Here is a 108,514-nt window from a genome sequence, read left to right as displayed (position 1 = left end):
GCCGAGTTTCAAATTGTTTGAGCCTTTTTAGGATAGTTATTGTTTCCACAAGCCATGTTATATAGCATAGAAATATACGTAATATCTTGAAAGATGGGTGGTTTCGGGCTCTGGGAGTCTTGTTCGCTGAAGTTGTGCAGAAATGTTCAGTAAGTGAGAGCGATTTCAATAGTCGAATTTTCTATACATATTTTAACTCCAGTATCGGTAGCATTTAAATTATTTTTTGGCAAAAAATGTTCATAAATTGAGGATATGAATAAATGGTGTGTAAAATGAGTGTGATAGTATATCCTGAATTTACTATAGTGAACTTCTTCTGTGTTTAGTCCTCTAGCAAGTGGTTGGTTATTGATAACAACCTGAGGCTGCCGATTCTACGAACTATTAATTAATTAATTACTCACTGGCTGAAAAACTAAATGACCATTCACGTGTGGTCCAATTTTATTGCTTACATAAACAGGACAGAGTCCACCTGACTTATCTGATTAAATTGACACCGAGAGAATATCTATGTCAGACACATCGGTTAAATTCTCTCAAATACTTGGCCTCTGATGGAGAGAGTGCAGCATTTCACCACGAGTGCCAGTGTGGCTCGGTGCCAGGCTGTGACCTGTGAGCAATGAATTTATGCGTGTGGGATGTTGGAGTGCAACATCACCTGAGATCGTAGCATCAGCATTGGGGATATGTTTTATAAGAATTACCGCTATCGATATCCAGTCGAAGAGTCTGGAGATAATATAAACTTATATTCTGTTTTAGAGACCTGTAATTAAATACTAACCTCTTGTAACTGCCTCGTTTTATGCACATAGACAACGCACATGTGGATATGTTGTTTGTCGTTGTTATTATAGACAACTAGAGTGTATTCCTACACTCTAGTTAGTCCTGTTCAAGAAGCGACCTATGGCTTGTTCGTGCGACGGCGCAGAAATAAACAGATGACCAGATGAGCCGCCCGGGCCTGGCAGAGTTCCGGCCTTGAATAAGGTCAACTGGGCGTCTCTATTTCGAACTCAACTGGTGATGAAACACCCTGAATCTGGTACACGGTCGTATTACAGTACTCTGTCAGGCCAACGCTGACAGGTATAAGACGGCAAATCAAGCGTATTTAATTTGTTATTGACAAACTGAAGTAAGGGCCATTGGAACATATTTGTACTCAAGCGTTTTCTGTCACATTTTCCGAACATGGTTTCGATTAGAAGATATCCAAATCATGAAATTTATTGCAGCATTTGTAAGATACTTTAAAATACCTGATGATTAGTACATTGTGTGACGTATTAAATTATCATTGCCAAATTATGGATGACTACCTCGATTTATGAGATAGTAGTATAATGAAGAGAGGCAGTGCTCTTGACAACATTCCCATTAAGTCTTTACGGTACCTTTCAGGTTCACAAAGGCAACTTTTCGTAACAAATAACGTTTAAAATTCTTGAGCGTGATGATCGCAGTGGTGGGGGACTCATGTGCGCGAACAGTTCAATTCTTCCTTAGCGAGGGACAAATTGCTCCACCCTCAACCCCACAATAACCCAGGGGAACTCTAATATACCCACTCTTTCAGCCCACTAGCGCACACAAAATCAAACCGTGCCATTCCAATTTATTAAAAATAGGTTGTACTGAATATTTTACAAATGAGTTTAACTGGCCACGACCTATAACGTTATTATTAAATAATACGGTGTTTGCCACATACTTTAGGTCTATCGACAGATATCTAAACTTCTTTATTGTATCCATCGTTTGTAACGTCATAAAATATATGTCATTTCTCTACGAGCAGAACACATGTGTGACCATTATCATCAACTACAGTATCGCACCAAAACTTTGTTAAAGGAAATCCGAGGCGGCTTCAGACTTATTATTTGGGAGAGAATGGATTCCAATAGACGGACAGGTCTATTTAACTGTCATGTTCAAATATTGGAAGAGGGGATACATAGAAATCTAACTGAAGGAGTTGTAGAAATATTTATCCCAAAATATGTCAGTTGGAGGTTCTACTCTTTCACATCCGAGGAAGACAACTGATGATCGAGGTCACCTCGGCGGAGACGCAGGGTTCTGTTCCGTTCTTGGCACGGATTTTTTAAACATTACATACGACTGTCTCTTGAAAACAGAAATTAATGCCAGTGACTCCGTTTGCCAGGCTCATTTTTGTGTAAATATTGTCTTCCGTAGTAGGATCGTCGCTGACTGAACTGTGACGCATTGGCGAATGCTTGTCCTTGCTAAAATTGAAAATTGCTACTACACAAAAGGAGTATTACAACTACTTTTCTGTCTAGATTGGTGATGTAATTGCCGACATCAAACCTTTGGTCAGGTATCTTGATCTGGTGATCAACTCCAAGTTGAACATTTCGGAGAAGATACAGCTAACTGGAGGCAAGGCACCCAAAGCTTCTAAAGTAACATGTTACTCTATGCCCAAAGCCTTGTCCCTCGGCCGGTTATTGTAATAAATAGTAACCCTAAATAAATGACAAAGTTCTAAGTCCGACTTCTAAAATTTATTAGTTAATATCCGCCATCCAGACGGTTTTTGAAGTGACTACTTCTTTTGGCGGGTTATGGATGTATGTTTTGCACGATAGAAAAACTTTCTTTTTTTTCTCCACGGTGAGGGAAGTCTTACAAGATTGCCTAAATAAATGGTCAAACCGTTAGAAGCTTACACGATTCCAATAGAGTTAAGTGTTTGATTGTGGCTTCCACATACCAGACAGCGCTGTGATCGATCGTTGGTATAGCCATATTTTGTGTTTCATATTGGGCGTACACACGTATTTACTTATTGGCACCACAGATATGTCCTGAGCGACAATTCGTAAACGAAAATTAATTTTACTCATTTAGTAATTAGTACATTTTCAGAAACTACATAACCAAACACCGAGAACATTTAACAAATACTCTTGTTACCTTATAGTGGTTAGCCTTGCAAACAGTTCTCATATCGGATTTCATAATTGCACCACTTCGGTATGTATAAATTATTAAATCAAAAACATACTAAAACTACTAATACCTTGTGATATTTTGTGCAGATGTTTGTTTAATCATTACATCTCAGAGAAGATAATGGTCTCTCTCTCTCTCTCTCTCTCTCTCTCTCTCTCTGAGGACTTTAGACCTCCGCCCACACGCGTTAATTGTGCCAATAATGAATCGGTACAACGAAGTATCTAGAGACCCGACCAAACACAATGAAAGTACAATGGTCTAAGGCTAAGGTTCTTCCCTTTGAGCTTTCGTAACCAAAACCGATAGAGTTCTTCCTTAGACCAAGAGAACCCTATGTATAAAATTCCAAATCTCTGGGACTTTCCTATCAAGAGTTATCGCAAGTAGGATAGATAACGTCACGAAGTTATGAAAAATTAAATTATTATAATCTAAAGAACGACTACGCAAATACCCATGGATGATATATAACTATTATTCCATGTTCAACCATATTCATATAACCTCATTATTGGTCACCAAGAAACTGTTTCACTCTCGACTCTAGTGCTTAGACCGATTGGCCCCAAATATAAGACAGTAAACGGTTACGGATATATGGACGACCGTTACGTATTTCAGGACGATTGGAAGGTCATTTAAATAGTGGTATACTAAAAGGGAGGGAATTTGAAGCCGCGGGTAACAACAATTAGCGTACGTACTGATAACTCCCTTAGCGCATTTTACCCTAGGTAAAATGGAGTTTATATTAATTTATAGTATGTAATGTAATTAGGCGAACAAATAAAAAAAGTTTTAAAAGTAATATCTAACCTAAATAAAATTTAATAATTACAGTGCTGTATTAATTTTAGCGTACAATTTTTTTAGTTTGATACATTAATTAAGGATATGAAATATGAATTTAAAACCAAACAGAATTTACATTTTTTCTGAAAATCTTATATCATATTATATTTGCTTACAAATTAAACTTTAGTCTATTCTGTTAAGTCAAATTGAGATATTATCCACGAAGTATTCTCAGATACTCAGGGTGCGTAGAGACGGCAATTAACAACAATACCTAGAAATGTTCGTAGTTTATATATTTTTCTGTCGCTTGATGACACTTCCAACAAAATATCTGAACAGAACCGATCCAAGCAAATATTTTCCATTTTATGAAAATAACACTTATTTTAGACATAATGGCCAGACTCGCAGTTCCCTCTTTGACTACATGTCTGCCGGGTGTATCGTGTAAAGCTTCTATTGAAGTGATCGGTTATATAAACAAGGTAGGAGTTCGCCACACCACGTGCAGTAACAGGCTTCGCTGAGGTTGCGTGCAAAATTTAAATCTTTAGCTTATTTCAATCATACCAAAATAAGTTTACAAAAAAATTATGCAGCGTAGAACTCATTATTCTATAAATGAAGTTTCACGCAAAATTTGAAGTCTACATATGACATCTTTTTGGCTTATCTTACGATGCATTCATTAAATTGGTTTTCATTTTAGCATTTAAATAATGAAAGTCTACACACCAAGTCACTATAAAATTATGCTGTACGTGTTGGGGGATACTATGGCTACTAGATACTAGGATGAGTTAATATGTCTCTTCTGGTTGTATTAAGTTTTTTTATAAATGTATTTATTGTTCTACGTCTTGTAGCAATCATGGTTACCCATAAGTCCAATGTAAAAATATTCACTTACGCTCAGCCAAATGGCTTTGGATTACATGCACTATCTTCGAACGCAGTTTTCCTCGTATATAAGTACATCCTTATACACATTTTAAATTTTATAGGTCAGTTCGTTTTCGAGATATCGTGCGGGCAAACAAACAGACAGACAGACATGGATGAAATCTTTCTAGCCTCTCGAATAATAATAGGCTTCACCACAGCTCAGCCAACAAGCTTAAGAAATTACATCTTAAATGGTTTTTCTTTGAATAACACATGGATACTCAAATGAGTTGAATAAAGCGTTCTCAATAATATCAATCGCATTACTTGACTATACAAATAGTATTAAAGCATTATGAGCACAATTCACTGTTACAACAGTTCAGCGCAGTACTGCACTGTAGTCGCTGGACAACTGAAGTGTCTTCTGTCAGCATATTGCCTCCCTCTGCTGTGGAAACTGACACACTTTAACCCTCCGAAGAGTATACCTGAGTCCTGGACATGGGCGGTGATATACCCTGACTGGAGAAACATGGAACTCGTTAATATACGGAATATGTAATATCCATGAAGAACTGAAGATAATGATCCTAAACACAGCATAAGTGTAGCACGTTAAAGTAATGTACTCAAAGAAGACCTTTTGAATAGCCATATACGAGTATATCACATGAAAAAAGAAATAATCTCGTATTACACATAAGAAGCTGAGACTAAGAAACTAAAAATATAACCCAACCGAGAACCAATTTATATTTCATTTTATTTCATTTATCATTACATACACCAGTATTAGAGTTTTCTTAAGAGGTACGTAATTTATAAAAATCAATATATTGACTTAGTTATAAAATTAAATGGTTAGTAGTATAAGAGTACACAATAAATTATATTAATAATGCGCAGGCATATACAAAAAAATAAAAACGTGCCTTGTAGTTATCGCCACTAGATTAATTCAAATCAAATCAAAATCATTTATTTCTCATTGACATTAACATGTATCAAGAATTGTCAATATGTATAAAATAACTAAATACTAAAATATTCTTATTAAAGTTATTGCTATATCTGGTAAAACTACAAATTAAAAATATATTGAACAACAGTACTAATGATAGTTTTAGTTGTAAGTTTGGGTGGGGCACAAAAATTCAGAGAGTGAGTAAAAACAGTTTTTTACAAGAAAGTCTTTTAGTTTGTTTTTGAAAGATGCAAGTGAAGTGCTGGCTTTTAAATAATCTGGCAATCTATTATAAATTGTAGGTCCTAAATATTCTATTGATTTGCGGAACATATTATTACTATGGGGGTACTGTTAAACTATTTTTATTTCTGGTGGGATATATATGATTGTGGGTAGGAAAATCGGTAATGTGTTTAAAAGTGTAAATTGATACGGAATAAATAAAAATGGAGGGGAGGGTTAGTATACGTTCTTGGTGGAACACTTAAAAATAGTGGCCCCTCAACCCAAACACTAAACGAATAGCCCTCTTTTGCAATTTGAATACTCTTTGTAACAGAGAAGATGAAGCAGTTCCCCATGACATTATGCCATATGACATCACAGAGGAAAAGTAACCATCATATACCATTTTCAGTTCACTACTTTTCAGAAAATTTGAAAGACATCTTATTAATTGATTAGATACTCCTGTATAGTATAAAACATCCCTTCCATTAAAAACTCACGAAGCAACGTTCTAACCCTCTGAGAAGGATCTTCATTTATAATGTTGTAAGAGGCGATTGAATATTGTTTATGTATATCGATATCATTAAACTTGCTAACAGGCTGCAGTCACCGTGCGGCAACTGACCTTTACTCAGAATAGCTTATTTTTGAAGATAAATATAAAATAAGTGTTTACTCCCACACGAATGAACACCCACAGCCACGACTGCAGCCGTAATCGGTTTTCCACAACCTTCAGAGTCGAGTTTTATGTGATGGCTAACTCGTGAATTTTTCTCATTAAATAGACAAAGATACACTCAAAATTTAGTCTTGTATTTACTACCATACTTGACCATTCGTCCTGAGTCTCTGTATGTATTTGGCTATACTGTACAAGGAAGAGAATAGGCATTGCATACATATGGGGATTGTATAGTATAACATTTGCTCGGTAAAGCTAGTTCTGTCAGAGACGCGTTGATAGAGCTACCAAATATGTTTAGTTTGGAGTTGTAATCCATTTTTATTTTCTAGTAATTCATCATCTTTATGAATTAAATTCAAAATGATGGGAATTTTGTTATTTTTCCAAAGTGTATTCAATATAACATGTTTAATAATGTTTTGTAATATATTTATAATCACTGTTTCTTTGGTTTTCACTAGATATACATGGCCACAACGTTTCAAATTGTAACAGATTTTAACATTGCATACTATATCTTTCCATGTGCTGTTTAACAATTTATCAATATGACTGTTTAATTGTTAATTAATTATCACTCGAGAGGCGGAAACATTTCGTTCCTGTCTGTCTGTCCGCATGATATCTCCAGAACAAACCGACATATAGATTTGAAAATTTACATGAAACTTAATTTCTTATATGAGAAACACCGAGTTCAATGATGGTACATTTAACTAGATTTGACTTGGCTGAGCGTTAGCAAAGCTTACAACTCAGAGTGTTACGTCTAATCTCGGGAATAAATTAAGCTATAAAATAAAAATTATAATATTTTCTTAGCTATCACTAAGGATTCTGCCAACATTCCTCTGGTATTTGTTTATCTACAAATCTGCGCGCGCATCTGTTTTCCGATAGATATCTTAAGAACAAACTGAGTTAAGGAATTGTGCATGTAACGTCATCTCTACTAGACCACGTCGTGTTTGATGATGGCTTGTACTTCTATGAATTTTACCTGAGCCTTTACGTAGCATAACTATCCACAGAATATCATAAACAATTTTATTTCTGCAGACTTTACATTTTCCATGAACTTCGTTTCTATGTAGATATGTATGAGTTCGTTCGATGAAGGCACATGTCTATATATGGGGGTTGACTGAGTCATTGAATTCCATCATTCCGTAGGCTGGTAGATGTTATCCTCTGTCTACTAGGAGCTGCTAAAATTTATTTTCAATCTAATTTTCTGTCAGCCCACAGAATACCTCGAGAATGAAATGAGCTACAGACTTGAAATTTTGCATGCAACTTCAGTGAAGCCATGCAAAATCGCACACACATGGCAATTCCTGCATTACTCGACACGTGATGTGGCATACCTTTAACTTAATAACGTTCATTCTCCCCGTATCTGCATAATGAATTATGAAATAAATATTATTACCCGTGACTGTCGTAAGTTTCTATGCCGGTAAATATAATATATAACCTATGATACCTTACAGTTTGTGTGTAACTCCGTGCGCTATGTTTTATTTAGGTGAATTGTATTGGTTCATTTGTTATTTTGAAAATGAGGTAAACAAATATTGACTAAATTTGTCATCCAACTGTACTTGTCTTTTTATCTGTACATAATGTATACCGCGCATCGTATAAAAATCTTAAAAGCTGTAGAAAATAACCATGTATTTTGTTAATACATTCATGAAAGCCGTTTGATTTACTTACATTTGCATGCCTCCCTGTGTGAGAGATATAAAAATAATAAATATCCAATTGCTATTACCCACCTTTTAAATTCAAATTTTAAACATTTTCCTAATTTATGAGTTAAAATCACTGATACCGTAAAATGAATCCTGTATCAAAAACATTGGTCTGTTCAGTGTACAGCAATATTCTCCGCCTTTTGTGTTTAATAATTTACAAGTTATTTTTAAATATGTTACTATTTATTTTTATCTGGAAATATTTTATAGACACATAATCCATATCTCTAAACAAGAGGATGTTTTTAATATTCATAAAAAATATTAAAATGCTCCATATTATATTCATCTGTTCCCGAATAATACGTGGAATTGATTCCATATATTTATTCTCCGTCTAAAAACCATTAACTACTCCTTTCTGTCCTTAAAAACTGCTTGATTCTCAGTAATTTTCATTGCTTCTGATTGACAGCTGGCACCTTACCCATGTGCTTAATTGTAGGTTGTACCTATAACATTTGCAGGTATCATAATCACACAAAACAGAGTACGGAAACTATTACAATTAGAAAGTGTGATAAACGATTTAACAGTTTGGTTACGAATAATGACGATTATTTTTCCTTCACAAGTGTCATGTACAACTTTCTATACACGTCAGTGTTTTATTATAAGCATTGCACAAATATTCTTAAGTTACAAGATACCAACAGCTACTTGAAAACCAACATAAGCGACCGTAACAAAAATATACAATTTCTATTGTTACCCATTTATTGTTACGAATCAGTTCATTCGATAGGAAGGACGTTTACAGTTACATTTTCCATTTTCGTTAAAAATTGCTTTTGAATTCCGACTCCAATATATATATATATATATATATATATATATATATATATATATATATATATATAATTTCAATAACCATTGAATCACAAAAAGTACTTGCTCCGCCGGGACTCGAACCGGTTTATATATATATATATATATATATATATATATATATATATATATATATATATATGTATAATTTTATTTTTAAAACGTCGAACTATGCTCGCTGACTGAAGAAGAGTGATTTGGCTAGATAACGCGATTGTAAGGCGTGCTACTATCTCACACGTACTCAAGATAGTAAGTATATAACGGTACCGGTCTCTGTCTAACTTACATGTAATTTTTAAAGGGAATGACATCAAGTTTATTTATTACACTCGGTTGCGAAAGTCCATGACGATGACATAACTATAAATAACCTTGTAAAGCACATGACTTACATTTTGCCGGTGTCAATGAACTGGTCCGCTGAACTGTGCTAACCTCCACACTCGCGTCACACGCTACGGTTACACGTTATCCGCACTTCCAGCCTCCGTACACAACGATACCACACACAGTCTCAGTCTCGTATAGTTTACATTATCGTTATCGTTATCACAACATCCACACGCGAGCCGTGGCCAACAAACTCGCTCCTCCAGTGGAAACACTCGAGTTACCAAAGTACGTACAGTGTACGACACAATAACAAACACGACACTGTGTGTCTTTGCCGAGTGATTTAACCTAAAAACACTCGAGTGCGAACTATATACAATCTAAACAAACGTTATTTACAATATATACGCGGATAAAAGTTTACGTAAAAATGAGAGGAGAATGGCGAACAGAACACTTCCTCAAGTGTTGTTGTTATAAATGTGCGATGTAGGAGCTGGGTTCGGCGCTGAACGGCGCGGCTCGGCGCGGTCGGCACGGCGTGTTTCGGCGGTGTCATTGACCCCCAGACTCTCCTCGCACAGTCTACACAAGCTGTGACGTAGCAGGAGGGGAGGCGGCCCCCACCCCCACCCCACCCCTCCTACCTCGCCACTTCTCGCTCGTTTCCGCGTTCACTTCTTTCGATCCGCGTTATCAATTAACTTCCGGTATTTCACGCTGACATTTTCTCCGCCGAGAAAAACAGAGTTGAATGTCCTTGAATGCGGTATCAGTTTTGTTTGCATAATAAATTCTCGTCACTTGAACTGTGTTTACCCCCTGACAACATACACCCAGCGTATGACACGTGGTTTGTGGTTTGGCTAACGGTACTTGTTTGAACTTTTTTTTATCTTTAACAATGTTTTACAGATGTACAAAAGAAGACACGAAATGAATTACTACGTGCATCACATTCGCTTTACACAAATCCGCCATCGCTCAATATGCTTTTAGGCTTTCAGCAACGCATTTCGGGAAAGCAAAAATACTTATTGTAGGTGCTTCATTTCAAGTACTGCTCTAATTATCAGAATTGCTGAAGGAAATCTACTTTAACCAGTGGGTATTTTTATTTTACATAATAGCCTAAATAAATCATTTCATACTAGCGTTGCCTGCATATCCATAACCGTACGCTCAGACAGACGCTGCATTAAATTCTAGGTGAAAAAATTATACATAATTTTACTTCAATGTAAAAAGATATGTGACAGTACCCACTGAAGTAAACAACATTAAATTTCAGCACCACATGTACTTTTGGAACGCTAAAGCTAATCCCCAATAAAACCAACTAAAACTATTTTATTTAGTAGATCCATATACTCTTGCCAGTGCATTTTTATTTGAAATATTCTAGCTTTATTCATACTACTGTAATTTCCTACTATCAGCAATGGAAACCAACTTTACCGGTAACGCTATAACCACGTTTAGCCTACCAGGGCCATTATAACCAGCAATATGTAATAAGCTACTTTGCTGTATACCTCGGCTATATCGCTGTGGTCTAGTAATAACTTAATATGATATTAGTTACCATTGGCCAAATAATTTAAAGCGACAGCAAGTTTTTTTCTTGCAGGTATAGCGTCTTTAATTTTTGTATTCTGTTTTTCAATTTCTTGTCTAATCGTAAACAATACTCATTACAAGGCAGCATTTCTAATCCGCATTTTTTAAACTTCCATCACAATATATTTCATAACACAAGGATGGATTACTTGTGCTGCCATAAAGGTTCGTCATTTAAAAGATCTGTACCACTGTAAGTTTTCCTCGCCTGCAATTTATTATGGGCGTACCCAAACCCTTCTTCCCCTTTGTGTAGGCATAATCGCTGTAACAGCAGCAGCCAGCTCTATACTTTTTTTGTTGGACATCTTGCAGTGTGAACTGGCCAAAATATTGATCAGCTACATGTAGCTCTGCTATAAATGTTTGTTATACATCTGGTGGATACAGCTGCGTAACCTAAACCGGCTTATCAGATATCTAAATCGAGAATACACTGATTTCGAATTTTTCAGAAATTATTTCATACCAGTCTCTTGATGGCACCTAAATAACTTTGGTTTCCTAAATTCCCGTCTCGCCAGCTTCAACTGATATGCTGAGGGACTTCACCAACAATAATATTATGAGACTCGAGATTGTATATAGACCGGCTTCTCTGTCAACCGTACACCACTAGCTTCAAGCGAATTTGAGAATACTTCGTCTGTGGTGGCAACTGTACATATACCGTCAAATAATTTTCGAAGTGATTTGGATGAGCGTACTCGGGACTGAATACATTTTACTTCTGTCTGTCAGCACGATGTCTTGTAAACTAATTGGAGTAAAGACTTGAAATTATAAATGACGCTTCATTTCTATATACGCAACATCGTTTCGATGGTGGTGCATGAATCTGCTTGGGAGTTGCAGGGTATGCTAATAAACCTAACTTTCTGCAGGATATTTTAAGAACTGATTGAGCAATGTACATGGAATTTTGCGTATCTTACTACCACTCTTCTTGTGTCTGTCAGTAATTTACCGCAGGATATCTCGATAGCGAGATGTGCTATACAGTATACTTTAAATTTGGTACGAAACCTATTTTTACATAGCACGGATCTGTTTGACTATGGTGCATATTCGTTCACGGGAGTTGGCTGAACTTGAGTGAGGTGAAATATTTCGAGAACGAATCGAGCTATAGACTTCGCATATACAAAGACAAAATCGAACTTCATGAAGCTGCATGTCCTTCCAAGGGAATTGGAATAACAATAGTGAAGTATATGACTGAAGGGAATATATCGAAAACGAATTAAGTTCTGAGCTTTATGTATGGAGGTAACACCATATCTGCAAAGGCAATATCGAAGTCACTTCTATGGACATTCCTCATTGGGCCAGTATACTTCAAGGATAAAGCGGACCACCTGGCATGATTACAGGTAATACGTGGATTTTTAGTGATAGTTAAGTCAAGGCAGCTTTACTGACAACGGGATGAGCCGTATTACACCAGGATGTTGTTGAGGTAACGCTCACAAACTCTAAACTAAGCAAAGTTTGTTTCGCTTGTGGCCTGGTGTAACCCTACATTGTCTGATAAGTATTTAAGAAATATTTACTTTCTGTTTACACTTTTTTTCGAATATATTACATATTTTGAAAATATTGGGACCTTTTACTGAATATTGCATAATATATTAAATTCGGTAATAGTATCGGACCATGTCGGGTTTAGTTTTTTATTATTGTGACCACAAATAATGCACAATATTTAAAAAATCTGTTATTTTTACAATATCCTTGTTTATAAAAATATATGTTTTACTATCGAGGATAGAGTATATGAAAGACCTGTTATTTCGGACATTTATTGACCTTTTATTAAACCTTTATTAATTACTTATTTATCGCAAAATGTTTTATTTGTCAACAATAACATAACAAATTGCCAAACACCCGTCTGTAATACTTATTGTAGGTTACAAAATCTATACAAAATATTTTCAATTTATTCCAAGAAAGTTTTTTGTTTCCAATTCTTGATATTGAGATAAACGGCACATCTGACAAAATGGTTTGAAATAAAAAAAAAATTAAATATAGACTGTTATCTACAACTTTCACGCTAAAGTTTTTTCCTGGCAACAAAATTATAAGGCAGGAATACCTAATAAATGGTACAGTTCGCAACTGAATCGTGTATATTCTTGAGTAAAAACGTTGTTATAAAACTACATAACATTTTTACTTAATATTATTAAGTAAAAATAATACTTTCTATATTGTGTGTTCTATATTGTATATTTTGTGCTTCTCTATTTAATCTTTTCAAATGCCATATACAATTTAAAATAGTGTTTGTATGTTTGGAGGGTGAATCGTCAGGCTGGCGAGGCGTTAAGTTGTTGAGTGCCGCTGTCTGGGAGAGCTTTGGCCTGACGTCTTTGGGATCCAGGTCGTAGTTTGGAGTATAAATCAATTTTCTAAACATTCTATAGCGCAATCCATTTTATACTGTATCTTAATGTCATCTCTCTAGAAAATTGGGAAATTGGGCTATAGTTCTTCTAAGGACTACTGTACAATCCTTTTTCAATCATGACAGATGTTTGATCTTCATGAAAATGCTTTTGTTTTTCTATTCAAGCCACGGTACTAAATTTAAACTGTCTATACAGGGTGGCTGGTCATCAGTGTTACAAAACTTTTTGGGTGAAATTACAAAGTAAATGAAGTTTAATGATGCATGTAAGAGGTTCCAAGTCAAAAAAAAATGGCTTCAAAAAGAATTATTTTAATTTTTTCTGAAATAACCATGTTTTAAAATATATTACAGCAATTTCTCAACTACCTGTAAACGGAATTGAGAAAATGACGTAATTTTCGTGTTCTACATTAAATTTTGAATAGGAATAAGCGAAAATTGTAAAGGATCAAAAATAAAAACTCCATTGTTAATAGTTCCAAAGTTTAAAATTTAAGTATCTGTTAAAAATTAAAAAAAAAAAAACATTTGTCTATTGTATTTTTCTACACCCTGTATACAAGAAGGTAGCTAAATACTTTAAAAACTGCGCCATTTTATACTCTTATGATCTATAATAATTTTTTATTAGTGATTATTAGTAGTTAAAGAACTCAAAACAACTGACATTAATCTATTTGATCCTGACGTCCTTCATTGAAGATGATTTTGCCTCATCTGATGTGACATAAAAAGATTATTAAAAAAGGGGTATTTTCCTTTGGATGATCAACTACCAATTCATGAAGGGCTCGACCCAATTACAACCAATAAATAAGAAAATGTCATAAATAAATTTTCAACTTGCGTCATCCAACAAAATTAATTACCGTACGTTACAAAACCTGCCATTCTAATTTAATGTTAAAATCATAACCATCAATTTCTGATTCTTAAAAAAATATTTATTTCACTTTTTCAAAATTAATTTCACGCGTTTTAAACGGCTTTTATTCTGTAGCTCTTGCTGCGTGCCCAAATTTTTATTAATCTTAGTATTTTTCCTTTTTATATATCTGTGTATTTTCTGATACGGTTTATGTAATTTTATATATATTAGTCAATAGTCGGTTGGCAAACCTGTTCAGAACTATATGTTGTAATAACTTCAGCGGTGTTTGTTAATGAAGCAAATGTTTTGGTTAATCACTGTTTACTGTTACGTTAGTGGCTTTTACATGATTTTTATTAAAATGACGAATCCAAAAAGTGCTCTGAAACGTAGAAGAAATGCAGGAGTGTCAAAATGTGAGAATTTAAATCTAGACTGGAAAGAAATTCATAAAGACAAAGGACGTTTCCATGCGTGTAATGAAGGAAGCTGCAAATAAGCTGTCCAAGAGAATGGCGGAAGTACGGAATTGAGTTTATCACGGGATGGGACAAGTCAGAAGAGATGCCATACCTCAGATACCGGAGTTGTGACTGTAGCAAGTAAACATCGACAATGGCTTGGCATGGACACTCGCCTAAATACTTAAAACAAACTCAGGAAAAGTAAAGGTGGACGAGACTGATTAACATTTGACCGGATCAAATGGCTATCCACGAAATTATCACGAGAAATTCTGAAAATGCGGTAGGTATGAAATATCAATGTGGGTTGAGTATTTAATATTTACTATCAAATAATGAAAATACCCAACATGCCCGTTTTGAGTAGGCCTACATAAAGGAGAGTTGGTGCAAAAATGAAAAGTGGGAGATGTCCAACAAAGTAAAATATCATCTCCTCCAGCATATTCCTGAGGTTATTATAAGTGAGATTAAACCAAGTTTGTAGGGTTTGGCACATTTAACTTTTAATCACAAAACCCAATCAGTAAATGCTGTGATTTGGTCACGACTACTAAAGTCCGTGTTGGTTGAACTAGAGACTATGAGATTTTGGGTTTATGTTGCCATTTTAAACTTTAATAAAGGAAAAGACTAGGTCTCATACGTTGAAAGAACTAACATTCTGTATAAGTAAACACACAGTCTCAGTAATGAGTGAACTCGACATGATACGTGTACGAAGTAATGAGCGGGTGGTTTGAAATATTTGTAAAAAGACCAGACTGCACCGTGAGAGTGCCAAAAGGAACATGTAAGAAGCTTTTCTTAGAAAAGAAAATCCAGATCAGCCTTCTTATTGTGCTGGAATACACCAAACTCGTTTAATGAAGTCATTCGTAAGTAGTTATAGGCTAAGCTTAGTACATTTTCATTTGCATCTCAGGAATTAATAACACGTACAGCCTTCAAATTTTAATTCTTCTGGTATATCAGTTTTAACATTTAAAATGAGATTTTAAGATTCATGCCTTATTTAATATTTGACATCCAAATTACATTTTTTTATGTTTTAAAGGTTACGGAAAAACAGGTAATTACTATACCGATTTGAACATGGGAAAGATACTGCAATTATTAGGGGATCGCGAAAATTCTGTAAAAATCTAAATTCACTCTCCCACAACAACGCGGTATGACTAAAGAAGCGCCTGTAGCGCTTGGCGAGGGTGCGCCTGAATTAGCACCCCCTGGACATAGCACCCCCTCGCTACTGACGTCATTTTGACGTCGCGAAAGGGGGTGCTAAATCAGCACAGTGGCCGTGTCCAGGCTCTGAATAAGCACCCCCTTCGAATACGGGGGTCCTAATTCAGCGCCTTGACCGTGTTCATGTGCTGATTTAGCACCCCCTTCGAATAGGGGGGTCCTAATTCAGTGCGTTGACCGTGCTCATGTGCTGATTTAACACCCCCTTGAATCTGGGGGCTGCTAAATCAGCGCCGTATTGATGAGATGAATAATTACCCCAACAGAATAGAATAATAAACGTTTAACCATATTGTGATTTATTTCTCAATAAAATAAAATTATATATATATATATATATATATATATATATATATATATATATATATATATATATATATATATATAATAATTTAAATATATTGCAATGAGTATATTTACTGCATTGCTGTGGTTTACTTAATATTTTCAAAAACAAACAGTTCATTACCAATTGTGAAAATAGTATGCATCAAATATACTTAAATAAAAAAATAGATTCTAGGCATTCAAATACAGGTATATTTTAAAGTAAATTTAATTTGAAATCATGGTGCGAACAATGCAGAGGAACTGATAGTGCGCAAATCTGGCATGTGTAATAAATATACATGGTCATAGATTATATCAACTTATTAACCACTTTAAAAACAATTATTTATTTATTTTAATTTTTTGAATACCAATCAAAAGCGGGAAAATTTAGAACCGTGAAATTGTAATTTTGCGACGGCTAAGAGCCAATTATTTTTAAAGACGTATCATAAACTGAATTATACTATTTAAACTGAATAGTAAGTTATAATTCAAACACACTTGACAATTTAAATATTAGTTTATATCTACAAGAATCAATATCATTCAGTTATATCCATATCAGTTAGTTCAACTATAATTAAAAAAAAGTTGAAAACAATGTTAAAACAATGTTAATATTACCGTTTTTTCAAAAGCGTTATTGCTTAGGTGAAAACATACATTTATATACCGAGTATTATGGATCTACATTGCTTAATTTCCCCTCTGTCGGTTAGTGTGCGTTTTATTGTTTTTGTTAAAAATGGAATATCTTGGAAAATCTGAAAGGAAAACCTAAAAAGTTTAATCCTACCAAGTCTTGGTCAAAATTTTATAGCGGCTAAAAATATATTATGATGTTATCTTTAATACTTTCAAAATAGTGGCTATTAAAATATTTTACCTTTTAACTTCTTAAAATCTGCAATTATTCTAAAATATTGCAAGAAAATGAATTTGAGAGGGTTCTATCACAAATCTAATGACCAAATATATAAAATATAATATGCACAGATTTCCTGTAACAAAACACTGTCGACATTGAGGTTCTCAGCGAGTAGGTCACAATACAAAAATCGAGTAAACGGCAGCTCCAGAATATCTTATGCCAATTGTGCTCACATCTTAGTCCCTTCATTTAAATTACAGGAAATACATTAATATCTGTTGCCAAGCAACTTTTTTGTCTAATAAATTAAAAACTACTAGAGATATTGCACATTTATCAACAATGAACACCTTTATGACCAATGAAGGACAAAAACAAACGTCTTAATTAACAATAATAAACTGTTGTATTTGTCATAAAGCTTAAATGTATTCACAATATATGTTAAAAAAACTAAATAAAGTGACTAGGTTATCTGTTATATATTAAGAATAATAAACAACAAGAAAAATCGTACAGTAATATTCAAACAATAATGCTTTTATAGATGACAAAATCAAAGATAAGCGGTTTTATTGGAAATACATCTGATTGTCGCTTGACTAAATTTTCGTAAATAAATATGTCCTAAAACAACAGATATTTAAATAAATTGATTACACATCTAATATATGATTCTATTCTATCCTTAGATAGGCCTGAAACATGTATTTCAAATGTTTTGCATAATAAATGACAAAAATATAAAAAAAAATAGGGATAAGATACTCTAAAGCTGATGTTAATTTATTTTCACGAACCATGTTTTTTTACAGTAAAGATGCTCTTAATGAGTTATTTATTATTAGTTTGAAATATTATTTGAGTAATTAGATTTGTGATACAATCCACGATCAGATTTATTCTTGTATACCTGCTGGATTTTAAGACATTCAAAGTTAATTAGATTTAATGGCCGCCATTTCGAAAGTATTAATGAATATTTTTTATAACTGGCCTTATTACCAAAATATTTTATCCAAATTAGGTAGGATTTGTTTATTCGTTTTAAGATATTAAAGCGAATTTGTCTATTAAAAACACACAGACTGATGGGTAGGAAACTTAGCACCAAAGATCTATTTCCATTTTCTGAAATGCGTTTGCCATGAACTGAGCAGTTGCGGTATATAGACTTGTCCTAAGAATTACAGGACACTCTGTATATAAAATTATTATTAATTACAGAGTGTTCCACAACCTCTACCAATATTTTCAAACATTATTCATGGAGCAAAGGCAAAATCAATCATATTCACATTTCTAAAACTCAATAATTACTCAAATAGCCACAATTTTGTTTTGTTTTTGTCTTTTTTACTTTACTATTTATATTTGATGGATTGTTTAGGTTAAAATTTTGTATATACCTTTATAACCGGAATAATTACATCAGAAATTTTAATTTCTTACAAGATTTATTTTCAAAATAGTGATTTCTAAAAAATCTTTAAGCGTAAATATCTTAAAAGCGATATATGGTAAAAAAGGGTATCAATTATTACACAATTTAATTAAAAATCCAACGATACCAAGTTTTAAAAATTGGTTGCTGAACGTTGGTCATAATAACCTTAATTATTTCTGAATATAAGTTTCTTTTGATTAAGACGTCATAAAAAACACTCTAATACATGTTGATTACCTAGACCAAAAATTAAAAATGTCTTTATAGTTATTATATTTCTATTTAATATTTTGTTTTTTAAATGGAAGACCTCAGACCTACTTCTGGTTTGTAAATTTATACGGAGTTTGTAGATATGCTATTAATGGTATGCGGTGGTAAACGTAGATGCTTAAATGTACCAGTAAAGATTGCTATTTGTTGCGTTGTTAAGTTTGTTCTAACCGAGGTTTGAAGATTTTGTTTTACCCGGAAAATAAAACATTAAAAAACATAAAAGTTTACTGTATACAAAATGAAATATTATGTATATTTGTATAGAGGAAAGTACCCCAAATACGGACCCCTGCCTTAATGTGGACCCCCATGGTTATTGTCTCTGATGAGTGCTGAAACCTAGCAAACAAACAGTTTAAATACTAGTGCAAGGTTCCACCACAAAGTAGAAGAGCGCTAGCGTCACCTGCTCCAGTTGCTTTCTTGACAGTCGGCCATTACGTGTTTTTGCAATACTAAAAGTTTTTGTGAGTGCTCAGTTTTTTTTTTAGTTGGACGCGATAAGTGACAGGTAAGCCTTACAACCCTTATATATTCTTAAATGGTAATGTTGAAGGAATCACGTAACCATGTAATTATTTCCATGGGATATTTTTTTAATTAAATATGGCGTTTTAAAAATCAGAAATGAGGTGCCTAAAACGGGACCCCCAACAGTTGCCTAAACTGGACCCCCTGCATAACGTGTGATATTTTATTTAAAAAATAGGCCTAGTTATTTTTTCCAGATTATATTCCTTACTGTATTGTTTTCAGATTAAAAAAGAAGAATGGGGGAAAAATAGCCCAGCGAAAATGGAATGAATCTGACATGATAAAAGCAATAGACGCAGTTCGTAAAAAAAATATGGGATGTAAAAAGGCTAGTAAACACTTCAATGTGCCCAAAACTACTCTTATAAGATTATCTAATGTTAAGTACGGCACATCTGAAGAGGGCAGTAAAAGTAAAGAGGGGGTAGGCCAACTGTTTTGAGTAAAGATATTGAAGAGGAGCTAGTTACTTACTGTCTTGCGATGGAGGCATCATTTTTTGGTCTTACTCGTGCTGATCTCCGAAGAATCGCTGTCCAATTGGCAGAAAGAAATCAAATCGCACACCCTTTCAAATAATGAAATTGCAGGGAAAAAATGGGTACGTCTTTTCTTACAAAGGCACAAGTCTAAGTTATCAGAAAGAAAGCCAACTGGGACTTCTTATAGCAGGGCTCTTGGGTTTAGCAAGGAAAATGTTGAGATGTTTTTTTGGCCTTTTGGATGAAGTTTATGAGAAGGAAAAAATTTACTCCTGATAGAATTTATATAATGTTGACGAGAGCGGAATAACCGTTGTTCAATCAAAAGTAGCAAAGGTTGTAGGTCTAAAAGGGGGAAAAACAGGTTGCTTCCTTGACTTCAGGAGAGCGTGGAGCCCTAATCACTGTTGTAGCTTGCATGAGTGCTAGTGGTTCTTTTGTGCCCCCGTTGGTAGTTTTCCCTAGAAAAAACATGAGTGAACAACTTACAAAAGGAGCTCCAGCTGGAACTATCTTTTCCACACATCCTTCAGGATGGATTCAGACAAATTTCTTTCACAGAGTGGTTTCGAACATTTCATTAAGTTCTCCAATCCCACCAAAGAAAAACCTGTGCTCTTGTTGCTGGATGGGCACTTTAGCCACACCCCAAAAACATAGATTTAATTGACCTGTCTGGCAAAAGAAAATCATGTGACCATTCTTTCTCTGCCTCCCCACTGCTCTCATAAAACTCCAGCCGTTGGACAAGACCTTCATGGGTCCTCTGAAAATCCATTACAGTGATGAAATAAGACAGTGGCTCAGAATTAACCAACGTCCTGTCACCGCGTTTGATGTGATGGAGTTATTTGGTAAAGCTTACATCAAATGTCAGAGAGCTGAAGTAGCGATCAATGGTTTTAAAGTAACTGTGGATATGGCCATTGAACAAAACAATATTCTCGGACGCTGAATACATAGAAGAAAGCTAACAAACAAAGAGATTCCTCTTTTTATGAAGCTGTATTGAAGAAAAAATAAACCTAAAGGCACAAAACCTAAGCCCACCAATAAATCAGAACCAAAGTACTTCGAATGAACAAGGTGGTTTTTCAAGAGATCGATTTAAATAGGCCATCAGCATCAACAAGTTCAGTAGTTGGTTATATCTTCCTTTGCCGGATGAAGAACTCGAGATGAGCCCTGCCACATACTTGTCAGATCAGCCCATTTGACATAACCCCACTTCCACAAGTCAAGAAAAGAACGTCAAATAGAGGACGAAAAGCCTGCAAGTCTACAGTCATTACTTCTACTCCTTATAAAACTCAATTAGAGGAGGCCAAAAAAGCTAAAGAAGAGAAGGAAGCACAGCAAAAGGCAAAGAACCGTATTACTGGAGGATGTCGGGGGAACCGGAAGAAAAGGAAAAACAACTGGTTAAGAAACGTCCTTTCTTTTGATGAACGGGATGAAAAAGTATCCGGCAGTGAAGCAGATGAGAGTGTCTCATCCGGAAATTCAGAACTCGAGGTACCTCCTGGTGTAATTCCCAGCCAAAGAAGACGACGCGGCTTGTATGTTTTGCGACAGAAAGTTTTCAGAGGACAATAAAGGAGAACTCTGGGTAATGTGTATCATGGTGTTCTATGTGGGCCCATGTAGATTGCGCAGGAGCTGATAAGGACATTTATATCTGTGATTTTTGCCTTTAATAATCTACAACCTATTCACTGAACCCAATGTACATTTTCCCAACCTTGAATTTTCACATTTTCAATTTTCTACGTTAAAAAAATGTTTCAAATAAAAAAACTTTTCTGTCAAACCGTTTTGCAATTGATTTTCAGTTTTATTCCCTTTCCTAGTTCAGTAAATTAAGTTTTTTTGTCATTTTACCCAGGGGTCCAGTTTAGGCAACCTTTTTGAAATTCACTGAAGTGTAAGGTTTACAAATTTTTGTATTTACTCCTGTAACTTATATATATTTTTGGCATAAATAAAAATTACAAATAGTACACGACATAGTAAAGTAAATATTACATAGTTTTAAAACAGGTTTTTTCAATAATTTATATATTTTATAATATAAAAACAAAATGGGGGTCCGAATTTGGGCACTTTCCTCTAGTATTTTTTTACTATTAATGAAGTAATGTTTATGCTTCTATACATCTGTTGACTACCTAGTTTACAAATCAGTTCACTACAACAACATTCATTACACTTTCCGATATAAATAGCCTTAAAATAAAAGTACAGCTAAGCTGAAGTGTAATTTTAAATTTTACCTTTTTATAGACGCTTTATTAAAGACTTCACTGAGATTTCATTCTTCTTTTTACAATATTGTAAGAATGTCATCCTTAAGTTTGACACTTCCAGATACATGGGGTTAGAAGTCCACGTGTGACTAATGTAACACACAATAGTTAAAGATTCTTTAACTGCATACAAAAAGGCGATGATTTTCAGTTTTTGTCCATACATCGTTACCGTGTTCTAGTTTATCTTTACTCTTTCCTAGTGTAAAAGTACCCGTTACCTAGAGAGTATAATATGCCACACCTTGGGCCTGTACACTCAAACATTGTTTGATTTCTTCTTATTTTTTTTTTCGAAAGTTCATCAAACAAATTCACTATACAAGTTATGTATTAATATAGGAATAACAACTGGGAATAACATCGATATTATTACTCGACCACTCGATACGGCCACATCAGTTCTGAACAGTGCACGGACGGGTTTCGTCAGCTTCGTCAAAATTATGTGTGTACCTACAGTTCTACAATCGATATTTGCAGGTTGATTTCACTCTGTATATTTCATATTTGGTAGACGGCCGATATATAACGAGCAAAGATGTTAAGGCAAAAATAAGGAGTTTCAAGTTTGTATATGTTTACTAGCTGATACCCGCCCCTTCGTACGGAATTTTTGTAGAATAACTGGTACGTCATAGACATATCCTTGATGTCTTTAAAAAAATGGCATACTACTGGTGAAAAAATTATGGTAATTGGAAAATATTCTAAATTTAATTTAAATGCGAAATTCCATGATTTTTTTGAACTGATGTTCTAAAGTAATTACAAATTACGATCCCTCCTTTCCTATAGTACTGTAGGTAATTACAGACTCATGATCCACATTTGAAAATAGGTGTACTCATAAAAGGAGCAACAAAACGTATATGTGAGAATATTTTACATTTAATAGTTGATATCACTTAATATGAAAGTCCCAATATGAATTCTATTATTCATTCTCGTAATATGACACTAATTATCATCGATACCGTTAGAAAAAGTAATATAATCGAGGGTATAATCCTTTACCAGAGGGATATATCTGCTAGAGGTAAGATGGACAGATGTCGACCAAACATTTTTCTTACATTAACTAGTTAGGAAGAAACCTTGCGGATTAATATACTTCATCCTTAGCTACCAATGCCTCATCCATAAGTTTTTTATCACAGTGTTAAGTTCATAAACTAATAATGTATCTTCAAGTTGTAGCCTCATGTGAAATATACCTTTCTTCCGACTCAGCCGGAAGGGATATTGTGTATTTGATGTTTCTATATGTTCCTTTAATTATGAAAAATAGTTAGGCATGATTCTATAGAGGATATTTTACACGTAAGCAATAGTAATACTTATGGGCGTAACCTTGACATATTTTTGTAAATACCATTCTACGGATTTTTGTGTAGTGTTAAGTCTACGGAGCTGTTCCATTGTGCAGATGATTCACGGTACGCCTAATAGTGCATAAGATAAAAAATTATAATCTAGTTTCTTACTGCAGATGGTTACGAGTAATTATTTAAGGGCAGGTACTGAAAAATTATTATAACAATTATAAACAGGTAAGTCAAAAACTGTAATTTTCATGCTTTATCTGTTTCATTCCATAAAATTTATATTTGAAATGTAATTAAAATTAAATATGAAACAAAAATGCTGCAAAGAAAAATTCTATACTGTGTGACAGTGAACTATTTTGCCTAAAATACGAGCCTAAATTGTTTACAAAATTATATTAGTTTTTTAAATTTGAGTAAATTAAACTAAAAAAAGAACACTCCATTTCCGTGAAGCTATTAAATGAAATCAATAGTTTAATTATGGATTCATATACATTTGCCTTATTAGTCGGAGCATTATTATGTAATATTAAGTCTATGGTAATTTTGAAGAGAAAGTAGCCATATTTGATTATTATATTATTCAATTGTTTATCGGAAATTGCAAAACAATCGTAGATGGTAGCTTATAAGTGGCAACGTCACAAAAATCCAGATAACAACTATTATATTTATGATTAAATTGAATATGTAAAAGATAAATATCCTTTTCCTGGTTGAATGCTAGGGGGTGCTAATTCAGTGACTGAGCCATGTCCATGCGCTGAATAAGCACCCCCTTGGAACAGGGGGGTGTTAATTCAGGGCCTCGACCATGTTCATGCGCTGATTTAGCACCCCCTTGTAGTCGGGGGGTGCTAATTCAGTGCCTGGTCCGTGTCCGTGCGCTGAATTAGCACCCCCCTGCCGTGACGTCAGAGCCCGAGGGGGTGCTTATTCCAGGGGGTGTTAAAGCAGCGTTCCCTTGGCGAGGGGGGGCTTATTTCTTCGACACTTAAATCGTAGTGAACAATTGCTATCATTACGAAAAGTATACAATTTTATATACAAAAATTGTAGTACAACTTTTGTTTCTAACATTCATCACGAATATTATTATTTAAAGAATTACAGACCAAAAATTCGTTATTTTGGTGAAAACTTGTTGGTAGAGGATTCGTTATATCTTTGGAATTAATCGTTACAATTTGAGAAAAGTTGTTATAAAATTGAATGCAGAGTATAATAAAACACGACTAACCCACTCTACAAAAAATATCCGATTTTTTAGTGATTTTCAGCGGGAAGAAGTTGACTTTTGAGAAAATGTAGACCTGTACCTGCTATAAAAGTCTATGACCTGAAAGTTCAGCTTTACCGGACATTTTTTGACAGAAAACTGTTATTTACTGGGGTATAAGGTAATATATTTTTAGCCAAAAAGTTATATTCGTCCTAACTTTATAATGCTTAATATAATTTTAATTGGGGTTTTACCATACCATTTGTGTTTTTGTGCGAGATTGATTAAAATATCGAAGAAATAATATCCCTTGAGGGATATTGTGTGTCCCATATACTGTAGCATAATAAGCTTGACAGGATTATTGTAAAGTAAAAACTTGAAGTCTTCTTTAAAATATAAATTCCTTATTTTGATTTAGTGTACAGTTATAAAAACAATACTGTGTTCAAAACAGAGCCTTATGGAACACCTGACTATGTATATATATATATATAATATATATATATATATATTATATATATATATATATATATATATATATATATATATATCCTTACAAAATTTCATATAAACCACATAGACATTTATCAATAATTATGATACTAATAAACATTTTATATTAGTAATGTACTACTTTTTTTACTAATTATTAGCAATGCTTATAATTCCAAAATGTTTCATAATAAGAGGGTACGGATTAAAGTCAGACATTTTAATCTATTGAACATTTTTATATTATGTCCTAGCGTATGCGGCTTTCTATAACCTACTGAAATTAAGCGAGCAATGTTTTTTAATAATGAAGAGGAAACATTTTTAAATTTGCTCGTAAAATCAATGTATAGTATAGATTTGAAGAAATACTACAAAAACTAAACAATTTTGAAAATAAAGTTTTTGAAAAATGTTTTTATTTTTTAATTAAGTTTATTGTTTTTTACAAACCCATACTACAGATTGTAAAACTCCACTAACTGAATAAAAAGTTTTAAAATAATCACCTTAAGAACTAAAAAATGTATGTTACTGCTTTGAAAAAGTAAACTTATGGACAACAGTGAAAAACAAAAATAATAATGCTCATATTTAGTTTGTTAAGGCCTACTCACATTAAAAATGTCCAGAGTTAAGTGACACCTTCATCACTTTCTTTCTTTCTTCCTGCTGTATGTTTTTGGTCCTTCGGTAGTTTTCTTCTCTTCAAACATTCAGACTTGCCTTTCTCCTCTTCATACGAAGACCTCGGTCCCGCATTAACTTAACGGTTTTAGTGACAAGCAGGGCCGCATTTACAAATTCGGCGCCCCTAGGCCTACAGACAAATAGCGCCCCCCCCCCCCCCCCCCCCAGAGGACTCTGATTACACTGACGTAGAAATCCAGTAATTTTCTTAATTACGTAATTTTTATGAAATATAATTACAATAGTATAAATATATATATATATATATATATATATTTATATATATATATATATATATATATTTTTTTTTATAGGAGTGTTTTGAATAAATAAAAGCAATGAACCAGTTGCAACATAATATTCTAGCTATTGTTATAATAACAGTGGTCATTTGTATGGTGTAAAAATAAGTTAAAACATATGAGTTTTTAAAGTCTTTTATTTTATTTCAATCAAAAAATGAAAAAAAAACGTAAAATACAGCTAGAAATAATAACATGAGTACACATAAGATAATTTGAAACATATTGTATTTGATGAAAAAATTAATTTTGCAGCTTCGATATAAATACTTTGTACAAGATAAGAAAGTTTGGTGTTTTGGGCAAACATCCAATTGCCAAGCGCAAACACCACCCGCCGCCGCAACTTTTTTCTTTTGTGTACTTTAAAATTTATGCGCCCCCTAAAATTTTGCGCCCTAGGCCTGGGCCTAGTGGGCCTATAGGGAAATGCGGCACTGGTGACAAGGGCTAATAGGTCTTGCTAGAAGCTTGTGATAGCAACATTCCGAAATTCTATTCACTTATACCATCTGACACTGCAGTTTCTTGAGAGTTCCAGAAACACTTTAGGCTTTGTCACTTCTGCACGAAGTGTGAATGGGCAAACTTTCGTTGATATTTGGTGTTTTTTACCTCGGTGTCATGTTTTAGTAGGTCTAATCAGATAGTCTTTTATAAACTCGCACAAAATAATTAATTCAAAAGGTATAATAAATGCCTTAAGATGTTGACTGTAGGTACCTGGTTTTTTCTTTGATTGTTTCCGCACGGTTGTAAACCACCATCGGTGTTCTACTTGAACAATTTTAAAACATTTGAAGTCATTTTAACATGTTAAACTAAAAATAAACGAAGTGACAAAAGAACAAATTGGATGCGATTTGGAGTTAGAAACCCGCATTATGTCACAATTCAAAAGAATAGCATTTACTTAGAACACGAATTTAGTATTTAATGTTGCAATTGATTTAGTTCGCTGGCAAGGCAGACTTAACACTTGTGTTAGATAGGTAGCTAATATACCATGTACATTTGTATTTATGTATCATCTCGATTACGGTTGCAATTCATAATGCGTAGAAATTTACAAGAGTTTTGCATGCGAATTGCAGTGTCAGGTTCGTTGTTAGGGCAAATGTGTAGGGAGCGGAGCCAGAGGGTCTAATCCTTTTTCTACGCATTTACTATATCTTAAGGTAGGACAGCTTTTAAGAAAAATTGGAATGGTCGTTCTATTTGATAAATTTTTACTACAAAAGGTGGGTTTTTGGCACACTTCTGTGATAAGGGGTTGGAACACTAAGGTTACAATCATTCTATAAATACTGTAATTACGTTAGACGTTATGTCGGTGGATGAATTTCTGTCAAAACTGGTATGACTGTTCAATAGAACTAATAATAACCAAGGATGTTATTTGTTCTTAACCTCTGACCAAAACTAAGTTTAACTCAAATGCCATATACGCCTTTGTTGTTTGCATGGGGTTTATCCAAAATTATATTCTAAACTTTCTAGAAGTAAACTTCCTGGTCAATTTCGTTCTTGGTGATAATCGGACCAAAGGGGATTAATTCCAGCGCATAACTGTTTTATATGATGGTTTTTTGTGTCATTTGAGAGAATGAAGTAAGTACTAGGATTAAACAACCCATTATGCAGGATGTAATACAAGTCCCGCACAGGCTTGATAATTCTCGAACGATTAAAGGTAAAGATAAACACTTGGTACAGTACATCATTACTGCACCTATAAATCTATTTTTTTTTTAAGAAATCGCAAATTTTGACATGTCAGAGGGATGGCCCGCAAGGAGTCAGAAGGAAATCTGAGCATAAGTCAAGTACTACATCAACGTAAAGGTCTCTATAAGTAGAGTACAATGCCATAAATCTGACCTGAAAATGTTCACTCTTTAAAAAATTACGCTGGTTTGAATTGTGGAAACATTTATAATGTAGATCCTGTTCTAAGTGGTTTCATATTCTTTTCGTGGCTTAAGTTATGAAAGTTAAACTTAGTAAGCGAATACTAAACTTAAGAAATAGTTTTTAAAGTAACTCTTCACATCCAATGGAGGATCATCTAAAAGGAGCTCGGCAAAATATTTTAACGTAAGCATAGCCCAAGATGTACATTATTTTAAACGAACAATAATTCATGTGAAGATTCAAAAATTACCTCAAATACTATTTCTTAAATCCAGATACTCTCTCGACACCAACTTTACACTTTGATACCAACTTGTGAAGGGGGTCGTTTGTTGACTCCACTTCTGTATTGTTGAGTTCAATAGTTCTAGTTTTAAGAGTTCATTGTTCATAGGAGTGAACATCCCTGGCTATTGAGTCAAAGCGCGCTTTGACCTGAAGTACATTGCGACCTCCAAAATATAGAGGCAGGGAAAAGTAAAAAAAGTCCAAGCTTCCTTATGTTTGCCTACGCGACTCTCTAGCTATCAGTTTCACGATGGTTCTAACAGCTCTTGTTTGAAGTCTACCCTCTTAAGCTTGCATTTAGAACAGCTACCCCCAAAGTCTTTTTCCCATATTCCAGATGAGTATGGATGTATGTTTGCTCTAAAATCTAGAGCAAACGCTGAAAGTTTTATCGTTCTAAATCAATTCCCTAACAAGGTGTATTCCTAAGAACTTAGTGGATTTTGTTTTCTCTACGAGTTCGTCATCCACTATCACAGTTATTTTGTTTTGTTCGTTACGCTACAGAAGACAAAATGGACGAAGAGTGACTTTGAATTGTTTGTTAGCAAACTCATTGTATTAAAACGCTGAGTGGAATGATTTAAATCGACAAATGATTTGATTTATCATTCAGCTGCTGATTTATAATTTACACAATATTAGTGGTGTCATTAGCGTACTAAATCACTTGCCATGCTGGATAGATGATTTCAGTCCGTTAACATAGTGATAAAAAAGAATTGGTCTAAGAATTGATCTCTGGAGGACACCTTGGGTTACTTGCGATTTTCCAGACAAGACATTCTCGTCCTGAACTCACTGGTCTCTATCTCTGAGATATGACGAGGTCTATTTGTGCGATAGGACTCAAATACCTACTTCCACCATATCGTGCAATAGTGTCGCATGGTTTACGTAGTAAAAGGCTTTGGAGAGGCCAAGAGATACGCTGAACACAAGTTCTCGCCTCTTCAACCCATCTACAATAAGTTCCACAAGATAATTGTGACTGCATCGATTGTTGATTTGCTTTTTCTAAATCCATTTTGTAATGCGCCATTATACAGACGCAGACTTCCGTACAAATCAACACGTTCTCTCATAAGATAAATGCAGTAATTAACTTTATGTTCTTATGAATGTTAACACTGTATACATTGTTAACCATGTTTGTTACACTCATTCCATCAAATTGTTATTTTAGTAATTAGTACATGGAATCCGTATCCCAACAATGGATACTTAGAACTAATAGCCGATAACAGAGCGAGGATCTGTGTACACGGCACTCCACTCATATGTTGTTGGTAAAGACGACACGTCTTGGTGCGAGACGTTTGAAATGATGTTGCACGAAGAAAATACTCTGAAAGTCACCGTAAAGTAGGATAGATGAAATATACCCAGCTGATCCTGGGATACTTACTACCTTGACAAAGAGTTTATACCAACGTATATAGGACTTTGCAAATTACACCAAGATAACGGCCAGGAATGTTCTATGAGATGTTGACTTAGGAACTTAAAACCTTCCGGTGCATTAATAGTCTCTTCCATCCCTACTAAATTTTAATCTTTTAGAATCCATAGTCCTTTAGATTAGGCTCTCCCCAACACAAATCTTATTATTTGTTTAAATAGTTGCGCTACTCAAATATAAACGTCTAGGCTAGTGTTTTTTTACAAAAATTTTCCAGCATTTTGTACACCTAAATCGACATGAGCTTTGGGGTCATGAGGGACCATATAGTGTAAATTTGGTAAATAAACAAAGGGGAGAGAAATCTTAATCTCCAAGATACTTTAAATTCGTTTTTAGCTCACCCTCTTCTACTCTTTATGTTTGCTCATAGAAATCATTGTGCAAGCTTTTAGATTTGATCTTTTTTCAACTATATCCCGTGCCATCTCTATAGCCTATTATGGACTCTCTTTGGTTAATTTCTCTTTAGCAATGAGAAAGTGGTGCAGCTACATGTAACTTCGGTATTTTTTGAAATGGCACACACAGCTGATTTACATTTTCCATTCCAGCTGACAAGCGTGTCACTACGAATAATAACTGCCGACTGCAGAACGCCGAACTGGAACTGCTAGTGCCAAATAGGCGATAAGGGTCGGTGATTATACGGGAAATTACTATTTGTTCAGCAATAGCATTGTGCAATAACAAGTATAATATATAATGATATGATTAAGTAAGTAATGTTTAGTGTTATTTGAACAGATCAGTAGAATATTTTGGTATTTGTATTCATTAGAGTTCAAAGGTGGCGTATTTGAAAATTCAGGTTAGGTAGTAAATCTGAATGGTCTCTTAGACATCAATAATTTGTACGAACATAAAATCTTATTCAGAGTCAAGTACTCACTGAGTGGGATTCTAGCATATATTAATTCAGTTTTGTTATAGCTGTAGGCTATCTAGTAAATCTGTACTAGCGTAGTCTACGAGTTTACATGACCCAATTTGCATTTATATATATTGTTTTAGACTAGACGTGTTAAATGACCAGGTTGTAGTATTAATGGGTAGACTTTAATAAGTGGCCTACACTCTATTCAATTGTTAATTGCTATGATCGGATGGTTCCATTGTTTTTATCCATAGGAATAATTCAAAATTGTGATTGATTTAACTTAGCATATGATTTGAACTTATTAGTTATAGTAATTTTAATGTAAACAATAAACAGCAAGAAGTAACTAATATTTGTAAACTTTGAAAATAGCGATGAATATAAGGAAAATATGTGAGATATTTCTCACAAGTGACTGTTTACGTGGCTTCAACATCTGGATTTGACTCCTGGTAACCCATGGGAAGAATTCTTTCCTCCATTTCATAAAAGCGGTTACTCGTTGATATCAAGCTGGGCAAATTGTAATACTGTAAGGTTTCTTTGATGTCTAAGTCTAGGCCATAGTTAGCTTTGTTGTTTTGTAATTTATTGTTAAATTTATGGTTTTAAAATTTTGATGTATACAAGATTCTTTTTGTTACGGTTATTTATAACTCGGTATTTATTTACAATACCGTGACCATGAAAAATGGACTTTTTTCATGGGTTGGGCATTTATAGCCAAGTATTATTATCACAGGTGCATATAAACTGGGGGGAAAGTATATCATTGTATTATATTGATGCCTTTCGGGCATTATTGCATTAAAGATGGAAAATAACCGACAAAATTTTGTCGAACAACACTTGGAGGGTTAAGGATCAGGGGCATCACGTGATCTGGGATTCGACTTTTGCAAGCTCGAGTTAATTTTTTTTCTAAAAGAGCAAGCAGTGCGCAGCGGGCAGGCATCGTTGACAGGATTAACGTCATCATTTCAGTAAAATTGCCAGAGGTACTGTCAAAAACAGAGTTTTCAGAGGATTTCAAAAAATCGTAACTCCTTTGATTTTCGTTGCCGACGAATTTTTTCTTCACTATTGTTTTCAGGAAAAATTGTAGTTTTCAGGAAAAAAAAATGAACATACCTTTCCATGGTCACGTTATTGTAAATTGATACCTATAACTCTTATTGTGTGATTTTTACATATCGAAGTGGGATAGTATATAGAATTGTTTGATAAAACCATTTGATAAAAACAACCGAATAACGAGTGTAGGCCGCTTATTAAAGTCTCCCCGTATTAACTCAATAAAAGTGAGGAAAGGCCAATCAAAACTTTTAAGAATAATTGCCAATTGTAAACTTAACGGCTGGAGTAGCAAAATACAAGTTTTGTATTATGATCGTAAGTCAGAAAACAAACATAAATAAACAAAACTAACATACCCATAACTTAGTATGTATTTACATACCATGTGTACCTTCCAATCACATACAAATAGTTTTTCTTGAATAAAAATAACATGATTACACAACAAACTTATACTCTGACTCAGAGAAAAACCAGTGACCAATTTAAAAGAAATAAATTAATCACTCGAGATGGCACCTAAATTCAAGTGCAGATTAAGTGAGCGTTCGTTAAATTAAAATTTATGTTACATATCTACTTTTATAGCCTAATATCAAGTAGTAGATAGAGACAGAGTGGCCTCCTTCTCGCCGACATTGCTTCTTTTTGGAAGATAGTAAACAATAATCGATCGTCATAATGATATACAACTTTGCACAGCAAGTCAAATAAAGTATTTTCTTCCTAATAGTAATTTTTTAGACCTTCGGTTATAAATACACTTACAAAAATATTGGCGGGTAGACTTTAATAAGCGGCCTACACTCGTTGTTCGGTTGTTTTTATCAAATGGTTCGTTGTTTTTATCTGAAGGAATAATTCCATATTCAAATTTATTTAACTTAGCACATGATTCCAACTTACTAGTTATAGTAATTTTAACGTAAACAATAAACAACAAGAAGTAACTAATATTTTGAGACTTTGAATGGCGACAAATATGAGGGAAATATGTGAGATATTTCTCATAAGTGACGAGATTTGTTTAAGTGGTTTCAACATGTGCGTTTGGTTGCTGGTAACCCATGGGGAGAATTCTTTTCTTCATTTCACAAAAGCGATTACTCATGATATCAAGCTGGGCAAGTTATAAATATTTTAAGGTTTCTTTGATACTAATTCTAGGCAATAGTTGGATTTGTTGTTTTGTAATTTTAGTGTCAAATTTGTTTTTAAAATTGTAATGTACAAGATTATTTTTGTTACGATAATTATTATTATTTGTTTTTATGTCCAACATAATAATAATATTTTATACAAATTTGGTAGTTTTGTTGTTCTTAATAACTGTTTATTGATAGTTTTTTCACAATCAAACATTTGCTACTTTTAAAAGTCGAAAACTTGAAACTGGTATTATTTGATAAATATTAAATGAAGAATTAGTGTCCAGACATTTTCATATTTTATGGAGGTCCCTTATCAGAGATTGTGATTGTGGAAATGCAATTTATGTATACAAAATCTATGGAGGTTTAAGAATTGAACAAAATTAAACATTTAAAATATTTTCTTCATATTAAAAAAAATAAATTTTTACATTTTGTCGTTAAATTTTCAGATTTAATTTAGGCAATTAGTAAATCAAACATGACCAAAATTATTATATATAAAGATAGCCCAAATCAGGACCTACAACATTATTTTATTTTGAATACCATTATAACCTTATAACCTGAGCGGACAATATATTGACCGCCGAATACTACGCGAAGCGTACGGGCGGACAATATATTGACCGCCGAGTTACTCACCAAACGTACGGGCGGACAATTTAGTGTCCGCCGATTTCATGTTTTGAAATAAAGTATATTGGCTCAAGAAATATATATTTAATTGTGTTTATAGTTTTTTGTAGTTTATTGGTGATTTAGTAATCAATATAAATCATCTATTTAAAAGTCTTTGACTTTTTTTTATTCTAAATACTGAGTTGTCCACAGCTGATCAATGTACAGGGTAGGCCTAGGGCAGGACGTTTTTCTTCTTTGATAAAATTACCCGGTAACAAAGTGAAAACTTGTTGGGTTTGTTCTGATAAGGGCACCAAATGTAACAGGAGTAATAGAAAGAGATCTGTCTGTTCTCTTTGCCAAAAGGGCTGCCTTCCAATGTGTTTGCCCAAACAAATTTGCAATTAGGTCTACCAGATTTAAAAAAAATTGTAAATATATAAAATAGTGTTCGTAAAAATGTGTAAATAGATTTTGTGACTTAGTGATAGTGAAATAAACTTCATTGATTGGAACTCCTTTTGATGCTATTAGTGAGTGATTTGTATTTGTTTTTATTTTTCCAAAAATTGGCACATAACAATTTTATTTTATTTTATTATAAAATTATTATTTGTTCCCCTAAGGGTATGAAATTTTGATATGTTATAGCTAATTAAATGCAGAACTGAAATATTTGGCTCTCCATGATAAAGTTTTTGTTATTTCTTGTAGTTTTAGCTAATTATTAAATTGCTTTAATAAACTTTAAAATTCTTTATTTAGTTAGAAAATTTAATTATGCAAAATTTGGTACCAGCAACATTACAATATCCTGAGTAGAAATCAGAAAAATAATTTGTTATAAACTTACAAAAACAAAGCAGTGAGCATGCAGCAGTTTTATGAGACTTTCATCAAATTGGCGTGGCAGTTTTAAGAGAACATCGTTTTTTATCCCGGGTTAAAAGGGTTAAACATTAGCCATTATCTTATATAGCTCAAGAGATAGACAATTTTCTGTAAAAGACAATTTATAAGGAATTGAGTATAGGCTTTCTTGAAAAACATTTACTTTAGACAAACAAGGGAATGAAACAATATTCTAAACACACTCTAAAATCTTAACAACAACCTGGTAAACATTTTCAATCATTTATTGAAGTCATATGTATCTTATCTGATCATCCTCTGGGATAGTGTGTACCTCATAGTGTGTGAATGTTCTGTTTGGAAAAACACTGTTAGGACAATGTTAGGCTTATATTATTACTCAGCCTATTAATTCCCTAGAGACTATTCTATTAATTTTGTCTCTGGTAATTCTTAACCTCAAGTGTAATCTAAATTACGTTTTTTTCTCAAAAGTAATTTATTTGTGTTAGGAAATGTGGAAGCTCAGTGGGCCGTAACTCTTCAAAGTTGGCAAATACTACAAGTAGAAAATGGATCTCAGTGTGGATTTCCCAAGGTTGTCAACATTATTTAGAAATCATTCAGGGCTTGCTTCACCTCATCAACCTAATTATGAAGAAAATACATTAGATGTATTAAGGCGCAGTCGAGCAAAAGCAAGAGCTGGGTAAGTACAATTAGCAATTTTTTCATACTTTATTGTTGGTACTAAAAATTAATATAATAGTTATGTTTAAACATTAGATATATTTGATAAATAATTATGAAAATATGTCTTTTTGATATCTATGAAAGTATGATAAATAGGTTATGGCATTTTTATTTATATGGTATATCAGTAATTTTTAGAAAAAACTAAGGTTCTAGTAGTTTTTGTGTTATCTCGATAACAAAGCATGTCTCCAAAAGTGACGTAATAACAACTTTGAATAGTTGCAATATACAAATGTTTGTTTAGGTACTTTGTATTTATTTAAATCTTTAGTTTTATGGCCAGCTAAGAATACTGTATTTCTTAATGTATTTTGATGTATTAAAATGTAATATTTCATTGTATACTTTTAAATCAATTTCTATAAGTTTCCCTGTTGCTGTCTATCTCCATGTTAAATTCATGAAAAGTTTAGGTTTTCTGCATTCTCTGTGATTGTGACCCTTTGAACCCAAAACGACATATTGTTAAAAAGGTGTACATATAATAATATATATTAATTCTACTGAATAGCACAAAGCCAGAAAAATTTTCCCCCTTGGAATAAAACCCAGCACAATCATTTTTTAAAAGGATGATTTGAATAAGATTACTCAAACCTTACCCTAAAAATTTTAAAAAGGCAGTTGGAAAATCTTTAGTTTATTACAAAGACTTGTGTTGATTATAAATTTACATGCATAGAAGAAAATTTTAAACTGTTCTGGAAACATTTGATACTCAGTTGAAAATATTTTTGTGTTTGACACAATTCTTTTATGGAGAGATTGATTGACAGGTTTAAGAGATGTTTAAACTAAAATAAAAGCTTACATTTCAGCTGTAAACAAATTGTAAATTGTGTCAGATCTTTTAAGTTCTGACAGAAAAAACAATTTTCAGTAGTAAAAACATTTTACTACTGGAATGAGTGTGTGATGTAGCTATTTATAGGTGTCTCTGATGTCTAAACTATTTAAATGTTTTGTTTATGAGCTTCTTCGTCATCGAGTTTCTTTAGATCTCTTCAGGCGAACATGACTCCAGACTCCAGGAGTCAAGTCTGAAACAGTGTTAGATACTAGATGCTGTAATAAAAGAAAAATGAACTGGAGCTAAACTCAAAATTCAATAGAATCAACCCTTCCTACCATAACTACATTATTGTAACATTGTTTAGTATTAATACAGTGGAACCTGGCTAATTCGAACTTCTATAATTCGAAATCTTCTTTAATTTGAATATTTATATTGGCCCCTAGCATTTTCTATATAAATAATGCAAAAATATCGTGGTTAATTCGAAGTTTATTTTGGATAGTTCGAACTTTTTATTCGAACCCGATGCCGATTTTAAAGTGGAAAGATTCGCGAAAAGACGCTGCACTCTTTCTAATCACAAGGCACTTGCTTCAAGGGCATTGGACACAGATCTAGCCACACTCCCGCCCGGCCGGCCGGCTCGGCCCTATGCTTCCGCGCCTATTGTTTTGTAGACGTGACTCATCGCGATTGACACAAGCTGCGCTGCCTGTAAGACCACTCCACTCCCATGTCGTCGCCTCATAATCCTCGAACATACAAAACTGTCTTTGGCTCAGAAAATAGCGGCAATCAAAGAAGTAGAGAAGGGAGTTAAGAAAAAATCTGGGATTGCCAAGGACTTTGGAATTCCTCCTAACACATTGTCCACCTACTTAAAGAATAAAGAAAAAATTCTCGGGAGTGAAAGTGAGAACATTAAAGACCGGAAAAGGTTATGGGAGCCAGAAAATCCAGATTTGGACAATTGTGTTTGTTTTAAAGTGGTTCAAACAAACTAGGGATCACAAGATTCCAGTGAGTGGGCCTCTCGTAAGAAACAAAGCTGAACAATTTGCTACTGAATTGGGGAAACAAGATTTTAAGGCTAGTTTAGGGTGGCTTGACGGCCTCAAAGATCGCAACAAAATTTCGTTGAAATCCATTTGTGGTGAAAGTGGAAGCGTTAATCAACAAGGAGCCAACCAATGGAAAACAGATTTGGAGGAGATGCTTCAGGATCAGGACGAAAGGGACATCTTCAATGTTGATGAAACGGGACTTTATTTTTAATGCACCCCTGACAAAACACTCGCATTTAAAGAAAAAAATGCCACGGAGGAAAACTGAGTAAAGAGAGAATTACTCTCCTGGTTGGTGCAAACATGGATGGATCAGAAAAGCTGCCTTTACTAATGATTGGCAAGTCGGCTAGTCCCCGTTGTTTGAAGAACGTCAAATCAAAACCAGTGGAGTATGTGAACAGCGCAAGAGCTGGGATGACCAGTCACCTTTTTTAGAAATGGTTGTTGAACTTAGACAAAAAGTTCATAAAAGAAAAACGAAAAGTTATCTTGTTTATAGACAACTGTACTGCGCACAACACGATTCCAGTAATGGAAAATGTTAAAGTGATTTTTTCCCTGCCAATATGACTTCGGTTGTCCAGCCTATGGACCAGGGGATCATAAAAAATCTAAAACAGTTTTACAGACGTTTATTGGTTGAGTACATACTGACTGAAGATTGTGACGCCCTAAAAATCAAGTTAGACATTCTTCAAGCGCCCGAAACGATCAAACATTGCTTTAAAAAAGCTGGTTTTGTAAAAAAGGAGGACGACGCTGAAAAAGCCAACGACATTATAGCGGAAGCGGTACCTTCAGTTGACGGCTGGGAGGACGTCATTAGTGACCCTGCCATCTCGTTTGAAGATTTTGTCAACGTGGATGAAGATGTTGCAGTATGTGGTGAGAAAACAGACGTGGAGATCATCGCTGAAGTGCTCAACAATAAACATGATGGCGACATGGCATCGGGTGACGAAGAAGGCGAGTCATCAGTTGGGGCGGAAATAAACGTTCCGAGTGCGGCCGGAGCAGCACATCACATCATGGAACTTAGACGTTTTTTTTTAAAAGTAAAAATGACATAATGAGTCTATTTTCAATTAATTGAATATGGCAGAATCTTTGAAAGACTTAACTTTAGAAAACAAGTAAATATTTCCGACTTCTTTCGAAAAAATAATATTGTACTGTATAATGTTCCTTATCACCATTCAACTTATTTTCTTTTATTGATAAACATATACTGTAATTGTGTATTTTTTAGATAATTCATGGTTCAATTTTGCACTGTTGAATTTGTGCATACTTTGCTTAGTAGAATTGCACAGAAAACCAAAATTTACAACCACACATGTTATTTTCAATAAAGGTTTTCAGCAAAGATGTGAAGTGTCATTATTTTAAGCCTTTAATTCTTAACTTTTTTAATTCGAATTTTTGGATAATTCGAATATTTTTATTGGTCCCTTGAGATTCGAATTATTCAAGTTCCACTGTAATTGTAATTTTGTAGTAATCAATTTATTTCATATATTTAAACTAAATACGTTAAAAAAGTATTACTTCACACAAATATAAAAGAGTCGGCCGCCTTATAATAGTTCCCATGAATTAGGGACTTGAGTAAAATAATAAGTATATATTTAAATAGGCATTATACATGTTAAATGTTCAATAATTATCAATAAATTTTAATAATTCCTAAATTACGAGTACTGATTAAATAATGCACTAGGTTAACTATACTATTAACGACTAAAATGACACTCTTAATCTGAACAAGGCACATGTACACAATGTGGATAACAAGGTGACAATGGTATAGGCAGGCAACTACAGTAGAGGGGCGGGAAAAGTATAATGGCATGTTTTTGGAATGGCTAGTTCTAGTAATTCGCTAGAATCTACCTCACTCCCCTTTCTACACCACATGTGAGCTCTCTACAGTACATCACGCAGATGGCTTTAAACACAATTTTTATTTTGTGTGCTGGAGGGATATAAATATTTCTTTTATGTATGATTGGCCCTGTCTATCTGTCCGCTGGACTTTTAGAGAATAAAATGAGCTATAGACCTGAAAGTTTACATGCAACCTTAGTGAATTACTCCTTACTCATACCTTGTTTTAAATTATCAAAAAAGTTTCATGATGTTAGCATATCCCATGTAGAGGAAAGTTTTTTATTCCTTCGCATATTGTAATATGTTTCATGTTTGAACTTTAGGAACATTTTGGTTAATCTGGTTTCTGGAGGTGTGGCCCAAAACATGTTCAAAAATATATGTGTATATTGTGTGATTATAGGCTTCAATGATGCTTCTTTTGAACACTGCTCCAGAAATAGTTAACTAAAAATAAAATAAAATAGTAAAATGAAATAGTAACTAAAAATCATTACTTGAAAGCTTTTAACTGTGATTTATTGAAACTATTTGGACAATCAACGTAGACAATAATTTAATTAATTATATTTCGTGAAAAGAATAGAGTATGGTAACTCAGAACCATAAATGTAAAATACCCAAGGACCAACCAACCAAATACCCAAGCTTATGCTGATGGCACTAGTGCGGAAATCTACTTACTTCTTGTAGCTGTGTGCCAGAAGAAATAACAAGTTAGCATAATTAAAAGTTCTCTGTTTGAAATTCGTTTTAGAAATATAAAACATTATTTGTCTTTACAATATTTTTTAAATAGTACTCACAAAAATAGATTTCCAGTATATATCATTGTAACTTTAATAGCTTTCACATATTCAAGCAACACAAAATGTAAAAAATACATTTTTATGGCTACATGGTATACTAATTCTTTACCAAGACTTAAACATAATTAGTTTTATACAGCAGTAAAAATTAAGTAACTTTTATATGATTATATGCATGTTTCAGAGTGATTTCATGGAAGGATTTTGTGAACAAGGCCACAAATGATGCCAAGTCACCAGATATAAGAGAATGTTTTCACTCATTAAGAAACTATGCACAAGAGCTCTCAGGTTTGTATTATGATAGATATGATGAACTTTAATGTTACTATTGTTAAGAACATTCTTTATCAAACACCTATTATTCAAAAGAGTCTTTTACCAGAATTCCGTTGATTTAAAAATCAACAACAACCCATCCATCATTGCTTGTCTACATCCTACTGTAATTAACTGCACTATTGCTACTGTTACTTTTTATATTTTATTGGTAGTTTGTTACTAGTGCATAAGTGTCTTTTGATTCCGTTTTCGTTATGATCATTGTTGTGTGTCACTCTTGTTAGTTTTTCCTTCGTGTGATTTCTATTACATGTCATTCATTTATATTATCCTTGCTATTTGCTTTTTAGTTACATACTGTATATTCAATTTGTTATCCTGCAAGAAGGTTAGACCTGTAAATAAACAAGTAGGTATCTGAGACAGTTGGTCTGTTACAGGAGATGACCAGACCTCGCATGTCGTGGACGATGCAGCTATGTTTTTATTGAATGTCTTTCTTGATGAGCCTCATGTACTTAATGTACATAAAGCCCAACTAAAACTTATGTTTGGCACTGTGACCCCTGCGTTGGCTGACAAGATTTGTTCTGTAAGCAATTTTACCTTTTCATCTGTTGATATATAGTATTTTATTTTTCATATGACTATTATTATTGTGTATTATTAATTAGAAATATGATCTAAAGTTGTAATATTTAGAAAATAGACGATTTACTTGACAGATTTACATAATTCGGTAATTCACTTAAAATTTAAGACCATGCATGATTGTTATTATTATGAGAAATTATAAATTGCAATTTCAAGTACATCTAATAATCATATTAAGTTTGATATTTAGAATGTATTACCCTGTATTCTTGAATGTTAAATTGAAATCTCCATTTATACAATGTTAAATAGAGACAATAATCATGTAAATTCAATATATATTCAATGTGTCTTCGTGTATATTAATATTAGATTTAGTTTCAAGATATTAAATTATATTTTGTCATAAATATAGAAGGATCATTCAGCAATCAAAAAGAGACTAATTGGTTTGGAGGAAAAAACATTTTTACAAAACAGGCTTTTCCTACTTTTTAACACAATTTTAATAAATATTAATGCACTCATCCCAACAGACTACTAAATTCTTTTAAACTGGCAGCAAAGAATTCTCTCTTGGTTTTGAGCTAATTTTTAACATTTTAATGTTTTGCTATCCTCTGACCATGTAAAGTCTCTTTCAGTTGCACCAAATGCAGATTACAGTGTGCTAAATCAGGATTGTAAGGGTTGAGGGTTGTAAGAGTACATCCAACATCCAATATCTCTCCTCTGAGATCCAAAACGTTTCTCTGTGGCTTTATCCTGTTCACTCAATCTCAATCACTTCTGAGGTGTTCTACTCACTTGTAACAATTTCCATGTTTCATACAACTTTTAACATAGACCAGTTATTTCATTGTAGAGGTGTATTATATTAACCGGATTTTCATCTCCAGCAAAGGAAAAAATAATAACAGATTATTATTAAACCAATATGGAGTTTTTAACTGGACTTGCCATTGTAAACTTAATTTTGATGTAAACTTAATTTGTTTGTTGTGATCTGTAAATCAAATAGTAGTATACTTTTTCTACCACCTGTTTTTCTCCAGACCATTTTGTCTTATTGAATGCTCCATGTAATACTGCAAGGTTAGTTTTAATACAAACTTACTTTAGAAACACTAACTATAAGGTTGTATATAACGACTTTTATGTCCCCTTTGTGATAATGATTGCGTTGGTCGTAAGGTAATGTGTGATCTTGGTGATTTATGGTATATTGATATTACCTCCTGGCTGTTGCTCAATGATAAATAGATAACTGTGTTTGTATAAATTAAATGTGTTGCCTCTTGGGTATTAATTCTAGAGAAGTTTAAAAATAAGGTAGAGTTTCACTTTTAACTGTTGCCAAGTACAGAATACCGATTGGCACACACTATTTTGCACACATTTTAGTCTATTCTATAAAAAAATATTGTTATGATTAGTAGTAGTGTTGATATTGAAGTGACTGTACAACTGATATTTCACAGGTTGTCAATCGTATTTCATCACATTTATCAGACGATTGTAAAGAAGACTTTAAAGAAATTACTGAAAGGTGACGTAAAAAAGGTATTTCAATTTGGTGAAGGTATTGAGGTAAAATTTTCACTAAGATGGGAGCCACCAGACCTGAGCTATCTACACAATCTCACACCTTCCACAGACTGTGTGGATTCATTCTCTATGGCATATCAGGAACAGGTCTCCATCAAGCCAAGTCCTAAACCCAACGTGAGTTTAAATTGAGATTATGTCTTATTTTAATAATATGAGTGATAATTCCATCTTATTGATTATACAGTAATATAAAATAAACATTTATTAATGAATTATTAATATCCAAATAACGTTTAGTCATTATCAGTATAGTGGTTTTAACTAATATTATGAGTCTTTATGTTTCATAGGTTTTATTGCTGAAAATTAAATATAAGTTTTAGCTGGATCATTTAATTTGATAAATTTTAACAATACTTTAGAATAACTTGATGTTTCTTAAGACTGTTTATTACTTAAACGGACTAATTTCAATTTGTTTTCTTTTGTTTGAAACTACTTATTGTTGAGTTGTTTCAAAAATGAAATGTCTAATCGGGATTGTTACGGACTTTGTCTTTTTTATATGCAAAAAAATACTAAAACTTTTTGTGGAACTAGTATAAAAATATATTTTTTTAATTGGAAAATCTAATTATAAATGCTAAGAAACATACATTTAGTTAATATATTTTTGCTTTTTGGTAATACCCAACTTTGTATTGGTGGAGTGCAGTCTACGCTTTCTTGTATTGAGAACTGTTTTAGTATTTAATGTTGGTTGGCAAGTTGCACTCTCATTTTGTCTAGCCACATTCAAGAACCCTATCCTCCACCTCCAACTTGATGTTTGAGAAAGTAGTGTTTGCTGTATACTCGGGTATATGGGGGCAGTGGAGGAATTGTGTTTCCCCTTGAATTGTGTTCTTACATTAGAAGTAATACTGTTATATCTTGCCAGTACAGTTTTTGAACTTTAAATTTATCTTTCAAATGAATATAGTGATTTTGTTTATCAGTACTATAGTGCTTTAATTTAAAACATTTCCATTAAAATATTATTAACTATTTTAATTTTGATTTATTGTTTAATGATCTTTTTCTCATTTTAATTACATATAATGTAATGTTCAATGTGAGATATTTTATTAATACTAGTGATTTTGTAATGAAATGTTTACTGGTATTTTTTAAGGATTATTAAAGCCCAGACTTTTGTAATCAATGTTATAGACCTGATATTACACATCACCAGGTTAGTAATAATAATAGATTTATAAACTTGTATTACAATAATTTATTTTTCAATTATGGTATCAGTTACAGTATGGACGAGCCTGGCTGATGGACCAGATCAAGTCTTGCTTCCGCACTACCTCATCAGTCATGGCCACTGACATTGTATGTGAGTCGGTTGTCGCCCTCCTGACCACTCAGCGCTCAAATGACGAACTCCAAAATGAGGTAGCCACTAAATTCTGAAAATTACTTGTATTCAAGCACCAGTCACTCAGTCATTTAATCCTTAGTTTTAGTGCCAATGTCTGTATGTACTGACATTACGAAAATTGCAGACATCCGTAAATACAGACGTTTGCGGTAAAACTTTACTATGATATATTTTTATTTGTAAACAATCAACATGTAAACAAAAAAATGAACTAAATTACAAGAAAAAATATTTACAGCAATTTTGTAATATTAATTAAATGTTCAGTTTAAACGTAGTGTAAAACAACATAAAAAGTAAAAATGTTGCTTTCTAAAAAACAACATAACTTTTATAGTTTAAAAAATATTGTACAGAATCTTTTATGTTTGTATTTAGTTTAATTTTCTTTTTCAATTGATATTTTTGTTTTGTAGTATAATAATTTTCTAAAGAGCTATTTCTCATATGAAAGTGTAAAAATATGTACTGTAAGTAAATATTTTAATTTTTTTAACTTTTAAAATAAAATCATGTTTAAATATAAAATTTGTTTTATAGTTTTTATGAAGGATAATTATTTTGTTGCTAAATGAAGATTTACTTAATCAGAGTCAGTGATAGATAGTCTGTGTATTGTATAAACTGTTTTTGAACCTAATGAGATTAGACTAGTGCTATGAAAAAAGAGAAAACATAGGTTTACACAAAGTAGTGTTATCTTTACAGTTTTGTGGCTAATAAAATAATGTTTGGTGTACATGTACAATTTTAGTAACACATAGTAGTTGTTTTGAGGACATTTTTTTCAAGTGCTATTTTGCATATGAAATGTGAAAAATGTTCAAAATTATTTGTGTAAGAACCATTAGTGTGTGTTTGATTTATTATAATAAATGAGCAGTATATGCATGGTTTGTAATTAAACAATTTATCTTTAAATAAAATAGAATAAAAATTAACAGCCTATCTAAAACTATTTTAATTTTATGGACGTTTTAGTAAAATGTTACAAAATTGCTGAATTAGGCTTGACATGTTTCAGCAGTACCTTGAGGAAAACTTCTAGCATTTTTTGGACAAACTTTTATCATGATTCGGCAATAAAGGGTTAAATAGTATAATTTTCAATAAGGTTTAATTTTTATTCACTTGTAATACATATCATTGGGAATTAATGCATCAACTTTTTCAAATTTTTCTAAGTGTCCCAACCGTTTAACTCAACCTTTGAATTTTCCATTCTTGAGATCATTGACATAGACAAAGTTTGCAGTTTTAAAATGAAGCAATGGAACTAGGGTCTACAACAAATTAAATTTGGATAAATTAATTACACTACCATTAAAATACAGTAATTTTAATTTTAATATAGTTAAACAAATGAGTTTGATTAATTATAATATTGTCCTATTCTTCAATAAATCCACTGTAAAGTCCACCAAAATTATGAACACACTGTTAAAATTTAATGGCAAAATGTTCACAAATAAACAAATTGTGGCATTTTTCAGAAATCTAACATTTGGCACAATTTTTCAAGTCTTCAAAACAGTCCAAGATTTCACACAAAATATAAAGTTAAGGAAAAATACAGATAGATTTAACACTAAACACTCAAGTAAAACTAAACTGTCAATTTACATTGTAAAAGTTTTTTTCAATTGGAATAACATTTATAAAACACCCAAAAAATTTAGCAGCTGTTTATTTGGGTTATTGGTTAGAGTCTTTAATGAGGTATGTTATTGTTTGCTAGAAAAAATTTAGATCCACACAAGCACAGATAACAAGAGGAGTCCCACAGGGATCTGTGCTTGGCCCTGTACTATTTATTTTATACACTAATGACATCGTATCCACGCTACAGGACAACTGTGAAATATTCCTCTACGCTGACGACACTGCCCTCATTGTGTTGCACAAGAATGTTAAAGAGCTGGAAATTAAAGCCTACATTGCTGCCTGTATAGCCAAACAGTATAGTCAGGAAAATGACCTTGTTCTGAACGAAGAGAAGACACAGCAGCTTTTCTTTGGCCCACAAATAAGGAGTGCCCTCGAGTTACCCAATGTCTCAACATATAAAGAGGCTAAATACCTTGGGATAACCCTAGACAGTGACCTCAATTGGAAACCCCACGTAGACCAACTGTGCAAAAAACTTAGCACTGCCCTATATGTAATTAAGTGACTCAAACAAATCAGCAACACAGAAACCTCAAGAACAGCTTACTTTGCACTATTTGAGTCCCAAATGCGCTATGGGCTGACTGTATGGGGGTTTTCATCTCTGCAAAATCTACACAGGGTACTGCTCCTTCAAAAAAAGGCAATAAGAATAATGGCTGAGTTGGGTTTTCGGGACTCTTGTAGAGGGGTGTTTAAGAGACTGAAACTGCAGACAGTTGCCAACCTGTACATCGGTGAGGTAATAACCTATGCAGTTAACAAAGGACTCGTCCAATTCTTGGATACACATCCTTATAACACTAGGAACAGAGCTAACTACAGACTCCCAGCACATCACCTGACTGCCTATGAAAAAAAACCGTCCTATATCGGGGCTAGACTCTTCAACATCCTTCCACCAACGCTGAAAGAACAAAAAAGCAACAGGAACTTTAAAGAAGCTCTTCTTGACTGACTGTTGGACAAGGAGTTCTACTCTGTTGAAGAATGCCTGCAGATAGGAAGACCTTCTCAGTGATGACCACGCAACTCAAGTTTAAAAACTCTTGACGCCATGACTGTACTCCATGTTTATGTCAATAAAGATCATTTGTATTGCTGGGGCATGTCACCATTTATAGGAAAAGTTTAAAAGCTCAGAAAATAGCCATTATGACATCAGGACATTTAGGCTTTAACCAATCATGCAGGAACCATTTTAAGGATCTTTGAATTTCGACAGTTAGGGGTGTATATATAATGGAAATCCTGATTCAAGCTTACAAAAGTGTGTAAACCTAACCTCTCATTTTCCAACATAATTATTTTACACAGAACATTAATGCCATTCCTGTCCCAAAACCCACACTACAACTCTCTTTAAAAATAACTTTATAACAGCCAATACTTTTTCAATAAACTACCAATAGTGTCAAAGCAGATTCCAACATAAAATTCCTTCAAAATAGTCAATAAAGAATTTTTACTGGAAAATGAAATATACATTCATGATTTTAGACCCGATTCACCAGGAATTTAAAAACAGTGTACATTGACTCCATGATGTGCCCACACTTAACAATATTTTGAAAATTTGGTATAATTTTATCTGAGATTAAATTTGTTTATATTAGTATTTAGTTTTCTTATCTATTCAGCTAGATATAACATTGTAACATGTTCCCTTGGGCTAATAAAGAATGTCATTTCATCTATCAGGTTTACCATTGGCTTGTAAATTAGGGTTAGGATTATTTAAATAGAAAAACACTTCCCACTAACGCCTTGACTGTCATAGACACTAAGTATTCATTGCCACATGAATCACTAGGGTCTTATATAGAATGGTACAAAGAGAATTTCAAATTTGTTTTTGCACTTAAGAAAATATACTGATGGATACGCATTTGAGTTGATTTGATTTGGTCCAATACAGATTTATTCTGAGTATAAAATACTGAACTGTCTAGGTAGGATGAACAAATGCCGACATCGTCCTTGTGTTATTAACGTTTGTAGATATCCGGTAATGATAGCACTTTCTGCTTGTCCTTCCGTATTGTTTATTGATTCCACATCCAATGGATCAAGCTTCTCTTATATAATATTCATTGTATGTTGTAATTTAGTATATTTTCTTATTGTTATTGCTATTTATCAACAAACATGTCAAGCAATCAAATATCGTGCAGGTAAACATTATTTATGTCACAAAATGTGTCTTTAGCTTATATACATCCAGTCCCATGCACTTTCAAGACCTTCCATTCTTTAGATTGTTTAAACAGTCAGACTGTTTTCCTCATTAAATTTTTTTGACAATGAAAGGATTGTGAAGGTAATAGGATTTTTTCTGACATTTTCCATCTTTTAGTAAGACAATAAATCAATTAGAGCTGAAAGATGATTATTTAAACATAGCATTTTAAAATATAGCATTCAGCATCTTTTTAAATAACTCAACCAATTAAAAAACTTAGATAGTAAAACTATTGGTGATTTAATATAGTAGGCTACAACTCATGAAATTATTGTTGGAAGATGTTCACAAAACTATACATAACTGAAATGCCCATTCAAAATAATATTTAAACTTTGAACATTTTAAAATTAAAACATCATTTAGTGAGAAATGTTTTTATACACAATTATTTAACTAGAGATTATTTGTATACAGATACATTCAAGTTCTTTTAATTCATGTATAGTAGTATTAAAACTTAATACACCAGCTATTGTTGGTTGTAAAGTGTGAGCAAGTCTCACATCTCTTCACAAGATTCATTCACAAGGCATTTCATCTGTGAAATGCCTCAACAGATGCTCAGGCTGCTAACAGATGACAATGGTGCCATCTCATATGAGTCAAAATATATTGTCAGTGGCCATTAAAAAACAGTATTAAGTATAATACTATTTATGCATTAGTGTATTTTATATGTTTTAGTGTAAGGGATTATTTATTAAATTATGTTCACTGTATGATTTATATTCTAAACACTAAATAAATCATTTGCAGTATTATTAATTTTTCATGTGACTTCTGTTTCAGCTGTTTGACCTGCTAGGGTTTGATCATTTTGAGCTCATAGAACGGGTATTGGAGCACAGAGAAGATATTGTTATAAGCTGTTCAGCAGCTCAGGAGAAAAAAATTATGTCAAGCAATGCCAGAACGGCTGCCCTAGGTAGATTTGTCTATTATTTGGGTGTTAAGATAAATCTATTTCTAATTAAACATGACAATATATATTATTTATTCTCCTTTAACCCTTTGAACCGTCGTGACGTCCATAATACATGGACGTCGTAAATATGGCGTCAACTTCTGACGTCCATATAATGTGGACTTGCACTTTTTATTATTTTACTGGTCACCTATTTTACCAAATGCTTTAACTTGTGTAAAAAGATGTATTGCATCGAAATATAATTGTTCTTAAAGCTTTGAATTTACATTCTATCAGTCTGTGATTGAGAAATTGCAATTCATCTCAGTTGACTGCTCACTGATTGACGCAAACAGCTGTATTTCACTATGTTGTGAATATTCCACTTTTTTAATGTTATTAGGTTAAAACATTATAAATTACGGCAGTTAAATATTAAATTGGTACTTATTTTATTTGAAAATGAGTCAAAGGAATCGTTTAAAGTCTCCCATAATCAAAAATACACCAATTTACTAACTTAGTTATAAGTGGGGTGGATTTGGGAAGTGACGGCGATTTGAGTGATAGCTATCCTGATATTTCTGAAAACATATTCTAGATTTGTAAATATTATATTAAAAGTTTTAAAATGTTTAAAAAATATAGATTATAGTTAGTTTTAATTATTTTTATCAGAAATAATGGTTTTATGTAAGTTTCTACAAATTGCTAAGCTCATGTTATAATTGCTTGCACAAAAATTGCAAAAAGGAAAAATGAAAGGTCCTTACAAAAACTTTATGTTACTCAACTTGTGAATAAATTGAGCCCATAATTTTTGTTTCATTAGAATAAGAATTAAATTTAATACAACACAAATAGATATTTGTGTGTAAAATATTATTTAGCTATATGGTTTTCATAAACAAACTTGAAATTAAAAAATTGTTATTTACTTTTTATGTATATAAATATTTTTTTAATTGCAAGATATTTTGTTTTTTCATATGTTTTGTGAACTAAATTTAATAAGAATAAAACTAAAAAAGAATTATCTTGATATCTTAAAAAATAGCCTAGTTATGAGTTGTTTTTACAATACACTTACATTTTCTCCAGAAATAGCTTGGAATTTTTTGTAGATCACTTGATATAATGGCCGGGGTTAAAGAGTTAAAATTATTTTATTTACTTTGACAGATGGTGTAATTCTTAAGTGTTTGCAGCTATCAAATGAATGTTTATAACCACTAAAGTCTCTCAGCTATGACTTTATAGAACAGCCTCCTTAGGTAGCAATTATAAATGGTTTGTAACTTAAAATGGGTTCAAGATCTACAAAAACTATATTTTTGCTCAAGTTTGTTTAATATACCTGTAAACGTTTTTCATCCAGGCCCTTTGATTTACTGGTGAATTAAATACCAAATTATATTATAGATTCAAGAGGGAGGATGTCAGAGAAATTAAAAGGGTACTCAGAAGTAACGTATTACATTATTTTTTAAATTTTCAGTATAAATTTTTCCAGTAGGATTTACTTCTGACTAACTTATTTATTTACTTAAGGGTCTGCAACTGGATGTGATTTGGGAACCATTGCTTTACACCACAGTAACCATAAATATATGCAGAAATTGTTAACTTAAAAGTAGTAATATTGCTTCCAAATTATATAATACAAATGTTTTGTTTTCACAACAATAGTTACTTTGAGTCTTCATGAAAAAAATAAAATCTTTGAATATGGAATTGAACAGTTTTTAGTACATTTTAATGACTATATAATAATTATGTTTTAAGAGCTATGCAGATTTTATAGAGAAACATACAATTATCTTTACCACTATTGTGATTTTAATATTATGCTAATTTTATAATATTTTGAATTGTAAAAGTATTTATAACTTACTGCCTGAATAAGGGGCTGGAAGTTAAAAATTTAGTGTGTAACTTTTAAACAAAATTATATATTGTCTGAATAAATTTGATCGTAAGAAATATTTACCATTTGTACTGTAATTTAAATTTTCAGACTAAACACTGTTATGGTAATACAAAATTTGGGCAGGTCATGTATTTTTGGAAATTTCTTGGCTTTTAAAGTTATCAAAACAATGTGACCATTTTGAATATTAACTATGATATTTAATCTAAGATTAAAAATTATTAAGATTTTGTAATATATACTTCTCTAATTATTTCAGAGAGGCGCCCAACATTCGGATGCCAAGTAGTAGTTCAATCTGAACAAGAGAAACTACTTCTAAAGCAAGCTCGTAAAGAAGAAAAGAAATATAATAAATTAATTGCAAAGGAAGAAGACGTTGATGAAGAAGATGAAAGTTTTGATCCAGTAGAGTTACGTGCTAAAAGGTAAAATGCATTGTAAGAGAATTAGAAATATTTGTTATTGTAATAACTGGTACTTGATAGAAATTTTATGAAAGTAATTTTAATTTTATACAAAACCAAACACCATTTTAACTGATTGTGATCTTAAAAACTTATGTGACAAACATTAAGAATTGAAATGAAAATTTACTAAATATATACATTTTTGTACATATATATATATATATATATGTATATATATGTATATATATATATATATATATGTATATATATATATATATATATATATATATATATATATATACTGTAACATACATACATATATACATTGTTTTAGATTATATCAATATAACTTTGATTTATGTAAATAGGTTGTGTAGTAATATGACGGTGTTAACAGGCAAGCTGCCCTGACCTCTTCCTCCAGTACTACTGTAACTACAACTACCAAGGACAAGGTGGTAGCGAGAGCTAGTCAGAACAGAGAAGTCTATCCTCATGTCTATGACTCCATGGCCAATGTCAAACAAACTTCTGGTTAGTATCTTTTCATTACTTTAATTATTTTACATGTTCAACACTTGACTATCAAGCAGTGTGTTGGCACACACACCACAGAGTGTATGTTTTAATCACAATTTGACTTATGAACAATATTAATGGCTACAGGATTACACTGAAATAAAACTTCACAGAAAATAAACAATATGACTTGTTTATGGTACAACTAGTACCATTTGATAAGGTATCATACAATTTTCCAATGTAAATTTCTATTTTGTGTTTTTTTTATGTTTAATATTTTTTTTTTATGTAAATATTTATTTGTGGAGCTGCCAGAAGATAAAATTGTGAATGTTTCATATAAAAAACAAGATTACATTGGAAACCGGTGTGATTATTACTTACTATCGAATTAAAAATGTTTCAATTCCTTCCAAAATCTTCATTCAAAACAGCATGTCATAATCAGAGCTGTAAAACTCTCTTAACCACTTCAGGGTTTTTGACTTAATATTACATTTATAGATAGTAATTGTGTAAAAGTGTGCTACTGACGTAATATTTTGCATTGTTATATTGTTCCTGTTCTATTGTGTTGTGTACTGTGGTATTGCACAAGAAGCATTTCTATGACAACTGCTTGTCATGCAAGTAGTTCTGGCGTTTTCTATAGATTTCATCACTTTCTTGGTTCTCTGTCATGAGTGTTTGCACCGTAATGAGTTCGCTTTTGTCGTACAGTACAGACTTCTCCCATGTGTTATTTAATGTACCATGGAAATATGACATGGACACAGACTGTGAAAATGATTTGATGGACAGTATATAAAAAGATTTTAAAAAATTGAAAAAAGATACTGTACAATAGATTTTACATAAAAAGTATATATACATATCTAAATTCTGTGAACCTGCATTTATTAAAAACAGAAAAAATGTAGCAAAACAACATTGAATATCAATATGGAATAAATTATTGCCTAGACTTGTCTGTGCAACTTTAAAATCCTGTTTCAATTTTTCTCACAATTGTTGGAGTAATATTTGCTGTGTTTTAAAATGTTGTGTGTTTTCAGGTGTTGTTTAGTTTATAGACCAGAAATTAAAATATTCAACAGTATGTTAGAAACTCTTTAGGGATGTGTAGATATAAAAGTACTTAAAAATATATCAAAATCCCAGTTTACAAAAAAAACAGGATTCCTTATTAAAAATATATCATTGTAATAAATTATACTTGTACTAATTACTTAATATTTATTAGTAAGAACAAAATAGTCCTATTATAAATTATAACAATGGCTAAAATAATTTTTACATGTAATTACAGGTTTCATTTCTGGTTTAAAATTGATGCTACCGGAAGGAGCCACTCGCAAGGATACAAAACAGTATGAAGAAGTAAACATTCCAATCTGTGAGTCCGCTCCAACGTCTGTTGGTAGCAATTTCATACCTATATCAGCATTAGATAAGGTATTATTTATTAATTTCTTAAAATTACATATTATTTATTTTCATTTAGAAGTTATGTAAAAGAAAAGTATGACATAAGTTTTGAGATGATCATGCAACCACTATGGTGAATGTCTAATAGAGATTGGCATGTCATGTTAGTTTAGCTCAACTGTAGATCAAATAAGTAATACAACATATAATAGAGTCATGGGTGTACCCGGCAAGGTGCTGGGGAGAGCTGCCCTCTACTATAAGGGGACAGAGGAAATGATATTAGTATAAGATAAAACAATACAACCTAAACCACCATGGCTTGCCCTTTCCACTGATTTTGGTTCTGAATAGATTGATTTATGCATAAACGAGTTTTATTTGGTAGTATCAGGTAGTAATTAGCTAATTGTGATGGATCATCATGGTTAGGTAACCAGAAGATGAGAACAGAAACAGATGTGGTCGTGAACTATCCACTAGTTGGCACCTGTAACAGTGCAATGTTATCAAATAACACAGCACATTGATATATGCTGTGCACTTAGATACAATCTGATTTAGCATCTAACTTTCCCTAGCTCATGATTTTTTTCCTAAATTAACCAGAAAATGAGCTAACACATCTCTAACTAGTAGTCTTCATGTACAGAAAATTAAGTAAAATGTTTGTTTATGAGTGTAGTGTATGGCTACAATGCAAGTAACAGATAATCGTAAATATGATAAATAATAAATAAAATCTATAATGTAATCATTACATTTAAAAGTCACTACCAATCCAATATAACCTCTAGATGGAGATCCAAAGAATCAGAAAGAAAATCAGAAAAGAAACAAAATCTTGAAATCAAAATCACATCTTTTTAGAATTAGTTTATTTGTAAATGTGGAGAAATAAGTAGTAGGCAACAGTATTCACATTGTTGTTGATTTTTACAGATTGGCCAGATGGTATTCGAAGGTGTGAAACACTTGAACCGTATCCAGTCTGTCGTGTTTGACACAGCCTACCACAGTAATGAGAACCTGCTGATATGTGCTCCCACTGGGGCAGGCAAGACCAATGTCGCTCTCCTCACAATCTTGCACACTATCAGGAACTACATGGAAAACGATGTCATCAAGAAGAATCAGTTTAAGGTAACGTGTTGATTCAGTACTTACATTATTAGTAGAGGGAACTGATTAGCCATCCTGACTACAATTGTATGGACAGATTATGGTAGAGATCCTGTTCTTATCACAAACAACCAGTAGCTGTGTTTACAGGATGAATTATAAACCAATGGAGATATCCATTATACATAAAATATATATTTTATGTTGGGTATAGAATGACACTATAAATTCCATTAATTTAAAGTAGTACAACTATGCTTTCTACTATTGTGTAAGAGTAGTATAAAACTGTTATATAGCCCTAACCTTTAGAACACTGAATATAAATTTCTGTACTTCCCTCTAGCAGCATGTTAATTTGTAAAAAAAAATTAAATTTGTTTAAAGTTCTATTTGAACTTAGATTTCTGAAGTTATTGTAGGGTAAAAAATACATAACCTACATTTTAAAATTATTTTATATTTTTGTCTGTGTTTTATAATTTTACTGACAAATTGATCAAAGTTTTCATTGTCTGGGTTAGCCATTTTTATAATTAGTATAGTATAAAACTAAAAAGAGTTAATTGCAAACACAGAAAACAATTGCTATTTCAAAGAAATAACTTCCTATTAGTTGCATCATTTCACAGGAACAAAGCTTACACACCGGTCTCAAGAGTTGCATTGGTACTCATTCCGTTACCCATCAAACATGCCAGAGTACAGTCCAAAATAGCGGTCGGTAGTTACAAAAACAAGTTTCGGATTGATAACAGGAAGCCAACAACAATGACTGGAGCACAGATTTTAAGTTACAACTCTAATGAATTTTATCACTGGTTTTACAAAACATAATTCATGACAAAAAACAATAACTTAAATTATGAGATTTTCCACCATATGCATTTTGTGCAAATTTAACCATGCGAGATTTCCCGTAAAACCCATGGAAAGAATTCAGTGTCTAGACTGCAGTGTCTAGGAGTAACTGTGCTGGAACTGACAGGCAACATGCAACTCACCAAGTCTAAAATATTGTAGTCACAAATGTATTAGCATGTTGTTAATGGTTTGTAGATAGTCTATGTGGCACCGATGAAAGCTCTTGCTGCAGAGATGACAGCCAACTTCTCTTGTATACTGCAGTATCTAGGGGTGACTGTGCTGGAACTGACAGGCGACATGCAAATCACCAAGTCTAAAATATTGTAGACACAAATGTATAAGCATGTTGTTAATTGTTTGTAGATAGTCTACGTGGCACCGATGAAAGCTCTTGCTACAGAGATGACAGCCAACTTCTCTTGTATACTGCAGTATCTAGGGGTGACTGTGCTAGAACTGACAGGCGACATGCAAATCACCAAGTCTAAAATATTGTAGACACAAATGTATAAGCATGTTGTTAATTGTTTGTAGATAGTCTACGTGGCACCGATGAAAGCTCTTGCTGCAGAGATGACAGCCAACTTCTCTCGTAGACTGCAGTGTCTAGGGGTGACTGTGCGGGAACTGACAGGTGACATGCAGCTCACCAAGTCTGAAATATTGCAGACACAAATGCTCGTCACTACTCCTGAAAAGTGGGATGTTGTTACGAGAAAAGCAGGTATTTTCACATTTTTAATTAGCTATAGCATCCAGTAAGTATTCTTTACCAATTACTAACCTTACCTTAAATCTGTTTTTAACCTCGTTTAAAAAAATGATTATTTTAACCCTTTTAACCCCGGCCATTAAATCAAGTGATGTGCCAGAAATCCCAAGCCATTTTCAGACAAAATGTAAGGGTTTTTGTACAAAATTCATAACTCAGTTATTTATTAAGATATTTAGGTAATTCTTTTTTGTTTTACTTCTTTATACATGTAGCTTACAGAAATATACAAATAAAATTATTATTTTGAAAGAAAATTTTTTTACATACATATACATATATAAAAAATAAATAAAGATGAAAACATTTCAAGTTTGATCATGGAAACCATATAGATAAAAAAATATTTGACACAAAAATACCCATTTGTTTTATGATATATTTAATCCTTAATAAAAGGAAACAAAAATTATAGGCCTACCTTATTTACAAGTGGAGTAACATCAATTTTTTGTAAAGCCGTGTACATTTTTCTTTTTGCCATTTCTGGGCAAGGCAATGTAACAAGACCTTTTGAAATTCACAGTACTTAAAATAAACATAAAACCAAAGTTATTTCTGACAAAATAACTAAAAATGTTCATAATCTAAATTTAAAAAAAGTTTTAAAACAATATTTACATCACTACAAAATGTTTTAGCACTTGTGGTCACCAAAACAATTGGGGTCACTAATCACATCCACACCATTTGCAACTAGGTTACTAATTAGTGTATTTTCACTTACGGGAGACTTTGAACGATGTCTTTTACTCATTTTGAAATCAAACAAATAATAAACTAAACTTTAACTGCCGTACTTTACACTGCTTTAACCTAAAACTGTGAAGAAAACGGAATATTCACAACCACGTGATATACAGCTGTCTGCAACAAGTGTGAGCAGTCAGTCGAGACAAACTGCAATTGCTCAGTCACAGACTGACAAAATACGAAGTCAAACCATTACAAACTAATATATTTCGATGCAAAATATCTTTGTGCACAAGTCTGTGAAATTTCAAAGCATTTGGTGAAATAGGTGGCCAGTAAAGTAATAAAAAGTGCACGTCCGCACTATACGGACGTCGGGAGTTGACGCCATTTTTACAACGTCCGTATAGTACGGACGTCGGGGTTAAAAGGGTTAATAAAACTTAGATTGTATTTTTTCTGTATATATGAATGATTGTGTGGCATAATTTCTGCTAGTAAAAAGTAAAAAGAGAATTTGGGAACATACAGTGACACTGCTGCCAAATTTGATTTCAGAATAAAAAATTCCAAAAATTGTTTGATTTTTTTAGTGTAACATGTAAAACATGGATGCAGGAAATACCAAATACGTTTTTGTTTTTGTTCAAATATTCATGTCAACATGCCTCCCTCTGATTGTTATCCAACCGCTGATCAAGTGCTAACCAAATTCCATCAGTTTTACAATTCAAAATAATAGCTCTTAGTAGGATTGTATATTTGAGGTAATTAGTGTCTTAACCCTCTCCCGCTCGCATTGTTTCCAGGCGCTCACGGTGTTTGTAACCTCAATTAATTCGCTCTGCCGGTCGCGCTCGGTCAAAATACGCGGCGCCTCAACTTACATACGTTCTGTCATTGTAATTAACTATAATTATATATATTAATTATTTTACTATATATTGGTTCAATGAAGTTGATTGTACGAGACCAGGGAGGGGGCACACGGACAGCTGGGCGCCGGGTTGTTTGTTGCGCAGTTACTTGGTGAAGGTCATTGTCTGGCTCGCTGTCACTGCCCCTGCCACTGTGATCACTCCGAACTACATCCTCAATGCCACCAACCACTTCACAAAGCTCTGGTACATCACTACACTCACTTGAATCGTCGCAATCACTACTAATAACGAGATCGATTTCACTGTCACGAAGTGTACGACTACAACCCGCCATTGTTTCTGCACAACTAATATAAATAGCAAAATAATGGAATAAATCTACTGTAAAAGTAAAGTAAATGGTCTCCTGATAGCAAACAACCCGTAGTAGTACAAACTATTGCTACTCGAGAGCAGCACTTATCGGCTCTAGTAGATAAAGCAGTGCGTGCCGATCTGTGCCGTTTAGGCTGCAGTGGCTACGTCGTGGCCGTGCCGATTCATGCCTTGCGAGCGGGAGAGGGTTAAAAGAGTCGGTATGATATTTATACAATTGAGGTGTCTTGAAATAGCTGTTTGGAGATAAAAATATTGAAATAATAATATTATATTATGTGTAATTGCAAAATGTTTGATACATTCCTTTTTTTTATCAAATTGTTTCTATTTTTTATGTGACATTATTAAACTTTTAAACTCTAGAATCAACCCAAAAATAAACGTGTGTAACACCTGTGCCTCAGTTCTCTAAGAAATCATTGTGGGTCTGGAATCCTGGGCAGTTCTCAGTGTTGAATAAAATAGCACTGACATTTTGTATTTGTTTGAACAACAACCCACTCGGCTGCTGTGCATGGTACTTGAGAATAAAGTGGACATTTTTCATCTAATGGTAGCAGGTTATTATTGTTGTTCTTATAAAAAAATGATGTATGCCTATCAATGTTCCAGGAGACGTTGCTCTGGCTAACATTGTGAAGCTACTGATAATTGATGAGGTTCACCTTCTACACAGTGACCGTGGCCCAGTCGTCGAGGCCATTGTCGCCCGTACACTCAGGCAGGTGGGTACAACATCCATGTTTGTTTATTGATAGGAAGAATTGGTTGTTTGTTAGTCCAGAAGGCAGGGCCAATTTTTAATGTATAAGTAAGCAATTTAGTTTCTCATGAATTCAATTGAGGAATTTTCCCTAAGAAAGAAATGAATTGTTTACCATAGTAGTTTTAGTTGGTTTTGAAATAGAAAGTTTCCATAAGGGTTAAAAATATCAAACTATACATATTATTTTCCCAACCCAACATTTTGCTCAAAACACTTAAAACCAACCATCAGATTCACAAATTTACCTAGTATTTAATAATGACTTTCAATCTCATTATCTTATTGGCCAATGCTGGCAAACTATTATTTAGCAGTCTGATAATTGGCTATTAAAGGTAAGAAAAATTTTAAAAATATCTGTGAAAAATTTATTATTTGATATTTTGGCTCTTCCAGTCCCTCCCATTTCAATTTTTACCAAAGCCATTATGGGTATTGATTATAATATATTTCCTATGGGAAATTCCTTTACCGATTTCTCAGAAGTTAGTTGTGTTTTTATAAAGTTAAAATTGATTTTTATCTCTTGGACTATACCCACGAATTTATTATTTTAAATAACTCTACACAAAGAGTTATTCATGTGCCTGAGTGCATGTTCATATTTGACATTGATAATTGATCATCTAAAGGGGTTGGTTACCTTTTTGATTATTATTAAGGTGGTACACGTTAAAATCGAGAAATGAAAGCAAAAATAAAACATAAATGGCAAAATATGGTGTGACTTAATTCTTAATAATAAACACTACCTAAATTAATGATCAGTTAATGTTGTAACACTGTTATTTAATTAAAATCAGTATTTACTATAGAAAGCTGAACTGTTGTAGAAATTGTATTCATAAAAGTATTCATCAGTTTTCAAGAAGCAATTGATCAAGTGGCACTTTTCAGTAATAATTAGTCATAATGTGAAATTTAACTGTCTTAATTTAATGGTGATTAAAGAGTTGTGATCTTGTATGAATTTACCGATAGTTTTTTTAATAATTGTTTTTTTTTAATGGTTTTACGCAATGTAAAATCATAATGTACAAAATCTAATTGTGGGTACAAAGTGAGTAAAATGACTCTTAAGCAGAAAGTTATAAATTTCGAAGGCTTAAAAAATCGAGATTCACTTAATACTGCTTGTAATCGTATAGATCTATGTCTAAATATACTCTAGTTTTAAATTTGGGGAAAAATGTCTCTGGAGATATAAACATATTGAAAATAAATCGTTACTATTTATTACTACATTCAGATCAAATGTCTCAAAAATAAATAATCAATAAGCTTTGAAATAGCTATTTTGTTTTATTTAAGTGCTACTTAGTATTCAATTACTCATTATGCTGAATACTATACTTTAATAATACCATAGATTAAAACAAATACTGCGTAAAAGTTTAAGAACACAAATGATCCTCCTCATAGTATTAAGCTAGTAACATCTATGAATGTATAAAATAAATTAAAATATTTGTTCTTTTTGTAGGTAGAATCATCTCAAAACATGATTCGTATTGTTGGACTGTCCGCTACCTTGCCAACATACTTGGATGTCACTAGGTTCCTGAGGGTAAATCCTTTTAAGGGGCTCTTCTACTTCGACGGAAGATTTCGCCCTGTGCCTCTCAGTCAGACCTTTGTGGGAGTCAAATCTTTGAAACCTCTGCAGCAGATGTCTGACATGGACCAAGTCTGCTATGAGAAAGTTCATGAAATGGTTCAGAAAGGTCATCAAGTACGTCATCCTTTTCTTATTTGCTAAGTTCAAATTCTAGTCCTGGCAGAGCAAGTACTTTTTGTTCACTTATTTTTTTAAATATTAAATTACTATATTATGCTTTACAAATTTAATGAATATGAATAAAATATATGATTAATACTGTAGCAAGTAGTATTAGCTACTTAGATATACATTACAGTCATTGTGATTAATCAGTCATCATATACCGGGTGTTCCAAGTTTTATGCACTCTGAAGGGATTTTGGAAACTGTAAGAGATACAGCTATAATAAAACGGACAAAGCTGTGAGTAATAACGAAACCAATAAATCAATGTTTTAATAATTGGTTGCGTAGTTCAAACTAAACACTCAAAGATTTCAAACTGTCATAGCTCTCTTATTAGTACCTTTATTAAACGTTTTTACATGAAATCTGCATGAAATTTCTTCTGGTTTTTACATTTTATAATCAAAAAGTTTCAAAAGCAGCGAGCAGAAGGTGTAGGGTTTAAGTCAATTTTCTTAAATGCAGCAACCCATGTTTTACTTAATCAAAAGATAGTAGATCTTTTACTGATCTTATAAATGTCCTAGATTTTTTACTGATCTTATAAATGTCCTATATGTAATTCTTTCCTTGTGAGTTTCGTCAAAAATTCATAAAAACCTGTTTTTGCTTGGTTGCTTGGGAATTTGTATTCTACTATTTGGATGTTTGGTAAACCTGACTGATATCTCACTGCACACAGTGTTGGAATCAGCTGTTTAGATCTGAGAAGGTCAGTCTAAAAATGACTGTTACTGGCATTTTGACTTTTATACTGATTGAAAGTATTGATGGATAATTGGCTTCTTAATTCCAATAAGTGTCACTCCAGCCAAACATTTGCACATAGGTCATGGTTTTATTTGCTGAGACCATCATCAAAATAAAAACAAGGAATAATCTCATCTCTCCAATTCTGTAGTAGACTTGACTCAGAAAACACATCATTGAATATTTAATACCTTCCAGGGCTCTACTTCTAGTTCTCTGAAAATTGACTCCAACACTTAAGATTTATATTTGTCACTGACAGTAGGTTTTCTAGTTTTTATCTTTCTAGTATATATATATATATATATATATATATATATATATATATATATATATATACAATATACATATATAGCAATAGCCTAAGTCAAGGCATCTTTCTTCTATGTTACTGAGAAAGGTGCTTGTATTTCAGTCGTGTTCTCTTTCTCTGGTCACTTGAACTGTGTAATGTCTGAATAGATATCTGGATACAGTTTCAGGTTCTCATAATACAGTACTAAGATATGGTTATTTATATCAATTTTGAAGAATGTTACAATGCACATCGACTAACCATAAGGATGTTACAGGTGATGGTTTTTGTACATGCTCGCAATGCAACTGTGCGCACGGCTAACATTCTGCGGGAAACAGCTCAGCTGAAAGGACACCTAAAGGACTTTGAGCCAGCTGAAGGGGCTGCCACGGGCCTGGCTCGCAAGGCATTCTCTCACTGTCGTTCCAAACAGTTGGCTGATCTCTTCCAGGCAGGTCTATCCGTTCACCATGCAGGCTTGTTGCGCAGTGACAGGTAAACTTGTGTTCAACATCAAATAGATTATTCCAACATCAAATAGGTTATTTCAAAATCAATTTCATAAAATTAATCATTATAAAGATTACATAAAAAATATTTAATACTGCTTCAATTGGTTAAATAAACATGATGGTAAGGAATTTAGTCCATCAAGATTGTAAATTAAATAGGAATGGAATACACATGTATTTATTGTTTATATTTTTTTATAAAAAAGCTTCAATACAAAGCAAATTGATTGCTTTCATCTGTGACATTGAATTCTATTCATTTAAAGATACATTTATAACATGATGCGTAACCTGTATTATAATAGAAAATACAACCTTTCTCACATTATTAGAATTAATTGTCAAACCATCATATGCCTATTGCATGAGTATTCTACAATAGTATTGGAATTGCAGTGTTGTGTTTTATTTATTATTCACATTAGATATAGTTTGATCTAAATTGAATGCATTCTTTGATGTCATTGGTAGATTTTTAGAACAAAAGTACTAGAAAAAAGAAATTGATGGATGCAAGCAATTCATCATTCCTATACAAGCTCTATCCCCCTTTATAGTTAAGGCTTCTTTGTCTCTTTATTGGTTTCAGACATTTTAAAACATTTGTATACAAATTAAAATATGCCATTTGCATGGATAAAGAAACCGAAAAAGGTTTCTCTTACACCTTCTCATCAAGGAAGTCATGTATTTCCAATTAATGAAGAGGAAACCAAATTAATGAAACTTCCTAGTGAGTGATTGTTTGTATGTTGATTCTTAAATAACTGTAGTTAGACTTGATTTCATACAGTTATAATTAAGCTTATCTATGCGTGCGTGTGTGTGTGTATGTGCGTGTGTGTGTGTGTGTGCGCGCGCGCGTGTGTTTCACTGTATTTATAGGTAATAAGCCAGTGTAATATTAAGCTAATTAATATTGTTTTGTTTTGTTGAAGGTCACTGGTAGAGAAATATTTTGGGGAAGGCCTGATCAAAGTGTTGGTGTGCACCTCAACACTGGCGTGGGGAGTGAACCTGCCGGCACATGCTGTGATCATCAGGGTCAGTTTAGTTGTCCTACCCATTAACAATATCACATACATTACATTACAATTACATTATCTATATTTACAGATTAAATGTTTGAGAGTTAAGTTAAGAATGTACAATAATTTCTCAATTGAATTAAATTAAAACATTTAACTCAATTTAAAAATAAATTGTAACCATTGAAAGTATTTCATGTGTAAAAATGTAATACTTTAACCCTTTGTACCCCAGACCAAAATATTGATGGTGGGAAAAACGTACCAAAACCATTTGACCTAAGAACTACAGAGAATCCCCAGAGCAGAAACAGCTGTATTGCATACTGTTCTTAAAAAATTAATATTTTTGCTATTTTTTATGATATTGTCTTGTATTACACACCAAAATGTCCAGAATGAAATTGTGTACACAGAAAAAGTTTAGTCTGAAGTATAAAAAATTGTTTAACAACATTAAAATAACTTTAAAATATATGTTTATAGATTTGTAGGTAAAAAAATAGATTTTAAGATTTTTTAATTCAAAAATAAGAAAAATTTTTACCATGGGCACCCACATTTTATTTTTCTAAATTTAGTTTTATGTATGTACAAAAACAATTATATTGATATCTCTAAAGATAAAGATTTTGCAACCGCGACCTCACTGACGCCGGTTGGTCATTGTCCGGAGTAGGCCTAGCGGCGGCGTTACCGCGAGAAGTAGATAGCTAACTATATGGCATTTCTTCGTCATCTGAGTCAGAGATAGTTGGCCTATAGGTAAGATCAACATCAGTGTCATCACTGAAAATTGATGAGACGTCAGACCAATCGTCATCTGAAAGGTCAACATCCAGTTGTCTGTCTAATTCACTCGGGCGATTTACAATGTTGTCACTCATTGTTCACAGAACTGATTATTACTGTAAGATTAAAACTAAATAAAAAGTGACTAAAAACAGTCCTCAATTACAACATTCAACTCAATTCACACGCACAAAGACAATATACGTATCATTAGACCGCTTTGTAAACAAATACAGCTATAGCAACAAAGAGTAATATATTTTTTTGAGCATAGATGTTATTTTAAATACACTATATTACTAACAAAAAATTTGTATTTTACTAAAATACTCATAAATATGTATTAACCCTTTAAGCGCCGTAAGCGCATATGCGCGCGAGGATCGACTTTGCTCTGAACGCCGTAAGCGCGTAGACGCGCAATATACTTGTTTTTACTATTTTGCACTGTTAGTTCAGAGTTTGTCCGCTAGACTGTGAGGGGTGTATGTTACAGTAGTGTAGCGGGGCTGTGCCACATCACGTGACAACCTTTGTGTTTATCGATAGATACTGAACCGGTTTTTGTTGAAAAGCTGGCAGTTTGGTAGTATTGCTCAACGCCGCAAGCGCATTTATGCGTACGTCACTGCCTTGCCGGGCAGCTCTTGTGTTCTTCTTCATATCTTGTTGAAGCAGTGCGAATAGTTGATCGGTAAACTACTGTGTAGTTTTATGTGTTATATGATCATATTTTTATGAGAGTTATATATTTATAAACTTTTGAAATAAACAGTTTTTTTAAATGGCGATAAAAGTCTTTTTTCCTCGTAGAAATATTTTTACTCCTTATATTTATAATTATGTATTTTGGCTCTTGTTCCGAAATTCTACATTTATTTTTATTATTTATATTTAGACTTGTTTTTACTCCAATAAGTGTTACAATATTTTATTTACTTCTATAAACATCTGAAAACCATTTTGTAATTATAAAAATAACACCCGTTAGAGGACTAAGAATTTGGAAAATATTTGGTTTTCAAATTTTTGGCATGAAAATTTAATTTTTTTATAATAACTTTGTATTAAATATGTAATATACTTATTTTCTAGTTCAATTCTAGTATATATTAGCACGCAATGCCGTCATTTATATACATAATTAAAAAAAAGGAAACAGTAAGCATTGGGTAAAATTTATAAAGGAGCTGGAACGCTACATAGTAAATTATGTGTATTTTGGGCAATAAATATGATAAATGATATTTTTTTGCAGTTTCTGTTTTATTTTGTTACATAAAAAAAGGAATTAAAATTAGCGTTGAGAAAATCTAATTTTAATTTTTTTTATAATAAATGAGCGTTAATCCAGAGTTTAGCTGAAACTGTTTGGCGCTTTAAGGGTTAATACTCATAAAATAAGTATTTTACGGTTTCAAATAAATATGTATTAAACGCATATACCATGGCGACGATATTACGTTGCCCGGGGATTCTCGTATCTTCATTGGCGACGATACATCGTCGCCGCGGGGATCTTCGCATATTTTCTCGGCGACGATATTTCGTTGCCTGGGGTTCAAAAGGTTAAGTAATATTTTATGAAAAAACATGGCAATTTCTGAATTGTGTTTCTTTCCAAAACTTAATTTACTAAAGTCTTAAATCGTTATAAAACATGTTATTTGTGAGTCATAATTTATATTACATAAAGTGAAAAACTAAAATCCTTATATATAGCTTTTTTTGGGCCCGGTTACCAAATTTACAAAATTTCATACTTTAAATGCCTGTAATATTTCCAGAAATGGTAAAGTTAAAGTATCTTACATATGAAAAATAAACAGTTTTTCGTTATTTAAATATCATGAATATCATGGTGTGAATATTAGTTTTATGTTTTGCCAGAAACCCCGACGCTGTCAAACTGCCTGGGGCAGGATAAATTTCTAGAAATATATTAATGTTTTTATTTTTACACCAAACCTGACTAACTTTTTTGTCTTGTTGAGAAATCTTTACGAATGATTATCAGTTTTATTGTGTGGGGTGGGTCCTTTGCTGGAAATCTCAACAGGGTGCTCATACTACAGAAAAAATCCATAAGAACTCTTGCTGATTTTGAACCCCGTCAAGACTGTATACATGCTTTCCAATCCATGGGAATAATGACAGTTACAGATCTGTACATTCGAGGAGTAATTTTGCATGCTTATCAGCTGAATCTCCAAACAGGGAAAGACCTCCACTCACATAACACCTGCCATACAGCTGACTTTGTTCTGCCTCCACACCGTATAGCAATTTTTGAAGAAAAGCCATCTTACATCGGCCAAAAACTGTGGAACACTACCAGACACTATCAAAAGACTAAAGGGAGAAGCTCTGAAGAGGAAACTCCACAATTGCCTTTTAAAATGGCCATTTTACACCATCGAAGAATTCCTGGAACCAGGAAGAAGAATGGAGGTTTCAAGACGCATCCCGACATTATATATTGTCAAAAATATTAATTTTCATACATTTAACTGTTATGTTTTAAACATTTGTTACTCTATTACTATTCTTGAAGAATATATAAATAAAGAAATGTACCTATTGTTTATGGTTACAAAGTTTATTTTTCAACTAAAGTTCAAGTCAATAATGAATATATTGTATTAGTACTGCAAGGTCTGTCCAAAAAGTATCCGAACGCCGACGAGTAGGCGGCCACGGCGTAACAGACCGGCTTGAACCGGTTATTGGAGGGGAGGGGCGAGCCTACTCCTTCCCTTATTAGGCATTGAATCCGGTCACTCAGTGAGTTACAGCGCTTTGTTCCGTACAGTACTGCCGTGTGTGCGTTGCATTTCAATATGACTAAACGTGTTGAGCAGCGCATTTGCATTAAATTTTGCCAAAAACTTGGCCATTCAGCATCAGAGACGATTACTATGATACGGAAAGTTTACGGCGACGTGTCTATGGGTGATACACAAATAAATGAGTGGTTTAGGCGGTTTAAAAATGGCCGCATATCAGTGGAGCGATCTGGCAGGCCTTCAACGGCCAGAAATGCTGAAAATGTTGAACGTGTTCGTGCAGCAATTAATGAAAACTGTCGATTGACTGTCCGAGAGCTGGAAGAAGATTTTGGAATACCAAAATTGTCACTTTGTAAAATGTTACACGAAGATTTAAAAATGAACCGTATTTTAGCAAAATTTGTTCCTCGGCTGCTGACAGAAGACCAAAAGAACTGTCGACTTGAAATCGCACAGGACAATCTGGATTTGATAAAAAGTGACCCAGGACTATTTAAAAAAGTTATTACTGGTGATGAGTCATGGGTTTATGGCTACGACCCTGAAACAAAGGCTCAATCTTCACAATAAAAAACTCACGAAGAGCAACGGCCGAAAAAAGCAAGACAAAGTCAAAACAATGCTGATAGTTTTTTTTACCAGGACGGCGTTGTTCATCACGAATATGCTCCAAGAGGCCAGACAGTGAATAAGGAGTATTATCGTGAGGTGAATAAGGTGGCTACGAGATGCAGTGCGAAGGAAACGACCCGAACTGTGGACAAGCCGTGGCTGGATCCTGCACCACGACAACGCGCCAGCTCATTCCTCAAATCTTATTCAGCGTTTTTTGGTCAAACACGACATCAACCAACTACAACAGCCTCCCTACAGTCCTGACATAGCTCCTTGTGACTTCTGACTATTTCCGAAATTAAAAATTCCTTTGAAAGGAAAAAGATTTGACGATGTTGAACAAATAAAACAAAATGCGACGAATGACTTGTTAGCCATTCCGCAAAATGAATTTAAGGAGTGTTTCCGGAAGTGGGAGGAGCGTTGGAATAAGGTAGTGGCTTGTGGAGGGGAGTACTTTGAACAGGACCAGATTGCTGTTGCCGCCGAGTAACATCAGTTCATGCCAGACGCCAAGGTCGGATACTTTTTGGACACACCTTGTATAAGGCATTAATTTTATTGTAGGTGTAATCAAGATTTTTTTCTTTAAAAAAATATTCAACATAATTTAGTGTTTTACATTATTTAATCCTACCTTAGTTGTTTCATCATAAAATATGAGGAAGCAACCTAATTAGTGGGTAGTACAAGATTTTTACTGTAGGGTAAAAAGTCAATTACTGTAAGTGAAAGTAGTAGTGATAACATTGTGGTGTAGAGAGCAACATTTTTCTCATAAACCCAGAAAGTCTGTTAAGAAGCAGGACTATTTATGGTTTCATCATATCATGTGAAAGAGTAATGTAGTACACAGTTTTTCCCAATCAATTTGAAAAACTCCATAGTCTGTTAATGAGGTTTTCCATTTTAACTATTACTATCGCAGAACAACTTTGATGAGTAATTTTCTTAGTAAGTTGTTTTCTGGTATATACTATCCATCTAAAATTTTATTAATTTGCTGTAATTTGTTTAGTTTTCATTTATTTATATTGTATATTAAATTAAGATAAAATGTTTTACAGTCAAATATCAAATGTAAAGTTTATAAAAAGTAATTAGCATACTAAAAGACGATATAACAGAATAGGAATGATGAATATCTAATGTTAAAACTGTATTACTTCCGTTTTATATCCTACAAAGAAAATATATAAATACAATTATTTAGTTGTGAAGGCAGGATTTTAATATAGTATGTGCAGCATATGAATTGAGCAAACTTGAGTTGTATGGTTGAACAAATCAAAAGAACCGTGAATAGAGATCAATAAATTTCTCTTGTGATGTATTAGATGTGGAACCAACAACAACACATTGATAAGTTTTATAATGATCATAAAACCAATTCAGTTATTTGTTATAGGGAATGGGTTTTTCAACGGCCAGTTCAGTGTAATTATAATTACATTCATCTATTTTTTCTAGGGCACAGAGATTTATGATGCTAAGCGTGGTTCATTTGTGGACCTGGAAATTTTAGATGTGTTGCAAATCTTTGGACGTGCAGGGCGGCCACAGTTCGACAAGTCAGGACATGGAACTATCATCACCACTCATGATAAACTCTCTCACTACTTGTCCGTGCTTACCAACCAATATCACATCGAGAGCAACTTCATAAACTGCCTTGTGGATAATCTCAATGCTGAGGTACCATGAACTAAAAATATTTTACATATAACTAGAATTACTTTTTTTATTTTCGTTAATTTCTAAGTCTACATTTTATCACGTTTTCCTTAAGTAAAATCAAACATAGAATAAAAGTAAGTCTTCCTCAAATATAAAGTTTTAACTTGTCTTTTACCTTTTCATACAGGTGACACTAGGAACAATTTCAAATGTAGAAGAAGCTGTCAAGTGGTTGAGCTACACCTATTTACATGTTCGCATGAGGATAAATCCATTACATTATGGCATCAAACACCAGGAAATCTTGGTCAGTACTTCCTTCCTTTTGTACTGTTAATATTCGTACAAACATATTATAGTTTAAGCATTCTAAATAATAATCGGAATGAATACTTATTTGTATTGTTTTTGTCTATATCCTATATTAAAAAGTCGAACCTTAGACTAAGATAGTTGGTTCGCAGATGAAATGGTTGGTCTGGAAAAGATGGTTCTCATCACCTCAGTCATATTATTACAAGTAGCAGGTGCCCGAAATACAGGGGCATGCAGAAAGTATATTATGTTTTGATATAAACAAAAAACAAAGTACAACAAAAATTGTATTACATACATTTTAAAGTGACACTAAAATATTATTTTTCAACATATTTACTATACACATTTAGGCACTTATCATAGCAGTGAATTAGTTTTGAAATTTCAGCGTTATAAAATTCTGCCGCCTGAGACTTCAAACAGGTAGTCACACCCTCCTGCAGTTCCATGTTGTCATCAAAGCGCTGCATTACAAGCCAGGTAGATCTTCGTTGCTGGAAACAGGTGGTAGTCGCTAGTTGCTAGATACAGACTGTAAGGTGGATGTGGAAACCCTCCCACTTAAAAACATTTAGGACTTCTCGAGTCCAATTTGCTGTATGTGGTTGGGCGTTGTCTTACAAAAACAAATTTTTGAACTTAACTTTCCTCTGCTCTTGTTTTGTATAGATGTTCTTAACTTTTGCAAGGTATCACAATACCTCGTAAAATTTATGGTTGTGTCATGTTCTAAGAAATCAACAAGAAGAAATCCTTTCCTGTCCCAAAAAAAACAGTTGCCATAACCTTCCGTGTCGACAATTTTTGCATGCATTTCCTTGTTTTTTGGATGAATTGTGTGTGTCCCCACTCCATAGACTGTAATTTGGTTTTGCAATTCATATGTTTTACCAAATTCTCATCTCATGTATGATTCAATCGAGTAGCGAGTCACCATCTTTTTCATAAGTGTCCAAAAATGTCAATGAATTTTAAAAAAAAAGTCATAAACTGATTTTTATGGATTTCTGTTAAGATTTTCAGTACCTATCTTTGACAAAATTTATGGTAACCTAACTTCTGCATAACATTTTCATGTAACAAACATCTTGAAATTCGAGGAAAACTAAAATGTGACTCAGAAGTCTTTTTAACTTCTCATCAACTTTAGAAACAATTTCATAGGTCACAATGCTTTGCTGTCCACTTTGTTCATTATCATGCATATTAGTTTGGCCATTTTCAAAAACCTAATGCACCACTGATGCACTCCACCTTCAGTAATCACATCATTCCCATAAACTGCACAGAGTTGGTGATAAATCTCAATTAATTTGGTTTTTTGTGCTTAGCCAACAAAAACCGTATTACCGACCACACTTCGCAACTCACGGGATTTTCAGTTGCGTCTTGGATTTTAAACTGCTATTGTAAAACAACAAGGAGCGACAGTAACCTCCCACTAGCACAGCTGGATAGCCACTGAATGGAGAATTGTCCTGACATCAAAATGGCCACGATGATGGTTTCAATGAGCCACTTGGTACTGTCACAGATACTCCAGTGTACTCCAGTGTTTATTATTAATTGGTTTTTGATAATTTATTTACTAACACAGAAGCGATTCATTTATGATATGATTGTTGCATCAGGATGATCCAAACCTGGACAGAAAGAGAAGGGAACTGATAGAGAACGCAGCACAGGCACTGGACCGGGCCAAGATGCTGCGTTACATCCCACACACTGGAGACCTCAGTGTCACAGGTCTGTAAGAGTAGGACTGTAGGAGTTGGTGGGTGAGACTATTACTAGTCAATTTAAAATGGGAAGAGGCACAAATATGTATAAAATGCAAATCTTATGTTTTCATTATGATTTTTGTGTTGTTCAGAAATTTAAGTTAGATTGCTTTCTTGTTCCTTATTTCCTCAATTAAATAAAAGGTTCATTTCTTTTTCAAAACAAGTAAAATAAGATATTATTAAATTGATAATAAAATTACTTTTATATATATCCAACTTCAACCTTCTTATTGCTATTTGACTTAAATAAAATTACGTTTGACTAAACAACGTTACATTTGACTATTCTGTTACATAAACTCAGTTTTTCCCTTTTCATCTACAGTATTGAACCAAATTATAGTATTATGAAGCTAATAGTTTCAATACAATACGTTATGACTGCATGTATATAATATTGTAAAATTAATACAGTAAACTTTCAATTATTCACGGGATTGAACAGTGTGGATAAAATTTTTCATGTAAAATGAACAAAGATGCAAATCGTTATATGTACTAACTTGACTTAATTCAGTCAATATTACAGTAAAAGAACATACAGTATTTACAATTTACAAAATAATATAGTGACACACATCACAGAACTTTTTAAAATTTCTTTTTATTTAAACATTGTTTAACCAATTTTGTTTCCTCACGTTCAAGCTTATATATTCTTTATCTGTGATTAAAGTTTCTTTATAACATTTTGTTACAAATCAATTAATGTATTGGTCCTCGAGATATTGAATAACTCCATCAGTGTGCTCTAGTCATGATCCTTTCCTCATTCTCTAAATAATCTCATCCCACTGTCACTTACTTTTGTTGTACTTCATCTTCATTTCTTTTAAAATAGCTTTACACATCTGAGAATAAGTGGAACCAAATAATTATATATTCCTATATGTATATCCATGATAAGGGTCAGGGGGATGGCTTGTATTGAGCCATTCCTTTTAAACATTTAGAGTAGTGTTAGAAACATTTTTACAAATACTGAGATACATGTGTAAAAGCAAATAAAGCAACCATTTTGCAAAATTGTATATATGTCTATACAGCTATTGTTTCACTATTCAAAATATTACCCTATCCATTTTGAATGTGTACATTTGATTTTTGCATTGTAGCTGACCGATTATTACCATTTTATCTCATTATTATATTACAGATCTGGGTCGTACAGCTAGTCATTACTACATCAAAAAAGATACAGTTGAAGTGTTCAATGAAGATATAAAGACAGACGAATATATCATGCATGACAAAGAGATATTTGCAATGATTTCAAAGGCTCAAGAATTTGAACAACTCAAAGTAGGTATTATTTTTTGTACCGTGTTAACATAAATTCTGATTTTATGAAGTAATTTTATTCACATATCATTAAGTACAGTATATTAATTTAGTTGTACTCCTTTCGTGTTTTTATAGACTGAATTATAGATCTGCAATGTACAATTTTTGTTATATTCTAATACTTTTTCCAGTTTCTGATTTATTATAGATAAATACTGCATGCATTGTGCATTGAGGTTTATTAAGGACAGATTGTTTCCGTTATGTTAAATTTTTCTGTCATTTATTACAATATTAATTAGAATGTTTTTAATCCACATAAATAGTCCAAACTCATATTGTTCCAAATTTTTCTGCTGACCAAGATCCAGAGAAAAATTAGTTAATTATGAGCAACCGATTTGCATTGTATGAAACCAATCCTTTTGTACACCACTGTCAATGATGTACATTCACAAAATTTTTTGTAATTTGTTATAACATATAAATCATAACTAAATGTTTATATGATTATACCAAAATGGTCACAGAGAATTCTGATTCAGTCATGTTTTGTACTTTATATTGTACATTGCTAGTGCTAGAGAACATATAATTATTACAGTATAGCAAATCAAGTTGCTACTCTGTGTCAGTCAGCTTTAATTGACAAGTAACTCCACAGTTAGTTGTTCTGTAAGTTTTGCTCGAATCTTTGACTTTATTAGGTATACTTTATTAGATTTCTTTCATACCAGTTTATTTTGCACTAATGAAATTTATTTTCAATTTTTAAAGTAATATAATAAATTCCTCGTGCGATTTAAAAAAAAATCATTGATTTATAAAAATTCAAGTATTTTGTATAGTGATTAGTACATCTAAAATGTTCAAATCCGATTCTGAATTTTTATTCAATCAATTCCTGATCCTCGAATTTTGAATCCTAATAGCTTGTTTTAACCTAAGTATGATTTAAACAAAATCACCACCAATCCAATTTTGCCATTCGTAAACCTTTGGAGACTGTGTGATAATATAAAAAGTATTCGATAATAATACCACTCTATTGTAAAGGGATGTGCAGTGCAGTGGTTGAGAGAAATAGCTATATTTTAAGAACAAAGTCATATTCCCTACCTATTACTTAAATTTGATAGATTACATTTTTGCAATCGATGATTTGCATAATGCCGATCAGTTGTCTGCATGAATAAACACAGCAGATTTAACATGGCTCCGTGAATTGAAATATAGAAAATACTATCTGCAAGCAAAATATAATCTACAAAATTATAATAATTATTTAATTAGGTTATATATTTGCTGTTTTCAAAGTAAGGTAAAAACATGTTTTAGCAATTATTAATCTGTGTATTTTTGATCGGCCGATAATTATTGATGCAGCGTATCTTCGTAGATTTAAATGTAAAATCTTATTGATTTTTTTTCAAATTCGATTCTTTATTGAAGATTTGGTGGATTCCAAATTGGGCATTCAGCTTTGCCCCATCCCAAATTTTGTAAACATGTAAACATGAAACATGAATGATGTACATTCACAAAATGTTTTTAACTAAATTTGTGTTGTTTGTTATTTAATGGTTTTGTTTATTTTTAATCAGACCCTTCAATAAAGTTCTGACTAAAAATCTTATAATTGCTAGGTATTAAAACAAATCACCTTTCTTCTAAAATATAAACAGTTAGAGAAAAATATTTCACATTAAGTTTTTTTTAATTATTTAAAATTTATTTCATGTATCAATACTTTTTATATCGAATATTTATTTTAAAATATTATTTTCTACCAAAAATTTGTATAATGGGCAAAACAGTGGTTGAAGTTTTAGTAAATACTTTTCACAAAATGGAACTAAAGAAGCTAAAATTAGTTGGCACAAAAGTATTGCTAGGTATAAAATCAATGGTCTAATATTAGTATTGTTTTAAGACCGTGCTAGAGGTCCTGTAAATAAGAAGTTTGTAGCAGGAGATTGCCAGATATAATTTTTGTGAAGTTCATCGGACAGGCACTTGGAAAATAAAAATATATTAGAGAATCGGCCCATTTTCTGATGTATATAAGAAATTTATAACCAGTGTGGATATATTAGTCAGAAAACCACAAATAACCAGAAGTGACAGAAAGGGCAATATCTTGTGCAGGTACTTAAGTTTCATGGTCACTAACAATACTTTCACTCATGTTACTTTTTCATTTGTAGGTAAGGGATGATGAACTCGATGAATTGGACAATCTTACCCATGAAAATTGTGAAGTAGAAGTGATGGGTGGCAGTGAGAACTTGCATGGAAAAGTGAACATCTTACTACAGACTTTCTTGTCCCGTGGCCGAGTCAACTCCTTCTCGCTCATGTCTGACCTCTCCTATATTACACAGGTATTATATAAACATGTAACGTTCAACTATAGTAACTTATCCCATAGTCGAGTCAACTCCTCTTCGCTCATGTCTAACCTCTGTATAAATTACACAGGTATTTACATAAACATATAATGTTAAACTATAGTAACTTCTCTTGTGGCCGAGTCAACTATTTTTCAATCAAGCATAACCTCTCCTATGTTAACACAGGTATTACATAAACTATAATGTTAAATTATAGTATTTTGTCCCGTGGCCGAGTCAACTCTTTCAACCATGCCTAACCTCTCCTACATTCATTTATCAAAGTACAGAAGAAATATATAGGTATAGAGTGTAACCGTTTAATCCAAAGGATAACCTGTTAAATCTAGAGGCTCTACACTGTCATTATTTCTAAGAGAGAAAACTCATCTCTCACGGACTCTTCCAGTTTAGACCTAAAATTAACTGTGCAGCATGTTTTTGTAATAAAAGTATTTTATTTAGATTGAATTTTGAAGCAGCTCCATATATGCATAGTCCAAAATAAATTACAAAGTCAATATATGCAAAGTAAAGAATCTTAAGACCATGAGTGTATAAGCAAGATTAACATCTGTTGGGATAACCAACAGAAATAGTAAATCTAACAACAATGGTACAATGAGGACTTAAGAATATTAAAGGTCCAACTTGACAATGCTTACTATTTATTCTGCAACACTAACTGTAACAGGTCTAAAGAAAATTATATTGCTCTTAAGAGAACGTACAAGGCAGAAATTAAAAAAGCCAAACTTAATCATAATAACAACATAATTGACAGTTCAAACAATAAATCAAAAGCTGCATGGTCTGTCATAAATCAGCTTAGAAATGTTAACAGTAAGCCTCCCAATATTAACGCTAATTTAAAACGCCTGATGCTTTTAACAATTTTTTCTTACCAGTGTAGAACACAATTTGTAATAGCATACCAACTGATGTAAATAAGCCTAATCATAGTGTTTTTTTCTTGACAATAGTGAGAACTGTGCAACAATTCAGTAGGGTTATTCACTCTTAGAAGTTTTACAGTAGAAGAAGTCTACCTAGCCATAAACCAACTGAATAATAGCACTTGTCTTGATATATATGGCACCAATGCAGCAATAATGAAGTTATCAGCTAGGTCTATTTGTGAAGTACTAACATATCTTTTCAACTTGTGTATTAAGCAGGGTATTTATCCTGACAAACTAAAAGTAAGTAAGGTCATTCCAATACACAAAAGAGGGCCTAGGGATGATTGTGCCAACTATAGGCCAATATCCATTGTTCCGACGCTGTCAAAGGTCTTGGATGTCAAATGTCTTGGAACGTCTCATTCATGAACAACTTTCCTCCTTCTTGGAATCAAATAAGTTATTGTCCAAGAATCAGTACGGCTTTAGACCTAACCATAGCACTGTTGAAGCTACTCAGGATTTGATCTTGAATTGTTTTGAAGGACTGGAGAACAACCTGAACGTTCTTTTCAGATCATTTGATATGTCCAAGGCCTTTGACACAGTGTCGCATCATATTTTACTGGATAAGATGTATTTTTATTCTATTGACAACAGTGTAGTGCAGTTCTTAAGATCTTATTTGAAACAATCGATGGCAATCCGTATTCCTAAATGGGTCTTACTCAAAACAGTTAAGTGTAAAACAAGGTGTCCCACAAGGGTCCATTTTGGGACCCTTGCTTTTCATACTCTATGTTAATGACCTGCCGTACAACCTAAATGCTCATTCAGTAAAATCATTTCTATTTGCTGACGATTTGGCAGTGTGTGTCCAGGGTAACAGTGCAGAAAATGTGGGTTACATAATCGACGCCAAAACTAAAAACCATTCATGACTGGTGTAATGCAAATAAGTTAAGCCTTAATGACGGGAAAACTCAGGACCTTGCTTTCAGCCCTTAGCAAATCGGGGGGAAGTAACCCACTCAAAATTCTTGGGGTTCACAGTCCAGAGCAATCTTAAATGGCATCAGCAAATTGACAGTCTTGCGAACAAAATTTCAAAAGGCATTTTCATGATCAGAGCACTTAAAGGCAGTGTCTCTGTTGGTGTTCTGCTCTGTGTTTACTATGGCCACATACATAGCTACCTCTCTTATGGAACTTCAATCTGGGCAAACCATGGATATGTACAGAAGCTTTTTGTGCTGCAAAAAAAAGCAATCCGTCTGATTTGTGATGCACACTGGCAGGCCCACTGTAAAGAGCTCTTCATAGGTTAGGTGTCCTTTCATTGCCTTCTATGTATATATTTAGCACACTCTTGTTTGTTAAGAGGAACTTGGGGCACTTTTGCCTGCAATGTCTGAGGTCCATAACTATGCAACTAGAAACAAAAATAAACTTATAAGTGAACGATGCAGATACTCTGCACTCAGAAGAGTTTTCTATACCAAGGCATAAAAATGTTTAATGTTTTGCCGGAAGGTATTAAAGAGCTGCCACTCACTAGATTTAGACAAAAACTAAAGAAACTTTCTAGTTGCAACCTGCTTATACGATGTAACAGAATTTTACGAAGTTGTTAACTCTTTAAGTTAGGTTAAGTTAACCTTTTAAGTTGACTTTGTTATACATGTGAACATGTTTACAACAAATAAATATTTGATTTGATTTGAACATAAAGGGGGCTTACGTTAAATCCTCAACATCTATTATTTAAAAATTAATTATATTTTTACCATTAATGTTAAAATATTTTAGTGTAAATCTATGAGCAAGGTTAACATTAAGAAGGTTGCTTTAAATACAAAATATATATTATTTCACAGTTGAACAATTAATAGAAAACATACTATATAATAATACAGTGTTAAATAAATAAAATAAAATAAAATAATAATCTTTTACAGTCTATAGAATATTGAAACGTGTTGCAAAATATAAAAATAGTCTAGATTTTAAAATGTCTGACCCTACATCTTAGGACAAAGGCACATAATCTGTGTATATTTTTGGTGACTGAAAATGTTTGTTTTGTTTGGTTTTAAAACATGTAAATTGTGTTTTTCGTTGACTGGGCAATAGTTGATGGTTGCATAAAATTTGTCAACTTTATTTAAATTTATTCATGATTTCAGGCTTTAATTCAAGATCGTTGATATAAAGATCACTTATCGTTACAGTAGATTGGCATTCTCACATTTTTTTTTGTATAATCTTTTTAAATTATAATGATTTTGATTTCAGAATGCTGTTCGAATAGCCCGTGCATTGTTTGATATAATGCTTCGTAAACATAATGCTCTGATGGCCGGCCGGCTCCTGCGCATATGCTTGATGCTTGAGAGGCAACAATGGGACATTGAGTCTGAAATGAGACAATTCGGCATTCTTGGTCAGGATATCATTGATAAGATCGAAAATCAAAGGAATCTCACTGTCCATAAACTGCGTGAAATGGATTCGAAGGAAATCGGTTCGTTTGTTTTAGATTTGAAACCTATGTTTTTTTATTTTAAATTAGTACTGTGAACTTAGCCTTTAAGGGTAAGTGAACAGAATACTGTAAAGTGAATTATTTATTAGAAATAGAAAACACACTAATATTTTGTCTGGTGAATGTACCAAGACTTGTGTATAATCAACTATGTTGCCTTAGGCTCATTGTTGCGCCACGCTAGAATGGGAGAGGTAGTCAAGCGTTGTGCCTTTGAGTTTCCGTTGGTAGACGTTGAGTCTAGTCTTCACCCTATTACTCGCACCATCTTGCGCATCCGACTCACCATCACTGCCGACTTCAAGTAAGGTTCAAATGTACCATTTCTTAAAAGAATATACAAATAGGCTATTGTAGTTCTCAATATTATATACCAAAAATTAATATTTAAGAAAATGGTAATTGCTGTCTAGGTGGAATGATAAAGTTCATGGAAGAACATCAGAAGCATTTTGGGTTTGGATCGAAGACCCAGATAACAACTACATGTATCATTCAGAGTACTTCCTGTTAACCAAAAAACAAGTAAGTAATGTTTGAACTGCATTTAAAACTTCCGTTCAACACAAATTGTGTATAGTTTCTTCAATTTATGATTATTTATGACTTGTTCTATCATTGTATAAACAATGCACAGATCTTACAATTCTGCATTATGTGGTATTCGGTTTCCTGTTGTTAGCTAATGCAATCTTGCTTGTGCAGTCTTCTATATAAAATAATAGTACCATATTGGTTATGTCAACTGTATTAATTACATTGCTTTCAACAGTTTGCATTATAATCTGTTTCTCTTGTTAACGTAATTAATAATGTTAATCCTTTGCACACTAAGGGCTGATCTGTCGTCCTTATCGTTTTTCTCTTTGAGGACTGCCAAACAATCCATCGGCCTCATTGGTGAAAAAGACCACGGGTCAATCTGTTGCGTGGTTTAGTGTCCAAGATACGGGCCTACATTTTTTACAAACTCTTGTAAAACACTTTGAAAGCAGTTTCCGTGATTTTACGAAACACAAACTTTTGAAGGTAGCTGATCACTTAAGTTTTTGGAACGCTGAAAGTACTGAAGAATGGGGGTCACTTAATTTTACGAAATTGATGTTTTCATTTTAGCGTATTATAATTTTGTTATAATCTTGTATTACGTAATTTGACATCTTATTTTGTTGTTAGTAACACTATTCTCTAACAGCTGGCGACTTGCATTGTTTGTTTATTTTCATTCATCGAGATGGACGCTTACACTGATATCATGGATTCTCCAAAAACTTTCCAATTTTAATACAAATATACTTATTTGTCATTATACTGTTTTGTGCATACATAAACATTTTACAATATTGTAAAAAGAAATTACGTAACATTAGTTTTTTTTTATATTGAAGATACTACAGGATGAATTTTCCAAAATCCTTTCTTAGACAATTGACAAACTCTTAATTTACAAATCACCAAGAAATGCAATGGCATCAAATATTACATAGTTGGTTTTTATTGAGAGTATTGCTCTTTTCTTTTCCAGTTCAGGAACTCATCCATGGTGTAGAATGGGCGGCTAGAGAGCCATTTAGTCAATGCTGTCTTCAGTCTCTGTCCTTGTAGCATTTTTTATCTTCAGGAAGATGGTTGAAGATTTTTCTGCCCATTAGGATGGTTTCCTTTCAAATATAGTGCAGTGTGATGTAGTGGCAGGTGTTGTAAGTATGAAGTCATGGCCTTGTTCCAATTGCTCTTTGTCAACATGGACTATGACTTCTCTGATGTATAGGCCGATAATCGTTATGATTCCCTGGTTCTTAGTAAGCATTTAGTGCCTATAAAGAATATTTATCAAGTTTCATGGTCCAAGCGTTTTATATATATACAGGGTGATTCGGTTAGTGTTACCGGCACTTTCTGAGCTGATTGTACTATAAAAAATAAAGAAAAAAGTTCATATAAACATGGGTCCGGAAATGCTTCCTTACTGGGTTATGGCCAATTGAAGATTTCACCAAAAATTGTGTGTAGGAGGTCAAATGATGATTTGCCGCGTGTTTATGAAGAGATATTTATAGGCGAATGCAACTTTTTCTAACGGATTTTTAGATGAGAAATTGAATAAAAGTTCATCTCATAGCTGTATCTCATTTAGTTTTTTTGTTATACTACAAAAAACAGAAATAAAATAATTTTTGAAAACACTTTTTTTAAGGTTTAACGGACAATTATTTTGTTTTAAATAGTCATTGAAGACCCACATTTTTACAAAGAAACTTGCAGAAAATTTAATTCTGAATAAAATTATGTGCCTCACGGCTATTAACAGCGAAGTAATTAGTTTCTGGAATTTAATTTTACAACAAAACATTCTACCAAGCAAGAAATACGTATTTAGTAAATAAACACCGTAATGTAATGATATAAGGTACACAAATAATTGATTAGCATACAATTGTAAATACGATTTTAATAGATTAATGCTCAACTAAAAAACAATAATACTATTACTTTTTAGGACTATCCAAATGGTTACATCATGTACCTACATATCTTTGTCACGTTAGCTTTACAGAAGGTAAATTATGTTTTTATAAGTTGGTATCACAAATCAGCTGTTCAACAATACACTGCAATTTATTGAGGAATCCAAATTATTTGTTACCAATTCTGTACTAGTTTAATGAGTGCAATTTAATACAATTAATTTACTACTCGTTTGTTAGTGAAGTGTATTTTAAAGTAACTTACTATCACAATTGCAATGCCTTTGTTATTTACAACGGAAGAATATTTGCCGACATGGTATTTGTCTTAGGCGTTTGTGACGGAAATGCAACCGCTGCTACTGCAGAATACCGAAGACGATTTCCTAATCGCAGAGTTCCAAACCCAAAAATGATCAGTGGATCATTTCGTACCCTAAGAGTTAACAGGTAAACTTCCTAGTATTAATAATTATCGGGATCGCCCTGCCCAGAATAATGTAGATATGGAAGTGGCTATAATCATGGCTACTGAACGCAGTCCTGGTGTCAGTACACGGCGTCTTTCTAGGCGATTCGCAGTGTCTCAGTCTGAAGTATGGAGAACTTTGCGCAAAAATAGCATGTTCCCTTACCATAAACAACAAGTTCAAAGTATTCAACCAACAGATCCTCCTCTTTCGATTGGAATTTTGCAACTGGTTAATTAGAAAACCGTCAACATCATAGAACCATTTTATTCACTGATGAAGCTCAATTTACCCGAGATGGCGTCAAACAACCTTCACAATGAACACACTTAGGCAGAGGGAAATCCACATAGTACAATCGTGCGCAACTTTCAACACAGATTTAGTGTAAATGTATGGTGTGGACTCATTCATGATCGATTAATAGGACCATTCATTCTCCCGAGGACATCTAAATTCCCGCCTGTACCTAGAATTCCTTACAGAACAACTACCCACTATTATTAGAAGATGTTCCATTAGCAGCAAGGTGCAATATTATTTATCAATATGATGGTGCCCTGCCCACTTTTCCCATAATGTAACAATGCACTTAAACGAGCAGTTTCCCGGGTGATGGATTGGTCGCGGTGGACCACACACTTGGCCACCAAGATCACCAGATCTAACTCCATTAGATTTTCTGTATATGGGGTTGGATGAAGAACCTGGTGTACCAGAAAAAGTAAATACACGTGAAGAGTTAATAAATCGAATTGAAGATGCCGCCGCACAAATCAAAAACAATCGTGCAGCGTTTGCGGAGGATAACTCGATCAATCAGAAAGCGAGCTGCTAAGTGTATTGAAGTACAAGGACTGATTTTTGAATACCTGTTATGAAAGTGGTACGTAGTATTATAAGCTTTAGATGAAAAACAATAATTTATTTAAAACTTAATTTAAATTGCATCCTAATAAATCTTATGTGTAGGCTACTCTATGTCATTAAAAATGCGGTTTTCCTTTGCTTTGGAATTTCTTGCTTGGTAGAATGTTTGTTGTAAAATTAAATTCCAGAAACTAATACTTCGCTGTTAATAGCCGTGTGGCACATAATTTTATTCAGAATTAAATTTTCTGCAAGTTTCTTTGTAAAAATGTGGGTCTTCAATGCCTATTTAACAAAATAATTGTCCGTTAAACCTTAAAAAAAGTGTTTTCAAAATTATTTTATTTCTGTTTTTTGTAGTATAACAAAAAAACTAAATGAGATACAGCTATGAGATGAAACTTTATTCAATTTCTCATCTAAAAATCTGTTAGAAAAAGTTGCATTCGCCTGTAAATATCTCTTCATAAACACGCGGCAAATTCATCATTTGACCTCCTGCACACAATTTTTGGTGAAATCTTCAATTGGCACATAACCCAGTAAGGAAAGCCATTTCCGGACCCATGTTTATATGAAACTTTTTTCTTTATTTTTTATAGTACAATCAGCTCAGAAAGTGCCCGGTAACATTAACCGAATCACCTGTATATATATAAAACGCTTGGACCATGAAACTTGATAAATATTCTTTATAGGCACTAAATGCTTACTAAGAACCAGGGAATCATAACGATTATCGGCCTATACATCAGAGAAGTCATAGTCCATGTTGACAAAGACCAATTGGAACAAGGCCATGACTTCATACTTACAACAACATATATATATTGTTTTATATATATATATATATATTAAATATATATATATTATATATATATAAACATTATATATATTATATATCATGGAGTTCATAACATTATATATATATAATGTTATGAACTCCACATTATAGGGTTATCTTTATGTTAAAATAATACATCGTGAACTAAAACCCTTTTAAAATTCTTTTATTTCAGACACGTGTTTCGGTGTAAACCATCTTCAGTGTGAACATTAACCTCTAACTAAATAATAAACAAAACCTAAATATACCGAAACACGTGTCTGAAATAAAAGAATTTTAAAAGGGTTTTAGTTTATGATTTATTATTTATATAATATTATATATATATAAATAATTATTTATATATATTATATATATATATATATAATTATATATAACATTTTCTTTTATATATATATATATATATATATAAAAGAAGGTAGGAAGAAATTAAGTTAGATAAAGGTAACTTGGTTATTGTGCAGGTTGCTCCTTGGGGAGGGCAAGCCTGATTATGGGATTTACAGTTCATCTCTCAAAATAGCTCTTTAGCAAAAGTCTGAGACATCACTTTCAGGCTGAACCTATGTTATTCTAGCCTATGCAGATACAGGATTAAGTATGTCGATCAACAGATAGTGATTCTCTTGGATAAACACTTTCTTTGGCCTCAACTAGCTTTTGATATGTGTATGTCTTGCCAAGTCATTAGGAAGTGGTTCAGACATAAACATTGCCATCATTGGCAGAGTTTCTTTGCAATCATTTGAAAGAAACTCATTATAGACACAGACAACAAGTTCATAAACTGACTGATCAGGCTTAATAAATGGATTTCTGAAACGGGTCATCTCTCTTATTATTATTATTTCATTTTAGGAAACACTTGCACACTTTAGAACTCACAGCCAAGTGATGAATTTGTCTTTAGTATCAACAGAAACTCTTAGATCTTGTCGAAGGTACAGAGGTAGGCAGATCCTACTAACACCACTTGGGGTGCAAACTGAGGACTTTGATTCTTCAAGCCTCCTTTTAAATCTAATCGTGTTAGGATTATATATTTCATTATTTTATTATGAGTTATACTTTTTTATGTAAAATTTTAATATATTTTCAAGTAAAAGGCATACACTTTATTCTAGGATCCCATTTTTAATGTATGAAATAAAAGTAAGAGCTATGAATTGTAGTTCTTATACTATAGACTTTTCTGGAATCTCTGCAAATCCCTTTAAAATAGCTTTGTAATCTTAGCTGACATTTTATGCTATCAATCTCCTGTGCTGAACTCAAAAAAGCACTAATAATAAAATTTAGTCAATATACAGGGTGGCGCATTTGTCAGTTTCCCCAGAAGAGAAATTTAAAGGCATTATAGGTTAATTGAATGAAGCACTTTTAGGCAAGAAAACAAATTCATTATATGAAATTACATATACAGGGTGTATATTATGTCTGGAAACACCCAAATATATCCTTTAATAATTTAAATATAAATTTGAAACCTCTTACAATCGTGATAGAGATTGGGCATCTACTTTTTGGAACAATGTTTTGTTATGTCACACCAACGGGGGACGTCCTGCCGAGGGTATCGTGAATATTCTTAATGGAAGCCTATACCTTGTGATACATAATTTTAAAGGTAATAGCTTACTGAATTGAATGCCACAAACCGCATCTCAAAGGAATTATTATTCTATCAGAAAATAGAGCATTTTTAGTATTGAAAATTTACTGATGTTCAACAATGTAATTTTAACATGGTTCTTGCCACAAAATGTGTTACACTAATTTTTTAGCATTTTTTAAATGTTCAATTAAAATAAAATAAACAATTTATTTTTAAGCTGGTTTCATTAGTACAAATTTACCAGTTTTTATTACAGTACAATTATGGAAATACTTATGTTATTGATTTCTTATTACAAATAAAAAATAATGTATGCTGTTAGAAAAGTCTTACAACAAACGTTTTACCTGCATTTGGTGTCCAAATTACCTTTAAAATTATGTATCACAAGGTATAGGCTTCCTCCATTAAGAATATTCACGATACCCTCGGCAGGACGTCCCCCGTTGGTGTGACATAACAAAACATTGTTCCAAAAAGTAGATGCCCAATCTCTATCACGATTGTAAGAGGTTTCAAATTTATATTTAAATTATTAAAGGATATATTTGGGTGTTTCCAGACATAATATACACCCTGTATATTACCATACAATGTTATAGCAGTTGTTCGAAATGTCCACCTTGATTTTGTATACACTTCATACAACGATTGAGAACAGAATCACAAATTTGTAGCAATAAAGGTTTATCGTTACTAACAAGTTCAAATGCTTTTCTGATTAGATTTCTGAGTTTGTCAAGATTTTGCGGTTTTGAAGCATACACAGTCTCCTTTATAATACCCCACAGTGAAAAATCACATAGGGTCAGGTCTGGTGAGCGCGCAGGCCAATCGATTGTTCCACGGCGACTAATCCATTCATTACATGTGTTATTTAAAAAATCTCAAACTTGGATACTGAAATGTGCTGGGACACCATCTTGTTGCCAGATGAGTAAATGAATATTGAAAACAAGATTGTTTCTGAACTCGGGAACTACTACTTCTTGCAGCAACTGTAAGTAACTTTCTGATTTAACATTTCCTTGAAGAAAATAAGGACCAATCAGTGCAGTATTCGAAATATCTCCCCATATTTGAGGCACAATACCTACACCAGGCACATTGAGTTCTGCTTGGATTACGTTATGAGGATTTACATCCGACCAGCACACGCAGTTTATGGCTGATTAAAGCATCCATTTAGTTTGAAACATGTCTCATTACACCACAAAATCGATCGCAAGAAATTTGGATCAGCCTCTGAGCGGATAATTATTGTCTCACAGAAATCCAATCGTCTATCGGAATCATCATGAAGCGCTTGGAGTAAAGATGGACGGTATGGCTTAAATTTTAATTGCTTTAACATTCTTTGTACGCTTCTTCTTGATATTTCTAGTTCAGCAGATGCCTTACGAGTCGATTTCCCGGAATTGACTACAAAAGCTACAGGTTTTTTTCGTTCAAATTGATTGTGGATGACCACACTTGGGGCATTTAAAACACTTCCTGTGTTTTCAGATTTCTTATTTGACTTCCGCATATACTGTCGAGTGGGTATCGCGACACCTGGATATTTACCACTAAATTCTTCAATAATTATGGCAGTATTTTTATTATGTTTCCTCCACAACTGAAGGATGTAAACTCGTAGTTGGGTTGTAAACATTTAAAAAACACACACACAAAAATAACAGACGCGAAGAGCGTCACTTTACAATATCCACTGGAACAGACAACAATGAACTTACTCTGTGTTGCCACCAACTTAATATTGTTACCAACCTATCGAAACAAAATATCCCAATTTATGGGGAAACTGACATGTGCGCCACCCTGTACAATGACCACTTCTCCGGTGTTACAGGCTATCCAGAAGGAGCCTCAGGAGTTGATAATCACGATTCCTGTAGGTGAGCCTTTGCCAGCACAGTACCTGGTACGAGTGTGTAGTGACAGTTGGCTGGGTTCCCAGAACTCAATACCTCTGTCCTTCCAGCACCTCATATTGCCAGAGACACATCCTCCACACACAGGTAACATGTGAAACAATCGTATTTTAGTATATCTTTACCTACTTGGACTGATTTCTTGTTAATTAGAGAGAAAACAATTTCTATTCTAGACTTGCTGGAGCTACAACCTCTCCCCGTGACAGCCCTGGGTGACACTGAGCTGGAACTGCTGTTTCCCTTCACTCATTTCAACCCCATCCAGACTCAGATCTTCCACTGTCTCTACCACACAGACAACAACGTGTTACTTGGTGCCCCCACCGGCTCTGGCAAGACTATTGCTGCTGAGATAGCTATGTTCAGAGTCTTCAAACAATATCCAGGATCTAAGGTCTGTTTAACTTTTTCATACATGAATTATAGCAAAATTCATGATTTTTAATATTTTGTTATTATTTATAATAGAAAATCTTGTTTCATTTCTAATCATGACTTCATATAAAATGTTAGCCAATGTACTATTCCATTAATGGTTTACGCTGACAATAAAATAACTATAATTTCAATTTTGTGTTATGTGTTGGTGTGAAATAACAGATAATTGTTACAGGTAGTTTACATTGCTCCACTAAAAGCTCTTGTTAGGGAGCGTATAGTTGATTGGAAGGTGCGTCTACAACAAAAGCTGAACCGACCAGTTGTTGAACTTACAGGTATGTGTTAAAGTTGGACTTCATGACATATTTGTGATGTAGCTTTAACTCAAATTTATTTTTGTGCTTTTATTTGTCTTTCAGAATATTTTGCACTAGCTACTATAAATAAATGTATATATTACATTTATTTATTATAAACAAATATATAGGCCTTGTTGTGATGTCAATGTGTCATAATATGTATTTGTTCTAGGATAGTAACATTTAAATTTTCTGGTTTACATCATATTGAAACATTGCTTACATGATTAAATATTTGAGATATTTCAGCCTCAGCGTTGGAAACTATCTTTAATAATGTTAAACCGAAACAGGTCAGCAATACACAACAGAAGAGAGGAGTTACTAAATTTAATCTAGGAATGATTTTTTTTTTTTTAATAATAATTCTTATTACTATATTGCAATACCATTCAGGGTCAAATCAGAAAGTATGACTGGGGAATGTTTGGTCACCCACTATACAATTCTGGCCATCAGACTAGGCTTGTACTATCCATGACTTATATTTAATTCCAGGTGATGTAACACCTGATGCCCGAGCCATTAACTCGGCCGATGTGATCGTGACAACCCCTGAGAAGTGGGATGGTATCTCTCGGAGCTGGCAGACCAGAGGTTATGTGCGAGATGTAGCACTCATCATCATCGATGAGATCCACTTACTCGGTGAGGACCGAGGTCCTGTGTTAGAGGTGATTGTGTCCCGGACCAACTACATCGCATCTCATACGGCCCGCACTCTGCGCATTGTAGGTCTTTCCACCGCCCTGGCCAACGCACGTGACTTGGCTAACTGGCTTGGCATTGGACAGGTACTCAGTCTTGTAATAAACTGACTGATTCATTGTGAGCTGATAAATATTTTTTCAGTAAACAAGTTCATAGTTATGTAAATATAAATGAACATTTTGTCAAGGTTATGTTATGTTTAGTTTCAATTGAATTTACTATTGTAATTAAACATTACTTTATTCATATTTATTACGTACATTTATCCACTTTTACAGATGGGATTGTACAATTTCCGGCCTTCAGTTAGGCCTGTACCGTTGGAGATCCACATCAGTGGCTTTCCTGGTAAGCATTACTGCCCTCGCATGGCTACCATGAACCGGCCAACATTTCAAAGCATCCGTCAGTACTCTCCTGCACAGCCTGCTCTCATATTTGTATCTTCACGTCGGCAGACGCGCCTTACCGCACTTGATCTCATTGCGTTCCTTGCTGCTGAAGATGAGCCTAAACAATGGCTTCACATGGATGAAAGTGTATGTTTTGCAATCAATTATTTTGTTTTTAATATGAATGATGTTTGTTTTTTGTCTTTTATAAAAATAAGAAATCCTCATACAATCAATTTTTTTGAGACGCACAGTGATTTTGCGTTCAATTTTTATTTTTTGTTTTAAATCTTGAATTTCCTGTTCTTAAAATTAGAATTCAGCATTTGTTTGGAATATAATTAAGAGAGACTTATTAATAAATAACTGGTGTGTAAACCATGTGATGATGTCACTTTGTGACACAATATTGGATTTATTAAGAACTTCATCAAGCTATAAGATTGAAACGTGTCTTGATAATTTTGGTTACTTGTTTTTGAAATAATAAATTAACTTTGTTAAATGTTATTGTAAGCAAAAACATTTACCCTACTGTTTGTTAAGACAAAGTTTTTTGACTATTTCAAAATGAAGTAGCGTACAAACTAAGTTTCCAAATTTGTCTACTGTTAATATAATTCTTTATATCCAATATGTAATACTTACCAGGTAGAGATTTTGTCCCTTATGTGCTACATAGTAATAATAATAAGATCTTAATTGTTATAATTTAACAAGTATAAATTCTAATTTTACTCCATTATAATTTAATAGAGTAGTATTTCAATAATAGTCACTTTCTGTCATTTTTGTGAAATCAACCTAGTATTTGGACAGATATAAACCATTGTATCGCCAAAACATTTTAAAATTCTCGTATCTTATGTTAACCAGAGATCATTTAATGATATTAGAATTTAATATTACTTTATCAGTTTAAAACTGTTGAGTATTTTAACAGGAAAGTTTTGAGAGTACAGATTAAAACTGTTTTTTCTACTAGTCTCAGCCAATCATAAAATGTCTTTAGACTTTTTTTGCAGCAACTTGCATGCAAACTTATTTAATATTTAATAGTAGAAGATGAGTGTGTTATTGTGTGTTGACATAACAGTTTTTGTCTAAAATATAGTTATTTGAACTGTGTTTGAATAAACATTCCTACATCTAATTAATGATTTTTACCAATTTTAATTATATTATAATATTTGGAAAATGCTGTTGTAAATATATGTTTAGATAAATAAGAGATATGTTTTTTATGTTATATAACTTAAATTATTATTTATTTATCTACTCTAAAAAAAACAAGAATTGTAGTGTTTCATTTTAACTTTTAATCAGTCCAACTTTACTTATAATATTGATTTTTTAACTTGAAGGAAATGGAGCAGATTGTATCTGGAATTAAGGACTCAAATCTGAAGCTCACTTTGGCTTTCGGCATCGGGATGCACCATGCTGGTTTGATAGAGAGGGACCGAAAAACTGTTGAAGAGCTGTTTGTTAACCAAAAAATACAGGTTTGTAATTTATAATATTGTCATGTTACATTTTAATTAATTGTTTGTTACAGTAGTCTATTAAATATTATGTGCAGTTTTGATTTATTTCTTATTCAATACATCAAGAAGAGATAATGTCGTTTTAACTGCAACCATCCTCAGAAGATACAAATTAAAAGTGAGACCAGAATTTATATATTCATTCTGATGGAGGGTCCATTGGAAAAAACAGTCTCTGTTCTCAATCCACATCATATAGGCACACCAAGTCAAGGGGTGGGTTTATTCAGGTTTAAAATTTGATTTAATATTGGTACAATAAAGATTTAGTCTTGTTTAGTTATGATTTAATCAAATTGTTATGACGTTGCATAGCTGACCAAAAATATGCAATTATGTTTTCTTTGAGCTCAGCAGATATTAAAAAATTACAAGTGAGAATGTTATTAAGCTAGTTGTGTGATTTGTTGTAGGTGCTGATAGCCACAGCCACCCTGGCCTGGGGGGTGAACTTCCCTGCACACCTCGTGGTGGTGAAGGGCACTGAATATTATGATGGCAAAGTAAAACGTTATGTAGACATGCCTATCACTGATGTACTGCAGATGATGGGCCGTGCGGGGCGGCCACAGTTCGATACTGAGGGAGTTGCTGTTGTACTGGTAATAATTATCATTATTAATGTACTTTTAAGTTAATAACCAATAGCAGAACAAAGATTAATTATTGAATTCAGTGTCATTGATCAGATCACCCCAAACTTGTCCATGATATGTGTTTTATTTTGTAGGTTATATTCTAAACTTTATTTACATTATGCTACTAATAATGTTTTCAAGTTCAAAATTTGTTCATGGAAGCCACAATGAATATAGGGGTTTACTTTTGCTATCAATCTGAACTAAATTGAAATAAGTACGCTACATAATCTTTATTGCAAAATACCAGTTGTGTTAAAAGTCTCCCCCTCCCCCTATTAACTTTTCTATGAATAGAGATGGAGTGATTTACTTTGGGGGATGTTTATATGACCAACTGAGAAGTGTTTTGGTGTATGAAAATGTTTGACTCCCTCCCCAAAATGACTTAACATCAATATTTATATTATCAATTAATGATTAGATTACTTGAACCATATCAAATAGCCTCCTAAAGGGAGGGAACCCTTTTTTGAGTTTGACACCTAGAAGCATAGGTCTACCCATATGGGGTATTTTGGGGCATCTCAATTTCATTCTGATGAGATGCTCGAAATGACTACTATGTACTTCAACAAAAATAAAGCCTGGATTCAAAACCACATCTCACATTTTGTAAGATTTCAGATGTGAAGAGGTGGTAGGCAACTTCAATCCTTGTCCTCAATTCATTGGGGTTTGCGTGGTTATTTCAGTTTGCATTGTTTTATTAAACCCCCACAATAAGTTACATTAAAGGTTATTGTTAGGCAGATGAAACATTCACTCACTGCTGAAATCTTACAGAATGTGAGTGGCGGTTTTGAATCCAGGCTTTATTTTTGTCAAGAAGTTCATGGTAGTCATTTCAAGCATCTCATCTGAGTGAAACTGATATGAGAGTTCAAGACTTACCATTTAATTTAGTACAAAAATTATCCACAAGTAATGGGGTTTTATAAAACAATTCAAACCTTAATTAGCCACCAAATTTGATAGAGTAACATTAGAGACCTCTAGTTTGTGCTTCTGTTTTAATGCCTTTAAAATGAGGTGTCACTTGCTAGGGGTTCCTACTTTTAAAATGTTTACTTACCCCCATAATACCCCATTTTGGGGGGAAGGTAAAAAAATTTCATATATCAAAATCCTCCTCAGTTGGTCATATAATCATCCCCCACAGTAAATCACTTTATCTCTATTTGTAAATTAATGGAGAGAGGTATTAATTTAAGACACCCGTTGTATCATGACTACTTTGTTACTGATACCAAATTTGTATTCTTTTTATAATGGGAGCCAACCACAAATTATTTTAAATATCAAATGAGGCTTAAATAGCAATTTATCAGTGTGTAGTATTTGGTTTAAAATAAAGTTCATTTGAATATTTTGGATAAACGGCATAAAAAATACATTTTTATTTTATTGAATTTAAAAAATATACCGAGATATTAAATAGTTTTATTAATAGATATTTGTGACAAAAATATTTCTTCTCAATTCTGGTGGTTACTAATAAATTTGATCTTAATAGATATACCCTCAGAAAAATGGGAGCAAAATGCAGATTTTGTATCTTATCTGGCTTAGGTGATGTCAAATCTTAACTAGATTTTGGATGTTCTCTATTTTTAAACATCAATATTTTGATTGAAAGGTCCACGATATGAAGAAAAACTTCTACAAGAAATTCATCTATGAGCCGTTTCCAGTGGAATCAAGCCTGTTGGCTGTGCTGGCTGACCACCTCAATGCGGAGATTGTTGCTGGTACTATCAAGAGTCGACAAGAGGCTCTTGACTACCTCACATGGACTTACTTCTTCCGTCGGCTGCTGTGCAATCCCACCTACTACGGTCTGGAGTCACTGGAGGATCACAATATCAATCGGTTTCTCTCCACTCTTGTTGAGAAGACCATTATTACTCTTGAGGAAGCAAAATGTATAGTGACACTTGAGGTACGGGTTCAACTTAAAAATACGATAGAATAATACCTGCTGAAAAGATTCTATTCTAATAAAAAACAGTTTGTTACCATTCCAGTAAGTAGTAATAGTAGTAAGAGGTAAATGTGGTGTGACAGGATGGACGTGGATTGAGTACAACATCACTAGGCCGCATCGCTTCCTTCTACTATCTCTCTCACGAGACTATGCTGCACCTGCAAAAATCCCTGGGAGAAATGTCGACACAAGAAGATCTGCTGCAGTGTCTGTGTAATGTGCACGAGTACAGCCAGCTGCCTGTGCGCCATAATGAAGATAACCTCAATGGGTAAAGTTAATCTGTATTATATACTATTAAAAATATTGTGTTCTTTGCTGTGTTATTCAGGTGGACCTGTATTATTGTATATCAACTCAGCTGAAATCCTTGTTATAAATATAACACAATCTAAACACACATTGTTCACATTCTAATAGCTGATAAGGTCGAGGACAGGGATGTACAAAAAACTATTGACGTTGTACATTCTGACTTGCACAATCTTGTTCTCACTACTGGCTGATCATTGCAAATGTGAAGTGTGGAGCTACTTGATGCTTTGTGATATTTATAGCAGTTAAAAGTGTTTTAATAATATTGATATAAAATTGAATTATTATTGGAGTGTTTGTTTTTAAATTAAATATTCATATTGTTTTAGTGGTTGTGCTAATCTGTAAATATTATGTTGTATAAATCATGTTTCCTCAAATCCTTTATTACTTCTACGTGATAATTCAAAGTAAACCTACTGCATTTCCAAACATTTTAAACTTGTATTTTACATAAGCATAAAACTGTTTTATTGTATGATTTACAGATTGGGTGTGATTATCTATAAAAACAATTTGTGTGTTATTATTTATGCACCAAGCTAAAAATGAACCAGGTTTAAAATTGCAGAAAATCTCACGCTATAAGATGTTATAGGTGCTCACAAAAACAAGTTGAAGGATTAAACTCTAATCTAATAGTCAAAAAATGCTTCCTGAAAAATTCCAAGGACATTCTCAATATTAATATCTATTTTCTCTGGAGTTATTATGTCAGGGTGTGTTGTCTTTAATAATTCTGAAACCACTCAAACTTGTAGAAAAATCAAATCTTGTATTAAACAATCATCACCATAAGTCACTATACAGCTTAACTCTTTCATGAGTACATGTATTTCGTAATAAATAGTATTACTATATTAACAGTATTATTATTATATAAAAATTTCATATACTCACTCTTTAATGTGTTAAGTTTCAGGATTCAGTGTCCTCAGGTTTGAAAATGGTTTTTATTGCATATTTTCTCTCATAAATTTAACATTAATAAATTGTTCTATCTGGATGTTCGGAATTTATCATACACAGCTTAAAATCACAAACAATAAAAAATACTGGTCTGATTGATGGTTTAAGGAAACACGAGTAGATGCATAGGATAATGGCCTATCGTATTTGTTATCCCACTGCAACGATGATTATCGAGTTATTTTATAGCAGCTGTGTGTAAGGAGTAACGGATTGTGTGTCATGTGCTAGGATCAGAAATCTCTTTCATCTAGCTTAAAGTGTAACTGTGTTATATTCATGGAATACTTTGTACTTTTGCAGAGAGCTAGCAAAACTATGTCCTTTGCCAGTGGACTATATACAGCTGGACTCACCCCACGTCAAGGCACATCTGCTGCTGCAGGCCCACTTCTCCCACATCCAGTTACCTTGCACTGACTACTACACTGACACCAAGTCTGTACTGGACCAGTCAATCAGGATACTACAGGTCAGTTACCAGGTGTATGGTGTGCCCAAGCTTATATGCAGGCCCACTTCTCCCACATCCAGTTAACTTGCACTGACTACTACACTGACACCAAGTCTGTACTGGACCAGTCAATCAGGATACTACAGGTCAGTTACTAGGTGTATGGTGTGCCCAAGCTCATATGTAGGGCCACTTCTCCCACATCCAGTTTGCTTGCACTGACTACTACACTGACACCAAGTCTGTACTGGACCAGTCAATCAGGATACTACAGGTCAGTTACCAGGTGTATGGTGTCCCCAAGCTCATATGTAGGCCCACTTCTCCGACATCCAGTTACCTTGCACTGACTACTACACTGACACCAAGTCTGTACTGGACCAGTCAATCAGGATTCTACAGGTCAGTTACTAGGTGTATGGTGTGCCCAAGCTCATATGTAGGCCCACTTCACCCACATCCAGTTACCTTGCACTGACTACTACACTGACACCAAGTCTGTACCGGACCAGTCAATCAGGATTCTACAGGTCAGTTACTAGGTGTATGGTGTGCCCCAGCTCATATGTAGGGCCACTTCTCCCACATCCAGTTTCCTTCCACAGACTACTAGACTGACACCAAGTCTGTACTGGACCAGTCAATCAGGATACTACAGGTCAGTTACTAGGTGTATGGTGTGCCCAAGCTCATATGTAGGCCCACTTCTCCCACATCCAGTTACCTTGCACTGACTACTACACTGACACACCAAGTCTGTATTGGACCAGTCAATCAATCAGGATACTACAGGTCAGTTACTAGGTGTATGGTGTGCCCAAGCTTATATGTAGGCCCACTTCACCCACATCCAGTTACCTTGCACTGACTACTACACTGACACCAAGTCTGTACTGGACCAGTCAATCAGGATACTACAGGTCAGTTACTAGGTGTATGGTGTGCCCAAGCTTATATGTAGGCCCACTTCACCCACATCCAGTTACCTTGCACTGACTACTACACTGACACCAAGTCTGTATTGGACCAGTCAATCAGGATACTACAGGTCAGTTACTAGGTGTATGGTGTGCCCCAAGCTTATATGTAGGCCCACTTCACCCACATCCAGTTACCTTGCACAGACTACTACACTGACACCAAGTCTGTACTGAACCAGTCAATCAGGATACTACAGGTCAGTTACCAGGTGTATGGTGTCCCCAAGCTCATATGCAGGCCCACTTCTCCAGTTACCTTGTACTGACTACTACACTGACACCAAGTCTGTACTGGACCAGTCAATCAGGATACTACAGGTCAGTTACTAGGTGTATGGTGTGCCCAAGCTCATATGCAGGCCCACTTCTCCAGTTACCTTGTACTGACTACTACACTGACACCAAGTCTGTACTGGACCAGTCAATCAGGATACTACAGGTCAGTTACCAGGTGTATGGTGTCCCCAAGCTCATATGCAGGCCCACTTCTCAGTTACCTTGTACTGACTACTACACTGACACCAAGTCTGTACTGGACCAGTCAATCAGGATACTACAGGTCAGTTACTAGGTGTATGGTGTGCCCAAGCTCATATGCAGGCCCACTTCTCCCACATCCAGTTACCTTGTACTGACTACTACACTGACACCAAGTCTGTACTGGACCAGTCAATCAGGATACTACAGGTCAGTTACTAGGTGTATGGTGTGCCCAAGCTCATATGCAGGCCCACTTCTCCCACATCCAGTTACCTTGTACTGACTACTACACTGACACCAAGTCTGTACTGGACCAGTCAATCAGAATACTACAGGTCAGTTACCTGGTGTATGGTGTGCCCAAGCTCATATGTAGGCCCACTTCTCCCACATCCAGTTACCTTGCACTGACTACTACACTGACACCAAGTCTGTACTGGACCAGTCAATCAGGATACTACAGGTCAGTTACTAGGTGTATGGTGTGCCCAAGCTCATATGTAGGCCCACTTCTCCCACATCCAGTTACCTTGCACTGACTACTACACTGACACCAAGTCTGTACTAGACCAGTCAATCAGGATACTACAGGTCAGTTACCAGGTGTATGGTGTCCCCAAGCTCATATGCAGGCCCACTTCTCCCACATCCAGTTACCTTGTATTGACTACTACACTGCAACCAAGTCTGTACTGGACCAGTCAATCAGGATACTATAGGTCAGTTACTAGGTGTATGGTGTGCCCAAGCTCATATGCAGGCCCACTTCTCCCACATCCAGTTTCCTTGCACTGACTACTACACTGACACCAAGTCTGTACTGGACCAGTCAATCAGGATACTACAGGTCAGTTACTAAGTGTTTGGTATTCCCAAGCTCCTGTATATTTATAGCATATATCTGTATCTTTTCAATATAAAATTACTGTTATGGTTGTGTTTATTTTTATTTTTATTCTATAAATGTGTATTTTACTGAACTGTTATGTTCTATTGCTGTGCTTCATCACGAAAAATAAAACTAAAACATGTAATAACAAGAGTTGGAAAACTTTCCTTAGGTTGTAACAATGGTTTAAACATTTATCATTCTTATGTTAATCACTAAACAAGTAACATTATTTTTTAGGCTACTACACGTAAATATTAAATTTTTGTGAAATTTGATTAAAGAAATAAATAATAAAAACACGTGTTTCTTTGGTGTTTTGCTATACACAAATGTAATAATTGTATTTTTCAACAATCAATCCACAGCTACTGATGTAGATTTGACTTAGAAACACTAAATCAAGAACTCAACACATGTTACATATTCCATGCATTTACAAGAACTCTCCTCTACAATGTATGTATTGTACAGGCGATGGTGGATGTTTGTGCTGAACAAGGCTGGCTTGCCACCACCCTGCGTCTACAGCTGCTGATGCAGATGGTGTCTCAAGCTCGGTGGCTCAAGGACTCACCACTTACCATGCTACCTAACATCGAGGCACACATGCTACACTTGTTCCGCAAACGCAAGGACCTCTCTACGTTGCCAACACTCTTGACAGTTCCTTACAATACACTGGCTGATGCTCTTCGCTCAGAATTGGATGAAGGCCAAATCCAACAAGTAAGATACTTATTATTAAAAAATGCAGAAACAAAAAAACAGTGATCGTTAGAACATTGTGTTAATAATTTTGCAGGTATTAGGATGGCCTACAATCCAGTGTCACACACGCTTTGACTTCAAGATGGTATTCTCAGCTAAAAATATATTATAATTATTGAATTTATTGATAACAAAACAAATACAAGATTATAGCCTCATCAAGTCGACATGACTTATCGGTGAGGACACAGTGTTGAAGAAAAATTGACATTAATAATATCAATAATATTATACTTTAAATTTAATGAGTGTGATTACAACATTTGAGTAGCCATGGTACAAACATACCTAAGGCTGGTACTATACGGACGCTAAATGCGTCGCGTTAACGCCAAAGTTCGGCGCATAAGTTGGACTAACTAGTCCAGACTATACGGACGCAAAATGCGTCGCGCTGTTTTTGCGTCAACGCCCCGCTGGCCAGACTATACAAGCGCAGAAACCGCCACGTTGCTTCCCAGATCACTTTATTCCAAGTTGCCAATATGGATGCAGTGCAGATCGGTGCTGTAGGGTTTTCAGTGTCTACTAGAGATGTATTTGGAAAAGACCAAAAGGCAGGATAGACGTTGGGGTACCCATCCCGTTCTAAGCAGCAGATTGACAACAGGTGCGTTTCATTTGATGTTTGAGAAGCACAGACAATATGAAGACAAATTTTACCAAATATTACAGGATGTCTGTTAGCTCATTTGATGAACTTTTACATCTTGTCAGTGACGGTCTGATGAAGAAAGATACCAACATGAAAAGGAGTATTGAGCCAGCTGAAAGACTTGCTATAACCATCAGGTAAGCCGTTTATGGGTTAAATCGAAGGGTAGATCCATGTCAAGTGTACCAGCAGTGGTTGCTTGACATTTTCAGAAACATTAATATTTGGTAGATCCATTTTGAAATGGGGACCCTATTTGTTTTGCCCGCTAGCTGTTTCGCCTTTGCAAGCATCCCCCCAAATATAAGGAACTGACCTACCAAATAAAATTTTTTCTGAGATTATCAAGCAACCAATATTGTTTTCTTGGACCTTGGGATGGATTGACCCTGAAGTGGTTTTAAACACTTAGTGTATATTATTATTTTTTCCTTCTAGAATAATGTTTGTTTGAAGTAAGGGTTATATAAAAAAACGCAAAAACAGTTCTGGAATATGTATTAGTTTTAGTTTAATGATTCTTTTAACATAGTATTATAAATATTTCTATCAGGAGTACAATATGTAACATCGGATATTGATAAAAAATACAAATAAGAGCCTCGTTCAGTTTAAATTGCAGTCAGACACTTACAAACACAATAGGTACGTTGTAATCATTTTGTGATACATTATAATCACTAGGTTAACATATTTTGGTAAACTTAATGTAACTGATTTTTATGTATTGATTACGGAACAACATTAAATTTCATTTACCTCAAATTGCTCTGAAAGTTAGCAGACCAATTTTGACCGAGTTATAAAATACAACCTTTTTCTATATATTTTGTAATGAAGGAACAATGTAAGCCTATAACATTTTCCAATAGTTATATTAGGTTAGACTTTTGTAAACAGATAACCTACAAACAATAGTAAACTAACCACATATTACAAAATATGAACTACTATTAAGTAAGTAAAGAATTGTAATGACCAAGAAGTTTCAGTTCTGCACAAACACACTGGGAAGTTAATTACAAAATTGTCATTATTCCACAGTTAATCGGAAATACTACTTCTTACTACTTCTTCTTACTAGAAGATGGTTCAATTCCCGGGTTTCACGGAAAAAATGTACAAATTCTGATATGTTAAATGGTTGGTTTTGAGTGTTGTCCACTGGAAGTGGCATTAGAGCATTCAGTGTTTTCGTCATAGTCACCGATTATTGATGGTGTGGTCGGAGTCGGAGTTGTGTATGGTGAATTTAGGCCCGAGAACATTAATGGTGACGCAGATGTGTAGTCCATCATTTGGGTACGCACTGGCACTGGTTCCTGAACTCGTGTTTGGTTCATAATAGCATTTCGGAACACTTCAGTTAGTTGCATCCTAACATCAAAGGCAGCAAGTGGTGGTAGGCTGTCCATAACAGGAAGAAAGGACATTAAAAATGCCTTGTTCCCAGATTTATCTGAGCTGTTAGCTGAGGAAGTGTTCGCTCTTTGAATGGCGATGCTTTCTTGCATCAATGATGTAATGTTTTTTTGAAAGCTGATGTCAAAGTTCTCTCAATATAGTTTCTTTTTGACACACGTTCTTGTCTCTTCTGACGTTCAACTAGTGACGAATTTGAAACGCTGTCAGCACGGTCATTGTCATCTGCATTAGTTGTTTCTACTGTTTCTACTGCTTCTTGTTCAGATATAATGTGTTCAAGGGGTGGAATATTTGATACGTTCTTGTCATTGGGCTTCATGTAAGGTGTTCAAAAAAGACAGTTGGTCAAAGAAAATGTATTTCTTTTTTTTTTGTTGCTGGAGCTCCAAGTCTCATTTTTCTTTAAAATACGTAGTTCCCGAACGAAATTGTCACGCAAAGTCTTCCATTTTTTCATCATATCTTTGCCTAAAACAAACGGAGCACTTTTTAGAATCATATAACTGTATACTTGTCACAGGTTTAAAGCAGGTAAAGCAGGTAATTATAATATAACATTTCTTGTTTGATTATAGTGTATTAGGGACATATTAGGGTCATTCCTTGTAAAATCATCAGAGTGGGGTTTCTTGACTGTTTTATTTTATTTTAATATTTTTATCAACGACTTCTACCGCACTTCAGGAGATCAACACAATTAAAGAAAAAGATTATACTATACTAAAAGGTTATACTAAAATCCCCTTCTGTTTCTGACGTTATTTTACAAGAATTAAGTAAATTGTTTTATAATGTAAGACTTAAAAGCGTGTAAATCTACACATCTACAAAGACGGCAGTATCAATGTCTTATATTAGATAGTTATATTATGTTTTTCGCTTATATTTACGTTATAATATTTTAGGTATTTGGGCTGTGGAATGAACTTCAGTGACCTTGAATTCGAATATCAAGTATCAAGAAAAAACAATACGTCTCGTTGTTGAGGAGACCTGTGAAACAATTTCGGGAAAACTGCAGTCAACTGAAATGCCAATCCCTAACAAGTGATGAATGGCTTTTTGAAGACAACGGAATATGAGAAGTTAAACCCAACTTCCCCAAATGTGTGTTGGTGCCATTGACGGCAAACACGTGCGGATACAATGTCCACCAAGTTCAGGTTCACTATACTACAACTTCAGGAAGTATTTTTCACTTGTATTGTTTGCAGTCAGCGACGCACAGTGCAACTTCACTGCAATAGATGTTGGTGCATATGGCCGGTGAGGGCGATTCCACAATCTTCAAAAACTCAAACTTTTACAAAAGACTGAATGCCGGCCAACTGAACCTCCCAACAGAGAAACCGCTTTCACCAGAAGGCCCCACAGTACCTTTCGTATTTCTTGGCGATGAAGCTTTTGGTTTAACTACACGTGTGATGCGCCCTTACCACACAGAAGAAACTCACAAAAGAGAGAAGTGGTATATAACTATAGGCACCTGCAGAGCCAGACGTACAGTTGAATGCGCATTTGGAATTATGAGCAACAAATGGCGAGTAATGCATTCCTGTATCCTGGTGAACCCGATCTTTGCAACGAAAATCATTCAGTCTTGCTGTGTATTGCATAATTATGTAAAAAAGGCGGGATGGTTACATTTTTGAAGAAATCGCTTACATGTGACATGGATTGCTTGGTCGGAGCAGCAGTAGGAAGTGGTCGTAGTAACGGACTTGTAGTAAGGGACTTGTTCTGTGAGTATTTCAATGGACCAGGAGCCTTTAAACTGGCAAAATCAATATGCCTAAGCACAATCACTTGAAAAAGTAGGACTTAGTAAAAAGAAGAAAAAGTAAACTTAGAAAAAGTATAACAATATTATTTCCTATGTAAATAAAATTTAAAATAAAAAGTTTTGTAATTGACTACTTTGAATACATCCTGTTATGTTATTGTAGCTCCTCTCAAATTAGACCTTTGTATCATAATCTAGTGTCAGTTCTATAAACAGTATTGATCAACTCGTGAATAGGTTTAGTGAAGGTTGGCAAGGAAGAACAGTGACCTTGGACGACTCATAGCGCAGAAATAGACTTTTCACCCCTCCCCTTTCTACCAACCTACCGCCGGCGCGACGGCGACGCCGGCGCGGTGCCGTCTGGGCTAGCCATGCGTCGTAACTTCGATATCTACAGCAGTAGATTTTTTAAGTGCCAAAAACTGGTGATCATGTACGCAATGGCACAATTAAATTACTAATGTTCTTTACAATACGTTACAAATAACATACATTTTCAATATTTAAACCTTTTACGTCAAAATAACCACACAATTAAACAAATAACCATATAATCAAACCGTAATTTAAGGAAAGAGATGATTTCAAAACGGTGTTAAGTTATTATCACAACAAAGTTGTAATTTCATTTTTGTCTTAATATACTTCCCATATTTATGTACGGTACTATTATTAATTATTGTCTTCGTTACTATTGTAAAACAACAACAAAGATAGTTAGTTGTACTTTGGTGCTTAGAAAAAATATGTTTTACATCATTACACCTTTGTTTATAAATATAACAAACTTAGTTACCTGCTTCGTCCTTCATTTGGGGAGTCATTTCCTCCCAGTTGTCGTGCACAGCTGCTCCTACCTCCATCCAGCACTGAGCTTTAACATTTCTGTTTGAATATTCTTTTGACTGGACGTCATAAAGTGGAGGTCGCTTCTCTACTTTCTAAGATGAACTTCTCAGTATCAAACATGTTGATGACTCTCACACAGAAGCACAATAACTACTCACTCAAGACTGCGACTGCGGGCCACACGCATCTAGCGTCCGTATAGTCCGGCCCTAGCGTTGCGCAGCGCTATCTACGTCGCGCTTGCTAACGTTTTTTCCAGGGCTGGTCGCGTAAAAAATGCATCGACGCCGAGTTGGAGGGCAGCATGCCGCGTAGACTGCGCTCGTATGTCGCTCAAATTGACTTGCATTGCCATCCAAAATTAAAAATAGCGCAGCGTATTTAACGCGACGCATTTAGCGTCCGTATAGTACCAGCCTAATATAATAATGAGTAGCAGTTAATAAATAGAAGAAAAACGCTTTAAAAGTACTAAATAAATATTCAACAACTAAATTTTCCCAAAAAGTAAAATGCAAAGTACAGACTATAAAGATATTAATAGTAATAAACTTAAAATTGAACAACAATACAAAACAAGAATAGTAACAGTAACAAATAACAAAATATAAACCACAATCTGCCGTGGGGATGTACAAATAGCTATTAGTCTCTCAATGCCTATGTCCTGGATTGTTGTTTATGTTATAAGGACGTTTATATTTTAAACTCAACAGTTCGTTAAAAAAATAATTGGCAAATTCATTTACTATTTTTGTCCTACCCCTCTCTCTTCCCATGTTTCCTATTATAATTTCATCAACATTTTTCCTTTTCTTCATTCCAATCAGTTCATTTAAATTAGCCCATACAACATTTGTATCTCCTTTTGCATATTCAAATATTTGTCTCTTGTAAAGGTTTTCTTATTTCTTATGGCATTATTTAATCTATTTCTAAACTGTGTTCTGTTTCTTAAGTTAGCAATATTGTTTTCCCTCCACTTAAATAGTCTTACTTGTTCTTGGGTCATGCTAATCATTTCATAATTTATCTAAGTTTTCATCAGTTTAGATAGTGGTTTTTTACGTTTCAAATTAACGTCATCATATATCTGATCAAATTCTTTATTTTTTTCTTTTTTTATTAGCACTTAGAATCTATGGTTTATGTCATTTAATTCTGCCAATAATTTATCCCAATCTACTTCCCAGAGTTTTAATGTAATTTAATTATACTTATAATTGGATGCATTCAATATTTATACACATTTATGCCATTTTAGTTTCAATGATAGTGATCTGACATCTTTGATAATATCACACCACTATTTATTAGGTCTGCATCACTTTATTATATATGGTCTATACATATTTGTATTAGATTTTCCATTCTTACTTTTTCTCTAATACAGGAAAATATGCAGACCCAAGGCAGACATAATAGTTTCATACTGTAACATACTAACATATCTCATTATCTATGTCTATGTTTGTGTTACCAATATATATCAGATCACTGTACGAACGAAACTGGATTAATATTGATTCGAGTTCAACTAACATTGTATTTATCGGAACATTAGAAATAGAAGTTGGATATCTGAATACTGCATGAAAACAAAATTATGCTGTATCATTTATGTATTTAAGTTTTAAGTTCATTGTAATAGACTCATGAATGTGAATCAATGGGTGTGTAATGTAGCTTTCATGAGGTATACAAAATCATCAGATTACCTCCTTTGAAGGGTCATAATTTGTTTTTATATTTAAAGATATCTAAATTAAACAAATCTCCTACAATTTCATTGCAAAATATTTCTGGCAGAATAATGGTGTTTTCTATTTCTTATCACTAACCAACACCCGCCCACCAAACAAATGCAAAATTATGTAATCTAGCCTTTTCCTTAGTGTCTCTAAGTAGGTATCAATAGAATGGGCACAAGTTCTCATTAAAGAATACCCCCTGAATCTTCTTTCTTCCAGCCTTCAGCCAAGCTTCTCTAACTTAACCTGAGAAAAACTGGACCGACAGTGCAGGAGGCTTACTGTCCCTTCTGGCCTGCAGACGGTGTGCACAATGTATTATTTTCTTATCATAGGACACTTCAATGGATTCAGCCACACAGTTTCATGGACATCTATTTTCTTTCATTTCTCTGTTACATCAAAGTATGTGTATTTCCAAATTAAATTGTCACTCAAACTGATCCATTTTCACAATCTCTGTTTCAAGCCTTATAATATCCTGGTCTCGGTCAGATGCCTTCCTCATAACATTTCAACTTCCTTCCTTAAAGACGAATTTTGCTCTATAAGTCATTTTATTTCATCTAGCAACACCTCTTTTTGGAAGACAGAAAAGAGAGAGATTTTTTCTATGGTGTCAAGTTGGTTAAAATATTTGGCAGGATATTCAACTTTTCCAAGATTGCTCTTGATATCCCTAGGTTACTAATCTCTATATTAACTTTATTGATTAATGTTTCTTCTTGGACTTTCTGCAAGATCCAACTTTCTTGCATAACTTTATTCATAGACTTCCAAGTCTGTATGTTGACAGAGCTGTCGCTGAAGTGATATCCCTTACCGCAAGTTATGCAAACAATGTGGTTACCTTTTTTTTGACAAAATTTGATTAGAAATACTACATAAATTCGCACACACTGTAGACATCATGTTTAAAAGTATTTATTTAATGATTTAATATATAATCACTCGAAGCAAAATTTAAAAATTATTCGAACAATTGAAATTAAATGAGTTGAGGTTAGTCAAACATCAATGGCCACAGCCACCATGATATGTAGTAATAAAATTATTACTAATTAATTAATTTAAAATTTATTACATGAAGTGCTTATTTTTAACAGGTTGTTATTTCAGACTTTGACATAAGTGTATACGGGTTTAATAATATTGTGCAAAATAAATTTAATAATAGTTTGTTATTTTAAAAAAAGAACTATTTATTATGAAAATCCTTTCCAACCATATCAGTGGTTCTAACTCAGATCTCAATAATTTTAGTAATGTTAACAATTAACACTGAGTATCAAAAGATAAACACTAAGATTATAATTCTATACTCTTATTACAAGAACATTTAATCATACAGTTAATGTATACATACATCACACTGATTCCTCAGAATTCTTTACTGCCAGTGTAGTTTTTAATACAAGTGGAATCTCAATTACTTGCCCCAAACCTGACATCATTATGAAATGCTTCTGAAGTTAAAAAACTGTTAATATGTAGTTTTTATGTCTTCAGCATTGGTACTTTTTATTGGAATTTGTCAGTAAAATGAACATCTGTCTGTGAGAATACTCGTAAATACTCTTGAGCGTATATTAAACATTTTGTACACAATAAAAAAAGCAATGTTTTTTTACGTATATAAGAACACACTTAACTGTTTTCTTTATGTATTGGTTGCAGATTTATAAGGTTCTTCAAAGTCTCCCACAGATACGTGTTGAAATCAATGTCCAAGGTTGGTGGGAAGATGTAGGAGACACAGTAAAGCCTATAAGACTAGGTACCAAGAAACCTGTATTGGTTCACACCTGCCACGAGTACACTCTCAGTGTCAAGTTTACAAGAGTGAACCGTCCAACAGAGAGGAGGGCTTATGCTCCCTACTTCCCCAAGCCTAAGGATGAGGGATGGTTTCTCACTCTGGGTCATGTTGATAATGTGGAGTTGTTGGCACTCAAGCGAGTTCCACCCATAAATCATCAGAGCAGTCAGTTGATCACTTTCTCCACTCCTGCCAGACCAGGTACTTTAGCTTATTTATTAAAATTATAGTTGTGGAAAAAAAACTGTAGATACCTCAAAATTGAAACTCAGTTTAACACTGATTTTTGATAATATAACATTTACTGTTATCAGCATCTTTCAAATAATTTGATTCTTTAAAATTGTACAAGTGTTAGGAATGGATGATTTTTTTCTAATAGCAGAATAAGAATTGATTTTGTAAATTTTTACAGTTTTTAAATTGGAGCTAAAGTAACCTAATCTGAAAAATTCCATAACCAAGGAAAGTCTGCAGAAGCAGGGATAGATCCAGACTATGCAATATTTCGGACAACATTTATGTCAATAACAATATGAGTAAACTGATTGAATAGTTAGAAAACACTATGATTAGAAAAGCATTATTTTCCTTATCAATATTGTGGTTTATATTCCCCTTTTAATCTCTCTTAACAGATTTTTCATTAATGTCTGTTTACTTTTGTTAGTTCAGATCAGATTTTTATATAACGGGTTTGATTACGTTTACATAAACATACATTTAAAATGGCTTACTTTATTTACCTCCAAATGCATTTTTTTCAGGACCATACATCCTGACCTTGTACATATTTTCGGACACTTACCTCGGATTGGATCAGCAGTATGATATTCCTCTGGACCTGGTGACCTCCACTTTCACAGATCAGCAAATCACACAAGTGGAGTCTGATGTGCTGTAAAACCTTGCTTAACTCGGTTAAGTTCCCAAACTATGGCTGTGAATGGTGAAATATGATATATACAACATTTTGAGATGTTTTATATAATTTTGTTAAAACCATAATCATATTTTCGTGTTCTCCAAAAATATTAAGTTGTTATTAGTCTGTAAACATTGATATTTTTATATCAGATTTATTTAAAGCTATTATAATAGAATCCTTCCACAGAGTTGTCTTCTACATTATTATAATCACCTTATTTCCCTGGCTTACGAAATGCATAACTAATATAAGGGGAAATCCCCAGGGGAAGTTTAAATATTTGTTGTCGAACTGAATAAATAGGTACAGGTAAAATTATTAAAATATCACTTGTTTAATGCCACCGGCACTCTAGACAAATAAAATATAAACTAAATGAAAGAGAAAAAGTAGAAACCTAGCACAATTATTTCATTGTTTGTGTGTGTATTACAAGTTTTATAAACTCTTTGGTTTTAGATATTCAAGTTGTATTTCTTACATGTTAGTTTACAAAAAGAACTTACTAGTTTTATGCAATACACTTATTGGACTCTATGAAGAAATATTTCCATTACATTTCTTACATAGTTATTATTCCAATTTGGGTAGTTATGGAAAATGTTTAAAGGAACATCGCACAGTGTATGTCAGTCATGCCATTGGTGGTGTCTCCTGCCTGGTATATTGCTCTTGCCAATTGTATTCAATACTGTCATAAAAATTCACTGGTAGTCTCCAGTGTAAATCTTCTAACTCATTGACATTTTAAAATATCAGTAGCCCTGACATTACAAAATATTTGAGTGAGTTTAGCTTACTCATTGAAACTGAAAATGTAACAACAACCAATATAACAACTGAGGATCAATTTTAATTCTGTTTAGTATTATTAACCATTTGTTTTTATAGTTTTATTAAGATAATTACACTGTAATTAATAAAAGCACTCAGTCCAAAAATACACAGTAAACCAGCCACCTTCTAATGTTCTGTACCTCAAAAACAAATTCATCAGCTGTTGGTTATGAATTTGTACTTACAGACTCTAGAACCCCACTCAAACTAACCAGCAACAAACCAGTGTACTAGATGTTTAGATCACAGTTAATCCACTGTATAGGCATTAACTTGTCCAATAAAAAGGACAATGGTATGATAAGGTATTCCATTTGTTTGGTTAACAATCTATCAATTAATGCAACATAAGTCATTAAGTGATTACTGTATAAAAGTTGGTGAGGATTTGTAAACAGCAAACAATATCTCCTCCACACCTGAGAGAGATGAAGGGATTACTTGATCCCACAAAGCTCTTACAGTTCTAGTGATCATTTGAGAAGTAGAAATTCCATTAAGCAGTTGACAAGAACACTACTCTGATATGATCAAATCCCATCCCAAGTTAATGTTATTTATGTGACAGTTTCAATTACTGTAATTACAGCTGAAATTCTTTTTAGAATTTGTCCCAGAGAGGACTGCGCTATTAAGATTAAGGAAAGTAAATATTCTTGTTTGTTCACAGCAACATAGTATAGTAGTATATTTAATGGTTCTTATCCACTATTTCTTCAAGTATTGGTTCGATATATAATAGTAAAAGTAGGTATTACCAAAAAATTAATTTAATGTACACTGATACACTTCTGCCTCCAGACAACATCCGAAATGTATCAAGTAATAGGCTCAAGAAAAACTTTTGTGATCAATTTTAACAATAAGATTATTTGCTTGTGTCATTTTTACTGAAATTAGTACAAATTTAAAAACAGCAATCTTAAAGATTTTTATTTCATACAAAAGAAGACCTAATACAGTGTCTGTGTTTTTGAGAACACAAAAAAATAAACAAAGGTATAACATTCAAATATATTTTATTCTAATTAAGATCTTTTTAAAAGCATTTAGGAAAAGTCTCAAGATTTCAAAATGGCTGCCATGCAAAATGTTAAAATTATAAACTCAAAAACAGAAAATTATAAAAAATTAAAAATTTTAAATGAGGGATTTCATCAACTTTGTGTCCATTCAATATATAAATTTAGATTTTCAAAAAGTAACCTTTCTTTTTCAAACGTGATGACGAACAATCTTGTGCAATTTTTTTTAGCAATTTTAAATGTAAAATGAAATTTTTAAAGTTTTTATTCTTGACAATTCGTATATATATAAGAACTGCAACCTACCAAAGTTTTTTAAAACGAGGTTTTGATATGTTTCAGAATCGTTGTGTAATTTCAAATTCCAATTTATAATCTCCAATATCAGTATAGAGCTGAATACTAAATGCTGATGATTTATTTATCACACTAGGATTTATTACTGACTTTGGATATCATACTATA

General features: G+C 33.4%; 2 protein-coding genes across 2 annotated transcripts; both read left to right on the top strand.

Annotated features, from left to right (window-relative positions):
* Positions 1-30,660: 30,660 nt before the first annotated feature.
* LOC124360406 lies at positions 30,661-42,474 on the top strand. Its single transcript, XM_046814010.1, has 5 exons — positions 30,661-30,792; positions 35,171-35,367; positions 40,161-40,267; positions 40,699-40,850; positions 42,334-42,474. Exons 2-5 carry the CDS (start codon positions 35,231-35,233, stop codon positions 42,403-42,405), a joined length of 468 nt encoding a protein of 155 aa, XP_046669966.1. The 5' UTR covers positions 30,661-30,792; positions 35,171-35,230; the 3' UTR covers positions 42,406-42,474.
* LOC124360405 (activating signal cointegrator 1 complex subunit 3-like) lies at positions 42,444-106,374 on the top strand. Its single transcript, XM_046814009.1, has 33 exons — positions 42,444-42,577; positions 43,703-43,846; positions 48,535-48,670; positions 50,842-51,010; positions 51,390-51,526; positions 52,824-52,969; positions 53,885-54,085; positions 55,466-55,655; positions 58,268-58,380; positions 59,905-60,153; positions 61,530-61,750; positions 62,706-62,811; positions 68,462-68,686; positions 68,856-68,975; positions 70,618-70,732; positions 71,927-72,072; positions 74,262-74,438; positions 77,645-77,873; positions 78,057-78,198; positions 78,308-78,419; positions 86,017-86,185; positions 86,275-86,495; positions 86,715-86,817; positions 87,340-87,635; positions 87,831-88,091; positions 89,309-89,449; positions 89,905-90,093; positions 91,769-92,071; positions 92,197-92,387; positions 93,704-93,872; positions 96,678-96,932; positions 105,118-105,460; positions 106,027-106,374. The coding sequence occupies exons 1-33, from the start codon at positions 42,530-42,532 to the stop codon at positions 106,161-106,163; spliced, it is 5,904 nt and encodes a 1,967-aa protein (XP_046669965.1). The 5' UTR covers positions 42,444-42,529; the 3' UTR covers positions 106,164-106,374.
* Positions 106,375-108,514: the final 2,140 nt, after the last annotated feature.

Source organism: Homalodisca vitripennis, chromosome 4, assembly GCF_021130785.1.
Source record: "Homalodisca vitripennis isolate AUS2020 chromosome 4, UT_GWSS_2.1, whole genome shotgun sequence".
NCBI classification, from domain to species: Eukaryota; Metazoa; Arthropoda; class Insecta; order Hemiptera; family Cicadellidae; genus Homalodisca; species Homalodisca vitripennis.
Note: the sequence above shows the minus strand (reverse complement) of the source record. Positions and strands in the feature narration are given on the sequence as shown.

Excerpts from the sequence above, each read along its gene's own strand:
- LOC124360406 (XM_046814010.1), top strand. The coding sequence starts at position 35,231 with ATGGATCTCAGTGTGGATTTCCCAAGGTTGTCAACATTATTTAGAAAT. Across the intron at positions 40,268-40,698 it reads CTATGCACAAGAGCTCTCAG|GAGATGACCAGACCTCGCAT; the intron begins GTTTGTATTATG and ends GGTCTGTTACAG. Across the intron at positions 40,851-42,333 it reads TGGCTGACAAGATTTGTTCT|GTTGTCAATCGTATTTCATC; the intron begins GTAAGCAATTTT and ends GATATTTCACAG.
- LOC124360405 (XM_046814009.1), top strand. The coding sequence starts at position 42,530 with ATGGCATATCAGGAACAGGTCTCCATCAAGCCAAGTCCTAAACCCAAC. Across the intron at positions 86,496-86,714 it reads AACAATATCCAGGATCTAAG|GTAGTTTACATTGCTCCACT; the intron begins GTCTGTTTAACT and ends TAATTGTTACAG. Across the intron at positions 105,461-106,026 it reads CTCCACTCCTGCCAGACCAG|GACCATACATCCTGACCTTG; the intron begins GTACTTTAGCTT and ends CATTTTTTTCAG.